General features: G+C 41.1%; 2 protein-coding genes across 4 annotated transcripts; both read left to right on the top strand.

The window, feature by feature from the left end:
- The first annotated feature begins 658 nt into the window (after positions 1 to 658).
- LOC308313312 (uncharacterized protein) lies at positions 659 to 19,559 on the top strand. Of its 2 annotated transcripts, none has more exons than XM_080760384.1 (13): positions 659 to 1,397; positions 6,120 to 6,232; positions 6,466 to 6,571; positions 6,777 to 6,854; positions 7,661 to 7,776; positions 11,000 to 11,090; positions 11,437 to 11,490; positions 11,958 to 12,110; positions 12,920 to 13,146; positions 14,209 to 14,392; positions 14,717 to 14,872; positions 14,974 to 15,315; positions 16,576 to 19,559. In XM_080760384.1, exons 1-13 carry the CDS (start codon positions 918 to 920, stop codon positions 17,944 to 17,946), a joined length of 3,471 nt encoding a protein of 1,156 aa, XP_080616510.1. In that variant the 5' UTR covers positions 659 to 917; the 3' UTR covers positions 17,947 to 19,559. The 2 variants fall into 2 exon arrangements, with proteins under 2 accessions (XP_080616510.1, XP_080616509.1); XM_080760383.1 differs by having other exon boundaries at positions 11,437 to 11,571.
- Positions 19,560 to 21,017: 1,458 nt separating this feature from the next.
- On the top strand, positions 21,018 to 108,131 carry sipa1l2 (signal-induced proliferation-associated 1 like 2). 2 transcript variants are annotated; one of them, XM_080759576.1, is made up of 24 exons: positions 21,018 to 21,227; positions 34,461 to 34,539; positions 59,593 to 61,235; positions 63,214 to 63,341; positions 64,211 to 64,399; positions 67,187 to 67,361; positions 67,997 to 68,100; positions 70,068 to 70,225; positions 70,920 to 71,106; positions 71,223 to 71,618; positions 72,604 to 72,878; positions 75,359 to 75,601; positions 82,310 to 82,456; positions 83,985 to 84,064; positions 84,445 to 84,539; positions 85,740 to 86,158; positions 87,029 to 87,244; positions 90,641 to 90,764; positions 94,257 to 94,488; positions 96,095 to 96,226; positions 102,358 to 102,408; positions 103,433 to 103,544; positions 104,014 to 104,095; positions 105,622 to 108,131. In XM_080759576.1, exons 3-24 carry the CDS (start codon positions 59,876 to 59,878, stop codon positions 105,766 to 105,768), a joined length of 5,052 nt encoding a protein of 1,683 aa, XP_080615702.1. In that variant the 5' UTR covers positions 21,018 to 21,227; positions 34,461 to 34,539; positions 59,593 to 59,875; the 3' UTR covers positions 105,769 to 108,131. The 2 variants fall into 2 exon arrangements, with proteins under 2 accessions (XP_080615702.1, XP_080615703.1); XM_080759577.1 differs by lacking the exon at positions 102,358 to 102,408.
- Positions 108,132 to 121,896: the final 13,765 nt, after the last annotated feature.

Genomic DNA, 121,896 nt, shown 5'->3' with positions numbered 1-121,896 from the left:
ACAAGTCTGTCTGTACAGGGGCCCTTTGTCTCATAAACCGCCTCTGCCCAAAGGATAGTGCAGGGCTTCAATTATACAGTATTTACATGGGGCCCATCACAGTAGCCTGAAACAAGCATGTAGCCTATTGTTGTTACTGAGATCACATCACACCTGGTTCAAATCAACTGTGGCTCGATGCCTTAGTAAGCGCAATGTGTTACACGTTACCAAGGTAAATGTTTGGACAGTGACTAGAGATAGATGCCACACAGAGCTATGTAGTGTTCATGTTCACTAGAGCATGGCTAATGGGCTATACTTATCTGTTCAGTAGAAAAGAGCAGATATGGGATAGATATAGCCTATACTGTAGATATCATAGGAAATACTGAGTTGAGTCAACTCCGTTGACTGTATGCAGCCGCTTGTTTTTGGAGAGGATGTGTTTTTTACAGCCTCTGAGTCTCCCTCCCCTTGAAAGAAAAGGATGACCTCATCCCTCTATAATGACCCCCTCCCCTTCACATTTCACTTTCTCTCCACATTTTTTCCCCCTTTCTTTTCAGGCAGGCTGCCAGACACTTCTGCTTGGCGGTGGCTTGTCTACTCATGAGGCACTCCTCTTTTTCTACTCTTCTTCTCTCCTTCCATCAGTTTCCTTGACACGGCGCAAGCAGCTGGGAGTGCAAGACACATGCTGTTCCTCACGCGTAGCGGAAGGCGCAAGGACACTTGTTTCCTTTTTGCAGGCCAAGTTAGGATTTCTTACAAGACAAAACAGTGAAGAGATTTATTTTTACTTTCAAGCTTGAAATTTTAAACAGACAAATTATATTCTGTTATTAATATTGTTTCATCAGATCTGCTATCATCTTGTGTGTGATCTGTGTCTGTGATGTTGGCTTGAAAACAAATCTCCAGGAGCAAGCCTCACCATGTCAGGCGGGGTTGTTAGGAAAGTCCAACCGTTTACCATTGGGACCAGACTTTCTGTCCCCACTGAGCACAAATGTTGTGACATTGTGGACTTATATTTACCAAAGCCTGCCTCGAATAACTCGGAACAACAGAGCAACTTGGACGAACAACAATCTGTTCCTGCCAGCCAGAGCCATACCGAGACTAGTTGTCCTGATATCACTGATGCCCATGATGTGGCCGAACAGGTAAATAGTCAGGTGATGGACGATGATGAGACAGAAGACAGAAACTCCATGTCCCCCACCGTTTCATCTCGCTCCATCAAGAAGATAGCCATCTGCAGTAACACTGAAGCTGTTGCCACGACATCCAGGGACTATGATACTACTGGGGTCCTGGACAAAACAACAGTCAAGGAAAACAGCATCCATCCGTTGTCACAGCTGGTACCAGGAAAGGAAGAATTCATTAAGAGGAGCAACTCGCACTGTAAGGTAGGTACTGTACATGCAACTACCGGTAGTTGTTATCTCATTGTTATCTCATTGGCTATTGTGTCTTTCATAGCTGTGTCAAACCAAGAAACATAAATACTAGTCCATTCAAATTGAATTGTCTCTATTACGGAATGAGAAATGTATTTCATTGGCTTTAATTTAAAATTTAAATAGCAAATTAAATGTAATATCATTCCTAAAACGGAATCGGATGGAGATTGCTTAGAATGAGATAATAGTAGATCATTGTAAACTATATAATGGCAGTAATTTGTCAAGATACAAAACCATCAAATTATAGTTTACAATAGATAGATGATAACTAATGCCTATACAGTCTATATATATTTTCACAAATATGTACTAACAATGTTTTTAATTTGACCTCAGAAACAACAATTTAGTAAATTTGGGGTCGCTATGACTTGGATTGTTTTCAGATACAATTTAAAGTTTTCTCAGATTAACTTCTGGCCCAGTTGCTTTTGTTTGGGCAGTTCAGTGCATCACCAATCACTAGAAGGCTCTCCTTAAGTTAATTAGTGCTGAATCTGTCCACAGAAAAGACTCCAGATACCATAGATAGATAATTGAAGGGTTTTGGCGTTGAAAATAGCAAGGTACCACATCTGTTTGTAACACCAACTTCCACATATCAATTAGTAAACTACAACCCAAAAATACTCATGTTTCAAATCGTATGAACATGAATCATTACACTGATAAAAATGCAAACCTTGTGCTTGACTTATAAACTAATGTCTAGACTTAGATTGTGTAATGTAGGACTTCAAACAATAGACAGCCATAGTGTGCTCAGAAGTCAGAATGCTTATGAGCAGTTATTGATTTCTTGGCCCCCAGCAATAGTCATTAAGTTTTGGGCATGGGAGACAAACAAACTGGGTGAAATGGTATTTGCAATTATCTTTATGGCTTTATTTGTTTGTGAGTCAGTATATGCAATAGCTACCGGTAAATACGTTTATAAGACATTCTGCTTTATTGTCTCGGCTCTCCGCCAGTCCGAAGGCGTGGCCCGGAAAAATATCTCGGCCACGGTGGCCGAGATATTTTCCCGCCCCTGTCTGTACATGTGACCGACTGTCCGTCTGTGAGCAGCTAATCTCTGGCACAGTTGGACCGATCGGCATGAAACTGTGCACGGAGGCCAAGGAGTATGCATGCACAGTTTCATGCCGATCGTCCAGTCTGCCCCAAGTTTTTCAATGATGATGGCATAACAGGGCCCTTCACATTTTGGCCTTGGGTGTAGAGTGGCTGGTAGAACAGCCAGATGGGAACAGTGAGGTTCCCAGTTGGATCCCAGGCTCTCCCAGAGTTACTGTCGAAGTGTCTTTGAGCAAGACTCTGAACCCCTAATTGTTCCTGATGAGCAGATCAGTGTGTGAATGTGTGTGTGTGATTGCACAATACAATCTATATAAAGCTCTTTGGATAAAAAGTGCTATATAATTAAAAGCACAATTTCTTTGAGCCGTAGGTCGCACAATCAATATCCTGTCCACTGGATTTCTTGGATCCTGACTAATTGTGCCAAATGCATTTTCCATAATTTAGCATTTTCTTTAAAACACACTTTTTGCTACAACTCCTACAACCTTTGTCCAAAACTCACACAAATCGGTACACATTATCTCAGAATTCATGTGATCAAGATGTTATGAGCCCATTCCAAGTGGCTGGCTATGACTTCCTTACAAAGTTTTCAGGCCCTGGGCAGGTCTGGTGGAAACCTGTGCAACATTTTCTAGTTACTACTAATGTAATTAATTATTAGAGGAGAGGAGAGGAGAGAGAGAGAGAGAGAGAGAGAGAGAGAGAGAGAACAAACTCATATATGAACACTATCAAATGTAATCTGATAATTCTCTCTCCCGTATTTATTTATTTTCCACTTACAGCTCCATGTGTGCATCACAAAGACCTGGACATGGTCATGTTCTCTCTCTCTCTCTCTCTCTCTCTCTCTCTCTCTCTCTCTCTCTCTCTCTCTCTCTCTCTCTCTTTTTTATAATAATTACAATTTAGCAAGTTACAATCAGAGATTAAAATATATATATATAGTTTAGTTTCGATCATCAACATTGATATGTATTTATTAATACTTGGGGCTTTATGTAATTATGAATATTAATATTAACCTTCAAAATAATAAGAACTGTATAACCATATAGGCAAATGTAGTAAGTAATTAGGTAGGATACTCTAAAAGCATTTCGGCGTGTATCATGCATGAATCATTGAGATAACCTTTGAATTATAAGGATATAAATCTAGTTGTGTAGAGACCGTTGTAAGAGGAGGATTGTAAGAATGTAATCGAGTAAAAGTACTCAAGTCAAAAGGTACCTATTGTACCGGCATGTAAAACTTTAGCAAGTAAATATTAAACTGTATCTTTAATGGTATAAAGTTAACCTTATAAAAATGTAAAACTATATTAATAAACCTTTTAAGGATTAAATACTTTAGAGGAAAAACTACAATACTTAAAGAGTAAAAAGTAAAAGCAAACCAGAGTATACCAGAGTACCTTAGAAGAATTGACACAAGACAAAAAGAAGAAGTCCGCAAGCCATAGCGTATGGTTGTTTCATCGGATATATTCCAATTATATGGGGGGAGAAATCATGGTACATCCATCACAGCGTTCAAAGATCTCCCACGGACAACACGTCCATATGTAATCCAACAATCTTTGAGTTCAGAGGTTAACAAAAAGTGAACAATGGTCAATGGCGACACCTGTGGCTGGGAGATTTACTAATGATGAGAAAAGGAGACGTGGCCCGGAAGCCTGGCTGAAGTCAGGGACTAATATAACGTTATAGGGACGAAATAAAATGTTAGTCGGAGACCCAAGGTCGAAAACATGTTTTTCCCCAGAGGGGCAGATCTTGTAAGACGCTAAATAAACATACAGGAGATATCTCACGGGGCAGAGAGAGCAATGATATGAAAATCAGCGGGACATAGGACACAGGGCACGACATACGCAAACAATTAAAGTCTTAAAATATTATCCATCAAACACTATGACAGAGAGGGCCTTTTTCTGCCTTTATTGATCGTAGTCAGTGAGAGAGAAAGAGTCAGAGACGGGAAACTGGGAGAAAGAGTAGGGGATGACATGCAGCAAATGGTCCACCAGGCCTGGGAATCGAACTGGAAGCAAGTTCCCAGTTAGATTGCTTACTATACTATAGCTACTGTAGCACGTGCCCTAAGCATTAGGATATTGGGTTTTATCACTTACAACTCCTAGCTTTAACTGATTGAACCACTGGATTGGTAACTTATCTCAGGTCATTGTCCTGTTGTGGTGAACATCAAGATCTGATTATTCAATCATGTTAGAACACTATGAATTATTTGTAAATTATATTTAACCCAGGCCTGCCAGGCAGCGGTGGGAGGGAAGTAGGGGGTGAGGGAGAGATCGAGAGAAAGGAACTTGGGCAGCAAACAGAGGAGCAGTTATTTGGAGGTGAGATCATCCTTTTGGCACTCGCACCCTTCAACTTAGCCCCAAGGAGGTAGGCGGAGACTCCACACTCTAAAAACGGTGGTTCATTAAGGGTTCGTTTTGAGATACAAAAGGGGAGCCAATAATAATCACAAGACCTCATGGGAGTGGTGTCAGAGTTCATGAATCCTTTATGAAGGGGTACTTCAAGGAACCCTAGTGGCTTGCTGCTTTACACTGGAGAACCCTATGGTACCTTGAAGCCCCTTCACATTTGTTTGAGTACGTGGTCAGAGATTCAAAAAAGAGTATGTCTTTGTCTCTATTTTATAGGTGCAGTATACCTATACAGTATATCCACAGCAGAATGAGGCAGCAGTCTACTCTACAGTACCTACAGTATATAATGTGTTGCTGACAACAGCCGTGTGTGTGTGTGTGTGTGTGATAAGAAGCAGAGCTAACAGATTCCAGATAACGCCGGAGACACAGGAACCTGGCGGCCTCACAGACTCAGCTGCACATTACATGATGTAAGAGGTCCTGGAAGTCTCTGTGGTGCATGTGGTCATTGGGACAGAATGCAAGGCCGGCCATGTTGCCCTGCAAAGATGAATAGCAGGAGTTACTTTTTAAGAGCAAACGTGGTTAGGGTGTAGAATTCCCGTCATCAAAATATATCCATACAGTAACTGCTAATAAGCGGTATACTACCCTTTTCTATTAAGACTGCGGGCTGGGCAAGAAATCAACCTACAGTATCACATAATACTTCTTAGTCTCACAACTCGTGCAATGAAGTGCTCTAAGACATTTTAGAGCCACACAGCAGAGCTAGAAGGGGAGGTCTGAGTCAACACAATAATAAAGAGTCTGAGGGGCTCAAAGTACATAATATGAGGCGCAAAAAGCTCAATACTCAAAAACAGAGAGAATAGGCTTCTTTTCATCATGACTGCTGAATAAGGACAGCTCATTCATTCAGTCAGAACTCCACCTCATGATTCATACAATCATGACATGATAGGACATCTCCTAACCAGAAATGCTGCTCTCTGTATGTCAGTCACTGGCATGGTATCAAGGTATTCCAGTAGAATCAGATCATACATATAACTTAACTAATATTCTTGTTTTCAGCTGTTTAAATTCCATGTCAATGACAATGAGTTGGATGTCAAATGGACCATCATTTGAATGGTTAATGCAATGGTATGTTTTCTGTATAGAATCCCACTCAGGATGAAGATCATGGACAACTGGACACTGACCTGAGACAGGAGAAGGGGCAGGAGGAGTTGACCTTGAGGAGTCCTGTTGGGGAGAAGACATCAGAGCACCTGTAGGTCTCTTCTGACTTCTGACTACAAATACTGTATTCAAAAGAATGTAATATAGACTACATTAGAAGAGTACTGATTATGTGTGTGTGTGTGTGTGTGTGTGTGTGTGTGTGTGTGTGTGTGTGTGTGTGTGTGTGTATGTGTGTGTGTGTGTGTGCGTGTGCGTGCGTGCGTGCGTGCGCGCGTTGTGTGTGTATGTGTGTGTATGTGTGTGCATGCGCGTGTCATGTAGTTTGCGCTGGCTGCTAAATAACTACCAGCAGGATGTGAGGCTAGCTCTGGACGTGTCGTCCTTCTACCAACAAGCTGACGCCATACTTTCTAACATCAACAAGAAGGTATGAATAATAATACTAATGGCAATACTAATAGTAATACCAATTGTAATAATAATAACAATAATAATAATTTATAATAATAATAATTAATTCACGATATTATATTATAGTATTATTTTGTTTTGTTTACATGGGAAAATAAATTGCGTCGGACATTGTGTACATAACATTTTAGGACAATCTCTGTAACCTTTGCATTTTCTAGAGTAGTGTCCTCACTGGATCAGCTAAGCTGAGAAGCAAGGAGTTGCCTGACATTCAGGAGATTGCCTTTCAGATAGCCGTAAGTCCTACATCTTTATTCGACACTATACTTTTTGTATTTAACTTATTCTGTTAACGTCCATCCTTTTCTTTCTTTCTTTCTTTCTTTCTTTCTTTCTTTGTACATTCCACACATCGTGGTTGTTATGTAATGCCTCCATCTGTCCTTGGTCTAGTTTTGAGTGAGTGGGTCTCTTGAAGCTTGTAAACCTGCTGCAGTTAAGTTGTGTCATTTCCCTCCATTGCAACCCCCCCCCCCCCTGCACAGACGCACACGCACGCACGCACGTACATACACATGCATAAAGAGACACTTACACACACACGCACACACACACACACACACACACACACGCACGCACGCACACACACACACACACACACACACACACACACACACACACACACACACACACACACACACACACACACACACACACACACACACACACACACACACACACACACACACACGCACGCACGCACACACACACACACACACACACTACTACAGTATGCTCCATGCTCACAGACACACACCCGCATCTCCACCCTCGCACACAAAACCACACACACACACACACACACACACACACACACACACACACTGACACACACACTACTACAGTATGCTCCAAGCTCACAGACACACACCCGCATCTCCACCCTCGCACACAAAACCACACACACACACACACACACACACACACACACACACACACACACACACACACACACACTACACTGCCACCCCAATAAACACAAACAGCCACAAGTGCAGTTTTCTTTCTCTCTCACACACACCCTGGTCCATGCTCTTTCCAGATGTTAGAAGAGACTGCATTACGTCTGTCAGACCTTCATCCCACCCTGGCAGCAAGAGTGACACAGAAACAGGCCGAGGTCCAGGAGAGCTGGATCATTCTGCAGAACCACAGCAGGTACATACTGTATCCGTCTCACAGCAGCTAGTTACTGTAAAATAAATACATTCATTGTATTCTCAAGAATATTCAATGGTCTTTGGAGTTTGTTCAAGGCCTGGTCATCGACGATGAAACAAAATAGCCTGATCATATAAAGAATCAATTACATAACCTATAGGGAAATATTTCTTAACACGTACAACAGTAGAATAATTAAGCTTCAGTTCCTAGAAAAACAACCTTGCTGTTTCAAGCAACCAATAGTAAGGACTATGTGACCAGAGCCATAGTGCCCACACCCTATTATTACCATAATCACAACAAGATTGTGTATTGAGGAAATACCAATACTGAAATAGGCATTTAATAAGTGCTAAGAACTTAGCTTCACTAAACTAAATGTACTCAGCCAGGCTATACTTATATTGAGTGTTGTGTGATATGCAGCTAGTGGAGTATTTCTCTGGGCATGCTCTGTTGAGTGTTTGGCAACACCCTGCTTGGGCAAAGGATCAAAGCATGGTTGAATTATGACTTCATATCCAACACTCGGTCCCCAAAAGCTGACATCACTAAAACAATCCCCATGAACTTATGGAAAACAAACCTCTAGATGAAAAGGATAATTATACCAAATTAATCATGGAAACACTGCCTGCGAATAAAACAACAGAGTGCTGGCTCTTATGTAACAAAGTGTTTTGCCCAGAAGAGACCTTTAATAGCAACTGAAGTCGATTTTGAGATTAGTTTTGCCCTATTAAGCTTGTTTTCAGTGCAAATTTAAGATAAACAACATGACACTGATATGAGGGAAGCTAATTCCTGACAATCTCTCTAAAATGTGTAATGGCTGAGCTGCCAGCTGCCTGACTGAGTCAAACATATGCTATTATCAACAAATTGAATATACTGATAATATCATGTAGCCTATGTTTTGTGAAAGCTTTAGCCAAGAAAATATTTACCCATGACAAATACCCTGGATATTCAAATAATGTGTTTTTCAGCAAACAACAGAGTGCTTGTTTATTCTCAATGATGCCAAAAATCATACAAGGCGTAGCAGGTTTTACCCAACAGCAGTAAGCAATACGTTGTTTTCTTGAAAGGACTTCCTATGATAATATGTATAGCTCCTGATTTCTCCACCAGATGTGTATCTTACTCAGAAGCGTGGTATGGTCCAGTGAGAAGTGTATCTTACTCAGAAGTGTGGTATGGCATGCATGTCTGAGATGACTACAGCTTTAGAACAGATTGGGTCAGTTCCGTTCCTATGGGGCTCATCTCTCCTTGGATTGTTTGAGTCATATTCCTAATTAATGTTGAGATAAAGCCAGCTGCAGAGATGCTTAATGCAATGGTTGGTTGAATAGTGGTTTGAGTAATGTGTAAATAATGTAAGGGAGTTGGCAGTGGAATTGCAGAATGATAGGGATACCATCCTGTATGGTCACACATAAAAGTTCGATCTCTGAAACAGGCACACATGTTCCAATGAAATGTCCTTGACCAAGACTGAACCCCTGCCTGCTTCGTCTATATTGCATAAGCAGTGTCAGCTGTAATTAAACTGTTAAGAGAACAAAATTCCAAAACCATTTAAATTAAATGGATTTCCTTTTTCTTTTGGATACCAAATATAAAAGTAAATCTGTTCAAATATTCAAAGAAAACATATCTGCATAGTGCATAACTCAAGCGGCTTCTAGGAAGAATCAGAAAATCAAGTAAAAGCGCAACTGATTTTCTGTACAGTAGATGACATAACAAAATGAAAGCAGGTTAAACATGTAGAAGACAAGTAGGACAACCCAAGCCAATTAAAATAAACCTCAAGCATTGTCTTGGCCTCTTGGTTCCAAGACCTCCCATTTTGTCTCCTCCCTCTTTTATCTCTCCTTCAAAACAACTGAACCTCTTCCTGAAACCATGAGCTCACCTCCTCACAGTGAGATGACATCATGCTCTAGAACCCTGCCAACCGCCCGTCACCCGAGAGACAAAGGCCTCTGTCTTGTCTGCCTGTCGAGGTCACGGCGGTTAACTAGCATAACATTAGCTAATGTACATCCTGTAGTTCTGACTCACGTTCCCAAAGACACGTAGGGACATGTCATGCTTTTAGAAAAACAATCAGTCATAGATGACACGTGATGTGGCAGTACTGTGTGTGTGTTCTGTTTATCCTAAAGTCCAGTGACAAATACAAACGCAGAGATTACCCCCTACCCAAAGCTTGCATCTATTAAAATCATTCCACTGTATAATGAAAGGCCGAACTCAGTGGTACCGATTAGCCTCAGACTGGCATATATTTATTGACTACATGGGGGAATTCCCCTGAAATGAATAATCTGATAGATAGATAGAATATATATGAATATGAGTAAAAGTAATACGACCTGTTATATCACAAATCAAATTCGATCCATATCAGCTCGTCCGGGGCGCCCCTCGAAAGCAGGACAGAAGGGTCGCCTGTCATGGAGAATTCTTATCTTATCTCTTACCACTTGATATATCAAAGCAGCGTTGTCCTATGACCTTCGGTTACAAGTGCTGCCCATCCAGGCTGCAGTACACTATTATAAGTAAGGGTACTTACTAAAAGGTCTATTTTATCCCACCACACGACGACAGACATGACAGTGTTTTTGTTTTGTTGGACCACAATTTAAATTGGACCACAATTGATAAATCTACAGTCTACACATTATAGATGTGTAGACTGGTTTCATTCTGTTTTTGGTCTTAACTACATTTGTACTGTATGAATTACTGACTGGAGTTCAGTGTCTTGTTCTATCTATCTATCTATCTATCTATCTATCTATCTATCTATCTATCTATCTATCTATCTATCTATCTATCTATCTATCTATCTATCTATCTATCTATCTATCTATCTATCTATCTATCTATCTATCTATCTATCTATCTATCTATCTATCTATCCATCTATCCATCCATCCATCCATCCATCCATCCATCCATCCATCCATCCATCCATCCATCCATCCATCCATCCATCCATCCATCCATCCATCCATCCATCCATCCATCCATCCATCCATCCATCCATCCATCCATCCATCCATCCATCCATCCATCCATCCATCCATCCATCCATCCATCCATCCATCCATCCATCCATCCATCCATCCATCCATCCATCCATGTGACATCCTGAGTTTAATAGTATACTATACTGTGTGTTTATTTTATTTTACAGAAATGAAAAAGCAGATCATTTAAACAGTCCCGCTGAAGGTCATGCTCAACTTGATGCTGCACTGCAGGAATCCAAATCATCTGCTGCTAAGGTACAAGCTCTGTCCACTGTCACGTATTGTTTAGTTTTAATCCAGTTGTCATTATATACAAAACAATCCCCAACACAGATTTTCTTTATCTTGCATGGCATTTACTGCATGTTTTAACCTTGTTACCTTGTTTTACATGTATTTTGTACTTTTGTTCTATCATTTATTTGTTTTCTTCTGTATACTGCCTTTTATACAGTATACTGCTTCTATAAAACACATTGTAATTGACTTGTTGACTTTAGTTGTGTAGTTTTCCAGCCACTGTGGCCTTTTGGGACCACAATGTTTCCTGTCATGGTTATTAACACAGTGTTATCTTTTCTCTGGTTCGTTGTTCTCAAAGACTCAATCATGGCTGGAAGACAACGTCTCCATGAGAGCCCCGACTCAGCACCGGGTGAGCTTCAAATGTCCTGAAACAGTCAGTATGACACAGTCAATGAGACCTGGATATAGACCTTGTTATGTAACACTAAGAGTAAGCATTTTCTACAATAATATAATGAAGATAATATAATGATTTGGTCATTAAAATATAGAGGAAAAAATCTAACAAGCAGTAGTATGTCAACATGTAAACAGTTACCATTCACCAAAAACATCACCAGGACTTTTGTGTTATCCTTTTGTGGCAAATTTGCATTTTTTACTAATAAAGTATTCAGTCAATAAAACCAAACCATGTATTTATTATTATTATTATTATTATTAGTAGTAGTATTAGTATTCATGTTTTGCCTGTAATTAATTTGATCTGTGTCAATATGTTTTCAACCTCTAACTTTAAAAAACATTCCTATCCTCACATCCCTCAAGCCATTTTGGAGGTCCACCAAATGTTACCAATAATGTCTCTTTTCCCAGGATTCCACTCTGATCCTGAAGATCAACCAACTCCTGTCCAGATGTGCTGAGCTCAGCATGGACATACTGGACTTAGAAACTGAACTGGTGTCCAGGTGTGACCCGGCAAACTCTGACCTCGACGGACTACAAGAACAGCAAGACAAACTAGAGGTGTGACTAAATGAACTATAGAGGAGCTTTACGTCAACAAAACAATACTTTTCTCCCCACCTTTTATCCTAGGTTTCATCCAGCTTGGTGGAAGTTTCTCTGATGAAACTATGAAATCTATGTTGCTTGCAAGTAGTTAAGTGAATAACCACCTAAGCCCTTTTGACTTACTGGACCTAACATATCGCAAAACACGAGCGTTGTATTGATCTGCTATCTTTGGCGAATGTTCCCCCTGGAATATGGATGCTGATAAAGATGCTTGTCTTTAGAACGGCATGAACCCTTGCTAGCCTTTGATAGACTCCTATCAGAGCCTTCCCTCTTGTGCTTCCTGTACTCTGACATCTCGCTTGTTTATTTCAAGAAAGGAAGTGAGCTCAGCAGGAAATATTCAAGATAATTATTCAGGTGTATTTGCTTTGTAGTAAAAAGTATGATGCACAGTATAGTATCTTGAACTAGTGTGTTCTGTAACAGTGATAATCTATGCTTAATAGTTCAGAGTAGACTGGCTTGGTGTTGAGCAAGTCAGGAATGTATTGTTGCATTGTGGGATGTTCCTACTTGACTATCCAAATGATAAACCTGCATTCACCTTCTATTTATTCATTTGAAAGGATAAGCCCCTTGAGATGCATCATTTTCAAGCGGGTCCTCACCCCCGTTTCCTCTATCATCCAGCCCAGCAATCCTGTCACGTCAGCGCTTACTCTTAACTTAACTTAATAAGACATAAGGATAATTGCGGCATATGATGCGGGCATAAAAAGGATTGGTGTGATATGGTTCTGTTGTATGTCTTTTAGATGGAGCAGGAGATGATGAGAGAGGATGTGCAGGAGGTGGAGGTACAGATACAGAAGCAGTCCTGCGGCCTCCAGGCTTTGTCTCCTGAAGAGGTCCGTTTTCTGAAAGAGGCACGGTCCACCCTGCAGGCATGGGAGGAATTAGGGTGTAGTTTGGCAGAGAACCGGTCCTCACTACAACAGTTCAAACAACTGCAGCACTTTCTGAGGGCCTATCTGGCCATGATGTGAGTCATTCCACTATTTGATGGATTTCTTTTTTTTAATATATTTTTTATCCCACGATTTTGTAACCCATTTTTCACCCCTGTGTCAATCATCTACTGTGATCCTGGGCTCTACACACCCTCCGCCAACCTGGGGAGAGCAACGGACTTAACTCATGCTTCCTTCATGCTTGAGTGTCCAAGTTGCTCCTTTACACCTGACAGGGGGGAGTTTCCCTGGTTGGACGTAGCGCGTGGAAGGAACACGTTATTCCAACCAGTTCCTTTCCCCTCCTTGATGGATTTCTTTATTATCTTTTTTTTGTCATCTCACCTTCATTTATTTTTGAGGGGCACTAGCCCCTCCTATGCACAGCTTTGTGTGTGTGTTTGTACTTTGCACGGAATGTGATGATTTGATTGGCTGAGCAAGGAATGTGATGATGTATGATGCAGAGCCATAGAGTAAGACAGAGTTACGACATTGAGGGGGCAGAAAACAGCCTAGTCACGTGGTTCATGTACTCGCACAAGCCCAGACTCCATTCCGTAAACTTCCGGTCCCCATTTGAAGCCTTCAAATGGGGACAAACCAATAGAAGTGAACGGAGTTGTCGTAACTATGTCTTACTCTATGGCTCTGGTATGATGATAAGACCGCCCCTCACTTCTCACAAGTGTGCTTTTTATATTTTTGTTTTACCTTTGTTTTGTCCTATAATGTACTTTATTTTATTAAACTGTAAATGCAGTAAATGTAGTATTATCATCTATTTTGAAGTCAAGCGTGACAATGTGATCCGATAATTGCTTGTTTCACATACCTGTTATTATTCTAAAGGGCCATTTGAAAAATTTGACAGCTACTCAGAGAGAGCTTTTTAGTGGATGTTTTCGGTCTAAAAATGCTTTCTAAATCCTAACGGTTTTCTGATAAACTTATGTTATTGTATAGCTACAACTAAAATGGCACAAATGCTGTCCTAGATTGAAGGGGTTAAAGATAGAATAATAAACATTAGTTTAAGTAAAAGTGTTTGGAATTGGAAATGAACTCCACGTTTACCACTGTTTCCTTTCCAGCTCCTGGGCTGAAGAAACCAGAGCATCCATTTTCTCTGAAGTTTCAATGCAGAAGCTGAGACAAGCAGAATCAACTGAGTTCTCTGACCTGGACCTTGGAATTCAGCAGAAGTTTAAAGACTTTGATGAACTCGTAGAAGCTGGACAAAATATTGTCAAAGACAGACATCACCTTGCAGACATCGTAAGTTTTTCCACAAACAGAGAAATATGTACATATATATTTGTTTTTGTGGAGATTTCATTGTATTAATTATGATGTTTCATTATTGTCTACGATGGTTTTGTAGTTAAGTTGACTATCCTGTAAGCAATGTCTGGGACATGATCCGAAATGGCCACTAGTTTCGACTCTGCCAAAGTGACCTTGAGCAAAGTAAATAATCACAACCCGCTGCATGCTCTGTGTTGACCATGACCTCTGACCCATACATGTAGAGGGAAAGCAGAAGTGTCTTTGAGTCACACACACACACACACACAAAACAAACCTCTCCTCTCTCCACAGATAAAAGAAAGAACTGAGGAATTGCAAAGCATGCTGGGATGGATTATGGTCCACTGGAAGGCACAAAAAGCCTTGCTGGGTCAGCGAAAGCAAGCTTTAACACAGGAGTCTGATCATCAACATAAAGTAGCACCTACACCAGGCAGAGGGCCACAGGTAGGAGATACTGGTGCACATATAAGTGGGTTCTGGTTATCAGTACATATATAGTCCACAACAAAGAAATGAAAAAAAAGAATGATGCTCCTTCTTCACAGGTTCAGCCTACACCATCAGTGTCGATGGAACCTTTAGGAAGTTTCCATCCGGAGCACACACAGGCACCATCAGCCATCCAGCTCCATGGACCTCATGAGGAACCGACAGAAGATACTGCTTTTCAGGGAGCAAAGAACAGCAAATTGGCATTCATTGTCCAACAAGACCCTTCTGATGAGTCAACCATTTCTCCCAGTATTGTCCTGGAGGATCCCTGTACCACAGTGACGCCGCTGGGGGGGAGCATCAGTGTCATTCTAACCCTTGACCCACAGCAGCCTGAGGGAAGCCAGGCCCAGAGGCCTGATGAACAACCGATATTGCCAGAGCCTGTACACAGGGTTGGTGCCCATTTAGCCACACATTTATTTATGCTCAATGTTGGGTACTGTTTAAGTCTATACAACAGTCTATACAGTACATTATATATAACAGGTAAATAACTTGCTCACTGGTTTGTTTGGGGCATGTGCATAAGATTATTGTGTATTAGTATACAATAGTGCATGTAAGCTCATTAGTGTGGTTGCCCGAAAGGGCAACCAGACTCTTGTAATTGTAACACTTTATTAAACTTCCACTGGATTAGTCTTTAGTTTGACGCATTATACCTAATACCTCCCACAGTTTTTACTGTACGCACTTGAGCCATATATCAAATTGACCGGAAAAATCGGGAATCGTGTGCTTGTTTTTTGTTAAGAGAAATGTTGTATAGTTTAATTCATATGAATTTATTAGTGAATTAAAATTTACCATTGACATGAATGGGAAAATGCAAAAATTCACATTCAAGTATTTTTTCCTCTGAGACTGTAATCACTATAGTTACAAAACTTGGAGGATAAATTCATAGTTATTACTAACATTATTTAACCTATAATTTTATAATTGTATCGGTCGGCCTCATGGTGGCGCTATAACTTTACGTTTTGGCTTATAACTCTTGAACCATAGGTCGTAAAATCAAAATTATTTTGCGCCATTTTGAATTTTGTCCAAAACACACTTTTTGCTTTTCCTCCTACAGATTTTGTCCAAATCTCACAAAAATCTGTACACGTGATCTCTGGAACCATCCAATTAAAACACGAACTGCAGAATTTTGATAGTGCGTGTCGTTCGGCCGTAATCGTCGTCCGAAGTTAGTAGGAGGGGCCTATATCACAAATAAATGCCATAAATCACGAACGGAATGTCCAATCCATCCCAAATTTGAATCACATGTCCGGGGTGGTTTAATCAACCAAGTTCTAAAAGCAATTCCATTTTCATCCATAGGGGGCGCCGCAAATGCGAGAAATGTAACCGTTTGTCGCAAAAACATGAATTTTGGGGGTTAAATCCCCTCTGAATTACTTACACATGATCTAAGGTGTGACTTGAAATTGTAATTGGCTGGCAATATTAGTGGGAGGGGCATATGTAAGCCACTGCGGCAACCACACTCTGCAATTTTTTTAAATTGCGAATTTTCTAGTTACTTGAAGATTTGAGATGAACTGAAGATTCACAGCAGTTCCTCAGTGAATATATACATATCTACTGTGTATAAGTGCTCACTGCTTCCATTTTTACATATTCCATTTTCCATTTAACAGGTCAGTACGTATTTACATGTCACCGATGGAAACAAAGAGAGCCCTGATTGCAAAGACGGCACATTAGAAAACACATGTGCCACGACACAATCCAACCCACCTACAATGTCTACCGCCGCCACCACTTTCCTACCCAAAGTCAGCACCGTGCTACTCCCTACATCTCCAGCCACCAACTCCTTCTCCACTTTAAATGTGAAGCCCACAGCCAAGAAGAGGAAGAAGTCCATCCACCGGCATACAGTGACTGGCCTGCCTGAAGTGGACCGCATAGAGGGAGGAGCTGCTGTGTCACATAGAGCCAACACCTGGCCTCTAAAGACAAGTGGGAAGATCTCAACTACCAGCCCAGTAAACACAGAGCTCCAGCTGTACATAAAAAATAATTCACTGGTGACAAGGGCAGAAGATGATATTTTAGCTAATATTTGTACCATACAAGGGGACTCCATGAAGTCCCCAGGGACGATCAGTGATTCAGAGAAGACCCCGTACAGCATCCCTCTGGGGTCAACTCTAAGCTTCGACTTGCCCACAAACTGGGAGGGCATCTCTCGCATCACCTCCAAAGACCTTAACATTGGAAGAAAGCCCATAGATAGAGCTGAGGACTTTGTCAGTACAAATGGTCTCTCAGCTACTCTACAAAGACCTCCAGGTCAAAGCGATCATGCCAAAATGCCATCTAAAGTTATCACAAAGACCTTGGGTCTAAAAGCAGAGAGCAGGATTTCGGAGGAAGATGATATGGCCCATCCACAGAACAGTGTCTCAAATTGTGTCTCTATCTACCCTTCCCCTCTGGAGAAAGATTGCAATCATTGTATCCAGCCAGAGGCTGGCCCTGCCTTGCATCAGTCAAGCTCATTTCAAGAAGAAGTTGAAGAAGAAGTTAGCACACAAGAAGGTACTTTATTTGTGCGAAGGCAAAGCACTGAGCCTTCCCAATGCACTCAGTCTGCACCTGAAAACACCAAAAATGTACACACTCGTCACAAATGTTTAAGTGTTCACACAAAGATTTGTGACCTCAAAGATCATATCTATTGCTCTCCTAAGCAGCAGCAGCCACTCGCTCGCCAAACTTGTCTCATCACCCAATCAGTGAAGGAGGGTCATTCCCCTGCACCATTGATGTTGCAGGGTCCGGGCGTGGGGAGAGCCAGTCGTGTTGTGGTCTGCTCAGATGAAAACTGTGCTGTGTGCTCGTATGATTCAGCCCCCAGGATGGCAGCAGGAAAGGAGACCCCACACAGCCACGTGTCAGTGAAGGGATTACATCCTGTTCATCCAGACCACTGGCAGTTTGAAGAGGTGGAGGATGAATTAGAGGACATCTGGAATGCGGTAGACCGGGAGAGGGCTCCCTGACCTGTATCCAGAGAATGCAAAATGAAAATATTCTTAGTAGTAGTTAATAGTCTTTCTGTCATTAGGCTGGTAATCCCTGTGTGTTGAAATGGCTAAAGACTCAGCATATGTATATGAGTGTCACAGTATGTACTCTGTATAGTTGCCTTCCAGTGGTTGTTTGACCACCACAGGTTACATTATACACACCATAGCCTACTCAAAACAACTTGTGAGGGTTTGGGCATTTAGCTGACCCCCCCCCCCCCCCCACCATTAAACTAAAGGATTTAATGTGTGAGAACTTGAAGGCACCAGGGCACTGGCTCTTGTGTTCCACTAGATGGCAGCCAAGTTTGCCTACAAATCTCTTTTCATTTTCATTTCAATTTCAACCAATCAGGAGAGAATAGTTATTTATGAGCTTACATTTTTATATTGTTCCAGTTCTAAATTTGTCTGCTAATTTGTTTGTGTCCTCACTTTTACACTTGTTTAATCTGTGCCCTGACTGCGTTCTCTATCCTGGATCAAATTGGTGTCCTAGTTTCGGTTTCTGAAAATGCAACAAACACTATATAGCAATGAGTACTATCACAATATAGATCTTTTAAACACTTATTTTAACTAAAGAAAATCACTTACACTGCCTTTAAAACCAGTATCTCAACATAAAATAGTATTATGTTAGATTATGTTTTCACCCCTGTGAGTCAGTCTGCCCGTCTGTCTCTCTGTCATATAAACTCTATTTCCCCCTGTACTGTAGCTTCCTCATGTCCTGATGGCTGCACCCCAAATTAGTTTTTCTTTCTTTTTTTTTAGCCCCTCCTATGTCCAGCTTTTGGTGCGTGTGTGTGTGTGTGTGTGTGTGTGTGTGTGTGTGCACACATACTTTGTCCTACACAAACATTAAAATGCCTTTGACAATGAATGGACAATTTTGAATGTTTGTGTAAACACAAACATTGCATAACTCAAACATTGATGATGAAGGTGAGGATGCAAATTGTGATTGGCCAGAATGAGATGAGATGATGTATGAGGATGTACGATGATAAGAGCGCCCCTCACTTCACACGGGTGTGATTTCTTTTTAAACAAATGTGTTTCCAGATTGCCCCATGACGGACACAGCAGTGCAAATTTCCTGATGTCACTTTATGATCTGCAGTATTGGTGGTGTGATTATTATTTTTATACTTGCTCTATATATTGCTTTGTGGACATATCGCTAAAGGAATTAATTTGCTACTTATTTGTTCTTTAAACAATAAATAAAATAAAAATAAAACATGCTAAATGAAAATGGCAAATGTTGGATATATTTGAGTAATTTAACGCATGCTCTTATTCAGAGTGACAGTGAGTGAGCAGATGGCAGTTTGTCACCTGTACCGGCCCACCTAGCCATAGCGAGGCCCATTTAGAATCACATTTCTGGCTGTGCCACATTACCAGGATCCTGGATGGCTTGATTCTATAGGCTTAGAATAATTGCTATAAATATTGTTTGGAAATCTCTATATGGGAAAAATGGATGGGGTCTACTCTGGATGGATGGAACCAGAAAATGGCCACCACTGCTATGCCCTATAGCACATTTGAATACTGTAACGATATTGGATATAAAAACCAAACAAACTCATCAATCAAGTCTTTCTGTAATTCTTTCTTCCCTAACTTCATTAAAAAAAAAAAGACCAATACAATAATGTTAAATTAACGACAACTATCTGTTCTGTGGTTCTTGTCACTTTGTTACTCATAGCTGCCACATGCTCTCTTGGCTTTGATCATCTCCAATTTCTTATACCAATTCATACAGTCCTTTTTGGAGTTGTATGCTGCATTAGTACTTACCAATTATGTTTTTCTTTATTTTCACTCTTTCTCTAGATGTTTTTAATGTCATAACATTTATATCATAAAAGTTGACATGATTAACCATTTCTGTAGACTATTGGGGTTTAAGTTGTCATTCATTAGAACAAAACTTCCATTTAACAAACATAAATTATTATAGTAGAGACTAATGGAGCAAAACGTGCAAAAATGCAATTCTGAGGTCAATGACTCCTCAAGGTCACCAGAGGTCAGTCAGAAAGTGTTTCCACGTCTGAAATAAAACCTTGGGGTGTGTAGATGATATGCTGAAAGTTTCATGCTTTAGTCATAAAATACACCTTGGCTTCCATATATGAGCTTAACTATGTAGATTGGCTATAGCAAAACTATTTGGTGTAGAGGGAAAATAAATGTGGGCCTAATATAAGTGCCCATGTCTCACTCTCTCTCTCTCACACACACACACACACACACACACACACACACGCACGCACACACACACACACACACACACACACACACACACACACACACACACACACACACAGACAGACAGACAGACAGACAGACAGACAGACAGACAGACAGAGTGTTTTGTAATAATAATTAAAATCTACAAAGTGGCTAGTATAACAAGTAAGTAATAAGTAGGCTACGTTTTCATATAATTCCACATAGTGTGGCTAGGGGGCAGTATAACATCAACTCTTCTTGATACCAATGATGTTTGTTGTTTGGAGTCTGAGAAGAACTGAATCCAGAGCAAGACTGTAATTTGTATTATTGCCTGCCCTAGAGAAAGTCAATTTCATTCACAGACAGTGAATTTGAGATTGGTCTGCTTTTCTTAGATATAAGTCTTAGCTATATTTCCAACAATTAATTAAGAACAAGCTAAAATCACCGGTAAAAATATAATTCAGTTAATTTGTACGTCTTTCACTGAAATAACTGTGGAAGGGGTAGACTTTCTTTCTTGTTACACATAATTAGGAACCTATCGAAAGATGTAGCATAGTAATGGCACTAGTTTGCAGTTTACAAAATAGGCTAATTTATTAAGGGGCCTTGCAAACGGGGAGCGATAGGTTCAATAAAGCATATATACCCCAAATAAATAAACATTCATGAAAGAAATAGTTTCCAAAACAACAACAAATATATCGTTATGTTTACTGCGAAACAGTGGCCTCTGTGGCCACAGAATTCGACGGGTCACTACTTTCGGAGTAACACCGGCAACTGCTCGTGCTCGCTGGCTTACTCGCTGGCACTCAAAGCAAAGGCAACTCAGAGCGGAGGCAAGCGGAGTTTTCCCAGAGCGTCGTACGTATTCTATTCACTGCTTTTTGTAACCAACAACCACTGATAAAGAAGTAAGGATTTTAACTATCACTGGAGCAGTACTGTTAAAGGAGATTAACTGGAAATTGACAACCCCTGTGCTGTCTGAGGTAAGACAATTCTTCAGAACTGTAATAACTTTATTGTTGCACTGATGTTGCTTCAATTGCTTGTAATCCCGTGAAAAACTCACTGTTTGTGTGTTACCAATGAGAGCTGTATGGCGAGTGAAGCGTCTTGAGTGTTAGTTAGTGTACTGTGTTAGTAATGGAACAACTGGAAATCACGTACTTATGTTGGTTTAGAGCGCTTAGAGTCGTCGAGTGAAGACTACTGTCAACAGCAACTTTTAAAGGTGTTGAACGGCTTCGCTTCCCTCGTCCATTCATGAACTATAAATGCTTTCAGTTCAGTGATGAGATCCCTAATACGGTTAATTTAATATTCAATTGCTTGTTATTTAACATTCATTGTCCAGGTAAAACCACATCATCCCATATAAAGCCAGCCAACCGCATGCAAAATGTTATCGAAGTAGACTGCTGTAGAAACATTTGCTCAGTGTTGGGGAGTATTAAGCTACATGTAGCTGAGCTACGTAGCTTAGCTACATTTTGCTGTAGCTTGTGGTAGCTTAGCTACATTCATATTGGTGTACCTCGTCAAGTAGCTCAGCTACTTTTTGGGTCATTTTTGGTAGCTTAGCTACTCAAGTTACAAGCTACAATTTTGGGCAATAACATGAAATAAATATATTCATTTTGACCATTGGTTGCTGTGTTAATTCTTGAACTAGAACCCCCTTTGAAAAATCAAGGACTGTTCCTTTTTCTGATTGCTTTGAGGGCATGTCAGCTCCTGACAAGCCAACAGCTGCCTCTAATTGTTTTATCCTTTCTTTAATGGGGGAAAATCTGTCTAGAACAGGGGTCTTCAAATGTTGACGATCAAATGTCATCATGTAACAGTTGTTTAGTTATAATGTAGGTGTAGTTATCTCATTATACAAGGGTCTCTTTTTTTTACAGTTAAGATGTGTTAACATTGACGATCAAATGCCATGTATAACACACAGTATCCTCAACAGATCCTCTTTTATTTGTGTAAGTCTCTAAGTCTTTTTTATTTATTTTTATTTTTTTAAACAAAACCGTTGAGAGGCATATTTCAGCTGGCATCGTGGCATGTGACTTTTTTGTAGGTTATTATATTTTGTTTCATATGCACCGCATGTACATTCTCAATTTAACACTGAAAAATAAAAAGTAGCTGAGCTACTTTTTCCATGTAGCTGTAGCTTTACAAGCTACATTTCTCCAGGGGTAGCTATGTAGCTTGATCAAGCTACTGCCATGGTGAGCTACTTGTAGCTTTACAAGCTACGCTTTCAAAGTAACTTCCCCAACACTGCATTTGCTTTTAGGGTTGCTTATGCTTACGGAGTGATAGTGTGCCTTTGCTTGCAAGCTGGGGTGTCTTGCAAAGTTACCGTAAACTAAAACACTCACGTTACGTGCAATCTAGGCGAAGCGCTTTCTTCCTATCCGTGCTCTTGTTGGTAAACAAAAACACATTGATAAGTCAGCCAAGTGTTGTTGTGCACATGAGTCTTTTGATACATTTGCCGAAAATCCCCCCTCGTTAACCTGGCAAACGACTTGTGCCATCGGTCTCCTCACATGAAGATGGATCGCTCACCAAAATGCCAAAGGGCCCTGAGAATGAGGACGAGCTGAAGAGTAAATCGCTTGAACAGATGACTTTTCTTTTTATCTGAATTGGCAGGAGGGGATGTCGGCACTCAGCCCTTTAAATGACAGCCCCCTGGGAACTCTCCAAGTTTCTCTGAGTGAAGGAAAGCTAATTAAAAGGCAAGGCTTTTGTTTTAGCTCTGGTTTCCAACTCTGGACTATTCGAGACGTGCCAAGCTGTCTATAGACACACTGCGAGAAAGTTATTTAAACTACCACTAGCACTTGTTTTTTCCTCAAGTGACAAACCTGCCTATGGTGTGACATTATTCTCCCAATGCAAATGAAGGTGGCAAACGTATTTTTCTGACTTGAGTGACATTATCTTAAACGAGTGATCACCTGTAGGCATATCTGGCATGAGGCAACTTGTTTGAAACAACCTTGTCTACACCATACAAAAGTAAAGACAAAAATATTGTAGATGTAGTTTTGGATCTGAATCTAGCTCTGGTCCATAGCTCTAATGCGTTGATGAATTAGAGCTATGGACCAGCGCTAATCTGAACCTAGCCCCTCTCGGAACCCCCTGGGTCAGCCCAATCCGAACCGAACCGGGCTGACCCGTAGGGTCCCTGTGCGTTACTTTGTTTTCGTATGGGAATGTTGGAACGCAGACATAAATATCCTCGGTAACATCGTGTCTGCGCCGTTTGACGTCTTCTTTTCGTTTGAGTTATTCTGAAGGTGTCAACTTTAAGTACCTATACATACCGCTGCGAATTCTCTTGTGTCGCGGAAGCCGTTAAGTATTTTTAATCTTCGTTTGACCGATTTGGTCGCTTTGATTCTTCTTGTTTATTTACCGTTTATTGTACCGCCTCCCGATGTGCGGTTGGCTTGTGCCGGCTACGTTCCTGCCTCTGATCTGCTCTGTCATAGCTATAGCGCCACTAGCTAGCCAGATAGGCGGTACAATGAGGTGTCAATAAACAAGGAAGGAAGAGAAGAATCAAAGCGACCAAATCGGTCAAACAAATATTAAAAATACTTAACGGCTTCCGCACCACAGGAGATATTCGCAGCGGTATTTATAGGTACTTAAAGTTCACACATTCAGAAGCCCTCAAACGGAAAAAAAGTCCTCAAAGAGCGCAGAAGGACGTATCCGAAGGTGTTTACGTTTATTTATGTGTGCGTACCCGGTGGCAGGGTGGGACCCCATGGTCTGGGTCTAAAAAATATCAGAAACTTCAGTACCATTGGGTTCTGCTTGTAGGGCTAATCTGATTCTGAACCCAGAACAGTCTATGGTCTCCTCTGGGTTGTGGAATGACAGTTGTAGTCAACAAGATGCTTATGGGAGAACTGTTTAATCCGTTCATCTTCATCCTGCTCCACTCTGACCTTGACTCATGGTGTTGTAATACAGGCTTACTTAAGGGTCGTTTATACTTAGTTCCACACCGATCTACAAGCTCACAGTGTGTCACAGCACGGCACATTGTACGTTTGTAGGTCTGCTATTTTCGTTGCGTGACTCGGCACAAGTATAATAAGGCATTAGTTTAGCTTTACACTGTTGCAGTCACTGAAGTTAAAGCCCTGTTTTCTCCCCTGAGCCAACATTTGTGGGATTTTTGGGGCCGCAAAGCAACCACAAAATATCCATCTTAATTATTTTTCTTAAAACAAACAAAATCTACCATTTTGTTGTGATAAGTTTCCAGTGTCTTTAAATTCAGACACACCATTCAAGAAAGGTAGACTCTGCAACCATGCAGCTGGTAAAAGCCACTGTGTCAGTCTGTTCTGTTGGTCCAAAATGTTCAAGCTCAAACTGGGAAAATCATGAATTACTGTACGTGATAGTTCAAACGCATCATGAATTGTAAGACTGTATTTCATGCATACATGATTAAATGTCTTGTTAACATAGATATTTGTAGCTGTGACCATGCAGCTAGTAAATTCACTCAGTTGGTATAGAGGTGCCCACACTTTTTTGACTCAAGAACGCTCTTGAAAACAATATATTGCTTTGTGTGTTTGAGCTGACGGGTGTCCTTAATTCAAATGGCAGATGCCAAAAATAGAAATTTATTATTATTATATATTTTAGGAGCATGTCATGTGGTCTACTTGCACATCCTATGTAATCTACTGGTAGATCGCGATCTACCCTTTTGGCACCCCTGCTGTAGTACAACCAAAATGTCCTAGTGCAAACGGAGCGCTAATCGCATCTTATCGAAAATAAGTATGCTTCCAGTGAATCAACAAATCAGGACCTACCAGCAATATTCAATGCAACAGGGAATGAGATATTGCATTGTTCATGGTACTGATGCATCCCTGGTATGAACTATAATGAAATGCAAATACACCCCTATATGTGTCATGTTTCCCTTGGAACCAGGTCATAGTAGAGAGGAGAGAAACTCAGGGACAGGAGGCCCTACATGCCACACTTCTGTAGACTAAACAAGATGTCAAAGGCTACATTCCCATCTCTAAATCTACACAGCAGTATCTGTACTATGGACAAGATTGTAAGGCAGCAATGTAACGGCACCCATCTCTTCATTTTGTACTGTACAGTACATTCCTACGTTCATTGCACTTGGCAAATGGCAACAATGCAGTTCAGCAGTTTTTATTTATTTCATCCCATTTACCATTTCAAGTTGTCACTCCTGCAAGCGGTATTACTCATTTAACTGACCCAGAATCCACATACAATATATATTGGGTCAATGTGTCAGCAGTGTTTCAGGAGGTAGTAGATCTGGGAAATGGACAGTCCCCGGTTTGATTCCTGGCTTTATTCTGTCAAAGTGTCCTTGAGCAAGGCAATGAACCTCTTACCGCTCCCAGAGTGCTGAAGTGGCTGAGCGCTGTTCCCAATAGTCTGTCAAAGGCAGAGAACGCATGTCCCCATGGGGATCAATACAAGTTACCTAATACTTTAATTGCAATTTGTTCATAGATAGGCAGCAGGGCCCCGAACCTTTCACTGTCACATTCTTTTTTTGAGGGGCGCTAGCCCCTCCTATGCGCAGCTTTGTGTGTTTTTGTTAATTGAGCAATTCAGCTATATTACATTTGACTCAAATGTAAAGCTCTCTGGATAAGTTAATACATAAAATGATTTGAACCTCAAATTATTCAAGGTATTAAGTTACCCATTTAGACCTGAGGCCGATTATAAAAACGCCTTCTAAAACCTAACCTAAGGTTTTCTGAAAACCTTCAAATTCATATATATATATATATATATATATATATATATAAAAAAAAAGATGTTGCTATATGAGACACAGAGGTAGCTCCCGTCATGAAAGGTTTAACAACTAACAACATATAGGTTACACCAGGATTATGTTATCCAGGGAGACTTGCAATAATAGAATGTATTCCTAGTAGCAGTAACGGTAGCATCAAGGTAAAGAAATCAGATCCAGGGAAAACTGGGTGAAAGAAAAGCAAACAAACTGGGAGATCGGGTGTAAATCACCCTGGTTGCTGTGGTAACCAAGCCTAACGCTTTAGCTACTACACATCCAGCTTGCCTTAATTGTCAGACTCATGGACATTATTTTAAAAGGAGAGGAGGAGTTGCAACAACACATTGTTGATTCTTCTCTTGAGCTGAGTTGACTTACTCTGGTGGCCCACAGAGCGCTGTGTAGTGATGGCTTTTTCTGTGTGACAGGAGTAGATTTAAAGAGGCAATGCCAGCCGGGGAATAGAGCTGTTCTCACTTCCACCAAACTGACTATGACATTCATACAGAATTGGCAGCAAGCCAGAGACGCAACAAGTCCGCCAGCCAGCGAGTCAGCTTGCTAGTCAGTCTGGGAGTTAGTCAAGTGTGTTTATGCTTCAACCAGTCAAATAGTCACCCAGTCCGTTAGCTATTCAGGCAGCCAACTACTGGTCATTATTCATCAGCACTGAGTTTGGACCTGTAGCCTCAGAGGACTTTAATGGATTACTATGTTTAACTGTGTTCACAGCTTTGTAGGTTTTGCTGAGTTAAGGAATCTGCTATTAGCAGCAGGTGCAGAAATGGTTTTGACAAGAGGTTCAGCTCAGCACATGATTGTTTAAAATCACGAAGTTACACTACTACCACCAGTTAGAAATAAGGCAGATCTGACATATGGGACCAGGGACAGTCTGCCGTGTTTAAGATGTGTCAACAAAAGCAAAGTTGTTGATATAATTGTTGATATAATTACATCTTCCTGAATCATGCAGAAACTTTCATATACTGTTTCCTTTAACTATAACTAGTATACACAAAGATTGTACAGTATGTTTGTGTATAGTTCACATGATGGACCACAATGGAAACAAGCTTTGTCTTTTTCTGTATAGTCCATTTGGCTGCCAATAAACTGCCAATAAAGCTGTCTGTCTGTATCTAACTATAGTATCTTTATATCTAACTATAGTATCTAACTATAGTATCTATCTATGGTCATTTTATCATTCTATTTCTGCACAGAAATCAAGCTTTTTCTTACTGAATCTGCATAGTAATTTGCATGTGCACCTAAAACTTGAAGTGGCTGGTTGGAACATTGGTCGGTTTATATAAAGAATAATGGTTGGTGGTTAAGATACTTGTCTGCATCCTAGCTGAAATGTGTTCTTAAATATCTGGTGAAATGTTTGTAAAGGTTTTAAAGTAAAATATTGCAGTGCAGAAAATTAGGCTGGTATATACTTGCACTGGTGCACACAGGGAGCACATGTCAAGCTTGAATTTTGATTCAGTGCATTTGATAAGTCTTAAAAATTAGTTGAAATCAGACATGTAGATGTTATGCATGGAACATTGAGTGTCCAGTCAATGCAAGTCTTCCTCTGCCTCATTAGATTGAATGTGTATTTTAGTGATGCTGTCATCCTGAGTGAATTCTAATGACTGAATAAGCTCAAATAACATTAGAAAAAATCAACATGACATAGTTCGTACAATGGCCAGAGCCACAGTGTCTTGGCAATATATGTAACAATTCAAAGTATTCTCATTGCCTGTCTTCAACAAGCCATGGTCACTCAGTGTGAAATTGTTAATGTCACTGGGTCTGTACTCAGGAGTACTAGGTCTGTGCCGTCAAAGAAGGCCGTCTGAAGTGCCATGCAGCCATCTGTCAGGCTACCTGACACCAACACTGAGGGCTGAGGCTGCACTCCAACTGGCTACACTCCAACTGGAGACTAGTACTCACATAGTCTCTGGCAATTGATGACTGATGAAACCCATATTACATATTTCTGTAGCAAAGTGTAAAATCAACAAATATGGTTGATTTATTTTTTCTTTGACCTCATCTGGTGACTCGAGGTTGTATAAGCTCATTAGGCTGGTAAAAAAAATAATAAAAACAGAGCTATTTCAATGTGAGTAATTAATCCTTGTCAGTTAATGACTGCTTTGTTGCCGTTTGGATGTGCTGTTTCTGTGTCCTTAATTGTGCTGTCAACACAATTTCCAAGACAAATTTACATTCTGGGACTAAATTAAAGTGTATTGTACCTCATCTTAAACAAACAAACTAAGCTTCCCTGTATCACTGTTGCCAAGGGAAAACTCTTAAGACTAGTCCTGGTACCATGGCCTTCCTTACCTTTACCAGCATATGATTTGTTTTTGTTCTTGAAAATCCTTTCCAAATCCAAATTGACACTAGTGATATAATATTTCACACAAAGTGATATAATATTGCTATCCATTGTCTATCGATCTATTGTCATCCGAAGGAATTTGACTTCCATCGAATCCATCCTCTCTTTTCTGGGTCAAGAACAATATCTGCTGCTGAGCTCTTCAATATTTCACAATGTACCAGTGTTTGTTTATCAAAGGAGTCTGCTGGGACTTTGCTCTGGCTTGGCTTAATTTGTTATGTGCTGTCGTGACTCGTGACCGTTCATCAGCACACATCGTATCCAGTGAAAATATAGAAATTATTGATGATGGAGATTTGTTTTATAAGTTGATAGGAAAGCGTCAAAATGGGCTTAAATCTTTGTTTGCTGCTGCATTTGATTCTGGAATCCATTGCATGTATCTGTTTACTTTTTACTGCCAGACACTATTTTGGGATATTAAAACAGGTTTGTGGCATGGTTGCGATTGCACACCATCACACACAACATAATTGTTGAAATGGTGCCGTGGTATGCGCATGACATCATCATCATACCAGGAAGTTATGCAGGAATGCCTACCGAGTGGCAAAAAAAAGAATTTCTGGCCTTGACAGCCCATACATCCAAACAGAAAAGTCTGTGATTGCATTAAGCAATGTTAACTGATGTTAAACTCACTTTGCCACTCGATTTGCCACTCACTTTATGCATGCGCATACACTCTTTAACGAATTTAACAGAATTACTAACCCTATCCCTAACCACACGGGAAGCCATGCAGTTGGAGTAATGGTATATGTGGGAATTATGGGCAGTCCCAGACGACGCTAGAACCAGAAGTGAATTCCTCATTCATTTTCCTCATAGACTTTTCAAAAAGTTTTTATTTAAAGACAATTACGCCACGGACAAAGCCAACTCGAGTTGTGACACTGTTTTTTGCTGATCAAATAATGTAAGACGAAAAACAAAACAAAATGTGTTGTAACCTGCCATGTTTTTCTTCTTACAAATTATTTGATCGGCCCAAAACATTGTGTTTACTGTCATGATGTGTCACAACTCGAGTTATACTTTATATAAATACTTTTTGAAAAGTCTATGATGAAAATGAACGGGGAATTCACTTCTGGTCCTCGCGGGGGCGGGACTGCGACGCTCTATATCTGCATAGTCTCTATAAGTTACCCTTTCAGCTAAAGTTTAAAACAAGAAGGACCTTCAAACTGCATGAAGCAGGTGAAGTGCTGCAATGTTCGTAGATGTTTTAGTCGATCTTGTTCAACCGACTGCTTTGTGTCATTTGCAACAAAGTTTGAGATGTTTCCAACTTCCCCAGTTTCCATCCGGCTAACCAGCTGATGACTAACTCTTCTCGATAGGTAGGTGTGTGCATGTTTGTGTTTGTATGAAGGAACACAATGCACATTGAGGGGCCTTGTGTAAGTGGCTGCAGCAACATGCACAGCACCCGCCCAGAGATAGACGGGTGGTGCAGGAAAGCACCAGGTTTGTTGTCATGAACTTGTGCAGAAAGCCAAACAAAAGAGCTGTATGTAACCCTACTGTAACAATGGTTTATTGTCAGTATTCTGAACTGGTTATGGACACTACTACACCCTATTGGAGAGACTATTTCTCTTTAGTTCAGTCAATTTTGTGGAAATACCCAAGCAAAGTACAAGGACAAGTCTTAGCTGTACTGTGTATACACTGTGTAAGTGTATATGGTATGCTATAATAAATAAGTTAGTCACACAGAAGTCACATATTTAATGTTTTTCTATCCATCATATTTTTAAGCAATCGTTTTGAGCCAACCAACACATTATGACTTCAGACAGTATTTGGAGTTTTGTGTAAAAATGAGGTCTCCACTATTTGAACAAAGACACAACACAAAATTGAAAGATTAGATAATTGAAGTAGTTACTTAACAGAAAATTTGATTTGTTTTTAATTGAAGCTGTTTATTCTTATGCACATCCTGTTCCTACTGTATGTTATGAGTGGAGGGTTGAGCAATATTTACTCAACCCTGTGGCAACCTGCACGCTTGTAACTTCATCTGAATCTGTTGATACAAAACATACTACGTCAATCATTTCAGCAAATACACAAAATAATCTTTGTGGCCCATTCAGGCTGTTCTGTGTGGATGACTCATCGAACTCCTCATCTTGTGGTGAGCTATGAATTAGTCTGACATTTCTTTCTATCAAACTGCAGTGCTAGACTGGTCTTGTGTGTTGGTGGCATGTAACTAACACTACAGTGCCAATACTTGTGTAGCTCAATGGCTTGTAGTATAGCACTACAAAATCAAGTAGAAAATCCAGCACATGCCTTCAAAATAGCATGTGCATTACCCATAACAATTTTTTTCACTATGATTGTTTCAGGAGGAGGAGGGGGGGGGGGGGTAGATTACTGATTGACACTACTCCAAAACCAAGCATTTCAACTTTTCATATATACGTAACTCAACTCTAAGCCAATCAGAAACGTAGCTGTTATTAACATTTTAACACTCCACATGATGCACAGTTGCACACCTTTAGTCTTAACGGTTGTTTGTGTGCATGTCTCATGTTTTAAATGTATTTGAGCAGGTGGTTTAGTTCCAGTGCCAGCTATGAATAAAATCTCAGAAATAGCTCAGTTGGGTAAGCACCTGGTTGCACCATCAGCACCTGCACTGTGAAACTAGGTTTAATCCCTGTTGGGGGACAATGTTATTTGAGGCTGCGTCTCCAAGTCTTTGGAGAGACTGTCCTGCAACCGGAGAGTCAAAAACATTTATCTCATGTTTTTCTTTCCAGAGCAACATGCAGGTGGTTAACAGGTACAAGGTAGTAGTTTGTTGCTCCAGGACACTTTGACAGGACACCTGGCTGTTGATTGATACTCCTTGTTCAGGGCAAACCTGTCATCTTCATGTAGTAAGGCTGCCTCTTCAGCCACCCCCTGCCACCCTGTGTGGCTTAAAGAATGCCAGTTGCTGGAGCCAATCACAACAGGATTCCATTCCAAGACAAGTCTCTCTAACCAAGTGTCACCCTGCTGTCCCAGTCTTAAGGTTGAAATGCTATGTTGGTATGCTCAATTCCTTTTACTTGAAGGTGACCTGGGTAAGGTGCATGCGTGGGTGCATTCAGGCTAGGCTGTTGTCAGGGTACACACATTAAGAGCTCTCTCCTGTGTGATTGTGATACAAAGTTGGTGTGAAAAATAAATCCCAGGCTTTGATGCTGGCTCAGCAGTAGGAGGAGCGATGACCTCATCCGCCTTGGTTTTTCAGTGGCGTAGATAAAGGGAAGATTAGCTTCAGTTTGTGAATGCTTTCTCCCCATCTATGCGGAAACGACATCTGAATAGGAACCTTCCCTGGGGGCCTTGTGCCTCTGCCCTGCCTCTTCTGTGTTACTGATCTAATTATTTAATCAAACAGGAAGTGGTCACATCAAGTGTTGCCAGGGGAGGGGAAGGGGCTTGGGGAAGTCGAGCATTTTATGATGACGTAAATAAATAGTTTCTGAACATCTGAATGAACATCCAGCCGGAATCTGGCACAACACGTCTTCTTCCTTCGTTTCTAACCGTCTTATTTCACTAGTTTAGTTACATCAGCACATTTATATTTAACAACGGTGCTTTTAGAGTAGCACACAAAATGTCATTATGAAGTGGATACAGGAAACCGTCAATTAGAAAGAAACTAAAGAGAAATACATGTTTGTGGAAATTGAGGTTGGGAAGCAGATGTGCTTGCTTTAGCAAAGGTATGTTATTTGACCTTGAGGGATATCTTTGCTAACTTAATTGCGTTTAATTTGTGACTACATCACATCCTGTGATGTCAGTTCTTAGATAAATTGCAGGCTGTATGCAGTTTGTTAGGGGCCCGTTATGTACTGATGTGGTGGGCTGGTGCCTGGTGGCAGACTGATGACGGTCCCCTCCAGGTAACTACGCAATATTAAAGTATCAGTTGATCTTAGAGAGGCACATTTTTGGACTGCATATTAATGCTGTAGAGTTCAACTTGAAACTTCTCCCATTAGGATCATGTATATTTATCAGATCTTTGTGTGTCAAAAGGGTAATGCAGAGTTATTACTTTTACTATTACTGTTAGTTGCTATTGTCAAGTACTACATACTGTACAATGACCTTGTTTACTGTTCATTGAAACAATATTAATGCAATGGAACTAGTCCATACCCAGGGAATATGTGCACCCAATGAAACTAGTCCATACCCAGGGAATATGTGCACCCAATGAAACTAGTCCATACCCAGGGAATATGTGGCACTCAAACTATGTGCAATAATGGGCACGTGGGACCAACTGGCACAACAGATCCCACAGCCTGCCTAAAAAAAATCTAATAAACACTTAAAAAATATGCTTCAATTAATTTTAAAAGAGCCTTTCACCTATTTTAAACCTTATCTTCATATAATTAGTCATCACTAATGCTCATTATATGCCACCATTTCTGTCTACCGGTAGTTATTGGAAACTATAGTCTTTCTCTTCCTGGAAAGTTACACTGAAATAGAAGCCATTTTGTACTTCAATGTATCTATTTCTGGACAGAATATTATTTATTGAATGAACTATTCCGTGTCATCGTGGCACCTCCAAACCTGATGTATTGTAAAAGTTCTTCAACCAGATGTTTGGTTCATCCTGTTATCTATAATATTATTGTTACCATACAGATATTTAGATTTAGATATTTAGATACATTTATTGTATACATGACCAGTAATATTTGTGTTTAAAATCCCTATTCATCACAATACATACAGTATAACAGGGAAAGCATACGTTTTGTTCAGTTCATATACAGTCCATCTGGACCTGGTCTAGTATTTAGTAAACATGCAAATATTTTGAGTACAGCTTTATTTGTGTTGTGAGCACCACATGTATTATGCTTTATGCTGGCTAACCCTAGATGTAAAATCCATGTTCATCGCATTTGCAACACACGCAACATAAGGTATTTGTCACCCAGTGTGTACTTAGTTTACATTGAGGTCGCTTCCATTTCTTGGCTCTTGCCCCAGAGACCAGCTTGAGTCTTTTTTGAAGAGATTCACTCCTGTCTTATGTTGGACTATGGAGTCGGATCGGGTCAGAAATATATAATTCATTCTGTGTGTATTTGATCACTGTGTGCATTAACTCCTCATGTATAACTAAGATGGCTGGGCGTATTGTGGTATAGCCGTTTTCTGTAGTGAATTGAATAAAAATACTCAAACAAACATTTCTTCTATTTAAAAGGGGAGTGGGTATTCCACTCCCATATGGTATATTTTGTATCTGTTTAGATGGGCAGGAGCGGGATATGGTGTAGGGGAGGGACAGGAAGAAGGAATCCGTTCGGTTCAGTCCCAGAGGTCTTTTTAATCACTACACCATCAATGGGGAATAAGACGGAACACTTACTTGAATCATTCATTCCCTTATGTGTGTGAAGGAAATATTAGTTTTTGCTGGCCAGTGAACACGTAAAGCACAATTCACTGTACAACAGTAAAAGTTAAATATAACATGGCATGCAGTGAATTACAATTACGCTGTGGGAATATTTTAAAGGGCACTACGCTGGGGAAATGAAACATTATCACCCCCGGCTGCTGTAACATGTCGACATAAGAGTGCTTTTGACAGTTAACATTCAAATCTGTGACATTTGTGTTATCGGTGTGTTATCAGATCCCACCTCCCTAGACGGAATTCCCAGGAGAGACCGTTGATGCAAAATAGATCCCACATGATTTTCAACATTGCTTCTATATTTGTGTAGGTCAACGATTCCATGCTATAACAGTGTTATAGCATGGAAGACACTGAGTGTGTTTGTTGAAATGCCAGCAAAGTGTATCTGAAGTGTAAGATCTGAAACTATGAGCCTTATACTGCCTATTTTATATTTATATTTTTGGCATTTTTATGTTTTATTTCAGATACCGTGACATGCGCTGAAGTGCATTCGGTCAGATTGGACCTCGGATCAGCTGTGAGGACTATAGCCTTATTTTTATGGTAAGTACTTTGACTCTGTAATACTTGGTGGCTGTGAAATAGTCCTGATTTGGTGGCTGTGAAATAGTCCTTATTTGCTGTTTTTACAGCAACATGGCAAACTTGATTTAAGAGAATATGAATCGGGTTGATGGGGCTCAGGCCAGGCCTGTGCTTCAACATGCATCATCATGGTTACAGTATGTCGTTTTGCTTACAGACAAGGACAGGACACATGGCTGGATTGAAGTTTCTATAATTATTACTTTATTACTTTTATTATTTCGTAACTATTCCACAATCTCCGAATGCTATATGGAGTCTGGAACTACACCTCCCGAAATCTGAGTAAGGAAGCTGTCATTTCCGTTCACGAAAATATATTTAAAAATATCTTTACATTTTATTTTCGTATTTCCATTTCTGCTAAGCAGCAAGCTATATTTGCTTTGATGATTTCTATGTGTATAGAATAGTATAGTATATAGGCTCCACTTTACTCATGATGATAGAGCTTCCGTTGCTCCTGATTGTATGACGGAAGCAATTTCAAAATGGGAGAAATCTGGCAACAGGAGTCCACTCACTGGTAGTGGTAAAGTAGTAAGCCTTGCTGAGCCATGAGGCCCATAGGGCAGGAGCCTATCTCCTGTTTCTGTAGCGTGAGGCAGCTTGATGTACAAGTACACCCCCTGGACATGACGCTAGTATGTCACAGGGTGACGTAATCTCTGCTGCTGATGACGCCCATGACCACTGGCTGGTAGTGGTAGGAAACGTAATCTCTGCTGCTGATGAGAGACCACTCAGTGTGCCCATTAACCTGCTGACCTCTCGCCGGAAAGTTATCAATGCCTCATTACAGCTGTTAGAGGTCAGCTTGACCCATGTGTAGTTCAGTGATTAGAGCATGGCATTAACAGCACTAGGGTTAAGGGTTAGAGCCAGCAGGGGTCTAATGTGTAATCTCCACTCCACGCAAAACAGAATTTCTGGCACTGAAACACAATTGATTATGATAATAATATCAACAACGACACTCAAGTCTACTTAATTCATAGAGAACCTTTCAAAACCCAGTGTGCCACATGGAGTGTGCCACATGGATCCAAAATGCCTTCCACAGTGTGTCGGTCCCCAGTTCAACTCCCGGCCGACTGGACCGCTTGCTGTACGTCTTTTCCCAGCTCTCTGTCCACACAAAGCATACAATTTACAATAAGTAAAATGGAAAGAAAACGATTACATAGTGCAAGGAGCAATAAATGTGTAGAAGAATACAGGTTATTGTGCTGATGAAGTGCTGTAAATACAAACACAACTAAAAGAAACACAACAAATAATATAGGAACTGAAAATGCAGTATATAGAAAATCTCAAATTCAAGACCAGGATTAAAGGCAATCTTGCCAAATTATACTGTGTATGTGTAACACCAACATGTTCACATTTATAGTTCCTGGGCAAGCATGCCGTGGTTTTTCAAGGAACACAGGCAGTCATTAGGCTGGAGATGGCGGAGGTTGGCCAGGGTTAATTTGTATTATTGAGCAATCGCTCAGCACTCTTCTCTTCTAGCTTAATTAGACTGAGATTTAATGTAGTAGATGAAGCATCTGACTACTGACCAGATGAAATTACCCCACTGCAACAAATAACCATCTTAATTTATCTTCATTCACCCATCAATTCAGGATAGACTTGATATACTCCAAGCTAATTTCACTTCAACTCATCCTATCTCAGGAATGTTGTAGATAAAAAATTGTATTGATAAAAAGACAACAAAACAGACAATTAAAAAAAACAAAGCAAGGGACAAAAAAAGGAAACCAAACTAAAACAAGGCTGCATTTTTCACATTACAGGATACATTGTAATCCTTATACATTATCGATAGGCTGAAAGAAGGCTGAAATAACTTTTCAAAGTGGTGTGGTCTTAAATATTTTAATTAGATTATTCCTCTGTATTTGTCCACTTATGACAAATATATTATCAATTACTTAGAGAAAAATTGGATGTGAGGAGGACATTATTATTATCTTCTGTCCTCAATATTTGGGGTGGCTGCTGGCCATAGCTGAATGGAGAGAGAGCCTGCATGAGAAGCCAAAGGTCTCAGGTTCGATTCTAGGCCACAGCAACACTCAAGTGTACCTGAGGCAGAGCAAGTGTGTTCTTTGGCCTACTGGGAGTGTGCATGCAATGTTTGATGTTGAACAGTTCGGGATTCGTTTTGCATAGACGGACGGACACTCAGACATGTATATATACATGGACAGGCTGTTTGCCTGGAGGAGATAATCATCAGTATTCATTTTATTTGGTGCACAAATGGAACCAAATGGACCTGTTCCAATTGTGTAGTAACCCTAACCCTGTCTAGAGTCAAATGAACACTAAGGATTTTGTGTATGTGCATGACTGCGTGTGAGTGTGAGAGAGCTTTATGAAGAAAATTATTCCTAATTACACTGGTGACTGAGCCTGTGATCTGTGCTTGTCAGGAAATGCATTAACCCTTGTCTGAGAGCCAAGGAACGTAATGAAAGGAAGGGACGTGAGTCACGTGACTGGACGCCGGGCATGCGCCATGCCGCTCATGGGTAGCAATTACCACGCACCGGAAGTTCCATGAAATACATGGCAGTGAATGGAGCCATCTGGACCAGCCCATGAACAAACGCTATTTATGAACGATTGCGACCTTTGTCATATAATCGGTTCAGGAATATAAAAGAAGACGTATCACAGGTTGTTTTCTAATCACTTGCTTTTGATGTGCACAGTAGGCCTACATCATTTTATTGAGGCAGGTATCATTTCTGTCTCGGATGTTTTGTATCTCGAGATTTGGTTGCCAGACAGGAAACAGTGGACAGTCTCGCGATATGTTCAGAAACGTACTTTGTGCTCTTTAGATACCTCTATACAATTACACAGTGTACACATCAAAAAGCAACACTGCAGACAATTAATGTTATATTTATTAATTATAATAATTATATGTCTTATTTTCCTGAACGGTCTCAATCATTCAGAAATAGTGTTTGTTCATATGCTTTTGCTTTTCCACTCGGCTACATTGACTCCAATGTATTCCGGCTGTTTCGGCTGCAGTTTGCACCCAGTGCGACGAATCTGCCGGCTGGAATTGCAGGTTAGAGAAAATGATGTTGGCGACCTTTCTTCATAAGCTTCCTTGCTGAGAGCTAGGAAGTTGTTGCTCTGCTCAGTGTCTGTTGTTCTCCAATCTACTTTAGTGTCGTTGCCTCTAGTTAACCACAGTCTTGTTCTTGCTCACCTTTATTATATAGTATAGTATTAGCAACCCCAAAAGTTTGCAATGTTTCCCATTCTACAGTTCCCGCGGCTTCATCGATTTGGGAATGATTTGCTTGTATTTTGCGAATTTATTCTAATGAAAGACATTTACCATGTTTTCACAACAGTACCAGCAAATCAATCATTTGATACTAACTGTATGGTGGAGATGTTAAGGTTTACAAGGAGCGCAAGCAATCTGCCTATCCACTATGTCTGGGAACCGTGTCTAAAAGTATAAAAACTTCACAGCACACTGGAGTCAGAGCCTCAATGCACCGAAAGATTGCTAGATACAGCACCTGGAACTGGAATAAGATATTTTGTAAAAGTTTTGAGAATGAGTCGATGAAGTTTGATCATGCCGTCAAATCAAGAGATTGTACATTTTTTGTAGCATATTGGTTCAAATTATTGCGACAACAGGTCACATTTACTATGAAATCATGCATTTCCAGTCAGTCAACCCCCGGGCATATACGGTATGTTATATGGTCATGCCTCGTGACATCACGTGACATCAGGGATGGAGATCCCTCATCAATATTAATATATGGGAATCTACGATGTCTCCCTTTTGACTGATACCTGTCCATTTTAACTCTAGACAGGCCTGCCCCAAAGTTATTAGTGCAGCCGCGCCCGGCAGCCGGCGAAAATTTGAGTTCTCAACAGGCCAGAAAATTTGGCATTTATCAAGACCCGAGTATCAATACGCTTTTGGCTTGTAGATCTGCTGCAAGCGGAATAACCGTCCTCTTCCAACCAACACATGTGGTGCTTGTTGCCCAGAAAGACTCTTTTATAATCCAATTCATAATACGTTTGGGAAACTCAAAACTCTCTCCCTGCCATAGAGTTTTTTTTCTTTTTTTTTAAGATATCTTTTTGCGGCTTACGCCTTTTATTGGTTTTTTGAAGGGACAGACAGTAGGCTGACAGGAAACGGGAGAGAGATGGGTAAAGGCCGTGTCGGGCTCGGGAGTCGAACCCGCGGCACACTGCGACTGGATTACCAGTCGCATGCCCAGACGGTTACGCCACCGCCTGGGCAGCCATAGAGTTCTAATAATAATTAAATTCTTACTGGTTATAATGATGCAGCCTTGCTGGCATAAGTTCATAAGTTCAACCCAGTGCAAACACCATTTGAGCGGGTAGACTTACTTATTATTAGTGTAGATAAAATATTGCATAGGAAGAGTTTAAGCCTGGGAAATCACTGTCATTAAATTAATTTAATTGTTTCAAAAAAGTGCAGGGTTGTGCGCGCTGCCCAGTGCCGACTGATCCTTCTGAATCAGCAATCACTGTTGGGAGGTTAACTTGCTATAGTCAGCTCAGGCAGTAACTCATTCTGTCACACGTCAGGCGCCGTTAGACTTGACAAGTAAGCATTTAATCCAGATCAGCGTCTTAGATACGTTACAGCCAGATAATCTGCTACATTTACATTTCAGCTGTGTAGTTGATGCTCTAATCTTGAGAAAAATTACTTGTTTCCAGGAAGGGGCTTCAAATTGTTTCATTCAGGGACATATTGAAAGTGTAGGGGTCAAACTTGTGACTATGCAATATCAGTTTAACATATTTACTGTACTGACCTTGGCAGTTGTTCAAAATATAATACTAATTTAATCTAGGTAAAAGTTTCAAATCGTGATATGGATATGAAGTCATATCGCCTAGCCTAGGTGGTTCGGGCATCTGGTTAGGATGCCTCTCGGGCGTCTTCCTAGGGACGTCCTCGAGGCACATCTCACTGGGAGGAGACCCTGGGGCAGACCAAGGCACAGTTGGAGGAAACACATCGACTCACTGGCCTTGGAAGTTGGAACGTCTTGGGATGCCCCAGGAGGAAGTTACTAATGTTGCCCTGGAGACTGGAGAGGGAAGTCTGGAGCTCTCTGGTGGAGCTGTTGCCCCCGCGACCCGACTATGGATAAACGGTTGAAGATGGATGGTCAAAAAAATCATATTCCATACTTGATGGACTCAATTTAACATTAATTCGCTCAAAGTAGAGTCACATGAGTATAAAACAATTTTCTTCTGTTTTGGCAAGCTGATTTTTTGGGTACTTTTGAAGTATGTTACAGCCTTGAGTCTTATTCTTTTAGTCATTTCCACACACACACACACACACACACACACACACACACACACACACACATTGTGCAGGTTGAGCAGTCTCAGAACGGCTTTGGATGGATAGATGCAGGGGAGACAAGTAGGCTAGTGAGTGAAAGAGAACACTTGGAGGTGCGTGCGTGTGTGTGGCCGTGCGTGTACTTGCCAGACCTAACTTTTAAAACTATTTAAGAGAAGAATGGCTTGAGGATGCCAGGGTGCAGAGAGTGAGACATCATACATGCATTCTCCTCTCTCTCTCATATTACAATCTAGCTGTCTGTCTGGACTCTCTGCTTCTGTCTTGTTTCTGTCCTGCTGCTAGTGCTAGCTCTCCTTTCAGTCCAGTCTGCTCACTTTCTTGCCATCTGCCTCTCATTCTTATCTGTTTCTCTCACTCAATATATAATGCTTTCTATTTGCAAGTGATGTCAATCGATCGGCCACCGATTTAAATCGTCCGATTTTCATTCCAAATGACTCAATCGGTCATTCATTACCCGATTTGGAAAACCTATAACCTATAAAATAAGTAAGTTTGTCAGAAAGGGAACGTCGGAGTCTATCCCTGTTACAATGCGCTATCTCCCTGCTTGATGGATTTCTGAGGTGGAGTGCAACACCTCCCATCGTGACCTTGTGGTTCAAAGGCAAGCAGCTAAGCTGCCTCTCACAACCGGACACGAAGAAATTGTATGTCATGCGAATAAGCAAAGCAAAAAAGGCTTGCTGAAGCGACTTGGAAGAGATTTTGTAGTTCTGGTTCCAAGTATAGAGGAAAATCCATGATATTCCCATTCAAATCAATGAGCGAGCCTGTGGGGGGACGGAGATTACTGATTAGTGATTATAGTAGACCTGCTATTTTTGCAAGCCACTTTTCTTTATTTTAGTTGGCTGATCTACAAGCTTGTATAGCGCGGCACTCGGTGCCACGCTATATGAGCTTGTAAATCTGCTATTTTTCAATAGCTAAAGTATAACATAAGGCTTAAATCACCAAAAGGGGTTCCCATTCTGAATGGGTTAAACTATGTTGATATGTTTTTTGCATAATTGCAAAAAAGTGTGCGGTAGCGAAAACAAATCCATCATTACCAATAACTTTAACAGCAAAGCATGCAAAGGTGGAGCCAGAGCACCTGGAGACAATATATAGAACTAATGGTCCTTGTGTGCTGTAATGGAAATCACCTGCTGAGTTTGCAGTTCGGCGATATGGCCTGGAAAATACAACGATCCTCAGGGGAACTTCCAAACCACACTGACTCACCTGCCAGCTGCACAGGAGTGCCCCCCCAAAAGCATACATGTACCTTTTTCTAACCCGTACTGGCACAGTATTTTCCGTTAATGTCTCAGTGTAAGTGTCCTGGTAGTTTCTGAGTAGGACCAGTGTGCAATAGGCTACTGGTGCCTGTGGTCATGCCGGTATGCGTACAACCTGTTTATCAAGTCACTAGATTAGTCCATTACAGCACTGGTTCTCAAAGTAGGTTCCATGCCGGGCCCTTCAGGGTCTTCCAGGGGGTTCCACCCGACCTACTAAGCTACAATTTCGAAAATAGCTGATCTAAAAGCTCACAACATGTTTTGACCTTGTAGATGTTCAAATCTTCTCTTGGTTCTTGGCACAAATTATTTTCAAATGCATATGCATATCAACGTGGGTGTCCTTGACATGAAAATGATTGAGAACCACTGCTTACGGTTATGATACAAGCATGGCTTGCTGGTACAGTTGCCAAAACTATTTGGAACTCTGTCAATTTCTAAGGCTGCTGGCAGAGACTTGTCCTTTTTCTCCACAGACACCTGCTCATTTTTCTAGTGCAAAACCAAGGGATGCTGACGGTGCAATGTAACTATGCCATACCAAGTGGTGGCTTTAAATCATGTACTAATGGTGTGTTTTCAATAGGTAGGCTTGCTACAGGTAAAGAATGAGACAGAAAAACCTTTGGCCTCTCTTGCCTCGCCTAGCACCTGCTCCTTGCAGTCCACTGAGACAAGCTATAGTTAACGCTAGAGATAGAAAAATTGCAAACGTTGCCAGAATTGCATCGTCTTTGTTCCCTTGTGGGCAATAAACCAGGGAGTGATTAAATTCTCTGAGCAAACAAATCATTTAAGATACTTGTTTTACAGTATTATTTGCTCTTATATTAACCAAGTCGATGTCTGGCCGTTGATGAGTCTGTGGCTCAAAATGAGTTGTAGAATGTCTGTGTTAGTGAGGTCGTTCACCCAACCCTCAAGCTACATTGACTTTGCCATTGATAAGGGGGGTCCTTTGCTTCTAAACCGCCTTATGTATATTCATTCATCCTGAGAGGATGAATTGACTACTACAGCATGCTTTCACATAAGCACTTACTCAAGAGTAACTCAACAATAGTCTTGGAGAGGGATGAGTGTCATTCTATGAGAATTTGACTGTAGGAGAGAGTTTTCTTTTCAATAATATTATTTTTTTTGGTGGCATGAATGCTGTCATGACAAATCAAGCTTTTTAACTCAATTTCACTTCAATTCAACTCATTGACTAACAGATTAAATACCTAAATGCGCCTAGCCTAACCCAGCACCTAGCCTCGGTACGCAGGCTTTTATTTTCTTTAGCATTCGGCTCAAAAAGAAAAGCTTGGGGAAACGCATGGGAAGAAGTGGCATAGGAAGTGGGAGCCAAGTGGGAGCCAGGCTACCCAGTCCCACCTGCCCCTCTGGACCAGAGATCACACAGGCTGGGCCAGGCTACCCAGTCCCACCTGCCCCTCTGGACCAGAGATCACAGGCTGGGCCAGGCTACCCAGTCCCACCTGCCCCTCTGGACCAGAGATCACAGGCTGGGCCAGGCTACCCAGTCCCAGGCTTTTTTCATATTTACTTTTTAAGTACCGGTAGTCACAGAATATTCATCTTCACTCTGATCGCATCCCGAACCGTTGATAATGATAGAGCCATTCGCTGCGTGTTCGTGGGTGGAAGAAATAACAGATATCCAATATATCTAATGAGAAAAATAAAACAAAAAGAGAAAAGTGTTGTATTTTTGGATTTCTGACAGGAATATACATCATATAGCTTCCCCACTTACGGATATATTTATCCAATCTGTCAGACGTCCTATACGTTATTTCTTCATATGCAGCAACCTTGCCAATTTCTGCAAACGGTCTTGAAAAGAGGGACTTCCCGCAGCCTTACACCATTGTTATTCTAAGCTCCTGTCGATTTTCACTGATATAATGTTCTATTTGATTTTGAGCTGAAAGTTTAGTTCCTGTTCCTAGAGGCACTAGTACACAGCTCTACCCAATTAAAGACATGAAAACATACATACTGTACTGTACATGAACTTGCATACCCCCCCCCCCCCCCACATACACACACACACACAGACACACCCCATCTTTCTTCAGTGGGGTTTGGAGCTTGTTGATTTTGGCATGCTGACACCAAGCCGGTTGAAGCACAGTTTCTGTACTTGGGAGTGTCAACTGGTCCAAACATCTGCTGCTCATCACAAGACGCTACGCACGCTACACACGCACACACGCTAATGTGTGTTTTGTATGTAGTGTTTGCAGAGGGTTTTGGTTCTCAAAGTGGGGACCCGCACAGTCCTTGGGGGTCCCCACTTAATCATTTTAATCCTTTTATCTACATCTGCTATTTTTGAAAATTTAAAACATATCTTTTCTTGTGGTCCCTGGAACAAAACAGTTTCAGGTGGGGCTAACACAAACCGATGGATTGTGCGCTGTGGTTAGGGAACAAGTATTTGCTCCAGGTGAAGGAGTTCAAGTATCTCTGGGTTTTGTTCACGATTAAGGGGAGGACGGAGCAGGAAATCAGTCGGAGATTCGGAACAGCATTTGCATTTTTCAATTACTAGTAAAATAATAATAGGAATTTTGATTTTTCTACTGTTGTAAGTTACCGGAAGTCGCAAGTAACTCAACTCCATTGCATCATCAATGATGATGCAATTTTTTGTTTTTGAAGAGATTTGGATGCTGGTCTTTGCTGCCTTTCCATCTGCATTAATACTAATTAATCATAGGAAAATTATTGCCAAACACCACTCCTACGTTATTTTTCGACTAATGTTACGTTGCTGTATTTCTATTTTCTTTACGGTACAGGTATTTTAACAAATGCAGACATAAGACTTCTTATCAAAATTCACACATTTTAAACTACTCACATATTGTTCAAATGTTTTTCAAAGGAGAGAGAAAAATAATAAAACATTAATACGACCAATATGGCCATCAGTAATTCATCTATTCATAATAAATGGCTTCTCACTGGTAGTGTTTACATCCACACGTGCATGCATAGTGCAGCTGCTGCGGTGCAAGTGATATTCACATCATAACAGCCACAGAGTGGGGATCAGTTGATTTTATTATGAGTTGTCTCATCTGCGTGGCCTTGAGTTGAAAAACTGATATTAACAAATATAACAGATTTTATAGTTTGACATTTATTATAGAAAAAGTATGATTTTTTTTTTTTTTTTTACAAACCTAGTAGGCTACTCTATAGCAATAATTACCATGTAGAGCATTAACTATTTCCATTTTTCTTTTACAACCCTTTTTAAAAGTAGTTAGTGTAATGGTAGGATTTGCTTAGACGTAGAATAGCTAATGTCAGTGATGTCACGAGGCATGTCATGCCTGGGGTGACTGACGGTAAATAGATATTTTCATAGTAAATTATTGTTCTTGATGTAAGTGCCAAACCACATTTATTTGTGGGAAGTTAAATGTAAATTAAAAGGCCTGCTTATATAAAGACACAACTGAGTAAAACAAATATACGATAGTGAAACAGGGCGTTTAATTTTACATCCCAGTAGCATGTGTGCTCAGTCATCCCTGCCTGTTTTTTAAATGAAGGTTATTGAATGGGAGACTGATCTAATGGTTCTCTCATGCAGACTGCTGCCTGTGTTCACAGGAGTGGGGCAGCAGATAGAATTAGTCATGGCCCCACAGTGTTGCCAAACAATTTGGCTGGCTCCAGATGCTGTCTGTTTGGCTCATCCTGCCTGCTCTCTGTGTTGACTTCTCTTTATTGATAGGGTCCTCTCCTCTGTTCCCTGGGGTTGCACCGTGTGGAGAGAAAATCACATAATTTCTGACTTACGGGACAACAGGACCTCACCAACAGACTGAAGGGACATTGCGATACATGCTATGACAGGACTGAGCGACATGTTCAATATTGCAATAAGACCTTCTGTTACATCACAAATCATCTTAATCTGTTTTGGAAATTCACGTCAAATTTTCTAGTTAATCAACCTATCAATGTTACCAAATCCTATACTACTATAACGATTAGTTGATTATTGGGTTCTTATCTTACATGGAAATGCTATTGTGTTGGTTTCTCCATTGCATCAGTAGAACCGGACTAGTCCCTCTTACCAGACCAGAGTATTCTGTACCCATATTGATGACATATGATGCTTCTGGCTAAGTATCGGTACACTTGAATGGTAGCGCCTCAGGCCCTGACCACAATATAGAGTTATCAGCATCATTTACATTTCCACTGGAACACTCTGTACGTGTGTTCCTGTTTGTGCATGACTTCAGCATTCAGAAAGCAACACATCAATGCTTTCAGTGCCAGCCTTTGAAAGTAGGCCAGTATCCAAATGATTTGGTGTTTCATCAGTACCAGTTCCCAGTTCAAACTCGGAGTAGAATGGTTACGGCTCAGCACACTCTAATGGTGGAAAAACCACTCTAGTTCCCATTTAATGTGTGTCTGTTGCCAGTCAAGAATCGGAAGAAGCAAACGCCTCTTTGTTGGCTCTCTATGATCTCACCAAATTAGTTAATACTGTATAAACGACTGTAAAAACGGACAAAGAAGTAGTTTGTTTGTGCAGAGTCTTGCAGTATTTATCTTGTCTAGTGGCTGGAGTTGGGATTAGGGTACAAGTATAATTATTTTGTTCATGGAGTTTGTAGAGCGTGTTTCTTTTGAAGCATACTTGTTTGACCTGGATTAGCTCTTGTCTGACTTCTAATGCACTCTCCACAGAGACAGGCTGAGACTAGACGCTTATTCATTGACACACATGCCTGGTAGACATACAGGAATACATGCACATTACTCATATAGACCCAGGCAGGCACATGTATCAGTTAGACACACACACACACACACACACACACACACTGCACATGCCCAGAAACAATCAGATGCACCCAGTAGAATTAAAGTGGATCAGCATGATTTAAGGACATTTTAAGGTAAAGGACGTCTGTGACATGTAACTTACTTACTTTGCTTTTTTTTTGGACAGGTCTGCAGTCTGAGTCTCCTCCAACTGTGATTTTATTCACATACATGAACATGAGACACACTCGGGGACAGAGTTTGTCTGTGACCCCAGCGTGTGTCCGTATTGTATTTTGCATTTGAGTCAGCATTCCTCTCCATCAAAAATACCTCCTCCCCTCCTCCCTACCTTTGTCCCATTCTTTCCTCTGGACCACTGGGGGTCAGAGACTCTGCAGACGCAGCATATGGTCTATAGACGGTCCTTCTTGGAGCCGCCTCCATAAAAGAAAAACCTCAGGAAGTTTGAAGGGCTCTGGCTTTTCTTTGCTCCACGTTGGAGGGGAAAAAAAGGAAAAATAAAAGGGCTGTTCTCAAGCCCCGCTGTTCATCCGCTAAGGCCTCTTTTCAGAGTGCAGAAAATTGAGGGGCTGACACAGGGGACTAAAGGTTATTGTGCATCCAACACAATCAGGTTTTTATCAGCGCGTTGATGAGCTGAATGTCAGGCCGATGCTGTTCTCTCCATACACATGCAAATCTTTACTCCAAATTGCGTTTGGCTTGGACCGCTGAAAAGTTTTGTCTGAAAAGGGGAAAAAGCATCGGGGGGGCGGGGGTGTTGTCAGGTGGAGGTGGTCTTTATCCTTTTTGTCTGCCTTGAGAAGGGCTCAGAAAGAGAAAGATGGCAATAAACATAAATACATGCTTGTGTCGGTGTAAACTAGAACCGGTCTCACATGTCTCCACCAGGATTGATATTTGGATAAAATCTGAAGAACTAATATAAAAAAAGAGTGTTGCACATAAATGGGCCTCCTGGTGGCGCTCGAAAATACATTCTGAAAAATGCAGGCCAGATGTTTTTCCTGTAGGCACTGCACACAACGTTTTGTGCATACTGCATACGTTTTTATGCAGATCGGTGCATGTAAAGACGTGACTTGGCCTGTTATAGCGCCACCATGAGGCTGATTTGGTAAAAAAATTCTAGCATGTCATCCTCTGCCTAGTGGAAATGTGTTGCACACTGTTTGTGATTTGTGGCATTTTGTTCGAAACGGACCCATCATGCGAGCTTTGGAAGCCAATCTTAATCAATCAGGATGGAAATGTTGCAGATCCGTGTTGATCACATGACTATGGAGATAGTGTATAACAAATTGCGTTATATAGTTATCAAATTTATGGATAAAATGTGTACGAGTAATCTACATAAATGTTTTTTGCCTAAATCGGGCTCATGGTGGCACTATAACAGGCCATTGTGGAATATTTGGGAGGTTTGTCGTGTGTGTGCACAATACAAGAATCAGTCTTAAAAGTTATTGTCTCCACCAGGTCGAAGGCATGGGGAGAGAGTATGTTTTGCACTCGGCCCGTCCGTCCGTGTGTGTCTGTCTGTGGACAGCAAATCTCTGGCACCGTTGCCTTGATCGCAGCAACACTCTCTGCCCCAAATATTTCACATTGGCCACATAGCGTCACCAGGAGGCCACTTTTTTTTGACAGTACATTTTTTGACAGTACACCTACAGATTTTGTCCAAACTATGCTCATTGGTACACAGTCTCTCTATAGCCATTACACAAAACGGGACTTTCAGATTATTCAGACTCCATCCTGATTGGCTAAGATTGGCTTCCAAAGTTCACAGGACTGCTCCGTTTAAAAAAAGAAAAGCTACAAATCATGAACACATTGTGTGATTTCCGTGAGATTTTGCACGCACGTTCCCACTAGGCTGAGGAAGAAATGCCACTTGAAACTTTTCAACTCAGCCTCAATGTGGCGCAATAACTGGCCCATTCGTGTTTTTACCTATAACTTCACCGATTTGTGTAAAACCTTGTATGCACACTCCCTAGAGGCCTAGGAAAAACCTCGAATCAGCCCGATGGTGGCCCTCTATAACAGGCCCAGTCGCATCTTTACATACAACTGCACCAATCTGCATAAAACTGCACACTCCATCAGCCCAAGGAAAAATGTCTTGCCTGCATTTTTCAATTCTGCCTTTTCGATCACCAACAGGAGGCCCATTTATGTGCAACACTTTTTTATATTAGTCCTTCAGATTTTATCCAAATATCAATCCTGGTGAAGACCTGTGCCCCGAGGGACACTTCTTCTAGTTATTATTAAAAAAGGCTAGAATAAAATCATACAAAACATTGATTTTACATGGTGTGATGTCAGTCATGTGACAGAAGTGTTTCAGACTAAATCTAGGCTGCACAGTGGTGTATCAAAGACAGTGCACAGTGCTTTGGTTGAGTTGCCTTTATGAAACACTGGGTAGTAGCCATGCCTATTAATTTAATGTATGCTTTTACAATCAATTGCCCATTTGTCCCCCAAAGTTGCGGATAATTTGAGGCTTCAGTATTTATTTGACAGCCATAACACACAGACATTGACTGTGGCTGATCACAAACGAGACTATTTCCGTGGGATAAAATACATGCAGGGTGCATGATCATGTTGTCAACCAAGGACTTAAGTTACCTACTGTCCTTGTAATTTGTTGTAATTTTGCACTGTAAGAGTCATGTATCTAAATGTCTCATTTGGAATGAAAGGCTCCAAATGTAACCACAGCCTTAATTAGGGGTTAAAACATCCCTAGCATGTTTACTTTTGGGCTACCAGATCCATTATATATCCAGCTGCTAGCCAGCTGGATAATCGTCCATTTTGTGACTTTGGCCCACCTCTCTCTCTCTCTCTCTCTCTCTCTCTCTCTCTCTCTCTCTCTCCCCCCGTGTCTTCAGCTGGTGAAAGAATGTCATTTGGGGATGTTTCGGTGGTGTGTTTTTATGCTAATGAGGAGGAGGCAGAGGAACTCTGGAGATAGAGAGTAGAGGGGGAAGGGAGAAGACAAGACTTTGATAGGAGTTAGACCCCCTCCCACACACACACACACACACACACACACACACACACACACACACACAGCAGATGGTTGGTGTATAGGTGTTTCTTGTGGTGGGACTGACTGAATCACAGCAGAGTTCTGGGCTCAGGCCAGCTACCTGCTGTTCTGGTGGCCATGGGGGGACTAGAATATCTCCAGTCTCTCTCTGTCTGTGTCGCACGGTCGCACCCTCCCTGTCTCTTTTTGTCTCCGCCTGTTCCTCTTTCTGTCCTTCTTGTACCGTTTCTCTCCTCTCTGTCTCTCACTTTGTTGTGTGCCTGACTGCCTGTCTGGTTGGCTGCGCTAAAATTAATTATACCAGGGAACTGGGTTTTTGTCTACTCCGTCCACCCCGGTCACGCACACACAAACGCTCTGGGGCTACTGAACATCAACAGGTATGACTCAGTGGCCTGCTGCCATGTTTCGGATGCTACCACTAATCGGAGTGTCATGTCAGCCAGGCAACTACGACCTATTTCTGTGTTAAAAAAGAACAGCAATGTTGAAGCTGAGAAAAATACCTGCTACTTTTATCTCTTATTTATTGATGTTTGCTCTCGTGAAATTTAAACCCTACTCAGTCGTGAATTGTAGTAGTTAGTGCTCTACATGTTTGCAGGTTCTTGTTGCAGGGCAGCATTATCTCCACTCCAGGCTGTGAATGCTTTGCAGGCCATTCTCTGTTGCAGATTTTGTATCAGTGACAGTTGAACTGTTTGGTAAACAGAGAGAGGGAGGGAGGGGGTTTAGAAGTTTGTGTATGGTTGTTGGTTGTGTTTGTGGGGAGAGTGGATGGGTAATTATCTTAGGCAAACAGTCTTATCTTGAGCACCTGTCCTCTCTGGGCCTATAAGCTGCCTGCTAGTTTAAGCATCGAATCGAACCTTCAACCCACCAACGCAGGTTTCCACCAGGGGGGCAGTCAGACGGATATTTTGTGAAGCCACTAAGGAAATGAAAGTTCATATAATGGCCTGTTGTGGCGCTGTCACTGGACCCAGAAAAACCCATAGCCCCATAGAAGTCCATGTATTTTGGCCCAACTTCACCTAGACTGTATTACCTTAATAAACATGGTCATGAATACTTTTTGCTTCCAGTCACTAGTTTAAAGTCTCATTTCTAATGTCATAATATTCTTTTTGGAAAATTATGGTCCCATTTATTAAAAAAATGAAGTCGCGCATGTTCTGAGGGGCGTGGCTACCGTTACAGTCTATGAACGGGATCCCCCACCCACTCGAGTCAAAATAAAAACCAACGAAGAAGAAGGGGGAAGTCCCGCCTCGTTGTCTGGGCCAGCCAATGGGCCAGCTGGCCTGAACTGGGCCAAAACGGATCTAGAAAGATGGCGACTTCCATTGCAAGGACTGACAGGCTTCATTTTATGTTCACGTTAGACCCACGGAACGCTTTGTCCATATTTTTGGTTTCCACCCAGAAAAAATAATCATGTGTGCGAGGCCAGTGAGAATGGCTGCATTCATTGACATGGATCGGAAGAAAATCAGTGTCTGTGCACTTATGCTTGTGTGTCCTGTGGGGTTTGTGCATTAGTCTTGCCTGGAAGCTGTAGCGTACTGTCCATAGTGGTTGGCAGGCAATAAAATTGATTTCAAATCTTGATTAGACAATCGTTATGCGTTTGTCACTCAAATCCGTAGAATGCAATTGTCACCATCTTCTATAACGGGTTCTCAACCTGGGGGTCGCAAACGCTCTAGGGGTCACCAAATTATTTTGGGGGGTCCCCAGATTATTAAAAAACAAAAACAGGCTTTTGGTTCAGAAGAACCAACAGCCTTCACATCTTTCTCGTCATAGCTGCCCTCACTTCTTCTTCTCAATCCCCCTCACTCTCTAGTTCACCATACCCACATTATTCACCATTCTGTCTCTCTAATTATCTTTGTTAAATGCATGATTATTCTACAAACAGGAATATTTGATGCTGGATGACAAGATGCAAGATCATACGATGTGTGTTGAATGAAAGGATGGTAAGATGTGTGTTGAATGAAAGGATGGTGAAGTGGCAACAGAACACAACCTCCTCTCTCTGTCTCCATCTGCTCCCTTCATACCGCTCTCTTGCCTCCAGTGGTGGAAACAACTAAAGGCCTGGACAGAGTCTGTTTTTTTGCCTTGAGTCAAACGCACACAAAAAAACGCATGTTTATTTTAATCCTTACATAGTCCTTCCGTCACTAGTGTAGGCTTATATTGGTCTATAATCACTATTAATCTACTCCACTAGATCTACTCGTCCAGATACAGGGCCGGAATAACACCTCTGAGGGCCCCTGGGCACTGAAGCTCGAAGGGTCCCCCTTCACATGCACACGTAAATCTTTGTGCGCACGCATATTGTGCGTGCAACATTTTTGCTGTATATTGTACTATTATTGTACTTTCACTCCACTACAATTATTTGAACACTTTAGTTACTCAAGAATTACAAGAGTTGTGTGCTTGTAGATCTGCTATTTTCAAACTATTTTTTAAAACAAATGTATACAAACATAATAACATTATACATTATAATAACTTGTGAAACCTGATATTCTGCATAATTTGGGGTTAAGTATATTTTGAGGCCAATACTTTTGTACTTTTACTCAACAAAATTTTGAATTTCCGAACTTTTACTTGTAACAGAGTATTTCTTTCTTCATTGCAGTATTGATACTTTTACTTGAGTAAGAAATGTGTACTTTTCCCACCACTGCTCACCTCTTCTTTGTTTGAAGTTTGTGCCTCCCCTGCTCACACTCCAGCTCACCTCTCTTCTCGCCCTCACACCTCTACCCCCCCCCCCCCCCTCTACTGCTCAACGTGCTCCTCCCCCAGGCCTTCTTGTAAACGCGTTGCCCTGAGTTAACCCGTCTGTTAAAATAACTGTTAAAATTCCCTTCTGAAACACTGATGTTGCTGTGAGCCATATGGCTGGAAGTCTAGAATTACTGCTGCCCAAAAGTAAGTGTGTGTGTGTGTGTGTGTGTGTGTGCCCCCGCGCGCGCGCGCGTTGAGCATGACATTTAATTGGATTGCTGGGCTTGATGAAAATCTTGAGTTCTTCTAAGGAACGGGAGAAAGGTGTGAGTCTGAGAGTGTTTTCCAGCCAAAAGACTCCGATGGTGGGACAAACTAATGACACACACACACCTACACACAACAGGAAACATTTGAACATTCAAATGTTCCTACTACCCATACAGTCGGTGACTGTATGGGTAGTAGTTTTCACTCTTAGTACAGTTAGATCTGCTTTTATCCAGTGGGACATTAACAGCAGAGTGGGCATTAACAGCAGAGTGGGCATCAGTTCTAATAGATGAACCAAATACTCCTGTATGATAAAAGAATGACAGGAGAATGTGTTCGGTCAACACATTTTCAGGTGAATAATATACATAATCTTTTAGCGTGTACTATGGCACTTTTCCACTGCACTGAAGCATACATTTGACTTTAAATGGCCAATTTAAGTATCTTATTTGTGAGAAAAATGCTGCATTGATACCCTTTTCTTAAAAAAAAATTAAAGATTTGTTTTGGGGCTTTTTATGCCTTTATTGACATTGAACATTTGTCAGACAGGAAAGGGGAGAGAGATGCATGGGAGTGACATGCGACAAAGGCCGTCGGGCTCGGGAGTGGAACCCGCGGCACTCTGTCCGGCTGGCTTGGCAGCCTAGGTGCCCAGACGGTTGATCTACTAACTGTCTCGGCCATTGATACCCTAGTTGAACTGAAATTAGGCAAACTGTATATTGGTTTGCTGTGCATGGCTGTATGGCTGTCACAATCATGACATTTCTGTTGACGATTAATTGTCATAGAAATAATTGTAGTAATTTATAATCATAATTTACATTACCGGTATTTGAGACTATTTTTAAAATATTGGATTAAAAAAAAACCCATTTTGGACAAAATAGCCAATATTACTTTGAGGTGCCCAGATGTCCAAGGTGCCCACCTATCCTCTTCCTGGAGGTTTAAGGAGCTTATCTACTGTAAACACACCTAAAACCTCCCATGATGTGTGCTGCCTCCTGCTCAGCTGGGAGCTCTTGGCTTGCCGGGGCTGTTCCCGGCAACAGGAGAGGAGCTTCTGCTGGTGTCTTGGCGGTGATTTATTTGAACAGCTGATGGGAGCCAACAGGGAACAGCCAGAGAACAGAGACACACTCTCAGTCTCAGCCTGACAAGTAAGGATTAGAATAGAATGTAATGGAACAGAAAAGCCAAAGGCACATGCCTTTGGCTTCACCTTGGTAGAATTAAAACCAAGACAATATACAGTAGATGCATAATAATCAATCACTAGTCTAGAAGATATAAGGAAGACATAACTGTGATTCCTTGTTTATATTCCAGTTTTTAACTACATAAAAAAAAAATCATGAATGAACAAGTGAATAAGTAATAATAATTTGCTGGCTGTAATAATAATAATAATAATAATAATTCCCCCAGGAATAATAATTCCTGGGGGAGAAGAACTGGTACAGATTGCATTGATTGCATAAGGCACTATTGGCAGTTCTGAAACTCAATGCATGATTCTCGCCAAAGCCCCAGAGGAGCTCTGACGCACACAGTCAGCAAGACACTGACAGCATGTATGGGACTAGATAGCCTCCATAACAAGCAGATATACTGTAACTGTAGCTAGTGCATTAATGTTGAGTCTAATTTATACTAGTTGCAAGACCGAGTGTCGGAAATCGGTTGAAGATACTAGTAACACAGTCATACAAATTTGCCGCCCACCTCTATGGTGATTTCATTTGAACCACAAATGCTACTCCCAAGATGTAACAAAATAAAGAACATTGAACCTCCTATTCCTAATAGGCCAATCTTTCCCATCCCAGTTGAAGTGGAGATCAGTTATTCTGTTATTTGTTCAGCTGAATGGTTGTTTGAAACATTTACAGTTTGCACAAACAAGGGTGTGTCATCTCTTTGGTTAATGCAGCCAGCATTGTGCATAAAATAACTAAACTGTCACAGTATGTTTCAGCATTCATGACGTTGCCCCCATGTCATATTGCCTTAGCTTTTATTTGTTCTTGGTTAGCTATAAAGCAAATGTTGAGGTGGCAACAACACTATAAACCTTCAGCTCCAAAGATGTCAACTTCTTGTATAAACACCCGCCTCACCCCCACCCCGAACAATTGACCCCATTGTGACTTAATCATCCCTCGTTCAGAATAACATATAGTTCAGTATAAATTCTTGTCTTGGGGACATTTTTTTGCAGAGATCTATTGACAACCAATGACACGTAATAATAAAGTACAAATGGTAAAAGGACAACAATGTGTCACATGCAGCGCAGGGACAGCAAAAGAAATACAATATATGGTATAGTATGCATGTCACTCTTTGACTCTACATACACATATTCAACCCTCAGGCAGCAACATGACATATGGTTGCAGCTGCAAAGGGGCCCTGGTTAGTGTTCACGTCCAAGACTGCATTGGAGCAGTTGAACATGATGAGAACTTATGCCGAGTGTGAAGAGATGCATGAAATAACTTGAATTATGCATTATGGACCATGGGTTTGTTTTCTGGAGAGTGATCTGTGCAGTCCTGTGGTATATTTCAAAATACTGTCATACTATACAACAGTGTTTCCCAACCTTTTTTTTTGAGTGGTGCAACCACTCCAAGGAACAGCTTTGTCCTAACCTAGAGAGGTGAGAGGCTGACGGTGGAGGGTCGGGGCTACTTTCGCTCAAATCTAACGGCACACCTTGCCATTTCAAACGACACACTAAAGTGCCGCGGCACATAGGTTGGGAAACACTGCATACAGTACATTTGGACCACAACAAGGTCACATTTATTACATTGACTGAAAATATAGCAATGCAGTGCATGCATGTAGGAAAAAAATATATATATATTTTTTTCTACATGCATGCACTGAATTGCTATATTTTCAGTCCAGTCGGGGCAATCGTCTTAAGCTATGTTCAGATATGGACAGTGGATACCGTTACATTTTCGGGAAATTAACATAAATTGCCGGCATAAGCAGTAGGAGAGGTGTTCTCACATGCCCCATTTACCTACGCCAGGTATGCAGTTTGTGGTAATACAATAATACAGGCTGTTGACATGCATGAATACTAGTCAGCCTCTGTCATACAAGCCCACACTTCCACAATATCTCAGTCTACCTTCTGGCAGGGAATCGTGCGTGTGCTGTGCGTGCGATCATGGTGAAATGTGTAGTGATCTCAGTTCAATCTCTTGTTCCCTAGAAGAAATTCCACCTCTGGCAGTGGTACAGAAGAAAAAAGAATATGCACAATCTACCAAACACAGAATTTCTGCATCTTTCTCAGACCTGCCGGCTGACAGATACAAATATTCATGGTCGGACGCATTCCAAGTTATCCCACATGGGACACATTTCTGGATGACACACTGAGATTCTGTGAATTATTGCGAACACAGTGATTGCGAATGCAGTGAGCACTTACTATGAGACCTAACAGATCATGTCTGTCTGTCTGTCTGTGTGTCTGTGTGTCCCCCCTTTGTGCCCATATATGGAGCTGAGTGATTTGTTTGTGATTGATGCAACACACTCCATATTTGGACGTATAGCTGCTTTGGGGACTCCTTATATGGTTACATGGACCCGGGAACATGCCAACGAACAAATATAACTGTTGCGTTCGCTTCCCGCGTTTGCGCGTCTTACTTGTAGTATAGATAGATAACACAAATCCTCCCACGAAGGAGTTAAAGGAGAATTCCATACTAGGGTTTCTTACTGTAGGAGCCGTAATGTGTTTTCATTCTAATGTGCTATTATGATTGACGTAAGGTATGTCACTTTAATGGGCACTGCACAGGTAGTGGGCGTGTCACCGGGGGTAGGGCGCTGCCACTCTACTTTCATGGCGTTTACCTGTCACTTGGGTGAGGGAAGTTGGACAGAGAGAGGAGGTGAGCGTGGGAGAAGACATTTTCTGTTGCCCGTATCTAACGCACCTTATCATCTTAACATCCACGTTTAGATATAGCTACAAGCCTGGGAACAGTTGTATCGTTTGTGTGGTGACTGAATAAATGGTCATTGCGTGCGCGTCATACAAGCGTCTCTTTACTCTCATGTTTAGCTCCTCGTGGCAGCCTTTAAACCGCCGCAACACTTACCTTTATTTGTAGTTGTTACGTCCCCACCAAAGAGGTCCAGGTGTTATTTTGTGCAAAAGTGCATTATTGGCTATTTCCCTACCATAAGCCCTCAATGGGGGTTGGGGTTTTGTGCTAATTCGCTTATTTCCATCGAAATAAGTAGTAAAGTGTGCCGCTTGGGATACTATTTAGTATTTACATTATGAAGAGAGGATATATACAAATTATTTTTTATTTTTGAGCGATGTAAATAAGAGAATTAGCACAACACCCCATATCCACATTCATTTCAATGCAATTCATTGAGGGCTTATGGTAGGGGTAATAGCCAATAATGCGCTTTTGCACAAAATAACACCTGGACCTCTTTGGTGGGGACGTAACAACTACAAATAAAGGTAAGAAAGCCTTCTAGTCTGAAATTCTCCTTTAAAATGAAGCTATTTTACAGGGTTGGATCTTCACTGTGGATATGTATCAGTTGCTCTGTGAAACTGAAATGTAAGATTCTAGACTAAAGCTTGATTTATACTTGGTTGTGCTTCGTCTCACATGAAAAATGCAGGTGTCAAACAGCAGATCTAAAAGTGAGCTTGTAGATCTGCTGTTTTCTGTGCGAGACACCTGCACGCAACAAAGTATATATCAGGCCTAACAAGACAAAGGAAAACCCAAAGGGAGAAAATGGACGGAGTCCATTTCTTTAATGCCTGTACAAATGGTGGCTGGTGCCAGTGGCGGTGGTTGCCAGGTTAGCACGGGTGCTACCCATGTAGGGTGTTGGAATAGTCCCCTAGTGCTTAGAATGCACAATTGCATACCGCTAAACACACTATACACACACAGAGAGAGACACACACATACACATACACATACACACTCTGCTTGGAAACAGGCCCAGTCAGCCAGAGAGAGCTGATTGATTGGAGGCATAAAGTCCAACGGTTCTAATCTCTGTCTTTATGGATTATAGGTCAAACAAAAAGTTTGGCTGGGTGAGGGGGGACTTGACACAGAAAATACATGTATTTGTAAAATGGCCATAACCTTGTCTGTCGTTTCCTTGGGCAGATCAATGCTTTTACGTGGTTGTTTGTTTTGTTTTTCTTTCCTTTAAAAAAAAAAACAAATAGAACTGTGAGAACTATGCTGTGCAATCTGCATCCACATATCATTTTGAAATATGTGTTACAGTGGAGATTATTACTCATTTTGTCCTAGATTTGTCAACAGATGACAGCGTTAATGAGAAATACAAACTCATTACTGATATAGCCCGAATGGCTTCTGTGGAAAACATTATCAATTAAAATATAGTTGCATGGTGCCTCATGGATTGATGGAAAAAAAAAGATTATAATGAGATATTGGCATTTTCAATTTAATAACCTCAATAATATTCCACGCTGCATTCTACTTTTTTTATATCCACAATAATCATTGTGTAGATGACAGAGTTCAAATGGTTGATCTCCTTTTATGTAATTAAGCTCTTTGTATGAGACTGAGGTTAGTAAAATCACTCATGAATTCTTGGCTTTTAAGTCGCTGTTCTACTTTGGGACATTTACAGTAGGGTATTTTTTGTTATGTGTAAATGGATGGGATTCAATGTCTCTATCAAGAACATTTACTCTATGATCTTTTTAAATGGGGTTAAGAATTACATTGATTTGTCTTGTAACATGGATCAAGTGAAACTACCTGGAACAACCAGTATATGGAGACTTTCAGTTCTAAACGGCATGTCTGCAATTGGGAAAATGGAGTTTTAGATTTGGGCATGTAGTGTTTGCCCGATAAGCAGCTGGAAATGAGCACAGAGTCAGGATGTAAAAGGCAGCCACACCATGGTTTACTTTATTCCCAAAAGAAGTTGTACAGCATGGGAAATGGCATGATACACGAAGCAAACAAATGGGGCATGTTGGTGTGCAGCTCCACCATGCCCTCTCACTGAGGGCATGGTGGGGCATGTGCTCCCTGGCAGCCTTTTATAGGCAGCTGAAACAATCAGTGCAGACTCTACCATATTACCGGTTAAACATGCAACACTTCTGAACCCCACATAACCCACATCACATGAGCCTATAAATCTATATCACTACACCGGTAAGTAAATATCAATTATGCCCACTATTGCAAGATAAACCACATATCCCATTATCATTAGCAGCTCCAATACATAACTCAAACACCCCCTGGCTATTTCACTGTGGTCCATTCCAGACCAATATGGTGCTCTGGTAGCCTGGGGACTCTTTTGCCCGAAAACACTGGAACAGACAGAACAGAAGAAGTCAGTATTCAAGTACCCATAACACAGTCTCATATCATGTTCACAATACTCAATAAACAAGTTCAACTCATGACTCTTCCTTTGTGTGCAAATATAAATACTTAAATGTGCCAAATAACGGAGGACCACTTCGTTACAGGGCATTTTGGGGGTTCTCTATTGAACAAAATAAACTACACTCCTCAAACAGGGTCATTTTGGAAGTTTTATGAAATAACACTTCAAAATGTGCTCTCCTCTCAGACAAAATGAATACTTGGTGAAAGTAAAACTCACCAATATTCTTTGCTACTATCCATCTTCAGGCAGGAATGGTTTACAAATCATAAATCGACATGATTTGTTTGCTCTCAAACGGCTGGTCAGAGATTTTGTTTGCTGTCTCATTCCTATTTTGTTTCAAGATTTTTAAATATAATGAACAAACATGCTGTCTTCAGTACCAACAGCTTTCAACCATTGGCATTACTAACACCTTTATATTAGGGATGCCACAAACGGATAAAAGTCAAATTTGAATATTCTACAGCCCTTGCGAATATATTTCGAATATTCATATAAAGTTAGTATATATTTTATATTATACTCGGTCACATAAAATTACCTGTTGAGTGCTGTCCATGCTTTGATGGTTACAGTTTTATAACTAGTTTTGATGAGTACATTTTGTGGAGATCTTGTACAGCTTCAATCCTCATAGTTACTTTTGACAAATCAATGGCGATTGACTGTATAGTAGTATTTGCCGCTAATAGCTTTTTTTGGCTGTTAAAAAAAGAAGAAAAAAATATATAGATTTTTTTTTCTATTTAAATCGAATTTGGAGACTGCCATGAATATTCGAAAAAAAGTATGTTAAATTCTAAATTGCTCTGCACTTTTCACTAAAGTTGCTTTGTTGTTTTGTCTCTCAGATTGGTGTCCACAGAAGACCCCAGCGTGGCTTTACTGAGCTTCACACCAACCAGAGAGGAACACTGTAGTTCACCTATTGGCCTTCAATGGAGTATGGACCTTATGAAGTATTTTCCTGTTTCTTAATTGTGCAACCACCAGAGATGTAACTGGAGTCATGAAATTCAGGGCTGGGACGTGCCGAGTGCCCACAGGGTATGAACAAACCTAGCCCCCAAAAATCAGAGGACATCCCATAACTAAACGGTGTCGCCAGATAATCAACAGGCTGTAGTTTGCCTGATGCAGTCCGAAAACCTGTTCAATAAGAAACTTAGAGGTCTAAAGAGCATGGGACCGCCTACTGCCAGTGTCCAGGGAGCACCCGCTAGGCCCAAGATGGGCGTTCGGGCAAGAGTTTCAGAGTGGCCTCAGCGGAAGGACGGCTGGGAGGTGCGTCCTCCTATGAGATATGACAGCCTGATACCAAGCTTCCCCAATGGACCTCCTAATCCTGCTGCTACCACTGCCCTGCTCAAGAAGAGCCAGGAAATGTTGGATGGCTCAGAATTCACGGAAACCAGATACCCGATTTGTGACCTCCTGAGCCACTCTACCATGAGGGGTATGTCGAGGTTCAAGCGCAGTAACAGCGAGGTGACTCTCAGTGACATTGGTGCAGAGGATATGGATCACACCTCTATCAATCCCAACACGGGAGCTACTTTGCGCCGTGAGTATGGAAGCGCATCTTCCCTGGAGTGCCAGGGTTTGTCCAGTGAGGGCTTTGCAGCGACTGTGCAGGCCTACCAGCCTGACCCGGTGGAGCAGCCTAGCGCACCGCCGCAGCAGCAGAATTACCCCGAACTCCTGCGCTTCAATGCACCGCCTCTCTCGTCGAGCCTGCAGACCGCTGCACAGATTGCGCGGGGTGACATTGTCTGCATCCCCGGCTACGATTACGTGGACAGCTCTCTCTTCTACAGTCGGGAGAGGGAACGCGCCTTTCTCCAGAGGACAAAGTCGGGTGAGAAAACGGAGACATCCATCTTCCGGAGGTTGAGGAGTAAAAACAGTGATGGGGACTATGTGGACCCAGAGGAGTTGAAATTTGGTGGGAGAGCACTGACGTTCCAGAAGTGTTTCTCCCACTACGATGTGCAGAGTGTGCTTTTTAACATCAGCGAGGCCGTTGTTAACCGCGCTAACCTTGCACGGAGGAAGAACACGACCACAGGGGCATCCGCCGCCTCCCAGTGCCAGGTGTCTTTAGGTGGGATGGGGGTTGACCCCATTATGCCCATTTTTGAATCCCCAATAGGAAGTTGCGAGGACCTCGGACTCAAAGCGAGCATGGATGCAGACGAGGGGGATGGGAAGAGCAACAACCTGGTGCTCAACTGCCCGTTCTTTCGCAACGAGACTGGAGGAGAAGGCGAGAGAAAACTGGTCTTATGCAGATCCAACAGTGCCCCCTATGGGAGTGGGGGTGAAGGTTATTCTATCGAGTCCACACTCAGCAGCCGATGCACCAATGCGGGGGTGTCTGTGCTGGAGGTGCCAAGGGAAAGCCAAGCATTCTCAAGGGATGTGATGAAGCGCTACACCATAGAGCATGTTGACCAAGGGTCATACTACTACCAGAAGTACTTCTACAATAAAGGTAAGAAATACTGTTTTGACAAAAGTTACTCTTTAGTTTAGTTTTTTCAATTCATTGAATTATTACTTGCATTCTACTACTCAAATGATCATACTGCGTTGGCATGCTATATGCATGAGTTGAGAAATACAATTCATTTGTAGAATTCTACACGGTTTTACAAAGACAGTTATACACTCAGCAGACACATTTTGACAACTGTTTCACAAAAAGTGAAACATTTTGCACAACAAAAGGTTTCTTAAGAAAATATACAAGTTGTAATGTATTCACACACTAACCATATTGTAATCCACTAATCCCACTTAAATCTGAAGACAGAGGTCAAGAAAATAACTTCGGGCATGCATGTGCTTAAAGCCACTGGAAAGGAATTTTCAACACATCTGTTTTCAGCCTCAGTAACTTTAATCTCCAGTCAGATAAAACATTGTACCTCATATTCTTTATTCATTGGTAAATGAATAAGTAATATGGTTATTTTATGCATTTAGACCAATGACTAGAGCTTGAGAATGACACTGCCAAAGTTTGGGGCTGCATTCCTAATGCAGCTCAATGAGTAGGGCATGCCACTCAATCTGCCAGGGTTTGGGGTACTATATCTCCATGGCTAGTTTGCCTACAATGTTGGCATTCATGGTACATAAAGGCAGTTTATAATCTAGCTAGTGTCCTTACTGTATAAAGTTTTATATAATATAAAAACTGGCCAAACATTGGCCAAATCTTCAAATATATAATGGCATATTTATCTGTGGAACAAAGTCAAACTAAATGTAATGCTTCAACTCCTAGTCTCCTACAAAGTGCTTGTCAGGTTGGGGGGTGCCCACTTCAAATATCATTATTCTTGCCTAAACCATTGGTTTAGCCAGTTAGTGCACAGAACATAGTCCTTGCTTTCATGTCTCTCGAATCGACACTGACTATTTCTAAAGTAAAGCATTAAATGCACGAACAAAATCTTTAAAATATAAACATAAAAATTAAAAACATAAAATAAAAACATAAAACTACATTTTGTTCTAAGAAATACATAATGGTCATTATTGTCTACTTGAACAAATTAATTACCGGTATGTTTACTTTTCACCATTGAAGTCCATTGAAGTACTTTGTAAAAGTAGGATTTTCAAGTTGGATACACAAGTGCTTTTTGGTAACTTCTGTTTTGATTTGGTGCTAAAATAAAATATACTTGACTTTCAGGTTGGGGGAGCATTGCCTTGATGGGGGGCCTCTTCCCCCAGCTGGGGACGGGCGATGTTAGTTTCATATTATGTTTTGCTGTGATGTGCTGTGTTATGTATTGGTAACGTGTGGTCCTGTGCGCACGTACGCACACATTTTAAAAGTGTGTCTACAGCGCTTTTATCTCATTATATTGACCTACATTATTTTGGGGTCATTGAACAAAACCTTTTTGTTCTACAATCAATTTTATTCTCCATTAGATGGATCGAACATCCTCCAAGAGTGAAAAAAAGATACTGATGCGATATTGCAGCCTGGCATAGTCCTGATACCTGGTGTCAGTGTCTGTATTGATCTATATTACAGTATGTCCCTGACGTCAGTACGCTCATTGACTGGTACACGATACGTAGCTACATGGAACTAGATCCATCCACACATGGATTTATTGATATGTTTTACCATACTGTGAATGTCTACCGTCATCTCTGTTCAGAGTAATTTGAGATGAAGGCAGAGAGATGTTTAGTTAACAACTGTAACCACAGGAAGAGACCTCTACATGTTTCGTTTTGCACACCAAAAATAGCAGGTCTACAATCTCACAACTGCAAAAAGAAATAAAAACAGCTTGCAGTTCTGATATTTTCTGTGCGCTTGACACACAAGCAAGTATAAATCAGTCACGACCCTATCGTTGTTTGGCATCCAGGTAATACTTGCAGCAAGAAGGACAAATAATCGGTTGTATCTATAACTAGATTCCTCCTGTTTCCATCAGAGCACCAGAATTATTTTGGTATTGATGAGAACCTGGGTCCGGTGTCACTCAGCATCCGCAGGGAGAAGCTGGAGGAAGGCAAGGATGGGTCACAGTATAACTACCGGCTCATCTTCAGAACCAGTGAGGTAAGAAGATCACTTTTAGAAGAGAAGACCAATTCTGTATTTGAAAATTGGTTGTCACAGTAGTAAGGACAAACATGAAATAGAAGATGGGAGATCCAAATGCAATAGATGGAAAATAGAGGAGAAAAACTGAAAAAGAAAAATAATAATAATAATAAATGTAATAATAATAATGATAGACAAAGAGAAAGGTGTCTCTGGTTGTCAGTTTGGTTTTGAACCAAAGGACACGGAAAGAAACACTTTAGCTTCTGGAATATCTTCCATATCAGTGAATTAGGAATGGCATGAAATCCCCACTGAAGGTATACAAATGAACAGAATCCATTTGGTTCCAGCTTTAATAGCAAATGTTTGTCCAGATGTGCAGTGATTGAACTCGACAGCACACACATTGTTCATTTAATAACTCAGGAAGCCAGGGATTTTGGAAGTGTCCGTTTGTCCGTCTGTCTGTGTACAACTAATCTCTGGCACCCTTGGCTGATTGACTTGAAACTGCACACATGCCAGAGCAGAACCTCTGCCCCAATTTTCACATTGTAGTGCCATCAAGAGGCCGATTTTTGCTAAAAACCTTTTTCACACAATCAGTACATGCAAATCGGTACACATTATGTACTTGAGGCTCTGCATTGTATGGTGACTATTTGATTTACCCTGTTGTTTAGTGTCTAGTCTTGTATTTATTCTTTTGCCTCTGATCATTAGTTGCACACATTCTGGACCAGAATAGGCAGGGTTTTTCACATTGTCCTTCAGGAGGGAGGGTGAATTATAAGGGACATATCATTATTTTTGTAATGAGTTTGCACAGCATCACAGATGTTTAATTAAATGTAGCACATGACACCTCCTTCTCCTCTCAGCTGACCACTCTGCGTGGCGCCATCTTAGAGGACGCTGTGCCCTCTACCTCCAAGCACGGTACGACTAGAGGCCTTCCTCTGAAGGAAGTGCTGGAGTATGTGGTCCCTGAACTCAACATCCAGTGTCTCCGCCTGGCTACCCACTCCCCGAAGGTCCCAGAACAGCTACTGAAACTGGACCAGCAAGGGGTGAGTGAACCAATCACTGTTATAAAAGTGTTTGCCTATAAAGGCAATCAAATGTAACGTATTGTGTACATATACTCGAGGAGTTTAAAAAAGGCCCTAATGCCCTGGCTGCAACATTGAGAAAAAATACTTTCTTTCCTTTCTTACTGTAAGTAATGGTAATGGTAGTAATATAAGCCCAATCTGTTTCTCCAGAGGGGATGAAAAACAATAAGTGATATAACTCAATTATATGCTGAGATAAATCAGTCCTTTTTCATGCCTGTGTTTGCTGGGCTGCTGTGATGAAATAAAATAAAGTCCTTGCCGGTTTAATTAATTAGCATGATGGATGGAACTATAAAGAAACAAATGCGATTGTTGTTATTAGGTTAAAACGGTGGCCTCCAAGAATATAGAGGCCAATATCATTTCTATTTTAATTTCATTCATTAATCTCAATCATACATGGATATTTTCTTTTCAATGTACTTGTTTATGTACTGTTTAGTATAGCTTATTCAGAATCACTTAATTTTCCTCTGTAAATTGCAGCAGAGACATACTGTGTATAGATCAGCACAAACATACAGTACAGTATATGACTGCATAAAGATATTCACAGTACAGTATAGGACTGCGTAAAGATATTCACAGTACTGTATAGGACTGCGTAAAGATATGCACAGTACTGTATAGGACTGCGTAAAGATATTCACACTGAGCTGGGCACTGAACCTGTGGATATGGAATATTCTGAAATTGTCTGTAAGCTTAAAATGTAACATGATGTAGCTGTAATGTCGTGTCTCAAATGCAGCCTGTCTTTCTTTTGCTGTGCTCACTTGAATCATGTCCTTAATGCCACAGGTCCTGTACCCCCATTCAAAAATGATTGCCAGTACATGCATGGCTGTTTGTACTGTTGTCATAGTGATAGTGATCACTGATCACGACAGTGTTGGCTGCAAGTTAGATGGTGACCACCAAGAATCAACATGAAATTGACATTTTGTCCTACTGTATAAATTGATTTTGTGATGTTGGGGTTGTCATGTCACATCTCAGAGATTAAACTGGTCCACTCAAGATGATGTAATAACGTCTGAACAAAGCCTCTTAAAAACATGAACATGTAGGCCTAGATATTCCTAAACATAGAATAATATTTTTATGCATAGGTATTTTATTTTATTTTCAATTTAGAACAAACAAAGAGGTAGGAGCGTACACCAATAGTGTTGAGGTGCTGACCACAGGAGATGAACTCTAATAACAGAAAATACGAGAGGTCACACAATTCGTAGTCACGATGCAAATACTTTATTTTAAGATGGCCAACGTTGGGACAAAAAATGCCTTCTTCAGGGTAGTCAAAATGTTGGTCATCTTCATCTATATCAATTTAATCATCAACCAGTGACTTAAATTATCTTACAATCCCCCTGTCTGATGTCGTTCTTTAAAACAGTGATCATTGAGGAATCAAACTCTTGATGTTCATCATTAATAGCTTAATAAAAATATTGTGGATCCCATCCTCCTAATGGTCAAAAAGAGCCATCATTGGTTTAAAGTTTGCACAGTCTGGGTGGATATCCCATTGTGAAAATAAAACGTGATTCTAACCACCCACCAAGTTATTAAATAACTTGGTGGGTGGTTAGAATCACTTGTTGAAGCTTTCTTTTCCAAGCCTCATACATAATTCAAGAGCAGCTGTTTGCTGTTGACTGTGGGGCCAGTGGAAATGTAATTACTCTCCCTTTGTGCTGCTGACTCCCCTGGTCGGACTGATAGCACACACACACACACACACACACACACACACACACACACACACACACACACTTAGCTTTCCTCTCTCAGCCCACAGAGTCAGGTAATGGATATTGATAACCGGAGATGAAATGCCTTATCAAGTCAAACGGTGTCTAGCCGGCTGCTACTGGAGCGTTTTAGGCTAATTTGACACCCTGTGGCCGTGCACTTTATGGAAGGAAGGTGATGATAAGGTTCTACTGTATAACCGTAACCGTATACTCGTATAGTACATACAAGTGTTGTAAACCTCAAGACATCAAAATAATCCATCCCTGCAACATTGAGAAAGAAGTACTTAAATCACAAGAGACTACATCATTATTCCATATTGCATACAGTTTATATGTATGTACTGTATGTTGTTGCTGTCGGACAGAAACCATCTCCATTTAGCATCTTTTGGTTTTTTCATCAATTCATGCCTTAGTTTATAGGGTGCCAGGTCGAAAGTGGTTATTATAAACATTTAACCAACGAAAAGTAAAGAGCTAGTGACTAAATAATAACATTATTACTGCATTGGATACATGGTTTTGGACAGGACAATGACTGACAGCAGAGGACAAATGTAATTGTTGGGGAGATATATTTCTCATCATACGTAATTATAGAAATGTTTGGTGGCCTAGGGGCCATTGCAACTTACTTTTAGAAGGATCTAATGTTAGAATGTACTGTAAAGAATTGTATCTTTACAGTAGACGGATAATCACTAAATGAATAAAAGTGTATACAATTATACATTATATACAGTAGAAACATCTTAGACAAATTACCAACCACTTGAACCCTAATGTCCCTATTATGTTGAGTTGCAACATGTTGTGAAATTGTAGATCGTCTATTTTTGGCTAAGGCTTTTGGTGTAGTGGGACAGTAGTAGGGGCCCAAGTATAGACCCCTCAGAGGTAGGTTTAAGTGGCTAATGTTATGCCTAAATTGTACAGTACATACTCTTATCTGTTTCTATTTTCTTTTCCTCAGCTGAGTTTCCAGCATAAGGTGGGCATCCTGTACTGCAGAGCTGCTCAGAGTACAGAGGAGGAGATGTACAACAATGAGAGTGCCAGTCCAGCTCTGGAGCAGTTTATGGAGCTGCTAGGTCAGAGGGTCCGCCTGAAGGGCTTCAACAACTACAAAGCCCAACTGGATACCAAGAGTAAGGAAGAAACTTTGTTTGTTCTGTACACATGTACTGTATTCTCTTTAGTAGATGAAAAAGACAGAATCTCTCATCACTCGGAAATCTGTGAGTTTCCAGTACAGGCCGTTAGACCCCTCTTTATTTAACCACTTTCAAGCATCCCTATTTTGGGGGAAACATTCACTCGCAATATGTTGGAACGCAACTCGATCAGCTATTTTCTGCTAAGAGATTTGGTATCTATAGAGAGTAAAAAGAGCAGACCAAATACAGAGCCAACTCAGGTCAACTTTACTAAATGAAGGTTTAAGTGGATAGGACTTATTATAAACTACCCTTTACTCATCCTTGAGAGCTTTAAATAAAGATCAGCCAAGAGGTACTTGGTTTATTAAACCTATTTAGTCCTGTTGTAACCTATATGTTATAACTTTCAATCCGGGAGCTACCTTAGTGTAGTTGTTGTCATACATGTAGCAACGTAATTATCTATTTTTGTAGGTTTTTTTATACGAATTTGAACGTTTTAAAAAAAACAGGAAAAACAAAAACGTTGGCCTCAGGTCTAAATGGGTTAATAAAAGAACATCGGTGACATTGTACATGTTAAGTGACTGTCTCTGACATCAGGCTTTCTTTTTGTCTATCAGCTGATTCCACAGGTACCCATTCTCTGTACACCACTTATAAGGACTATGAACTGATGTTCCACGTCTCCACCCTGCTGCCCTACACACCCAACAACCGACAACAGGTGTGTGTGTGTGTGTGTGTGCGTGTGTGTGTGTGTGTGTGTGTGTGTGTGTTGACTTTTTTCACAGTCTGAACACACGTCATGTTTTGGATACAAGCTTCTTTTGTGACGAGGGAGAGGTTAACATGGTCCTCATGATGGATAAAGGGGCCCGCAGCTTAGGCATGCATTCTTCAATAATGCGCAATATTGCGAGTGTCAAATAATAGTCACTACGGCCAAAATTGGCCATAATCAAAGTACATAATTAACTTTAGTTGTTTCTTTCATCATAACAACACAACTGCTGGTGGTTTCTCCCCGTTTAGTCGCTCCCTGCCTCTCCTCATTAGAACTGGCACTTCTCATTTCACAGGCAGCCTCTTTCTTCAGTCAGTTGTTAATTGGAATTTCTATTGCTGGAGATGTTGCCGTGGCAACGATTCGGCATGCAACCGCCAATTAATGCTCCCGGTGAGATCGGCTCATTATGCGCCTGGGACCGGATGAGGGTGACCAGCAGACACAAACACAGCTCAAATAGAAAGACCACCAAACAATGGTGTCATTTGATCCCAACGCCTGGGACCTCAAACATATTTAATAATTAAAGTGTATATTGAACGGTAATGGTTTAACAATGGTAATGTGTGTTAGAGCCTTGAGTTGATCCTTGGTGTGGATTGTTTGGAGTGACAGAATGTACTGTATGTAGTACAGTATGCCAATCTGAGATAGCCTTCTGGCTACAGTATTAAGTCAATAGCTGGAATCCCTGCAAAGCAGGTCAGGATTTAATGTCCTTGCTTGCTTTGAGCTCTCAACGAATGCTCGGATGCGTTGCCTGTGTCTTAGTGTTGTTGATTAGAAGGATTTGTTTGGATTTGGTGCTGGATACTTAGATCATGGTTGATAGTCTGGGATAAGCCATGAATCCTCTGGAGGCCCCTGGGCATTTGATCCCTCATTGAGCCATAATATTCCTCTCTCAATCCTGTTTACTGATCTGTTCTGATCCAGAGGTTAGTGACCAACTCTATCTCATCTGGAACACAGACGTTACAAAATGGAAGATTAAATTAATTTAAAGGAATGTCTTGATATTGGTGCCAGTAACATTGTGAGACCATACATAATGACACATAGTATACAGTAGTACCGCACTGCAACGACAGGACATGATATAAAGCCATATAATAGTCTATATAATTGGATGGATTTGTTTTTACGTCCGGATACTCCGTCCAGGACAGGCTTCAGACGCGCCTCCTCAGGAGACTTGGCTCAGATCTGAGCCCATTTGATTTGGCGTTAGGAATCCATTGCGACCACATGCCCTTGCTGACGTCGACCCCAGGCAGGATTCGAACACACAACCTTCCGCATGAAAGGCATAATGCTCTAGTCTAACCACTACGGAAATTCTTTCGTTATTCCACAAGCTTATACATTCGGGCAGCATGACACACATGAATGGTTTCATTTGGAGATGAGATGTTGTGAGCAGTGCATGGGACCAAAAGCTATGGTCCACTGATCAGGACAAAATGTATATAAATTGCATCCATTTTAATTGTCATGTTCCCCCCCATTTTAGCAGATGAGACCGAAAATCTTAAAACGTGAATAATTCTTGATCTAAATCATTCCGTCCAATATTCTTGATCTAAATCATTCCGTCCAATTCTAAGCAAAGATTATGTGTTGGACAGCCCATCGCGGTCCCGTCGCTTCTCACGTTAGAATTAATCATACCTCCCGTTGTCTATTGCCTCGGGAGTTTTTTGGCTACATCAAGCTACTTCATCTACATCCGGGGTAGCGCCTGGTCTGTCGCCTAATGTGCTCTGCTGCTATAAATTGCTGGGTGCTCTGATTTAATGGATTAAATCCCGGGCGTTTGGTGTGTTAACCTGTGCTTCCCCTTAACCTATACACTGTAAATAACACATTGACCCTTGTGTTTATTTATTCCTCTCTTTATATAGCTACTGAGGAAGCGGCACATCGGCAACGACATTGTCACTGTCATCTTCCAGGAGCCTGGAGCTCTCCCCTTCACTCCCAGAAACATTCGCTCCCACTTCCAGCACATCTTCATCATCGTTCGAGTCCACAATCCCTGTACAGACGGCACCTGCTACAGGTGAGTAAATGAGAAAAAAGATTAATAAAGTTTATCCAAAGCAGTCTTCCATTTTGGGAGGTAAAGACTACACATTCCAGTCTTCCAGTCTCTTGTAATATAAATAATCCATTCGTACATAATGTTATTATTTCGTCAACCATGGACTGAAGATAATTAGGATCAAATCCCTGGATCAACAAGAAACCTCTGGGTGGAGCGGTGCATGCATAACACTACATTTTTCTCAAATATTAATGTCGAGCTGCCCATCAGCACAATTTAGAAAATCCCAAGTTCTCCAGTGGCCAACAACACAAGAATGTGATTGTACAGAGTAAGGTTGGTTAGGGTTTGTAACCAAATGAGTGTGAAGCAGTGCAGGTTGTAAAAGGACATGCATACTCAGCATATCAGACTCGTATAAATATATTAATTTAACAATAATAATAATCATCATATTTATTGGGTAATCAGGTGTGTTATTCTGGCTATTAGGATAACAGAGTGGACATAACCAAACATTCCCATGATTGGCCAAAATGAACCAGTCAGCCACATGTTGACATGAGATTGACCTCCCGAATTCCTGCTGACTCATCAGAAGTCATTTGTATGTACTATCAGTTAAAAATACAAAATAATGTAAAATGTCATTATCATCATTATTTCTCTCTCCCTCTCTCTCTCTCTCTCTCTCTCTCTCTCTCTTTAGCGTTGCTGTAACCAGATCAAAAGATGTGCCAGTTTTCGGCCCCACAGTCCCACCGGGGTTGATCTTTCCTCACTCCCCAGCCTTTAGAGACTTCCTGTTGGCTAAGATGATCAACGGAGAGCATGCTGCACACAAGTCTGAAAAGTTCCGTGCCATGGCGACACGCACACGACAGGAGTACCTCAAGGTATACTCTTGTTTTTTGAGGTCTTCACTTGAGCTCTTCACTTTTTTTTTACCATGTTTCTTTTGAAACTCATTCAGAATTTATACTAATTAATAATAACACATAATCGTTCATAGGACCTGGCAGAGAACTTTGTAAGTGCAACCCCAGTGGACTGCTCTGCTAGTGCCAAGTTCAGTTTCATCACACTGGGAGGGAAGAAGAAAGAGCGTACTCGGCCACGGAGAAACGCCCACCTCCAGAGCAGCGGGGCCGTGTCCTGGGCTGTGGTGGCCCGGGACTTCGTCCACTCGGCGGACACAGGCTGCCTGCTGGCCATCTCCAACGACTTGGTGGTGTTGATAGAAGAGGCTAGCAAAGAGGTGTTGTTCCATTGCTACTGTCGGGACCTCATTGGATGGAGCGCCATGGCCGGGACTGTGAAGGTGTTCTATGAGAGAGGGGACTGTGTCGTGTTCTCTACCCAGGAGGGATGCTGGGAGGATGGCAAGGAAATCATGCAGAGGCTAGAGGTAAGAGGGTTGTGGTTGGTCCCTGGCACCAGACCACTGAATAGAAAATAGTTAGACGATATTCAAATGCTTTTCTTTAACATAACTCATATTCTTTAACTTAATTTAGTGAATCATCTCACGGCACTCATGGCAGTGTAGATGCCATACTGGATCAGTGTACACTTAAAATTAGTTTTCATAAATCCTGTAATTCTATTTGGCTAGCCTCCTACTAGTGTGAGTAATTATGCCTCAGACCATTATCTGCACATTTAGTGGATTTATTGCAGTTGTGCTTCTATCTCAAGCCTTTGGAGGTAGAACTAATGACGATGATGGTCTATTATTAGTCCATCATCCTAATGCTGTTAAGAAGCTTTGCCAAGTTATTTGGCAAAGCTCTGCTCAGTCTACCGTGAATAGAACATAGTCATAGTTTCAGTTACTACAGATAACTAATCTGCCATGGGAATTTGTGTGTGGATTATAATGACCAAGAAAAAACCTCAAGGTGAATTGCGATGTGTTGTAAACTTGTAGCTATGCTATTTTTGAAAATGTTTGAAATACCTATAATGACATGACTCAAAATAGGTATGCCTATTAGATTGAATGTGGTTAATCAGCCATACTCCTTGTGCTGTTTGCTGGATTGTATTTGAAAAGCATTGTTAAAGAAAATACACCAACATTGTTGTTGTGAAAAACCTTTGGTGTTGTCAAGGCATAAACCTTCTTTACACATAACTCAAATGTAGTATTACCTTTCTCTCCTTTCTCATCGCCACTGTCACCAATGCTTGTGTCTCTGCTTATGTACAGTAAAGTGTATTGAGTCAACATACTGAGATTTAGTCTGATCAAACTTAACTGCAATTTCATTAAAACAAATCAATTAATTAGCTGTGTGTGGGTTTGGGTTCGTGTTTCTTGTCTGAACGTATGTGCTTTGATGATTTTTTTTTGTACATGATACTTAATAGTCATCTTTGATTCTGTCCAGGTGGTGAGCCGAGGGTGTGAGGCTGTGGAGTTGACCCTGAGGAGGAACGCTCTCGGCCAGCTGGGTTTCCATGTCAACTTTGAGGGTGTGGTGGCTGACGTGGAGCCCTACGGCTTCGCCTGGCAGGCTGGCCTCCGCCCTGGCTGCCGACTGGTGGAGATCTGCAGGGTCGCTGTAGCAACCCTGTCCCATGAGCAGATGATTGATCTGCTGAGGACATCGGCCGTGGTCAGCGTAGTCATACTAAAGCCTCATGAGGATGGGAATCCTCGAAGGTGAGAGGGCTCGGGTGTAAACCGGTGTTGTTGGGTTAGCATTTTGTCCACCGTGGAAGTAAATGGTTATAATGACTTTAACACACACCTGAGGCTAATTCTATCACTTTCAAGATTAAAAAAAAATAGCATTTGTGAGTGTGTATATCTTCTACTTTTGAATAGCTAACACACAAATCTGAAATGCTCCTGGTTTTATTGCGACGGTAGGTCGCAGATTACTATGAAAACCAGCAAACCCTGTCCGTCGCTCCGTCACTCACGCCTCCATATATGGTTATGGTTGTCAATCCATCACACCTTGTGACATCACGCCTCGTGACACGCTCCATATATGACTGTCTCCATTAATGAAGATCGCGACGCCTCATGGCATGCTCCTGAACGTTGTCAGTCTGTCAACGCCTTGTGACACGCTCCACATATGGCCGTCTCCACATATGAAGATCACAACGATCTGACATCATCAAACCCTCTACACTCAAGACAGAATATATATGGCCATGAACCCTGGCCATACCTGTTTTTCATTGTGCATCAGCACAAATGTGATGAGGTCAGCACATTTTGGACACATTTGGGCAAGTGGCTATGGCTGTTTTTAGCCCAAGTGTTTTTGTGCAAAACTAATGCTTAGAATGGATTCATGGATACATGTCACATGCTACTTAAAGTTTAACATTTTATTTTATTTTTTGCCTTACATAGGATGTTAATGGTAGGGTCACAAGAAACCCCTATACAAAATGTGCACAATACCGACGGCAGGTCAGCAAGTGGATTCATGAATGTATGTATATAGAGAATATTTTAGGCCAATAAAAATACTATATACCAAATTTCCCACTGCCGGACTAATACATGAAGATCACGACACTGACCTCATCAAACCCTGGATAGCCATAAATGGTTTGACATACTAGATCTATGGAGCCGGCCAGCAACTCTACATCTGACCTCACTGATACCAGATTAATAGTTTAACTCCTGCTTCTCAACTGTGCCGTATTAAGAAGCTCTGTTGTTTCAGCACGACCTCTCCCTTTGGGCCGTGGTCGCTTCTACTGGTTGGGTTAAAACTCTTTATTTGATTTAGGGAAATTTAATGATGTAGCTTGATCAGGTTTAAACATTTGTCATTGTAACGTAATAACACTAAGGCTTTCCAACAGGGTTGAGCTAAAAGTAATCACTAAAACATAATCCTCTAAACGTAATCTGGCATTATTATGTTTATTTTGTTTAGGCCCCCAAAATAACAGCCACAGAATGGCATACCGTCGTAGACAGAGAAGCAAACTTGATTTAATTCCAACCACAGACCCCTTCAGCGGTCATAGTCACAGGTTGGTGATTCACAAAATGTTTTTGACCTTTAGCCATTTAATTATTTATTTACCTTCTGTGCATTTTAAATGGAAATTAAGCAGACATACCCAGTGATGTGGCATAATTAAATTGTGGTGAATCTGCTGCTCCTGTTGCAGCAGAGCGGGTCATCCTCAGGTTTTGGTGAGCTTAGTGGATTATGTCTCTCTCAGACTCCATCATCTGCCTGCAGCCTGTCTGTTAATTCAGGGTTGTTGTGGGTGACACCCAGTCACCCACAAACAACCCCCACTTAACAGACCGGCTGGCAATATTAGTGCTGTAATTGCTGGAACAATACCGTGGTTGCCTAATAGGCAAGCACACTAACCTGCAACAACGGTTCTGACCTAAGTAGCAATGCTGTCTCTCTAATCTGTCTTCTTTTTGGAAGTCTAAAGAGTTATATCAGAGCTTTACATTTTTCTCAGAGTCGCTGTCAGGATGTCCTAAAACAAATTGGCTGATTTACTTTTAATTGCACAGAAATGAAGCTTAGGCAATCCTTGCTATTTTCGTATCGTATTGTGACCATTACAAATTGGTGATACATGATCCAATTGCCAGGGGACGACAGCATTAGGACCAGTGGGGTGTCTTATACAGTGATGATTTACCATGTACGAGGTTAGTAATTATCGTATTCTGGGTTGTGGAAACGGTTGCGTGTGTTTCTGTTTTAGAGGCTTGCAGGGAAGGAGAGGTTTATTTGAGACTTGGAAGATGTTATTGAGAGAATGAAATGCCATTATTCATGGCGTAAATAAGCCTCCATTGTATTTTTCATGGGGCGTTATGTCTCAGCACAGAGCTCAGTGAAATTAATGCCTGCACGGACTATCTTTAAATGTCAAAGAAAGAAAGAAAAACACCACTGCCCTAGTCTATCTGGATTAATGTATCTCAGCTTGAATTAAGTATGAATCTGTATACTAAATAGATAATTCAGAATACTAGGAAAGATAGGTCAGAGTCCAACTGTATACAAACCCATTACCCATGATGTTGCAACAATGTCTTGTTGAACATTCTGGACCAGATGAGAGAGAAAGTTGATCAAAATGTAATGCATTGTAAAGTTGAACTCATTCATCAACTTGTGATTTGTCCAGGAGCTGGTCAGAGGTGTACCGTGTGCCAATGGTGGAGTATAAACTTGAGCAGGATGGGCCCCAAGGAGCCTACAGGATGGCTGCAACACCCCAGGCATGGCACAGAGTCTCGGCCATCCCAGGAGCTCCTCCCCTCTCTCGAACATCACCAAATCAAGGTCCTAGCCCTGGGCAGCAGATGTTCCAGTACGCCCATGGAACTATATCACGGAGTACCTCCTTTGACAGAAAGGATGGAACCAGGTACTTTTTCTCTTTCTGCACATTGACGTCAAAATCCAGCACTCCCGTTGACGAAATTGACAGAATCGTTTTATTCCGTCCACCTAAAACCGGCCGAAATCCTCACGCTCGTGCACGCACAAGGTCTTTATGTGCGTAGATGCTCAAAATGAGCAGCTATGCTAAGCTTAATTTTACTTAGATATGAAAAAAAAACAATGATCGCACAGAATGGGAGACAGATCACTGTAAAACAAAGTGAATGAAGATAGCGGATGTTTTCACCGTTGAACCGGAAATGGCGACGGCCAGATTCGGAATTCGGTCAAAATCGGCATAATGGTGAAGTTTCCGCCACCATCAGGACTGGGTGTCTAATACTATATACTTGCCGCATTAAAATAAGATATATTGTGTATATCACAGATTTTTCTATTTTCTATTAAATTCATGAATAGAGCTGGCAGAAGGCACTGAAAAGCTGCTATTAGGGGTGACAGTCCAAGGGTTAATGGTACTTTGAATATAGTTATAGTTATAAAACGGGCAGTTGTTGAGAGTTCAGTCAAAGATGCTGTTTAAATTGTCAAGTAGCAAGGTAACGCCGTGAACTGGAACTGCCAACATTATCCTTAGCACCTCGTCAAGCAAATCTGATCTTTTCTAGCTTCAATAATTGCAATGCATTTCTGACCCAATATTTAAATGGTGGAGGAGTAGCCCACTTCCAATTAATTAAAATGAGACGTCTGGCTGAGAGAGTGACTTAAGTGATATTGATTGCAATTGCTTAATGTCCTAGGAAGGCTATCGTCCTCGCATTGTATACCAAAGATGACTGGACATTGACAATGACTGGATATATTGGTCTTTCAAGTATCTTGCATAGCGCATAAAAAAAGCAGAAACTTTGTGATTACAGTTGCAAGTTATAGGTGCACTACAGCAAAATTGTGTTTTTTTTTTTTGACAATCAGTCCTTATGTTAATGTTACAATTTCCTTATAGGGAAGCCTATAGTACAGCCTCAGACTGTACTATGACTTCATTCTGTATTTATTATTTTTATTTTTGTCATAGAGCTGTCCTTCTGGACACAATAATAATAACTTGAATAGCGCCTTTCATGAACCTTTCAATGGGGCCCTCTATCAGTTAATCATCAGCAGCCCTGAGATTAATTTGCATAACAGTGCAAATAATTAGGTCAAGGTCCTCTAATATGATTAGCATAAAATTAACAAGTGGTGAGAATTTGACTGGAAAGCTGAGAGAATCTGATGGGATAAAAACATGGTTCGTTGGTTTTCTGTGTCAGCATAAAACATGTATGGCGTATGTACATTACCCATCACCCTTGGCCGAGTTTACCCAACTGAGGGCCATTGTATCATATATAATGCAGCCGGGCCCGAGGTGGTTTACACAACGAAAGACTGGGAGATAATTAGTTTAAGACTGGGAGATAATTAGTTTAAAATATTACCATAACGTTTTTGACATTTTATGTCACCCTAGAGCAGGGCTATTCAACTAAATCGCTCAGGGGCCACATTGTTAGAAACCCAGGGACCGGGGGCATCTGCTAATATATATATATCAGCTGATACGTCAGTACGTGTAGTCTACACATACAGTACATGCAGTCTAAAATGAAGGCCACTGCACACATAATCCACACTCGGGACAAAGGTAGAATAATTTGCACTTCATCTGATTTCAAGTTTATCGGGATTGATGGAGATAAAGACAGAGATTACGATGGCAACTTAATGTCTTCCCTGAGATCCTAAACAGCCTTCCTCGTTAAAATGAGGGGCGTGTTTTCTCTTCTCTGTTGCCAAATGATGGGACAGGAACCCTTTACAATCACACTGTCAACTTAACACCTTCTCTGCCCCCTGGTGGACGAAAGTGCCAGTGCTTGACTGCCGACCCGGATGTATTTGTTTTTAGTGTGATGCACATCTGTTTTTGGCGTCCATTTTAGATGCTAAATATTAGCGTCAATGCTTGCGAGCTAAAATGAGGCCATCCTTTCTCTAGAAAACGCCAATGTTCCAATCGGGATCACTGGACAATCAGAAAAGACCTCAGAACATCAGGCGTTTTGTCAAAACCATGGAGAGCTCTGTAGATTTAGAGTTATTCAGCTTTTCAGGCAGCCGCTATACAAGAAGTGAACGGCAGTGTGCATGCGCGAAACCGGTCTAGTAGGATCGCTGAAGAAGGAAAGGCCAAGTAAAAAAGAACAGCGATCCCGTTTGATCAATAATAAAGCTTATACGATGGAGTATTCCGTCATAAGAAGACTTTGTATTAACATGCCACTTGAAAAATGCAATAAGCAATATTTAGGCACCATTTCTGCAACTGCAGCTTTCCCCATAGTTCTGTGGTTTGGAGTGACAACTGGTTCTCATTAGTTGCATCAAGCAGAATGGCAAAAATTGTAACCGCAGCAAATCTGAAATTGTGTTTTAGGTTGAAGTTCACACTAATTAAAGGTGTCATTGTGTTAGGGACAAATACACTTACTACTGTACTGTACCATCAACATGGTGAGTTGTTCACGGGCATCTCACAACGTGAATGCACTCAATGGAGAGTAAACCACTTAGGATAAAAATGTACGCACCATATTATATACTGTATACATTGTGGGAGCCATGGATCAGAAGGGTGGAAACCTGAATAATAATGTCATATGATGGATGCTTTGCATTATAAGTACCTGAAGATTAGATTAAAAGAACCAGGGAATAATTTGTCTTCAATGGAATTAGCATATTGTGCATTAATAGCTGACCTTATTTGTCTTGTATTGAGCTACAGTACTGACAGCATGTCTGGTCTTATTTAACGATTGTCTTTATATCATGGTGATTTCTCTCATTATTGTGTAGTTCCACTACTTGTTAAAGTCACGAAGTGAAGATACTTAATGTTTTTGTGGGGTTTTTTTCTTCTTCTTCTTCCGCCAAAAATAGCAGTTCTGGTTTTCGCGTGCCATGCCAAACGGTGACTAAGCAAAGCTCATGACGATTGGCCAAATGGTGGCGCTATAGCACTCAATTGAAAATGCAAACTTTGAACGTGCATATCTCATGAACCGTTTGACCGTTGGCAATGACACTTTGATACACATGTGTCTCCTCATGCCGAACAACTTTCGTGTTCTGACTTTTGACCTCTGACCTTTAGATCACCCGCCATTTTTTTTTATATGAAAAACAGTTCAAATGTATCTCCTCCCAGGATCTTTGATCAAAATGCACGAAAACTTATACACGTGACCTTTGGACCTATACGGACAATAAATCGTAGTATATTTTTTTAAAGTGAAAAAACAAAGTTTATGAGCCAATGAAAATTGCTGGTTTGTGAAAATTCTTCTTCTGCCTTTAATACATACATGCAGCGTCATTTGCTTATGACACTTTACAGTATGGTAGAAGAGGGTCATGCCAAATAGCACTAAAAGCAGTCATACTCCAATTGGCCAAAGGGGGAGCTATAGCAATTTTGAAACCTTTGAACAGCTATAACTCATGCTTTGTTTGGCCAAAATTCATGGCACTTGTTTCCACCTGTTCCTTCCATTTTGACAAGTAAGCTCCGCCCTCAGATTTTCCGCCATTTTGAGCAGTTTGAAAAATCCTTATAACTGATTTTCTGCCCTGATTTTGTTGAAGAGAAGTTTGTACGTGAACACATGAACAGCACACACACTGTAGAAATGGATAATGACATGCCCAAAACGAGGACACATACTTGTTACCAAAAACACTGAATGATGTTACTGTTTATAATGAGAAAACTGACTGTGTCCGGATAGCTCAGTCAGTATTTATTTGTTTATTTGGATTTGAAGCACAAGATCATGGGTTCAAATCCGGGCACCGCCAACTCAGCCTATGATTCTTATTTGTGTATTGTCTTCTAATTGTCTTCTTGCGTATTGTCTACTTTCTTGGTCCCGCCTTATCGCTGCTTGCAGCTATATTTAATGTTTTTTTTTTTTTTTTTTTAATCATAAACAAAACCTCTAGACCAAATACTACTTAAAGGACAATGACGTTTTCTATAGAATTGATAGTTAAACCCCTTGTTGAAGGGTTGTTGAGGCTCTCCCCCTTTATAGCTTTGACACCATTCATAGCATTTGCGGTGTTGCCAGACGGTTAATTGGTTGAGTCAATTCACAGCTGCCAGCACTTTTAACAGAACCCAGGACCGCCTAGGAAGCTGCTGAATATGCATATGGAAATGCTCATCCTTCACTCACACTCTCACTGCATTCATAATTTCTGAACAGCAGAGGAAGATAAAATTCCTAGAGTGCCAACAATGCAAACGTCCAGTATTTGGAGTGATTAATTGAAGCTTTTCTATATTTTAATTATACAAATTGAGGTTTTTTTTAATACTTTGTCGTACAACAATGTCACACAAGCTCACAACACGACGCATCATGACACGTGAGTTTGTCGTTTGGCTTGTTGATGATTAATTATTGTTCTAAATATTTTTTTATTATTGATTAAATGCATTAGTTTGATTAACTGTCCCATTGAGTAAAGAAAGGCATGCAGGTGAAGAACGCAACATCAATCATAAACACAGAAGCTGCATTGAAAGTGTAGCCGACAGTTTTCCCTGTCACAACACCACGTCTTCCCTCAGCTTGTCATACGACCCATAAAGTCCAGAGGCTTGGGATTCCGTGTTTGTGTGTGTTGGTGGGTCCCGTTTCATCTCAGGAGATTATTTAGTGTCTACTCCGGCTAGTGGGCTTACACTCCGGAGTTCCTGTAGACTAAGTATAGAATAGACAATAGAGCCTAATAGTTCAAAATCACTTAACTCAGCAAGTACTGTAGATGTGCATGATAACTGGAGACATTGGGGCAGGAACATGTTGCCAATTTACAGAATTGAACACAGGCGCATATTGCACAAGGACAGCAGGAGCTCACACACAGTGGAACAGCGTGACATTGTGTCTGCATACATACATCATTATGTCTGGCCCTTGACTCACATAGCTGTCTACCCTAAAGGGGTGATGTCATTGGGAATGGGTCTACACAGCACAGTGCCATTCAGTCAACTGAATATGACACCGCAACAACGGCAGTGTAGGAGGACATGGCCATATTTGTCCATGTTATTTCTGTGAACTATACTATGTGTCCCAGGACAGTTACATCACATTTACACTGCTGATATACGCTGATCCAGAGAGACCTAACGGTAAGCACTGGCATAAGCAAAAATTCCTAGATCACGGACATTCCAAGCAGCCAATGGTACGGAGTAGGAGTAAAAGGTTCAGAGCCAGTGTGTGGTTTAATAATACAGTACTCCCTCCCCCACGTCCGGACAAAATAAAGCATTTAAAATGGAACCAAATGTGTTAGGGGAAAACACTTGATGCCTGTATTTATAAAGCACTACAAACATACTTAAAAATAAATATACTGTATATGAATATGAATATCGGCTTCTTGGTTAGAGTGGTTGACAACATTATCACACGAAAAGATGAAATTACCTACCTAGGTTCCATCCTGGAGGCCAATCTTTCCGGTGATAAAATGGCCACCAACGTAATCAAAAAAGTCAATCAAAGAACAAGATTCCTTTACAGGATCTCCTCACTGGTCAACAAAAACACATTGAAGACCTTAACAGAAGCCCTCGTACAAGGTTTCTTTGACTATGCATCCACCTCTTGGTACCACAGCACCTCAAACCAGACCAGACCCATCTTGCAATGGGTCTGGTCCACAAGATTCGATTGACTCCTTCAAAACAGCTCTCAAAGGGCACCTACGGATGGCTGCAATTCGAAACTGGCCTCTGTAAAATCTGAATCCTCCCCCACCCCTTTTCCCCTCACTGTATATGTATCTTTTCCCTTTTTGCTTATATATGATGAATTCCTGTTCTGTTCTTTAACTACATAGAAGTGTCTATTTGTATGTCTCTAAATGTTTTGATGAATTGAACAATGTGGACCCTGTTGTAAACAAGTGTAATGCTTAATTGGGTCGTCCACTCACAGTTAACAGTCTCTGTATTGAGTTTGTGCTTGAAATGTACTGTAATTCTACAAACTGTTAATAAATATTTCAATCAATCAATCAATCAATAATAATTGCAATTAAATAATCATTAATGAGGCGTAAAGTTAAGTATCTGCCCACCAGTCTGGGGGTTTGATTCCACCTAGCCGCCTATACGAACCCAATTGACCCGTGTTCGGGGAAGGGAAGCCGGGCAGAAAGAGTGATATTTGTCACTGCACGTATTCCTAAAGGCTGGGGTGGGCCGGCACCTGTCTGCAGGGAGTGTTGGGCAGTAGGGTGGGGGCTCCTCACTGGCAGGTGAACAAGTAGGATACAACACACAATGTGTGTGGGGAGTAATCAGTTGGCGACTAAACGACAAATAGCTAGGGAGAAAAAGTAAAAAAGTTAATAAAAAATAAGTAGTCATGAATGATCTATTATTTAAGCGTTCAAATAATTTGTTATTTGTCAATTAATTGGTGTTTAATGAATTGGTAAAGTGTTACCCCATGTTCATAGGTATGAAACTGAAACCCTATAGATGTGGCTTACGACTTACAAATCAAAGCATAAAATTGCATTACATTCTGTTCATTATTTCAAGTGTCATCCATCTCTCTATAATGATGCTTTTCTGTCTTTATTTCCCCAGGATCCTCCAGGACTACGATGTATCTCCATCCGCACCTCGGGGCCGTGGAGAGGCAGGGCAGATCTTCTGCAGTTCCCCTAGCAACCAGTCGACCTCCAGTGACCCTGGGCCCACAGGGACCTGGTCCCAGAAAGCTGTCTACAATGGGTAAGTAAACCATAGCGGGGGTACTACAAATTTCATTTAGGTCACTGGGTACCATTTTTTTCCCCCCTTTTCTTTTTTTTGAGGGACCTCAATCTACACTGTCAATTCCTCAGTGTGTTTCATTTGTTGACGAATTTGGGTCCATGACCCCCAGGGATCTCCAAACTACACAAAACAGTAAACTATAGCCTATGGGCTGAGAGAAACGGCCTAGTGACCGGAAGGTTAAAATCTCCTCGCGTCAGTTGAAGTGGTTCGGTGCCCTAGTTGTACTGAGCAGCTTCCATGATAGGATGTGATGCATGGTTGTGTTTGTGTCATCATCACATCAAAACATCATACCGTACAGATCATGTCTCTGCTCAAGAAATAGAGATATTTGTATGCATTTATTCACAGGGCCATATGATGAGTGTAGCATTAGTACAAGCTTAAATTCCTACATAACCAACATTAAAAGCAACTATCATGTGGGCATTGCAACGGTCAGAGTGATAATCCTTGGCCCACATACTGTACTGAGGATGCATGTCTTCAAGAGTTAACTGTATTATGCAGCACACTGTCTTGCTCTAGTGGGCTTTCTAATAAATTATTAATTATTGAAAGTGAACTAGTGAACTACTGGCACATGTTAAACAATTACCTCCCCTCCATTGACTGAGAGTGAGAGACACAGTGGTATGTGACTTTCATCACAGACGCACACTGTTACAGATCTACCGAAACACAACCTTTGTGTACAGAAAGACGTGTATACCCACACACCTACCACCACCTAACTCACAGACATAATATGTCAAAGTGTGTGCTTTTGCAGTTGTGTGTACATATTATGTACACACAACTGCAAAAGCACACACTTTGCACTCATTGTCTCTGCCTGGTGTGGTTGAAGGGACACACACAGTCACACACGCACACACTTTTCCCTAGTTGGAGGTCGATGTCCCGTCCGCCATCCAGACAGCCATGCTGTCGCCAAGCTTGTGGCCAGAGCAAATCTTCCCAGCTCAGGTGTCAGCTTCCCAGCATTCCTGCCACATATCCCACAGCATCCGTTGTTGGAAATGTGTCTGACCAGCAATAGTGATAAAGTATCTCATTACACTGTACAGGGAATGCCCTGTAAATAGACTAGTTATAGTGATACCACAATGTTCACAGATGAGGCTGCCATGATCATGACCTATTTATGCTTCTCTTTAACGTTGCACTTAATTGTAACAGATTTACTTGGGTACTCATAGGCTATGGTCATATGCTGGGTTAATTATGAGTGATCAAATACGGGTTCAGTGTTTTGCTCAAGGTCAGTATGACAGAATGTCGGCTGATGCAGGGATGAGCCAAATATAGAAACCATATTGGAGTCCAGAGTCAACTGGAGAGAACAACTTCTTTAGTGGAAGTTATCAGTTAAATTCACAGTTTTAATGCATCTCAAAGACGTTTGAAGTACCTTTTGGTCCAAAGGGTTTCATCCGCTCCTTCCTCAATATGTGTGTCTGTCTCTCTCTCGCTCTAGATGCCCATCTCCCGCCCTAATTGAGCCAGCAAGTACTAAAGATGAGAGAGAACCCAAGCTCGAGAGGACCAGATCTGCAGGTATGGACAGAAGAAACAGATGTCATCTCATGCCATTATTCCCAGCATTTCACAATATACTCAGAAATTGTAACAATTTACTAACGGGTCAAGTTATGCATAGCACACATGGGACTGTTAAAGTATGACAGTTACATCTCTAACGAGCTCAATGAATGTGAACACACTAAAAACCTGCCTCGAGGCATGAATCTAAAAAGAATTCCCAGCTGGTAGTCTGAACTGGACTTGTCCAATCCTGTGGAAGCGGAGCAAACCGCATATCTGCCGGTGCCGGACAGTGTGATCAACCCGTACCACAGGAATGTAGAAAATTGGAATGTGAGATCTCAATGAAAACAAACGGGTTCCAAAATGACTTCCTCTTTCTCCCCTTGCAGAGGCCAAGTGGCATCATCCGTCAACCAAGATCATCAACATGCGAGAACGAGGTCAACAGAGACAGGGTGGGAAGGACGCCAGCAACAAGCTACGAGTGAGCAGTGTTTGAATATTTTGAGTTTTTATATTTAGCTCATGATCTTATCCAGCGTGCATTTTAAATTGAGGAAGCTAATACCTGGTAAATGTGGTTTCCTTATTGTCCGTTTTATAGCATTTTCCCTGTTACTTCCTTGTTAGTTTGAAAAATAATTAATATATATTTTTAGCTGACGATTGCACAGAGAAACAGCATGCTCAATTGGATAGGGGGTTTAATGTCCTGCAATCAAGGACCGCTTGACATATTTAAGACTGTAGTATTAACTTAAAAGCTGCTCACTTATTTGGTTTTATACTACCAACCAATATGGTAAATGGTGCATTTATATAGGGGGGACTTGAAAATATGTTTACATTTTTAAGTGTAATTTAATAATAATAAACACAATAAAATAAAGTTTTCGCCCTAATAAAAAAGAGGTGATTGTCAAAGACATGCCAACTAAACGACTGTTAAGTGAAAGTGTCCCAGTGGTGATGTTCTGTAATACTAGAAGGTCCCATGAGACGGGCTCTAAGGACTGTCTAGGTATAAGATTCTACTCGCTGTATCGTGTTTCCATACATGACACAGGCAACCTTGCAACACGACTCTGGACAGTTGGACCCATGACCTCATCTCTAGACCTTGTAAAATATCTTCACTGTCGATCCCATTGTTTTCAACAGATGTTCAGTCTCAAGACTGCTATGGGGCTACAAATAATGCATCTGTTGTCATATGATCTTCATTCAGATAATTGCTATGGGGGGGGGGGGGCTATATTTAGTGCATGTTACTTGGAATACAATGCTAGTCCTGAAATTGTAATTAGTTGATAATTGTACTTAAAACAGAGTCTGTTGCAGTTCCTCTTCCATGAACAGCTGGACATCTTGTCTTGTGATTATTCAGGAAGTGCAGTTAATGTGTTTTGTGTTTTGTTTGTTGATTATTATGATTGTCTGTTGGCAATTTAGCCTTCTATCATTCCTTCAGCCGTGTTACAAGAGCTGTTCTTCTACTTTAGCAGAATTTGCTTGTATTGGCTGTATTGGTTAAACTGTCCAGCTGCAACACCACCTAGTGCCTAGTCCAATTTTCAGGCAATCTAAACATTTTACAATGTCAATGTATTTATGGGGCTAAACAAAGGCAGAGTGACATCAAGTGAAGTTACCGTATGTCTGTCTTTGCCTGTCTCTACATCAGTCTGGTGACAAGAGCTATTCCAGCCAGTGTTCCAGTCGCTCCAGCAGTAATACTCTGTCCAGTAATGCCTCCAGCGGCAGTGAGGACAAGCACTTTGGCTCTGCGGACCCCATGGACCCTGAGGCACTGGGCCTCACCTACATCAAAGGGGCGTCAACGGACAGCGGAATCGACACCGCTCCATGTATGCCGCCTCCTCCTCCTGCGCCCCCTACTCTCCCAATAGGAGGCTCCCGTGCGATGCTCCAGGACGGCTCAGGGGAACAGTGGGCACTGGAGTACCCAGAGGGGTACCACCACATTGGAGGATCAGGGACGCCTGAGGGTGGCTTGTCACAGAGTATCACCCAGGCCACCTCGGCTGGTAACATCACTGACGGAAGTCTGGGGGATCTCAGCGAGATCTCATCTTTCTCCAGGTACGACATTTTCAGAGGCATTGTCTAAGACATAATATCCCAGTTCCATGCTGTTCTAGTGGAGAAAGTGATGTTTCAGTGTGAAAGAGCCACTCTGTAGCCACAGCATTATCCAGGTTCCCTGCAGCGTAGTGGCTGTGCTGCTGATGCACTCTGACACTACAGACTATGCTGGTGCTCCAGAGACAACCAGACTCAACGAACAGAACTATACTAATGCAGACATAGTGAGGAATGATGGAATCTTCCCCTAAAACTACACCACTAAACTCTAAATTTAAAGTAATACTTTATTTACTTTATTTTACTGTGTATTACTACTGCTGGTACTACTGTACACAGCATAACCTTCTTAGTAAAACCACAGTATCTTATCTTACAAAGATCAGCACTTCAGGGTCTTTACTATAAGAGAAAACAAATAGCTGTTGACGATCACCCTTAGTAGAGTGCTCGTCGTACAGTAAGTTCCTAGTGTAGGCCCTGGCTCAATTAACAAATTATAATGGCAACTATAATACCACATGGTTTGATTAAAAAAATGAGCTCAGTACTGGAAAATGAAATGAAATAATAATCTACTCAAGAGGAAAAGGCACTTGTGTGCCCAGATGAGGTTTGGACTTTGGGAATTGGACATTATGTTGGTATTGATGAGCAGCATAGGCTGACTTATTTATATAGATTATATTACATTTTTAATATTCTCGTGATATGAGAAAGGATATGTAAAAAAATATATATTTATAATCTGTTGAAGATGATTATTTAATAATGGAAGACTCTGTGGGAATTGAACTTTTGCCTTTACAGACTACCTAGACACTACAAACACCAAATTCATAATATTTCTCCCGTTTTTTTCCACAGTGGCTCACGGCGGTCAGGCAGTCCCTCAGACCGTGGCATAAAGAGCAGTGCCTCCACTGACTCCTCCAAAGGCTACCTCCTCTCGCCCAGAGTCACAGCTCCAGGAGCAGGGCTCAGCCACCCCCCTCAGACACGGCCACCACCAAGACAAGAAGATCGGATTAGTTGGAACAAAACAGAGGATGGCAATACCTCCCTATTGGAGGAAGCGAACAGGTGAGGGAAATGATATGGAGTTTTAATTAAGTGAATACTTTTACCACATGGACTGGGCATGTCATAATTGGCAAACGGTCATAAATTCTGTATATTCTCATTATTACACTATACACATTATTACCTGTATAACTGATTTCATGGTAAAAGTAAAACACATACAGTAACTGTGGTGTTGATGAGTTAGTAATAGAGATGTATGCATTTGGTGATCTTATAATGTTTTTCAAACCTGTTCAAAACTCCACTGCATAATTTCAAATATTCATTTCATTGATAACTGTCACTTGTTTACAGAAACATTCAATCTAATCTAATCAGAACTATTTTAGTAACCAGCCAGACCTGACACCTTTTTGTCACACCATTTGACACCTTTTCTGACGATGTCATTAACCCATTCTGGGCGGGAACCCCTTTTGGTGTTTTAACTAAGCATGTAATACTTTAGCTATTGAAAAATAGCAAATCTACAAGCTTGTAGGTCTGCTACTTTTTTTTTATCGTGAAAATGCGGCACAAATCTTTGAATATATATTCTTTCAGAAGACTTTATTTAAAGGTAGAGTCAGTGATTTCACTTAATTCAAATATCACTTATTTTTTTGTTTTGTTGTGATAATCCTCTCTACTATAGAGTGTGCTGACCATATAAGGATTTCCTCCCTGTCCCCATTTAACCCCTGGGGGTCAAAAAACCTTAGGTTTTGTTTTTGTTCTCTATCCTGATTGGATGAAAGCTTGTGTCCCAAGGCAAAAACGAAACCTAAGGATTTTTGACTGAAATCACTTACACCCCCTTTAATATTTTTACGTCGGGCCTAAATGGGTTAAAACTGTTGACATGTTGATTCCCTATCCCAAACTTAGAGTATATATGAATAGAGAAGGCACCCAGAGGAAACCCTGAGGCGAAATGGACATAGTGGCCGAATGAAGGTATTGCAGCCTGGCCCCAAACACATGAACGCGCTGTCCGTTGACTATCATTGTACACGTTCACGACGGACGACGCTCGTGCGCGTTCAACGGCAGCGCGTTCATGTGTTTGGGGCCACTCATCATTGCAATCCGTCCCAGAATGCACTCTGTTCCTACCAGGAAGGAGGAGTGAAATCGCCTCATGCGCTTTTGAGCAACTTAATGCAAGTGGATGGAAGGAGAACTCAGGTGTCTTCTCTATTCATATATACTCTAAGATCCCAAAGCAGGACTGCCTCTTCCAGTCTGTTAGACATCATTCCCTCATTAAAAGGGGTCAGAGTTTGGTCAAAGTTTCACATAACCTCGTAAATCCTAGTGTCTCTATTTTGGGCAGTTAAAAAAAAAAAAAAAAAAGTAGTTAGATTTATAGTTCTGTTTTCATGAACTGTTATTATTATTACCATTATTATTTATTTCCTTTCTTTTTCCTCACTTTTTGATGTTCGGTCAGTGGAATGGGATGCGATTTGTCTTTTCTTCTAAAGACGTTAACTCTGAGGACCAGGTAGAACAATGTTACCATGGTTACCGTGTTACCCCGGCTGCACTTTAATTCACTGTCCTGCCCTAGTTGTACCTGGTATATTCATATGCTTATATTATTACTACATATTCATGAGCCACATCATGTTCTTTAAAGGCTTTTCACAAACATTGTTTTTCTTCCAGAAAGTATGCGGGTGATATACCCACTGGATGCTGATGAAACAATCTCACATTCTTTATGAATGATTGATATTTCTGTTACTTACAGATAATTACTGTACATACATTTTACTGAAAACATCACAGATTGGTATGCTGCATCTCTAAACAACTCGTGTCTTGGGTGGTTTAATTTAATATAGATTGTTACACAATTAGACATGACAAAGCACAGTGGCCATTAACATATATTGACACATCACTAAACAGTCGTAACTTTAATCCTGGCAAGGACCAAACACAACAGAAACGCAGAAGCCCTGACTCTGAGAAAAGCGCATATTTTGTGATGATGGCATCCATCATACTAAAGTTTTTTTGCATACTTCAGGTCAGTGAGCAGACAGTGAAATTAAAGTAGTGTGTAATCCTTTATGAGGTGTGAGTGCACATGCTCTCCTGAATTCTGTCCATCTGCCATGTCATTCCTGTCCTCACTGTCCTGCTCTAGACACAGACACACTGTTCACACCATCCATACTGCACACTTTGTCTTTCCCCATGTTATTCTGGCTCATATCTTTCCTGTAGTTTGCTTTGGATGTAAATATTGTTGTTGTATGCATTGTGCATGCAGCAATGCATACACTTTCCCCAGTAATTAAGTTGTAATTATTATCTGCATACTGTATGCAAATTGTAACCGTTACCTACAGATATAAATAAATGGTAGTGTGTTCTGGTGAGATAACAAAAACGGTTAGGGAGGGTTTTAAAATATATAAAGAAATTTGAAAAAAGCTAAGAATTTCAGACCAAACGCACACGAAAAAGGGCAATTAAATTCAAATTACTTAAGGTAAAGCCTTGAATTTGAACAACCACCTTCTATGTGTACTCTTACAGGCTTTGTTGTGCACTGTTTCATGCACCAAAAATTGCAGATCTACAAGCTCTAAAAGTTATTTTCACATGGAAATAACATTGGCGCGCAACTATATAAATCAGGCTTTCAGTGGCTTCTGTTGGCAGTGTACCTGAAATGGCAAATGGTTCAGCATATGAAAACTGGATAGTTTGTTGTTGTTTTGTATGGTTGAGTACTTCCTGTAAACCAATTGAGGGCTTTTAGCTCGGCTACCGTACGCAGACTGTTGCCCTACTTTAGGTTAAATGAGTAGAGTGGACCTGAGCCTGCAGCCTGTACTGTATGTTGTTTAGCCTGTCCCTAGTACGTACCCCTGGATGATACTAATCTGACTTTAACTGCTACTTTAAGTAGCACTGCGCGTACTGCCTGTACATAAAGGGCCCTCATTTTGTTCCCTTTCCCCCCCAATCCATCCATTCACCCCCCCCCTTCTCTTTTTCTCCATTCTTCTTTGTCCCCATTCTTTCTCATTAACCCGCCCACTCATTCTCATATTCATTCTCTCCCTCTGTGCACTCTCACCCCATACTGTCATCTCGTCATCCATTCTTCCCTTTTTCCACACTATACCATCACTCTTTGTATACCTCTTGCATGCCTTCCTCTATTCCCTCCCCCTTCTCTCTCCTACAACCTTCATCTGTCTGCCTCTCCACCTCTCCCTCTTCTCTACTCGTCGTCTATTTTACTCTCTCGCCTCTTGTCATTTACTTCTCCCAATACACCCTATTCCCCCCTCTCCTATCTCCATCCATCTTCCACCTCTGCCCAACCCCTTCAATTCTCCATCTCTCTCTCTCCCTCTCTCTCTCCATGGGGGCTTCCATGGCCTCCAGACTGCAGGCGTTGCTGGGTTCAGACAGCCAGTTCCATCTCCAGCTCCAGCCAGGCCAAAGCAGGGAGGCCATTCTGAAGATGATGCTGGCCGACAGCCCCCTTGGGCCAGGAGACCGTGGGAAGGTGAGCCTGCAGCTCCATCTCTCCTCCTCCTGCTGTCCACTCCCTTTACCTACACTCTACTGCGGTTGCATATTGCCACTGTTGGGTGTAAACCTCCAAACCTGTTGCAACCTGTTTTCAGATGGATCCAATGTAGTTGGTCACAAGCTCTTTTTAATAATTTCCATTGTTTCAATATTTATAAAACTCACAGATAGACCTACAGTAACTACCGGTACCTTAAAACTGACTTCCATATTTTGGGCTTCTCCATTCACTGCCAGATTTAATACTTAAATTACCAACCACTGCCAGCTTTTTTTGTATTTCCTTATCTTTATTTTTATTTTTTATCCCAGCTTTTCTTTTCACCCAGTGCCAATTATCTAATGTAATCCTGGGCGCTACACTTCCCCCAATCTGGGGGGCAGCGGACTGACCTCATGCCTCCTTCTATGCATGAGGAGTCCAAGCTGCTTCTTTTCACCTGACAGAGGGGAATTTCCCCGGCCGGACGTAGCGTGTGGAAGGGACACGTTATTCCGACCAGTTCCTTTCCCCTCCATCAGGCACCCCGGCTGGCCATGGGGGAGGTAGTTTTACAGACCAGGATTACGGCATGTTTTTGTGAGGGTATCTACCCTAGGGGACACGGGGAGAACATGCAAACTCCACACAGAAAGGCCCTATCGCCAACCCCCGCCTCGGGTATGGGCACTGATGACACGGAGGAGGGAACACGCCGCCAGTGCCCACAGCGTCCCCAGCGGGAATCGAACCCAGGAGCTTCTAGCTGTGAGGCGACAGCACTACCAACTGTGCCCCTATTTCCTTATCTTTTAAGAAGAATATTCAACTCAACTACGATCCTACCCCCGACCGTTGATAATCACAGAGCCGTTCACTGTGCGTTTGTCTGTTGGTGGACAAGGACGTGGAACAACACTGGAGTCTCTAACGTGAGAGGATGGGAGCTGTTTATGCGACCATGTGATTTCCTGGTTCCCGCTTTTAATGGGACTCGAACAGTGAATCATACTGTAGGTTATTTATTATTTTATTATTATTATGTAAAAACTAAAAACACAACTTTCATCAAATTTTGTCCTTGGCCGTGTGGGCTTTAAAAAAAACCTGTGTCAAATTACATCGCTGTCAGGGAATGAGTTCATGGGTAAAATCTTTCAAAAGAAAACAAATATGCAGTACAATTAAAAAACAATAGCAAGAATCAAGTGTGTGACACTGCAACATTTCTGCTGTCAGGCAGAAACCAGCTAACAACTACCGGTAAATATAATTTTTTCTGGAAATGAAAACAAAATATACATTTTCCAGATAATGAAGAAAACCTTATATTTTTTAAAACAAAGCAATACTTCCTCATCAAAGTTGGTATTGTGACTTTGTATATTGTCAGATACTTGCCACCGAATCCAGCTCAAGGTTTTCTCCGTCATTTTCCGTCATTGATAAGCAGATAACAGCTGACAATGGATCTCCAAGCTGGGCATGCATGGCAACGCGTGAAAGAATGCCCTGATGGTTCATGAGACTGCTTATATAGGCCTACAATAATAAGCAGGACTTTTACAATAACTTCTGCAAAGAGGGGTTTGTAGAGACAGAGATCAAAAAGATCTACAAGCTCACCCATTGTATGCTTGCTATTTCGCTGATTTTGTGTGACATTGTAATGCAACCAAGTATAAAATAGGATATATGTGGTTGAAGGATGACTAATTAATTTATGGAAACAGACAGCCACAACAATATGTTCATGCAGGATTTGCCACACAAACACATGGCTTCTCCTAAAATATGGTACTAGTAGACATGGCTTCTCCTAAAATATGGTACTACTAGTAGACGGTTCCAACTTCCAGACATAAAGTAAATTAGAGCAGCACAGAGTTAGTAGCCAGTGGCTACTAGAACAGAAATGGCACAGGCAGAAAAGATCTGTTTAAAAATAAGAAACTGAGTTACATAAAAAAGAGGGATGTGGAATATATTTAGTATCACTATGATGATTCAGGTGCTGCCTTTGTTAGGTGCAACGAATGTACAGAATATTATGGCACTTCAAAACGTGAGAATGGAAAACATCCAGATAATTGACAGCTCCTTGGATAAAGGCGCTATATAAATGCATAATTTTCCATTTAAGACAGATATCAAGTAATTGTTCCATGCATGTGTGGATTTCCAAATTGCTAGCGTATGTTGGCGGGAGGAGATGACAACTACATGATGCAGATTTAGGACTACATTCATCGCTGCACATATAGACTATATCAAAAACAATTTGAATACAGTACAGTCATCACTGCACTACATCATGACGAGCATAACACAGGTTCGAGATGAGAATGGACAGCATATGGCCAGTTCGCAGCCAAGGCTTAATGCATTTTATGACAACCATACACAAATTGTCTTTTCTTTTATCTTCGAGGACTCGAACATCTACAAGGCAATTATCTTGCATATCTCTCCATCTGAGATGCACATGCAGAACTCTCACACATCACTACATAGAGGGCCAGCCAGGAGCAATCCATCCCTTGACCGCGTAGTACGGGTTCGGTGCCTTGCTCTAGGGCAAGAAACACAACTTAAAGGTCATTTGTATCCTCTTTAACATGGCTGGCATCTTGTGTGCTTAAACAATGTGAGGCCACATACAGCATGATGTGAAAATGGGGCTGTGGTAGGTCTGCAATGTGCCGTGAGACTGTAGAACTTCTATTTTCGACACAGAACACGTATGAGGTATGACCAAGTATAAATCAGGCTTAAAGGTTAGAGAAGTGAGCTTGAGTGTGATAGCAGCTGTCATAGCATATGGACTAAACAAACATTCTGACTTAACAGCTTGCTTTGGATAATCAACGGCTAGGGAAGATGTTGTCTTAGCACTGATGAAGATGTTAATGTTTCCTGTGTTGGAAACGAGTAGTAGAGGAACTTGTTGTTACTTTTTTGCGGAGACAACTGCTTTGAGTTTCACAGTACATGCTGACACACATTTTACAGGGGCTAAGCTCTGTCTGTTTGAGAGTAGTGCGATCCAGAGTATGGTTGTAGAACATAAAATCCAGACAGGCCAAGAAGTATTTAATTAACTGGAGTGTACAAACGTTAGTTACGCTTTTAGCTGCCTGAGGCTATTATTCAAAATGGCAGCCATACAGTGTGAACCTAGAATAAGCATAAATTCCTAGAACAGCAACATTATAAGCAGCCAACAAGGGATGCAATGCAAGGGTTAAAGAGTCCATGACAATAGATGTAAAACAATACTCCTGAGACGGAAGGAAAAGAGTGTTTGAAAGGCATTGAAAGTGGTTCATATTCCTTTCTAAGGGTCATCCCTCTTTTCTTTCTCCAACCATCTCCACACCCCTTTTTTCATATCCCTTGTCTTATGTTTGTAAAGAACATTGTAACCTCTGTTTAGATGTGAGTTTTAATTCTTAACAGAGCACCAATGTCTTTCTTCCCTCTTAGAATCTTAGCTGCGTCTCAGGCGTCTTCCCGACATCCATGCGGCGGACGATCTACCGGACGCTGTCGGACGATAGTCTGTGCAGCAGCCATAGGAGAATGTCCCTGGTCAGCTCTCGTAGCTCTCTGCTGGACCAGGCGCTGCCCAGTGACATCCTGTTCAGCAACGCTGCACCCTACCACAGCACCCTGCCCCCCCGCATGAGCCTACGCCTCTGGGCTCCACTACGCAAGAGTGAGTGCACCCTTTCTCATTCAACTGATGGTTCACTGAGGATTTTACTGTGTGCTTAACATTGTCTATCTGATTGTAAGGCATGCTAAGACTAAAGCACCATGGTGACGTTTATTCACCATAGTAGCTGTACCGCAGGGGTGGGCAACCTTTTTGGGCACATGATCACTTGACCATTTTCCAAGGAAGACAGTGTAAAAAAATGTTTGTTCAACTCAGTAGCCCAATCTGATCACCTGATCAAAAATAGGTGGCCAGCTAACTGTGCTATACGGGAATCCCCCCCCCCCCCCCCCCCCCCCCCTCAACTCTTCTCAACCTCCACCCCCCAGACACAATGTAATCTGTTCCCCAGATGCTGTTTCCATCTTTAGCTCAGGTTAATTGTGTGTCTGAGTTTGAAAATCTCCTGTTAGGCTGCCTGTATAATAAGGAGTTTCTCTATAGCAGGTCCCTGGCATCAAGCCGGCTGTGTGAAGGTATGATTGTTGGGTCCGGTTATTTTTTGGCAGAAACAAAAACAAAGAATAGATTAAATGAATTTCAGGTGACAGGATGTCCTGTTTAATCTCTGCAATAGAAATCTGTCCTGTTGAAGTGCCCTTGAGTAAGACACCCAATCTAACTTTTCTAATGGCTCCTTCTGCCTGGGTGAGAAGGTCAGTTAAATGTTCTGTGTCAAATGCCAAACGTCAAATCATATCAATAGCTGTCTGTAGAAATGAGGTTGCTGGCAGTAGTATGTCAACTCTTGTTATAGGATGTCCAGAAACCAAACCACTTATGTCTACCAGGACCTGCTACTTGGAAATCATATTCAGGATCTCTAAACAACACAATAAAATCACAGGAACTTATGGTGGTGACACATTTTGGAAATGTAATGTTTTCCCATTCAGTGCACACTGGAGATTATGTCAAATCCTTCAGCATCTTCATTATTCTTTGAATTTGAAGGTTTAGTGTGCAGGTATGGTGACAATAACAAAAGATCAAGTGATGTTAGCAGGGTTGGAATTCTCATTTTTAGCTCAACAGGGGTCCAGACAGACCGAGAATGAATTGTCTTTAATGACACAGTTGGGTCCAATATTGATCTGAAGACCTGTCCAGATGTGTTTGCTCTGATCTCATCTCAGTAGCTGTATCGCATGGTGCATAATGGAAACATGTCCATTATACGTACATTTTGTGATTGTCTGTTTACGTAATTGTACAGTTGTACCATGACTTTGATTTTTATTTAAATAAAAAACATCAAATTTTACAGTACACTTTGATTGACATTCCATTGTCAGGCATTTAGCTCATGCACTTATCCTCAGTGGAATACTATAAATTCAAACATAGACCAATGCTTCAATCTGTGGATCGTACTTCATCTGTGGATCGTACTTAAAGTGTAAAACCATTAATCCCCAGACAATATTCCTGTGATCCTATAGAAAGATAATTCAAAGAGCAGGTGAGACTGCCAGAACAAGGGAGAACGAAAACGGGATGCTGCAACTGAATGGGCTTATCCTCTAGTTACATTTAAAAAAAATAAAAACTTGTACTTAAGGCATTGTGCAGGTAAATGACCAAGTGTCTTTTCCTCCTTCAGATGAGCTGTGTTTCTCTGACAGTTCACTGGCAGAGCGATCCAAGATGGCAGAGGCTGGGCTGATGCCCCTCCCGAGTGCCTCCTCCCATCTGGACTGGACTCACCTGTTGGACGCTGCAAGGGCGTTTGAAGGTATGGCTTAAGATCTCAACCTGCTTAATGACGCAGATGATTTTTTTTGTTGCTCTCTGTGGGATTATGTTTGGCATGTCTGTGTGTGATATTATATACAGTAATGCAACCACTTGGTATAACCTCACTGTTTATTTGACTATATCCACCTATTTATACAGTACTTGAACTGACTTGGAGCTTCTTTAATTCTTCTGTGATTTTCTTCACTCCTCTGTGATGTCTACAAAGGTATTGAACTCTTGTCCTGATACTACTTGGATAGGAGCTGTTTTATATAATGTACTGGATAAGACCGTTATTGACAGTCATTTTGAATGTGCTATTCAATCTTCAATTAAGTAATTTGGTTGTGTCCATTCTTTTTAAGCTGCCCCCCCCCTGTTCTCTACCTCTGAAGAGAGAGGAGGCTATACTCCTACCTCTAGGTGATAATTAGATGCTAAGAGAGAGAGAATGCGTGTGTATTTCCGGAAATGAGAAATCAAAGCTATTATCACTTTGTGAGCACACCAAGGAAGCACTTTGGGAAATGGCTTGATGCCGCCTCAGCGTCTTAATTGCAGCCTTTCTCCCTGACACGCACACATACACACACTTTGTCTCAGGCAATTTACAGGCCCACTACCTCATTCTGAGAGTGTTTGAGGGGATTGCTATGTGTAAAGGTTATGAGCAGCAAGGACAGCAAGTTGTGGTTCTGGTGAAGATAGTTGTGTGGTACCCCTGTCATTTTCACAAAATGGTTTCCTGTCCTGACTTCCCTTTGACCTACACGGATTGGCATGGTTTGTAAACTTTAAATAGAGAGTTCTATTCCAAAATGAGTTAAAATGATATATTTGTCATGTCCTTTGACCAAAAAAACCCCATAATGATATCTTAAAAGGATTGTAGGTGTCTTTACTACTTGGTCATACAATAACTGGTAATGATGCTTTTGGAAAAAGAGGTCACCACATGTTCTTCACAATTAAAATAATGCAGAATAAATTGATTGCATTGACACTGATTGACAGCACAATACAGGCATTAAAGCTATTTTATATGGAGTACAATGTATGATGAACCAACTATTATACCATTTATATTGAGTTGAGCAGCCACTCCATTGTCCAGCAATGTGTGTCCCTAGCTGGCTGTGTCCCTGGCTGGCTATGTTGTATTTTTTATTTTATCAGTCAACAACATTTTTGTGAGAATATGACCTCTAAATGGTGATTGGCTACTTTGACAAAGTGGCTGGTGCTGTCGGTGCTGTTGGCTCATGGCAGTATCTGATCTGAAAACCAGTCTGTTCTCTTGATTTGACCCGAGGGATAGAACTGCATCAGATGTTGAATAAAGACTGCTGACAGGCAATTGTTACTGTAACAGTTGAAAATAATTAGGTTTTCTCCGTACTGACTGAGCTAGGAAAGAATGTTGGAGCATGTCTGCCCCTAGTGGTAAATGTTATAAACGGAGAGAGAGAGACACAAAGAGAGTGGGTGTACTAAAGTTATACAAAGGAGCAGTGTTAGACATGCAGTGTGGACAATGCATATCACTCTACACAACATGCATGCAAAAATGCCACCACTGCATACAGTAGCACAATCATAATTGAACTCAGATAAAGGTACTTGAATGAATGAAGACTAGGGATTGTACAGTGTGTGCTTTCAGGCAGCTACTACAGGATACTGCACTTTACAGTACAGGTGTTATTGGTACAGTAGGGAGGCGCATTAAATCTGACATAAGCGGGCACACTCCTGTGAAAAGCCGCATTCATGCTCATCTCACGCATATACTGTATGTCTATTCACACAAGGAGCACAGTGCGACCTTGTGGATCCAAGCAAGAACGCAGGCATTCCCCGTATGAAAAACCCTTTATACTGAACATGAAGAATGTGAAATAGTTGCAGCATGATACAATAGACATGCAGTACAGCAATATGTCGATCACTCTACAAAAATATGTTTAGAATGCAGACACTGACTGTGTATAATCAGGTAACAAGTAGAGCTCAGTCAGAGCAGTGACGGGCGGTTCTAGCGATTATAAGCTGTCATCCTGTCTGTTGAAGACAGAATGGCTGACAGAATGACTCCTCCAAGGGGAACTGCGGGGTTAAGCGTCTTGCTCAGGGACACATGGACAGGGCGGACCGGGTGGTGAAGCTGTGACCGATTGTGTCTTATTGCCAACAGCCTCTACTGCTATGGCTTTGTTGAGGGGCACTAGTCCTGCATGGCTTTTGAAGAATACGTCATATTGCAGCCAAGTCTATGGGATTTTTAAAGTGATGTAAATCGTTTGCCAGTCAAGGCTATGGACTTTGAGGATATTACAATGTCTGTTTAGAAAACTTATAACGTAAATTTTGCCATCTAGTCATCTAGTCTATGGACTTTAATGTGTTATTAGGGCACTAAATGACAGCGTAAGTAAGTCATGTGGACGATATAAATACAGTGGGCGCCCCTCACTTTACACAAGTGTGTTTTTTATGCCTTTATTTGATAGTACAGTAGACTGACAGGAAATGTGGAGAGGGAGATGTGACACGTTGGGATCAGGATTCAAACCCACGACACACGTCAGGCTGGATTAGCAGCCTAGGTGCCCGGATGTCTACGCCAGCCTCCCGGGCCAATTCTTTTTTGTTTTGAGTACAGTATTTACTGTCTCTCTGTGTAAAGGTCTATGCAAAGTAATTTTTGCCTGTCATGGCCAGACCAATATCACTGCAGCAGAGCTATTTTTATTTTATTTTATTCTTAGCACTGGCCGATTTGTCTGTCTTCCAGGCTAAAGTCATTCAATTTCAACTTTCACAAATGGGACAGGACTATACCTTAACAGAATACTGGAAAAGATTGTCCGCTCTCACAGTAGAGTTGTTCATTGTGCAAGTACAATAGGACCTCATAATACTATTCTAGGGGGAAAGACATAGTAGACTAGACATGGACTAAGCATGTTTACAGTCCAAAGCCTGTCTGATATTGTGTATGGGAGTCCTTGACATTTTGTACTTCCTTTTAGGAATTTCAGAAGGTACAGATCTAGTGTCTTGTGACATGTCAACAGCATAGCTGTTGTGTGGACTGGCCACTCACGTAATAAAAGCTCTGTCAAATCTTGGGGTGCCATGATGGCTCTCCTTGTAGAGCACTAAAGTTCTCCCCCCAGCTGCCCCAGGTTAGAATCTGAACCAGCGGCCCTTTGCTGCATGTCATCCACTCACTCTCTTCTGCCTTCCTTCCCTTTATCTCTGCTCACTAAATGTTGGAGGAAAAAATCATTAATTCTGTCAAAGTAGCTTGCGTGTGGGTTGTAATAGTAATAATTGTTTGCCGACCACTGGCTGTTTGTCTCTCTGGGCTACGCTGCTAAGCCCAAGACAGTGCAAGTCATTACCCTGGATGCTTGGGAAGGAGTTGAAGTCGTGAGCTTTTTGATTCTGATTTCATAGAGCCATTGCCAATTAAAACAAGCTTTGGTACTTTTAAAATGGTACTTGGTTTCACAAATACATTTTGTGAAATCATTCATTTAGTCTTGTCCTCAAAAGTAATTATTGACCACAATCATGTTGTCAACAGCAGCAATGAATTATAAACCAATAATTGAAATGGGGACTCTGACACCCTCTCTCACGTTCCGTTCTTACATTCTTCTCTGTTCTCAGCCCTCTTTCTCTCCCTCCCTCTCTCCACCTCTCTCTCTCTCTCCCTATCTCTCTGTCTCCCTTGGGTTTGGGTTTTCTGTTGTAATAATCACCTCTGTGTGAGATTTACTGATGTCACCGAGCTTTCACACGAGTCTAGAGTGTCAATTAAAACCCAGAGAGCACTAATCAGGAGCAAAGGGAGAGAGAGTGTGGTAGAGACACTGCAAGAGGGGGAGAAATGGAGTAGAGAGAAAGAGACGGAGAGTGGTGTAATTATAGTTTGGATGTTCACAGCTACAGTCTCAGGCCAGCTCTCGGTGTGCATGCCATTAAAGTTTGGGTTTTTTAAATGCTGTCCTTCAGTCCATCAGAAAACCACTTAAAGGCGCAGTACTCATTTTCTATCAATTACACACCCCATGAAGCCTTGAATTCATGGGGATGTACAGTATTTGTTTTTGTCGCATTTCTGAGACAGTATTTTGATGGCCAGGTCATCGGTCAATAAGAGACTCAGTAGGCTGAACTACTCTTTTAACCTTATGAGTTCTGGTGTCATAGACAGACGTTTTTGTAGACTTGTTAAAATACACAAAGTGTCGCATGACACAGACGGAGAAATTTGGCATAACTACTTTCACACTGGAATCCTTATTTTGAGCAGGCTTTTTAGAAAATGCCAGATCTGCAAGCTCACAATATAATATACACACATACACATGACAATATACATACAGTACATGTTAACCATATCAACTTATGTTGCTCCAATTACTCAAGCTAAGAGAGCCAGCCAAAGGTCTTAAATTAAAGTCAACTATTTCAAAAGTGCCAATTTGGGATGAGCTGAAAATCCCTCAATGCACAAAAAAATCAGTTAGGCCTCTAAGAAAGCAGTCTTTCTTTTAAGACTTCAATTCAATCTATCTTCTCCCCCTCATCCCCGTGTTTCGATTTTAGGTCTGTCATCTTATTGCTCATCCCAGAGTCGCATCACCTTCCTTCATCAGGCTGGAGAATATCCCAGGTGCAGGGGCTGGCCTTTGGCTAAGAGCTTAACCCCAATTTCCTCTCTAAGCTGCTGGCTTTCTAAGTGGATATGTGATACCAGTCACACAGATCTTCTGCTCATAACTTCTCAAAGTCCCTCTTTCTCTCGCTCATTCTATCTGTCTTTGTTTCCCTTCCTATTTCTCTCTCTCTTTCTCTCGTCATTCAGAGTTGTCGTATGCTCTCTATCTGGAAGGTAATCAATTGGGTTTTGCTGTGCTGTGCTGTAGCTGGCTTAGACCAGCACCCAGAGTGATTGGTCATAACCATGCTAAATCAATTTCACTCGCCTTTTAACCTCTAAAATCTGCGTGGGTGACCCTATTAACCCGTTACAATAGTCACTGATGGGGCTGGTTGGATTATTGATCCCAGGGTGGTGGTGTTGTGGATTTTCAGGAGGGCATTTTGTTTTATGTGGACTCTTGACATCCTGGTAAAAGACTTCCATCAGAAAGCATTTGTGTTCTACTGTAGGATATTTTGTGATAGTTGGTGATTACGGGTAATGTTATTTTAGGAAGTATGTAAACTACAGGCGTCCACAACCGATTATGACCCTTATTTACTAGCCAGTTCTGTGATTTACATCAGTCCTAGTAGCTGAGCTGTATTTGTGCATACACAGACCAAACTGCTGTTTTATTAAACTGCACTTTACACGTTCGTGTCCAAAATGAAACATACTTTCTAGTAAACAATCCCAAATGGCCACCATTAATCTTTGTGTTTTTGTTAGGTTTTTGACTCCATGTGCTACACATAAATGCTTTAAGATTGATTGTGTGCCTGAAGAAAGCACAGTTTGTCTAATTCCACCATTCATCAGTTGCTGTTGTAAATAAGTTGTCATCTGCAGTCTACAATGTCATTGCATTTACCATACGTTGAAAGTAGAAATTATTTTAGAAAATAAAGAGGGAAAACAGGCCATATTTGGAGCAGAATTGTATTAGTCTACTACCCTCCACTATAGTCTACTCTCTATCTTGACCAAATGGACTATTGAATGTACTCTCGATCAGTGTAATGTATACATTGTGTGATATTTGTTTTAGTTTAATATTTTTCACCGTGTTTGCACAGGAAATATAATGTATTGTAAAGTGTGTCTGAATAATCCTGTAAGGGATGGGCCTGCGAAAGGCAGCCAGACACGGAAATGAAATCATTCATTCATTCATTCACTACCTCACAGATGCCATTTCCCTGATTTAGTTCAAAGTCAGAAACCATTCATGACCTCAGTTGGCATTGACTTTAATGTGTATTTACTCTAACAACATTTTGTGTTAGTATTAACCAATGTCAGCTGTTTTTACACAACTAAAACCTCCTGCCATTCTGGTCTTGGTGCAGTATAAATCCTGCTGAATGTATGTCTGAAAACTGTGTTCATCTGCTGTCTATTCTCAGGCATGGACCTAGAGAAGAAGGCCAGTGATAAAAACAAAAGCACACAAGGAGGTGACTGGACACACCAGATCAAATTGATACTCTTCTATTTCTGAAAATTGCTTTCTTTCTCTCTAAATATATTCCACCTGCCTTTCTCTCTCCCAGGACTTACTAATAAAACAAGCTCTGCTAGATTGGGTGCCTATTACTTTTAGCGGTCGTCAGTGCTGTTTTCTTTATTTATTTGGCTCCCAATTAATATAAACTAACCTTTGAAAATAATGAAAGTATTGATACTGTATAGGGTATACTGTATGTATCACTAAAGTATTATTATTTTATTTTTTACATTTTGGAATATAAACTGTCCAGTAAACTTCCACTTCCCTTTTGCTTCTCAAGCTGCTTCGCTTCATCTCTTTCTACAAATCTAGACTATAGGTCCCAACTGTACCTGCATGACTGCTGGTTGGCTGCTGCAGTAAAACATGTCTAAGATATTATTATATAAGATATTTTAGAATTTAACCTTTATGTCCATATGTGGACATTTAGATTTGGCTTCACTGTTCGATTTGAACAAATACCCAAAGACAATGTTAGTTATTTTTCATGATGCTTGTTATTATGTTTTAATCACTCCTTTGGCCTACCAACCTCACATTTTCTTTCTCTTTAGCAGATCTTCAGCTAACAGTTCTACTTTCACTGTGTGGTTTAATTGTACTCGATTAATCAGAGTATTTGTTTCGTCAGACAAGAGCTGTGCAACTTTACCAACTATCTTTGTTTCATAAGACCTTGCTTTGAGCAGTTGGCTGTTTTCATTGTCAAAGAATGGGGTGGTGGTGACTTGAAGATTAGATGATTGGGCTATTGATCAGAAGGTTTCTGGTTCTAATGCCCCTGACACACACTGAGTATTTTTGTGGGGAAAGTGTGACGCTCCAGCTTCCCTCATCCCTCAACAACTGTCTAGCTAGTAGCTACGAATAAACACGTTTCCACTGCCTTCCATCATCTTTCTGACTGCCTGTGTAAAAACAAAATGGTTTTAATCATTCACCTTCTATGTGTGTGTTTGTTTCTCCAGCCGACCAGGCATCATTGTGCTCCATGTCAGAAGCTGAACAGATGCAGCAGGCTCTAGAGCTCTCCCAGGAGCTCAGTCGACGGATGGCTGCTACAGAGAGCACCCTGGACAGGTAGAGTATTGCAACTATAAGATACTGTTAACTAGACACAGTGTTACATCTATAGTCTTGCATAACTAGATGAGCAGATATCTCTGTCTACCAATACATTTGGTGACAGCGAAAGAGCTAAAACTGCATAGAAACCATTCAGAAATGTAAAAACGAAATGGAAATAATATATTAGGGTTGGAACTGTATCATTGGAACTGTATCAGGATTGGTTTTAAAAGCAGTGGGCGTATGTTTGAGATCTCTGATAGTCTGGCTACATGAGACTACCACTGCACTGTATACGGTACTATCGTGTAACCATAGGGCTCTGCATCTACCTTCATGAGAACTAGGGCCGTACATAAGTTTGGAAAATTGTATTTTGCCTTAAAAAAATTGAAAGCCACATTATATTTTCTTACCTTGATATTGAATCCTCTCCTCTCGTCTCCTCTCTTGCCATCTCCCCTCCTCTCCTCTCCTGCAGGGAGGCTGCTCCTGCCCTGCTCACTGGCAAGGTCAACCAGCTGGAAGAGATCCTGCAGCAGCTGCAGTATGACCTGCGAAAGGTACGCTACTCTTCACACCACACTGGATCTGCACTAACGGCAATCGACACTATAGTACACATCACATGAAGCACAGTGAGATTCCACACAGACTGTGCAGCTGTCTTTGTGAAGGGTGTCTGTGGAACAGGCATCCAGAAGACATTGCTCACCGAAGTGAGACGTAAAACAGAAAGGTGCAATTCAGTAGGGTGCAAATCTCCGGCAGGGTGCAATGCCCTAATAATAATAGCAATGTATTCAGTTACATTTTTACGTACAGCCATGAAAGCGTAGTGCAGCATCTCTACTGTCTTCCTCCCTCTCTTTAATACACATTCTTGTCGATGTGTCTCCAGCTTTCTCTCTGATAACATCACCAAATTATTTTATTTTCAAATCCAACATGCTTTTTTGGAAACTACAAACTCAAGATGCCACTATATTAGCCACTATATATAATATCATATATTATATGATTGTTTGTTTGGTGCAAACGATTTGTACAAAATGGGTACAGAGCGGGCTACTCCTGAAAACTTTAGAAGCCAATCGTAGCCAATCAGGATGGATTATGAGAAATCAAACAAACCCGTCTTGATCACATGAGTATGGAGATCATGTGTACCGACTTGTGTGAAATTTTGATCAAATCTGGAGTAACATTATAAAATGTGTTTTACATATGTCGGCCTCCTGGTGGCGCTATAAAGAGCAGATGTGAAAAATTCCAGGCAAAGGTTTTTCCTTGGCCTCTAGGGAGTGTACTGTGCATACAAGGTTTTACACAGATCAGGTGCAGTTATAGGTAAAAACACTAATCGGCCAGTTATAGCGCCACCATGAGGCTGAGTTGGAAATGTTCAAGTGGCATTTTTTCCTCGGCCTACTGGGAACGTGCGTGCAAAATGTCACGGAAATCACACAATGTGTTTGAAACACCGCACTCCTGCGAACGTTGGAAGCCAATCGTAGGCCAATCAGGATGGAGTCTGAAAATTCTGAAAGGCCTGTTTCGTTGAATGGCTCTAGAGAGACTGTGCACCAATTTGCGTGATGTTTGGACAAAATATGTAGGTGTACTGTCCAAAAAAGGGTTTAGCACAAAGCGACCTCCGGGTGGCGCTATAAGAGGCCAATGTGAAAACCTTGGGGCCAGTGGCGGAAACTCCGTGGGTTCAGAGGCGCGATTGAACCCCCTGGCATTTTGGGAGTGTGTGTGCAGAGTATGGCTGCGATCAAGCCAACGGTGCCAGAGATTAGCTGTCCACAGAAGGACACACACACACACGGACGGACGGACGGCAAAACATACTCTCTCCCCATGCCTGCGGCCTGGTGGAGACAAAAATAGACTTCTTTATTTGTCTGACAATGTTTCAATCCTGTGGATCTGCATCAGATCATAGTGAAAATAGCCAATCTACAAGCTCATAAGCTTGTAGAGCGTCTATTTTCACTATTCAAGTTTTTTGGGGGAACCATATAATGACACCGGTTTGAAAGTGTTTAACAGCATTCCTCTCCTCGGTCTCTCCTCCATCCAGGAGCAGGAAGACAAGGTGTCGCTGCAGGAGCAGGTTCAGAACCTGAGGCAGGACAATCTGCGTCTCCACGAGGAGAGCCAGACAGCGGCCGCTCAGCTCCGCAGGTTCACAGAGTGGTTCCTCCAGTCCGTCGACAGGAAGACCTGAGAGAGGACATTAACGCAATACACGCATGCACATGGGGACATACACACAGGCAAGCACACACACACACACACACACACTAGCATATACATAATGTATAAATTTATGGCACACAAAGATGTATTTGCACACACAGACGCATGCCTACAAAAGTAGATTCATGCATACACAACTTCTCGTGCAATTAGCACATACACGGCACGCACACGTGTACCGTAAAGAGGTGCGAACATAGAGCGGCAAACATGCATACACTCAAATGTGTGCTTCTGCCTAGGTGCATAGACACACACACACACATATACACAAACGTGTGAACATAAGAACACGCACTACTGTACCACATGGCTACAGCCTACACACATTGTAGTTGTGATTTAAAGTGAAAGTTTATGACTTTTGTACAGCTGTTGGGGGTGGGTCGTATTAAAAAACTAGTGACATAACATCAACGCACTATGGAAGTATTGGCATTGATGCTATCACCAGACACTTTCAAGCAGTTCATTGTTAAATTACTGGCGTGCCAACAATAGTATCAGTGCTATAGCCTGTAGCAGGTGGGTTGATTGACATTCTGACCTGCCTGCAACAATCACAGAACGTTACATGGTTAGACCAGCTGTCTAAAACAAACTTCTCTTTACAGTGTACAGCTTATTTTTCTCATTGTCAGTGGACAGGATGTGCTTTTGCACAATGCCTACAGTTAATTAAATTAATCCTGTTTTTAGCTAGCAGGGCAGCACTGACCAATAGGCAGGAGCTTTTCCCACAAGCATCCATAAAGTGCTGTCGGCTAGCTAAAAGCAGAGGTGCCTGATGGACACAAGGGCTTAGAGTAGCAGAGATCAAATATTTTAGATTTCGGAAGAGTTGCAGTCCAAAACAGTGTGTGTGTATATGTATATCCATTTTGACAATTTGACGACATTTTTCAAAAGACACTTGATGTGTATTGATCAATATTTAAAAAAAACTCAAACATGCTCTAAATTCTGTTTTGTATATTTAGAAGGCAAATAACATAAGTGATATTATTGAAGCTACATTAAAGTTTTGGAAATGTATGTTTGGTAAAAGAATTCCAAGCAACATTGTTAAAACAGAAATATAATCTACCAAACCTTTTGTTTTATGTTGTCTGGGCAGAGGTGTCAGAAAGGTCCTGGTATCATTATATCTATTTGGAATGAAACTCCTACCCAGAGTAAGGAACAGAAGAATGTAGCAGATCTCATGATTCTGAGCTATTTGGGATCATACACAAGTACAAGTGTAAGAGAAGGGAATGTCATTCTTGTTAGAACATTATTCCTTTGCCAAAATAAAAACGTCTCTGGCAAACCACTCAATTTAACTGATTAATGTATGTTCAACATTGAGCTTGCAGGGTTATTAAAAGACGGGACAACCAAGTATAAGGTCACAAGGTGCTTTGTATTGGAAATAAACAAACATCTTTTGTACTGTAATTATTTTTTTAAGTAATACCACTGATATTGGAAGAAGAAGAAATAAAGACAAGCAATAATAAGGTGATAGTCACAAAACTGTTATTTAGCACTGATGTTTATTTTATTTTTTCGCTTTTTTTTTGTGAATTACATATTTATGTAGCGGGAACAAAACGTGCCTGACATTAAATGGTATGTGGCTAGTTTGCCATTGTAATTTCCATTCATCTTCTTTTTTCAAATCTAACTCTGGCAGAAACTCATAGATTTTAGGGCCATGATGATCACTTCCAGTTAGTGCTGCCAGATTTGTGTCAAAACGTGCACATGTGCATGATTGTTTACCAAAAAAGATATTTCAGTGGATGTGGTGGCTGCACAGATCATCTACAGTACATACTACTCTTCTTCCTACAGTACATTGACTGATGTACTGTAGAGTATCAGTACATTGACTGATACTCTGAGCTGAGATTGGACGATGCTGACAGAAGCTGGTATTCTGAGTGGATATTATTCGCACTGTTCGGCATCTCAAACCAGACCTGCCAGACAATACCAGACATACTGGCCGTGTAATTGATAGAAAATAAGTATTTTTTGGGGGTGAACTACTCATTTAATACCATTGGATTTAGACAGCGACCATCTGTAAAAGGTATACTCCCATGAATAACAAAATAATTCTCATCTTATTGAGGCCATTAAATGGGGGTTTAACAGGTGTCTATGTCTAGGCGTATAAGGTCAACTCAATACCATGCATTAAAACCATACAGTAAAGGACCATGTAGACCTGAATTCAAGAAGGAAAAAGTGAAACACCAACATTTGTCTTTGTTAGGTTGTGGTCTACTATACTTTGTTCGACTGTCACTTGCCAAAAAGAAGTTATTATGATTTGAAAATTGGTTATTGTGCAGCGAGCAAATATAAATTAGGCTCTGAAATATTGTTATTGTGAGTAATGTACGTTATCATTGTACTTGGCCCCACTGGCTTAATGAAATTTAAAAGGATATCCCTTACTTACAATATAGGTATGCAGAAATGCCATTTACCCTTCTATTGCAGTTCTCATTAGTATGCTCGACTCCATTGTGATCTTTATATGTTCCCAATCCCTTCATACACACAGTATAATGTTTACCCATTTACAAATTTGATTCAAATACACCTCATAATGGTATATGTATACTCAACATTTGTCAAATCGTTAGGTTTCACAGCATCTTTATGTAGCATTGTGCATTGTACAAGTACAGGTTTAAACTTAGCACCAGAGTTTTTTTTTTAAGAACATGCCTCACCCATGATATCTTGTCTGTGAAACCACTTTTATCCAATGCCAAAATGTGAGATGGGCTTTGTACTATACAACAAAATAGTGACTTGTATTTAACACTCTTTTATTTAAGCTTATTTAACCCTCCTGAAATTGTTTATTTTGGTAAGAGTATTTTGTTCCTCTCTGCACTAAAAAAATAACTGTATTGGCAAAACTATGTGTATAGCTGGCAAAGGAAAAAGATATAAATATAAATGCTTATAAAAGTGGATATTTCTGGGACGTTTAACATTTTGATGCTGCTAGGAGTCAGCCTGTTGTTTTGTATGCCTTTTGTTTCTTTGTCAAATGTTTTGTTGAAAGATGGTACAAAAAAGTGTTTGCTTTTTTAAATAAATGTAGGACTTTGGAAAACTTGAATCAACTGAGCAGTTTTTTCTTGTAGTAATTAGATTGTCCACATTCATGCATTTATCATGGAGAATCACCTGCATTAATACAGCCCTGTATTAATGCAGGGAATTCTCCATGATAAATGCATGAATGTCCAACAGTTGTCCCTTAAGTATTTATCCAGCTTCTACTCTGGATAAATACCTGTACATCACCAAACCTCTTCGTTATCATCTTCATACCAACTTTCTAATGAGGCGTTTCTTTATATCTTAAGCAGCTGTAGAGCTTCTCTGTCTCATTCTCAATTCACTTCTCATCTCATTTCACTATCCAGTCTAAATAAAACCCAAATACTATATAAAAATCACACACGTGTGAACTGAGTGGTGCAATCCCCCCCCCCCCCCTCTCTCTCTCTCTCTCTCTCTCTCTCATATTAGAGACACAGCACTACCCCTCTCTCTGTTTCTGGCGCCCCCTACTGGTATAAATAAGTCACATACTCGTGCTCATTTACACAGGTACACAGGTACCTACACACGTACACAGGTACACGGACATTGCTGGTTGTAGGAGTGGTTGCACCACTCAAAAAAAAATCACAAAAATGGCAACAGTGCAGTACTATCTCTCTCTCTGTTTCTGGCACAACAGCGCCCGTACTGGTACTAATAGTCATACTGGGGCTCATAGTCACATAGGTACATGGGTTAACGTAGGCGAACACAGGTTTGTGAACACGGACATTGCTGTTCCTTGGATTGGTTGCACCACTCAAAAATCACACCCGTGTGAACTGAGTGGTGCAACTCCTCCCCCCCCCCCCCCCCCCCTCCTCTCTCTCTCTCTCTCTCTCTCTCTCATTAGCAGGCGACAGTGCAGCATTATCTCTCTCTCTGTTTCTGGCACAACAGCGCCCCTACTGGTACTAATGGTCATACTGGTGCTCACAGTCACATAGGTGGGTTAACATCACATAGGCGAACACATAGCTAGGTGAACACGGATATTGCTGTTCCTTGGAGTGGTTGAACCACTCAAAAAGTGGAATGTAAAAGACTGAGTTAATAATATTAAGGGCCTTAATTTTTATGTGTAATTTACTAATTTTGCCAGCCTTTAACGCTACCCCTGTGAACCACAATGGGCTTAGTAGCTCACCGGGTCTGAAGGGACCGGTGGTGTGTTAATGACCTACAACCTCACCTCTGTTGTCAACTCTTGAATAATGTAGAGCAATAATGAGGTAAATGCTTCACAGCTGTATCATGTGGACCCCTGGGCTGTGACAGGTTTAAGGTGTCAGAGACACAGTATAACCTGGTGGTTGGAGCCCATCCTGTACCCACAAGGGCACAGGTTAAATTCTGTAGCTCCAGCTAGTGTCTGACCTTGTCAGCTATGGTACATGTCCTGTTGTTGGACTGCCTTTTTGGCAAAACACTAAACCTCTCCGTCTCTAGATGAGAATGTCAACTAAATATTTAAAATACAAACTTAAAGTTTACTGTGAGTTTTGCCTGCCGATTTGACTTGAATTTCACTTTCAATTTCTTGCGCCAAGTGGTAAATTGTGAGCCAGGAAAATGAAAGATTTAGGTACCCTTAAGCAAAGTATGTAAAGCCTGATTAATTTTTTAGTAACAAATCTATAAGCACAACATGTCACAGCACATCTTATAAGTTTGTAGATTGGCTATTTTTGGTGCGTAACATGATGCACACACAAGTACTTATTGGCTTCATGCCCACTGGTTCAGTAGAGCAGCATGGTAGCCACCTGGTCAGTTGTTCTAATCTACAGTAATCATGTTAACTCTGTAATCCACACAAACAAGAGGTTTTACTTATACTATATCTTTATTAGCACTATCAAGTGTTTTCTCTGGACCTCTGAGAATCTGAAAGGTCCTGAATGTGGACCGCTCACATTTAGGTCAGCTGAGAAATCTGTCATACATTCTTTTTCTGAATTGCATCCTTTTTAAAAGCATAGTACTGGGGGCACGGTGGCACAGTTGGTAGTGCTGTCGCCTCACAGCTAGAATGTCCTGGGTTCAATTCCCGCTCGTGGGTGTTGGCGGCGTGTTTCCTCCTCCGCGTCCATCAGTGCCCATACCCGAGGCGGGGTTGGCGAAAGGGCCTTTTTGTGTGGAGTTTGCATGTTCTCCCTGTGTCCCCTAGGGTAGGTACCCTCACAAAAAACATGACAGAGGATCATGTTGCAGAGCAGGAGTGAGTGTGTGCATGTGTTTAGGGTTGAATTGGATTGTTGGGATTTTGTTTCAAATGTTTATTTCCAATGTACAGAGTAGATCATAATAAAGAGACTGAGGCAATCTAACATAAGCTTGAAGGAAAAACATTAAAACGTACAAGGAAAAATGTTCCATCATCAACACTGAAGTGCATCCCACATTTCCAAAACCCCAGAGTCCTACCTCACTGAACTGATTTCCATTATGGATTGAATAAGGTAGGTCAGGGATACTCAAATAGATTTACCTGTGGGCCACATTACAAAAATGGCAAGGGGCCAGGGGCCAGTAGATAAAATTACGACATTAATGATACTTGATAACTTCTCTCTTTCAATTGCTTTATTTTCGCAAAATGTATCAAAGTACAATGTGCATGCACACAATATGTAAATAAATAAATGTGTTACATTTTCTTGCATAAACACAAAGAGCTGTTTCCATAACTGCACAAATTATTGCACATAACATGAGTAGCTGTTATAATAACATAATAACATAACATGAGTAGCTCTTTGCCTGCCTGCCTGCCTGCCTGTCTGTCTGTCTGTCCATGAGTAGTTATTTGTCTGTCTGTCAATGAGTAGCTGTCTTACTGTCTGCCTGTCTATGAGTAGCTGTCTGCCTGCCTGTCTATGAGTAGCTGTCTGTCTGCCTGCCTGTCCAATTGTCCATGAGTAGCTGTCTGTCTGCCTGTCTGAGTAGCTGTCTGCCTGCCTGCCTAATTGTCCATGAGTAGCTGCCTGTCTATGAGTAGCTGTCTGCCTGCCTGCCTAATTGTCCATGAGTAGCTGTCTGTCTGCCTGTCTATGAGTTGCTGTCTGCCTTCCTGCCTGTCCAATTGTCCATGAGTAGCTGTCTGTCTGTCTATGAGTAGCTGTCTGCCTGCCTGCCCAATTGTCTATGAGTAGCTGTCTGTCTGTCTATGAGTAGCTGTCTGCCTTCCTGCCTGTCCAATTGTCCATGAGTAGCTGTCTGTCTGTCTATGAGTAGCTGTCTGCCTTCCTGCCTGTCCAATTGTCCATGAGTAGCTGTCTGCCTGCCTGTCCAATTCTCCATGAGTAGCTGTCTGTCTGCCTGTCTATGAGTAGCTGTCTGACTGCCTGCCTGTCCAATTCTCCATGAGTAGCTGTCTGTCTGTCTGCCTGTCTATGAGTAGCTGTCTGCCTGCCTGCCAGCCAGCAAGTTGGTTAACAGAAAATAAATTGTTATGGCTGAGTAAAATAAAATACAATAAAAACAATTTGCCTGAAAATAGATTACCCAGCTATGACCTTTTTCATGAAAAACAATGAGTAGTGATATGGCTGACTGAGTAAAATAAAACAATCTACCTGAAAATAGATAGCTATAAGTGAAGAGCAATTTCCGCAATTACCATTTCCGCAATTTCCATTTCCGCAATTTCCTCAATTTCCATTTCCGCAATTTCCGCAATTTCCATTTCCACCATTTCCGCAATTTCCGCAATTACCATTTCCGCAATTTCCGCATTTCCGCAATTTCCATTTCCACCATTTCCGCAATTACAATTTCCGCAATTTCCGCAATCCGCAATTTCCATTTCCATTTCCAACTATTAATGGCAGCTGGGTTTCATCATTCAAATAAAATAGAATTCTGTCCGTTTAGCTATAAAATTATGTCAGGGAATAGGGATACAGAGTATATGTCTTTCATTTGCATTGCATCTCCCCCCCCCCCCCAAGCTTTTATTTTCGTTCGAGTAATAGTACAACTCTAATAGTATTACTTATAATAATGTAATTAAAGATAACTTCATTCAGATTTATTTATTTTTATTTCATTTTCCAGAATTTTTTTTCTTCTTTTTTTTAGATTTTCATTGGTGGGCCAGTCATAATAGTCCCGCGGGCCTGATGTGGCCCGCTGGCCTGAGGTTGAGTATCACTGAGGTAGGTTACGAGTGAAACACAACACACCTGAGCAATGCTTTTACTGTGCCGGGTTGTGACCTTGCGCGACAGAGGCACGATGCACGAGTCGCTCGTGGCAACCCGGTGAAGCAAAAGTCCTAATGGATGCACAATGTACACCTAGATGCACGCAGAGCACGCAAAAAAGCAATAAATGAATAAATAAAATAGAACGAAAAATCCATACAAGAGCGTTTGTAGCTCTAAGTAACGAGATGCACTGTTACTGTACACAGCTTCAAAGACTTTTGGATGGCAAAGTGCCTGGATTTGTCATTTATATTTCAATAATTCATCAGGCTGATGGCCTTATTCCCAAAAAAGAAAACTGCTGAGAGATGAGACCGGATCAATTCAGCAGTTTAGAAATAACTACTATATGGAGCTACAGTATTGGAGTAAAAAACAAGCTTCACTTGAGTTACTACCAAGTTTCCATTCAGCCTGCTGACTTGAATAAGTTGCACATTGATTCTTATTTATTTATTTATTCTTATTTCTTTATAACTATCTATTGTACACTACACGATCAAATGTGCTTTCACTACAAGACATCTTTTCAGGTGTTATTGGTTGCTTGAATGTCTTGCCTTGTGATTCTTACACTACCAATCTAAAAAGGTCAAAAGTGTCATACAATCTATGCTGTATGTCAGAGTAGATGGTGATATTGCAGCTAAGTTGTTCTGTGGCCAACAATGGAACACTGTACTGCTAAATAGACAATGAAGAGACTGGAATTATTGGAATATTTCTGTGTAGAAATTGCCATGCTCTCTCAAACGTTCCTGTACAGGTTACAAGTCCTCTCGCACCAATAATTTATTTCTGCCTCTTTACCTTTTCTTGTTTTGTACCCTCTGAGTAGGTGGGTTGGAGCAGCTTCAGATACGGTATGTATAATGTTTGTACTGTAGCCTATATGAAGATATGTACTGGAAAAAGAAGAAATGTGATCATGTATGATGATGCTTTTCCCAAATAATAATAATAATAATAATAATGTACAGAGGTTTAGTTAGCTGGCAGATGTTTTGTTCCAGAATAAAATATATATAATAACAACCACAGAGCGGAAATAATCATTTCATTTTCAAATTAAATATTAATTCATAAACTAAAAGTTTAACACCTTTGTCGTGCTACGTGCATGTTGGAAAGGCAGGGAACTTCTCAGTGGCTTAAAGCTCATGTCATCGAGAGTGTGACTCTCTCTCTCTCTCTCTCTCTCTCTCTCTCTCCAGATTCATTCAAATTGAGCAATAAATGCTGTGGTTGAAAAAGTATGCACATTTTTACTTAAGTCAAAGTACCAATACTTTGTTAAAAGTAAAAGACCAGAATAAAAAATGTACTTGAGTAAAAGTAAGTATTGGCATCAAAATGTACCTAAAGTACCGAAAGTACTTTCAGTAACAATAACATTTCAAGTTTTCAAATGTATAAATCTTTTGAATATAGCAGATACTGTACAACCTCACAATGTGTCGCATTGTGAGAGCTTGTAGATTGGCTAATTTCAAATGGTCAAAATGTAAGTAATGTAGTCCAAATCTACAAAGTAACTAGTAACTAATGTTTCCAAATAAATGTAGTGGAGTAAAAGTACAACATTTGGATCCGAGATGTAAAGGAGCAAAAGTAAAAGTATTGGAAATTGGAAATACTCAAGTAAAGTACAAATTCTACAAAATACTTAACAAATGTACTTTTCCACCACTAAACCAATGAAGCATCCTACAGATGGAGTATGAGTAGTGAAGGAAGGGAGTAAATATCTCTGGCTCTGGCTGCGTGTGTTTGGTCTGCGTGTTGGATATGTTCAACCTTGCATAATTAATGATGCACGTTATGCCAAGATGTCTAATTCTTCCTGAAGAGTTCACGGGGAGGTCAGTCGGAATAAGCCCAAGGCCATATACACTTTAATTAATAGGAAACCCAGGCATCATTGTGTTCTTCAAGGTTCAGTGCTTGACACGATTCTGTTCACCATTTACAATATATGGCTTTGGGTTATCATATAAGATCACACAACTTCAGTTTCCATTGTAAGCTGATAATTACCTCAGTGACATTTCCTTGCTTATACAAACTGTCTTCAGGGCATTCATAAATGGATATAGCAAAAAGTGTCCTAAACAAAAAGAAAGAGAGAAAGAGAGAGAGAGAGAGAGAGAGAGAGAGAGAGAGAGAGAGAGAGAGAGAGAGAGAAAAAATACTGACGTACAGTACTTAAAATGTACACTGACACCCCCAATTACAAACTTACCACATTCATGCTTTCATCATATTGCTCTGCTCAAGTGTAGAAACCTTGGTGTTTTAATTGACAGCAACTTATGTCATACTGCACAGTAGTGCTAAATCTCTTTTAACAGGTTCAGAACACATTACTCATCTTTGCACTGGCTGCGTGTTAGCTTTTGACCTTTTCTATCCCCCATGTGCCATCACAGGCCTTGCATGGGGTCCTCAAATTCTGCACTAGTGGTTCCTAGAGCCAACGTAAAACCCTCTAGTAAACTTGACCTGAGTTTACAAAATGTCTTTGCTGAAAATAACCGATCTACTAGATTTTCTCAAAATGTTGTTTCACGTGTTATAAAGTGAATAACTTTCATTTAAAAGAATGTGTGAGGTTTAAATCCTGTGAACTGGTATTACCAGAACCACTGCTTCTGCTTCTGCATCAAACCATTCCATGTTAAGTAGAATGTGGAACAGCTGTGCTGTCAAGGAGTTTAACTAATGGGACTTCTGGTTAAAGGCATTTTCCATGGTTCATTTAATGTGGCCTAAATGTTTCTGCCTTTTCTATCACATATCCAGTGTTTATTTTATCTTGTAGTAGAAAGAGATTGAGCAAGGTGGCAAGGCTGGTTGAAATGGCAACTTGAGTGACCTCTGTTTAACTCTGAGGCAGAGAGCTTAGCAAGATTCGTTTTAGGAACTCACCATGTCAAACATGGATGGAACTCAGCCACCTAACACAGCTGCTTTCCATACAGTGGTAGAATTCTCAGCTGAGGGAATACCAGAGATTCGACAAAGTAACCAGATGACAGATGAAAACAGTGTCCTCTGACAGAATAGCTCTCGGAGAGGCTGGCTGCCACATGGCTCTTGCTTGAGTTGATAAACCTGTCTTTGGTTCAATATTCTCAGGCAATGACCAATGATTATATTTATTATGTGCATTTTTGGGTTCTATATTTTCATGCAATTTTCCCATTTGAGTGTTAAGAACTGGACGTGGTGGGTGTACTACTCTTCACATGATGACTGATGAGTGTCTATCCTTTTCATGGTTTTGTTTTGCAGAGATATTTTAGATATTTCTAGCAACAACAGGACAATGTAGGGAGACATAGATGGGGGATAACATGCAAAACAGTTCTCAGGTCAGGCTGTTACAGCCACTATGGCATCTCTAAGAAATATTTGTGTTGGTTCAGGATGTCTTTTTATGTACTTCTTCTACATTTATTATTGAAGAACTGCCATGATGTATTTGATAAAAACACAGACTTTTCCCTAAAATTCCCCAAATAGCTGGTGGATGGTTAATGCACCTGCTCTATTCATTATTTTTGATAGGTCAAGGTCAAGGTAAACTTTATTGTCCACAAGGGAAATTTGTCTTGGGCTTTCACCCCTGCTGCAGCCACACACATACTGTAGCACCAGTGACAAACAAAACATAAAATTCATAACAGAGGGGGACACAACAACAATGTTTTGAAAGTATAAATAGGTTTTGAATAAAGCATAAAGCATAAAATAGAGAATAAGAAGTGGTTGAAAAACCTTTCAACTGTACAACACAGAAATCATGAAAGATTAAACAAAAGCCTATTTGAGTCAGATTTCAACTGCACTGAGGTTCTTCTATTTTTACATAATGTACGGTACCATCATTGCTCTAGTGGACGTTTTATGAATGGAGGTTGCTCACATGGTGTATAGGATCCGTGCCTGTAGAGGCTTTTGCCATACGTTTAATTTGAGGTACGTGCGTCTTAATTTATCTCCATTTCGCTTTTTATCCAACACATTAATACATGGCTGAAAGCACTGCAAACAAGAGAAGGATCCAGATGTAGGTCAGATTAAAAATAAGATAAGCAAGAGGTCTCATAACAGAAGGGTCTGGCTTTAATGTCAGTCTTGATTATTGTTTACTATAGTTAAATGGGAATTAATGCTGTTTTTGCTGTTTGTCATCCTACTAAATTATAAATGGGAGAAATTCTGTCACGGTCCCTGTGGGAGTGTGTATGTGTGTGTCTGTACACAATACACAGTATATGGGCCAATATATGGGGCTGACCAACTTTAATGGAGAAAAAAATGTACTTATCAATTAGGTGACTCAGTCAGAAACAGTCAGTCTCGGTCTGGCTTTGGAATGCGACAAATTAAGACAAAAGAATCTCTATGAATTCAAGGCTTCATGTGGTGTGTAATTTATAAGTAATTTTTTTGGTGAACTACTCTCAAACACACATGTGTATCGGTGAGGACCTGATGGTGTGATGCGCCATCCCTATACTATATGGGCCTAGAGTAGACTCCATAATTGGGCATATACCTGACACAGAACTCCATATAGGCTACTATATGGGCATAAAAGGGACACAGACAGATGGGTACAATAGGTATACAACAGGGTGAGGCAGGCATGCAACATTCTTCAGTGCATAATTTCCAACTCCTAAGTAGGTGGGTGCCCAACGGGCATATTGGCCTAGGTCATTTTAAAGGGTGAAGTGAAGAATCAGACTGAGCATCGCCATCCTCCTCTACAGTGAAATAATCTAGTGATCCTAAAGAATTGAAACAGAAGTTGATTGTAATCATTTCCAAGGGAACAGGGGCTAGTCCAGTCCCTTTCTTCAGCTGTACAAATAGCATAACAGCATGCCTGTTCATGAAATGATCCAATGTGTTTTGACATCTTGTGACTGCATGTCTATTGTCTACGTCACTTCTGCCTTTGAGTATTTGAGTCAGAAGTTGAAACGTATAAACACTGGAGGGCTATAGATCCCTGTCATGCTCTCTTTCTCTGCATGATGAACAAGCAGTGGGATTGAACAGTAGATGGCAAATTAGTGCTGTTGCTTTGTTTCTCGTTTACCCGTCTGTTGTTTGTATCTCCTGGGTTCTGCTGCTGCCACAGTGTCTAAGATGAATAATTTCCCTGCACTGCATTTCCATTAGTATTTAATTGGACTGTCTTTTATGATTTAGTTATTTCTTAATTTATTTTTTTCAAGCATGCAACTCCATCCCCCCCACCCCCCAAAAGACATGGGGGTGCTCCTCTCCTTCCTCTATCCTTTTGCTCGTGAAAAAATAGAACTATTTGTCACATCGAATTCACATAACCTCTTCAAATAAACACTCAGGAAAAGGTCAGTAAACAGTAGCCAAGAGCGTAGAAGTTTGGAGCACAGCCACAGACCCCAGTTGAGGCAGATGCTCAGAGCAGCGTCTGATGAGAGCACACACTCACAGCTCTGTTGGGCTGGAAACCAACATGGACCAATCATCACAGCCCGTCTCTCTGTCATCTCTCTGTTTCATCATTCTATCAATTGTTCCTCACTCGGTTTCATTTTTGCACTCAGCAGATTTTCTAACGATTTTACTGTGTATCATGCCAGTTCTCTTTTATATCACTTCTTAAAAGACAATTTTATAGACTTGCGTTATAGACTTAATGCGACCGAAGGTCGCAGTTAATTGCGACCAAATTGCGTTTTTTGTCATCATGTCACTCACAATCCCCGTCACTCACAATCGTCACTCAATCTGTCACTCACAATCCTGGTGCTCAGGTCTCGTGACATCACTATGACATCATCATCAGGGTTGAAATCTTGCGTTTTTTGTGCGAGTGCATATAGTGCGCCCATACATTTTTGTCAATCAAAAACCCCATACATGGGGAAAGCCCCCATATATTATGCCCAGGTCTTGTGACATCACTATGACATCATCATCCCCATACATGGGGAAAGCCCCCATATATTGTGCCTAGGTCTTGTGACATCACTATGACATCATCAGGGATATTAAGCCCATATGTGGGAATGTCCCATATATGGAAATGACCATATGGTCACGCATTGTGATATCACGTCAACAGGCCCGCAAATTTAGATCTCGCCCCCCATGCCAAAGCACCAGCGCTCGCCCAGCAGACTGCTGTCACCCAGGCGGATTTGTTGATCTGACCCCCCATTCCAGGTCGCATCTTACTGGTAGTTATATAGCTATAGTGCTTGGTGTGAACAGGTGATTTACTGTATGTATCTTCATGTCAGCGGTCGCTTCTTGCCCTCAGGCGTCTTGGTTCGGTTTTGTGTTATCCCTGTTATTGTCTCTTGCACACTTCCTTTTATGCTCTTGTATTCTTTGTTTTTATATTTAATTCTGTGTCAAGTGCTTTCCAACTCTTTAAAAAAAGCCTCTATAAAGTTATTTATTATTATTATCTTTCCGTGTGTGTGTGTGTGTGTGTGTGTGTGTGTGTGTGTGTGTGTGTGTGTGTGTGTGTGTGTGTGTGTGTGTGTGTGTGTGTGTGTGTGTGTGTGTGTGTGTGTGCGTGCGTGCGTGCGTGCGTGCGTGCGTGCGTGCGTGCGTGCGACGTGCCTGTGTGTGAGAGAGACTGCTGGATGTTTGAAAGCTGTTGTAAAACTGTGAAGTGACATTCTTTTGATTGATGCATACCACCCTTGATATGCATTGCCCTAGCTCATATCCACTGAACTCTGAAATGATTGAAGAACTTGCAAGGGAAAAAGCATAAAACTGCAAACTTACTTACTTACTAATTAAATGGTATTTAAACATTTTTATTGTATTATTTTCTTGAGTTTTGAAAAATGCAATTGAAATGCCCATTCATGGGCATCAAAGGATAAAAATCCCCTTTCTTTGAACCCTCTTATATATCTAAAAACATACTTGCATAAGAGTTTATGCCCACTAATGATGATCATAAGCACATTGCACATTATATACATCAAAGGTTCTGTTTAGCATTTATATGTCACTTCAAAAAAAATTACAACCATATCAATTCCTACACTATCCACATTATCTGCACTATCTGCTATTTGGCAAAGTGTGGCATTTTTTCACCGTTCATACAATTACTGCACTTTGGCTTTACAGGGCAGAGCTCTTGTCTGCCCCATATGGGGAAAAGGCGGTTGCTGCCCTGTGATGGAACATAGCAAGGCTTCCTCATGCAGTTACCATGACATCGATATTTAATGTGTCTCCTTCCTCCGAGAATGGCATTCCAACAGCCTAGTCAAACCCCCTAATGGTTTTCATTTTAAGAAGATCCCCTCTTGCCTTGCTCTTTGTCCGCTTGTCTCTGTCTGGATAAGCTAATGAGAACAAATCTTAGAGAAAGTCTATTTGTTGGTTTAGCTTGTGGATGGTCTCACAGTAGCCCTGCAGTTGGTCTGCATGTGACAGTGATCATGATTTTTCCCCCCTTTTCTTTTGACCTCTTTTAACTTTCAATTCCATTTAGCATTTGAGGACATATTTGTTTTGTAGCCCACAGCTCATTAGTATGGGCTGTTTTGCATAAGCAAACATACTGTACTGTTTGACTGGGCATAAGTCAGGAGGGAGGATGGTATCTTATTCGGGTCTTATTCAGAATTTCCATTTGGCTACAATTCTGATGAAATTACTGAAATTAATTTCTTACATCTGGCAAGTCTGCAGCCTTTATCAAATTGGCTCTGTTCAAGATTGTGGAAAATGCATAAGTCCGTTAGAGCAGCTCACAGTGTACAGATCAGACCAGGGGTCCAAATGGACCCTTGCTGGTCTGTAACTTTGATTTTACTTTAGATTGAGGTCAATGTAAAATGCATGCATATCAAACTGGGGGTCCTTGAAATGGAAAAAGGTTCAGAATCACTGCTCTATCCAAAGTGACATAACCAATGTTATACGTGACCACTGACCAGTGTCTTGCTCAAGGGATTTTTGCTGCAGCAAATGAACCTCATGGCTTTCCCATCACGAGACACATCCTGAAATGACTGGTCCACCATGTCAAAAAATGTACAAGTTGGGTAAATGGAAAAATAAATGGTAAATGGTGAATTTATATAGCACCTTTATAAGCAAGGTGCTTTATAAGCAAGGGGCTTTACATAGATTGTGCATTAACCCATTCACACACACACACACACACACACACACACACACACACACACACACACACACACACACACACACACACACACACACACACACACACACACACGCGCACACACACACACACACACACACACACACACACACACACACACACACACACACATACTAAGGCTGTCCCCAAACATTCAAGGTTTGAATGTTCGCTCGTTAGGGTTGGCACTCGAATCTTAATTAATGCATTTGAACCATTCGTTTTTTTTTAGTTTTTTTTATTAACTTATATCTCGGCGAGAATGTGATATATGTTAAAAAGTAAGTTTCTCGTGCATTCCTGTCAGAAGTTATGTCTATCTCCTTGTTGTGCTGTCCCAGGTGTCTCTCTCCAAAATCCCCTGTGCACATTAATTTGGTGATGGGCCTGCAGCCAATCAGCCAATCAGCAACAAACACACACGCACACACACACACACACACACACACACACACACACACACACACACCAGCATGGCACAATTTGAGAAAAAGGTTAGTTCTCTCTCTCTCTCTCTCTCTCTCTCTCTCTCTCTCTCTCTCTCGCTGCGCTGTTGCGTCTG

This window comes from Protomyctophum bolini, assembly GCF_963924005.1.
Source record: "Protomyctophum bolini genome assembly, chromosome: 3".
Lineage (NCBI taxonomy): Eukaryota > Metazoa > Chordata > Actinopteri > Myctophiformes > Myctophidae > Protomyctophum > Protomyctophum bolini.
This window is presented reverse-complemented; position numbering and strand designations above follow the sequence as displayed.

Excerpts from the sequence above, each read along its gene's own strand:
- LOC308313312 (XM_080760383.1), top strand. The coding sequence starts at position 918 with ATGTCAGGCGGGGTTGTTAGGAAAGTCCAACCGTTTACCATTGGGACC. Across the intron at positions 6,572-6,776 it reads TTTCTAACATCAACAAGAAG|AGTAGTGTCCTCACTGGATC; the intron begins GTATGAATAATA and ends TGCATTTTCTAG. Across the intron at positions 15,316-16,575 it reads TGCCAGAGCCTGTACACAGG|GTCAGTACGTATTTACATGT; the intron begins GTTGGTGCCCAT and ends TCCATTTAACAG.
- sipa1l2 (XM_080759576.1), top strand. The coding sequence starts at position 59,876 with ATGCAGTCCGAAAACCTGTTCAATAAGAAACTTAGAGGTCTAAAGAGC. Across the intron at positions 75,602-82,309 it reads GACAGAAAGGATGGAACCAG|GATCCTCCAGGACTACGATG; the intron begins GTACTTTTTCTC and ends TTATTTCCCCAG. Across the intron at positions 90,765-94,256 it reads GGCCAGGAGACCGTGGGAAG|AATCTTAGCTGCGTCTCAGG; the intron begins GTGAGCCTGCAG and ends CTTCCCTCTTAG.